At 41.9% G+C, this 107680-nt stretch overlaps 1 protein-coding gene and 1 long non-coding RNA gene across 2 annotated transcripts; one reads left to right on the forward strand and one right to left on the reverse strand.

Annotated features, from left to right (window-relative positions):
* Positions 1-325: 325 nt before the first annotated feature.
* Positions 326-1604, reverse strand: LOC119237564 (ferritin heavy chain-like). The gene is made up of 2 exons (XM_037501556.1): positions 1527-1604; positions 326-988 (listed from the first exon to the last, which is right to left on the reverse strand). The coding sequence occupies exons 1-2, from the start codon at positions 1602-1604 to the stop codon at positions 326-328; spliced, it is 741 nt and encodes a 246-aa protein (XP_037357453.1).
* A 1660-nt stretch (positions 1605-3264) lies between these two features.
* On the forward strand, positions 3265-61994 carry LOC129145453 (uncharacterized). The gene is made up of 4 exons (XR_008551003.1): positions 3265-3444; positions 31398-31512; positions 37817-37954; positions 60041-61994. It is a non-coding gene; the product is annotated as an uncharacterized LOC129145453 (long non-coding RNA).
* The last annotated feature ends 45686 nt before the right edge of the window (positions 61995-107680 follow it).

Here is a 107680-nt window from a genome sequence, read left to right on the forward strand (position 1 = left end):
TTGCTCAGTCCAGTTTGACTATCTCCAAATTTCTGTTTGGCTCTGTCCCTTCATCTCACCAGCTGTGCAGGCAAACTTCTGGTTTCACTGGCCATGAACCATGGATCATGATCGTGTCCTCATAGCCGTTGTGGGAATACGATGTGGAAAGGATGGAATTTTTTTTTTTTACGGGTACCAAATTGCTTTATTTGAAGGAATGGTAAAAGATAACAGCTATAAGTAGATGTTTTGGTACAACTTATAGAAAAGGTAAAGGTAACCCCAACATGCATGCACAGCCTTGGTGACCAGGAAAGTCACCCCCTGGCTATGAGAAGCCACCCTAAGACTTAGCTTCGCTCTTGTCACTGTCTCCCAGGGTGTGCTTGTCAAAGAGATACTCGGCCATGCCAGATTCGGGGGCCCCCATCTTGCGCAAGTTGGTTCCATGGTCACCCAGTTCTTTGATGGATTTCACCTGCTCATCCAGGTAATGAGTCTCCAGGAAGTCACACAAATGGGGGTTGTTTTTGTCAGTAGCCAGTTTGTGCAGCTCCAGTAGTGACTGATTCACGCTCTTTTCCAAGTGTAAGGCGCACTCCATTGCATTCAGCCCGTCCTCCCAGTCATCGCCGTTGGGTTTCTTGATGTCCTGAAGGAAGATGCGGCCACCTCGTTGGTTCTGCAGCTTCATCAGTTTCTCAGCATGTTCCCTCTCCTCATGAGATTGGTGAAGAAAATATTTGGCAAAATTCTTCAAAGCCACATCATCACGGTCAAAGTAGTAAGACATGAACAGGTAGACGTAGGAGGCGTAGAGTTCCAGGTTGATCTGGCGGTTGTTGGCGGCCTCCGAGTCCTGGTGGTAGTTCTGGAGCACCTGCCAGGGGGACTGATCCCACGGTGGGAGCAGCGGGGGCGGGGAGGGGTAGTGGGGGAAAGAGGTGGGGGAAAGAGGTGGGGGACGAGCGGGTTCCGTCCAAGCACTGTTGAATCTCCGCGAAGGCTGTCAGGATGGAATTTTTTTTAAAGGGGACAAATGTGAAGCATGTTGGGCAGGCACTCTGGAGCTGTGCTTGTCAGGAGCTTATGAAACTATAAAAAGGAATGGAGGGAGGCCCATGCCATTGTGGCCACCCTCCCACTGGTAGACCCTGAGTGTCATCAGGACAAACCAGTTGTAGGGCTTTTCCAGGTCAAGGGGAGGAAGGCTTTGGGAAAAACTAGGTTTGCTGGGTTTGGCGCTCTGGGCTAGAGGACTTCACCCAAGCTCTCTGTGGGATATCCATGTCTAACGATATGCTATTGGTGTTCTGGGAATGTTCTGGTTACTGGTAAGGGGATACTGTCAAGGTTGGGGTGTGTGTGTGTGTGTGTCTGTGTGAATGTATGCATGTGGGAGCATGCACGAATCTACTTTCATCTAAGGGGATTACTGAAGTTAGTCATTTGACTGACAATGGTACGTGCAGGCTGTGTGCTCCTGGTTGTTTGAGGCTAGAACCCTGCATAGGGTAGTTTTGTAAATACAGCAAGTGGCTCACCAGGGTCAGGGTTCTGGAGGCCATATAATCCATAACAGCTGCATGCTCTGTTGGTTTAAAGAGCATCATTTTGTTCATTTTTGAAAGTCTGGATAGTCATATCCCAAATATCACAACCCAGTATGTAGAAAGAAATGGGTGGTAAATTTGGTTCAGGTTTTATCTAGTTATTTCAGAACTTTTATTATTTAAATCTTATAACATTTTCACATATGTAAATTTCTTTGCTCCTGCTTAAATGTTTGCATAAACTCCATCCTATCGGGTTAATAGAACTCTTTTTTCAAGCTAGGTAGTACTGCTTTTCTCCCCTTTGCATCCTCCATTTCTCTCTGTAAAGTAATTGAGAATGGTTTTTATGGTCAAGATCTTTCTTTCTTGTCCCTCTAAGGAAGGACTTCTGTGCTTGCATTCAGAGTCAAAAGAAGAAAGACTCCGAAATCTGTACAAAGCAGAAACATGGCTCCTGACATGAATAGTTTTCAGTCAAAACAAGATCCTCCCAAAAATGAAGGCCAACAGATGAATTGCATTTGCACTGGAACTACATTCTCAGATGTTAATTGACTATGAAGGTTTTTTTCCCCCAGCCTGCCATCTCCTTAGGTAACTCGGTGTACATCCTGGCAGTTGTAGCCATTTAGCAAGTAAGAAAATCTCAAACTAAACAATTAGGCAGCAGTAAAAATTTTAAGACACACATAAGTCATTTTTGGATTAAGTTTGGATTATCCAACTTAGTGTTTCTCCTTCTTTAAAGCTTATAAAATGTCTTCATAGTAGCTCAGATGAATGCAGTAAGTTATGGTTTAATCACCTTTTGGACCCATTAATTTGTCATCTGAATATGTGACCTGACTTTGCGTGGTCATCTCCCAACTGTATGTAGTTGGCCCCTGTGGGACCAGCCAGTGGTGGGTGGTTGAATGGGCACAGATTCAACCTCTCTTTGGGGAGAACAATTTATCATTGTGGCATATCTCACTTTCTTTCTGTAGGTATGGGGATATCGTGAATCCATCCATCCATCCATCCATCCATCCATCCATCCATCCATCCATCCATCCATCCATCCATCCATCCATCCATTCATCCATCCATCTATCCATCCACTCAGTCAGCCACCCAACAAACATTTGAAGGTGCCATAATGAGCTGGCAGATCAAGTTTAGTGGAGGAGCCAATAGTCCCAGGATGTTGAAAGCTATTTATTTATTTATTTATTTTTTGTGGGACCCTCGCCAGCGGCGGGGAAACAAACCGGCGCTGCAGAGGCTGTGCAAAACCTCGCAGCCCAGCACTCAACCGCTGCGCCTCCAGGGGAGGCCCGAAAGAAGCTTGTTTTGAGCACACTGCTGGATGTCTGGGGCAGTCTCTAGATTGGAAGGGGAGGGTATAATTTAAGTTAAATGATATCATGAGTAAACTCATTGAGGTTTAATTTACCTATAGTGGTAAAATGAACAAATCTTAAGTGTACAACTTAGTGACCTTTCACAAGTGTATGTATATATAAGCGTGATCACCGGAACACTTCCGTCATCCCAGAAAATACCCTTCTAGTCAATCCTCCCTGACCCTACTCCTAAAGATAACCACTGTTGGGAATTAGTACCTTTCAGGGGAATGGAGTAACTCCAGCTCTTTTTTGCCTTCCTGCCACTAGCTTCTATGGCTTCCACCTGTGCCTTTGCTTGGCCCCTAGGTTTTATTACCCACACGTGATAATGTTAATGAACAATCACTTGGAAGCGCTCCGACGGGACATGCGCACCTACAAGTACAGACACAGGCTGAGAAGCCAGAGCTCCGGACCTCGCTTTTGACTTCTTGGAGAACCAGAGACCCTTGGAGAAAAGTCAAGTGACCTCACTGCTTCGTCAAAGAGGGGACCACAGGCTGCCTCACTCCATGCACGTAAGAGAGATCCTGAATATTTCTACTGGTTTCAAGTCTAGTTTCTGTGCAATAGTAACGGCGGAGGAGGTGATGGTGTGCCCTGCTCCTAGCTGTTGAGTGTGAAGTCAGCAGATCCTCCACTGCCCAAGGCTCTAATCTCCCTGGCTGTGTGTATGTAGCAGCACGGGAAGACCAGTGCCTTGTGACAGACAGTTTAATCTTACCTGCCTGCTGTGAGGTATACTCACCATCCCAGAGAATTGCAAAATATAAATTGTCTCTTAACACTGATAAACAGTAAGGAGGAGGAAAAAGCCCTGACAAAATATTACAACTTAATTGTATTTCTCAGCTGGGCTCAGGAAATCTGCTTCCTCCTTAGGCTAATGCTATTTACCAAGTCTCCCAGCCCCATACTAATTATTTCTTTAACCCTTGGTGGGAAAGCACCTTAGCAGGGACTAGGACTGCACTGCCAGGGCAGCTTAATGAGGGCGTCCCAGGTGCGCAGGTTGGGGAGGCTTGCCTTCATTAGGTGCATGAATCACCATGACTTCAGGCTTCTAGCTGTGAGGAGGGGTGCCCTGAGATTAGAGGCTGCTGGGGATGGGGGTGGGGACAAGGAGGCAAGACTTTCTGCTGGCCTGGTTTTCTAGTGCACAGGTGTTTGCAATTCTAAATAAATGTGCAGTGTCAGTACTCAGCAGCCCATCAGCCGAGACTTATAATGAGGGCTGAGCAGGGAAGTAAGATTGGCTCTCTCTGGGCACTTGTCATTATGTTGGATGGACCCAGATTCAGGCCTAATTATGAAAAACGACATTCTGGGAGAATGGAGTTTGGGGGTGTATGAGGAAAGGGAGTGGCCACTTGTCAGACATACTGTTTTGTAGTCTGAAAATCCCCCTTCGTGGAATCTGGAAGCTCCTAATTGTGACCATCGTTGCTTCTTTTTCCACTTTGGGAAGGCTTTTCATGCTTTCTGGAAAGTTTTGAAAGCAAAACAAGAAATCCAACAAATGTGTTTTGAATATTCATTCAGAGAGGCCAGAGGTCCAAGGTAGCTGAAGCCTTTCCGCTTCTCAGAGCGGTGTCATTGGTGACACAGAGGTCTGTGTGTGGGGTCCCAGTAAGTGGGCTGTTTGTTTCACGTGGCTGGACATTCACTCTTGGATTTGCCTGTTTGCTCATTTGCTCATTCACTGCTATCTCACATTTAGACTAGACGCTGAAGTCCTAATTGTTCTGGGTTAAGTAGTGTCTTCTCCAATTCGATGTTCTTTCCTGACCTCAGAAAGTGAACCTACTTGGAAATATGGTCATTGCAAATGTGGTCAAGTTCAGATGAGGCCATACTGGCATGGGGGGGATGTCGATACAGTATGACTGATCTTCTTTATAAGAAGAGACTCAAGGAGAGACACACAAGAGGAAAGACAATGATGATGACAGAGGCAGAATCTGCAGTGATGCTTTTATAAGCCAGGGATCACCAAGGATTGGTGGCAGTGACCACAAGTGGGGAGCAAGTCGTGGAACACTTTCTCCTTCTGAGCCCCCGAGAAGGAACTAACCCTGCCCCTATGTTGGTTTTGGCCTGTGGCCCCATGAGCTGTGAAGGCGTGCGTTTCTCGTGTTTAAAGTCACCCAGTTTGGGGTACGTTGATACGGTAGTCTAGGAAACTCACATTCTTTAAGGCTCCTGGCTAACTCTCCAGCCTCATTTCCTGCCAGTCCCCGTTCTGTCTCAGGCTTTCTGAGTGCTCATCACACATTTGTTGAGCACACACGGTCCTCAGCACCTTTGAACTTGCTATTTCCTCTGCTTGGAACATTCTCCCCATAGAGTACTATGACTTGCTCCCCTAATTTACTTAGTTCTCTTCTCAAATGTCACCTCTTCAGAGAGACCTGCTCTGGCTATCTTATCTGAAGTAGCATCTCTTCTGTCTCTCTTTATCCCCTTTCCCTGCTTTAATTTTCCTCCTAGCACCTATTACTAGCAGACCTCATAGTGTATGTATGTCTATTCCCTCCCACCACCCCCAATTCCCCAACCAGTCTGTAAGCTCTGGAAGGGCAGGGACTTAGTCTTGTTTGCTGCTGTATACCTCTGTAGGGTAAACGGGTTAAAAAATCAGGCTTTTTCTGCCCTTCTGCCATTAGCATCTATGACCAGCACCTGTGCTCTTGCACGCGCACCTGTAATTATGGACAGCTGGGCCCAGAGAGCACGGCACATGCGTGTATGTAAGTGGGGACACATGCACTGAGGGGTGAGGGGATGTAAGGGTGGCATCACTCTGAGGCAGGACGATGATGATGACTACACAGGGGAGAGACAGCCAGAGAAATCCTGAGAGAGAAAGCTGGCCTGTAAAAATCTACAGAAGTCTCCAAAATCATCTTTTCATCTGTGAGAACTGAAAGTGACCCTACCTGGCCTGGGATGGCTGCAAAACAACCTCAATAGTACTTGATGAATAGTAAGTGCCCAGTAAATGGTTTCTGTTAGTATTACTGGGGACTAGGTAACCCAAACCAAATAGTTTCTGCATTCATGGGGCTTGTGTTCGAGCAGGGGGTTCACCTAGATGTAAAGACCACCGGGGAGGAGATTGCATGGAGGAGAGAGTGCATTCTTGGGAGGCCAGGGGAGGATTTCCTGAGCAAGGAATGCTTGAAATTTGATCATGGAGTTGGAGTTGTCCATGCAAGGCATGTGCAATGGCAGTGGAGGGAGTAAGTATGGGTGTGTTTGAGAAAGCGAGACGGCCAGCGTGGCTGAGAGCAGAGCAAGAGTGGCTGAGCGGCAGGGGAGTGATGATTCCAAGTCTCATGAGTCCTGATCCTTACTTTGGGTAACGGGAAGATTTTGAAGAGAGGCAGGAGGTCACAGTGTGCTTGATTTTTGTTCTGCAAAGCTCATTCTGGCTACTGTGTGGTGATTGGGGTGACCAATAGGATGTTGTTGCAGTAGTTCGGAGAGCTTTCTGGAGATGGTGAGAAGAGGCCATATTCAAGAGCAATTCAGGATTCAAAATGGACAGGTGTAGGTGATGGGTTGTAGTTAGGGTGTGAGGAGGAGACAATGGCATCAGGGGTGATCTCCGGTTCCTTCCATGCATAATGGAAATAAAGTGATGCTGTTCACAGAGTAGAGGAACAATGGAGGAGTGTGCATGTGAGAGAGGGGCATGGGTCCCGGGAACAAACCTTGAATCTGTGGCATTGCTGCCTTCGATGCCTTCCACCATCCTCAGTGGAAATAAGGTGGAGATTCTGAAAAGGGTTTGATTCTGAGAAGGCCTGGGCCATGGGGTAGATCAGTGTTCTTCAGTGAACCATGCACTTGGATATGCTTGCCAGTGCTTGGCTAATAGGACACTGGTGATCACAATGCAAGCGGAGGCTCAATGAGTGATTGCACCTTGGGGCTTGTCCTCTTGGAAGATGGAGCCAGCTGTAGAGAGACCCAGTGGAGCACAGAACAGCGAGAAACCACATGGAGAGACACTCTGCATGATGAGAGACCATCTTGGAATTTGCAGCCCCAGCTGAACACCCACCTGTGTGTAGGTACACAAGCGACCACAGCAGCACTGCACGGAGCTGAGCCCAGCCCAGAATCTGGAAGAATAGATTGTTTTAGGCCAGGAGGTTTTTGGTGGTTTGTGATACAACTGTTGTCGAGCTTTCTGGGTGGAGAGTCTCCAAAACAGACATCTCTTAGACCCCTGAAAGCTTGCTTTGGTACCGCTTCCTTTCCTCTGACTTCTGTCATAGCCTTGGAGAGGCTGTCTGTCTCAGGGGTGCAGGTGGCACCAGAGGTGATTATGGATGAGATGGTGCATGCTCTCCTGTCTTCCTTCTAATTTTCCTTTACTCTCCCTTCCCTGTTCTATATCCATGCCTGATTTTCCTCACTTCCCTCCTGCCTCTTCCTCTTTCATAGCTGTAGCTGTGGTGAAACAGCGGAAGGCTGGTTCAGGATATGCATCATCCCCACCCCCATGTTTCTTTTGTCCCCTATCCCAGCTTTGGAGCCAAATTAGGTCTCCTTTGTCTTTTTTTAATGAATGGGTTTAGCCACCTTAAGCTGGCTATTATATTGGACTGAAAATACTGTTTGCAAGCCATTGTCAACCAAGACCCAGGACCATCAAGGACACCTCCTTAATTATGTGTCATTAATGATGTACATGCAGCAGTTAGGGGAACATCGTGGATCCATTTCCCACTTTAATTCTGTGCTGTGTTATATGAAACGCTAATGAGTCCAGAATTCTCAAAGGTCATAATCTGAATACATTTCCTTTTCTTCTTTTTAGGGGACTGGAGATAGGATTCAAAACAATTAAAATGAAATTTACTTCATCATTTGGCTAACAACATTCTCTACTAATTACACAGAGATATGTATTCATTTGCTGGTCATTTGGACAGATCTGAGTGTCTGGTTACTTGTAAGGCCTGCATCTCTGAATTCTATACAGGAATTTTTTTTTTTTAGCTGCTCACCCCATTGATTATGAGAAATAAATGGAAAAAAAAAAAGTCCACCCAAACCCTTACAATATGGAAAGTGCAAATTTAGCAGAATCAGCATTGAATTTTCCAAGGAGTCATTTATCATCCTTAGAAAGTTTTGGTTCTTTGCAAATAAAAAAGAGAAAGGAATGGTAATTGCTCTGCTCAGCTAATTGACAGAATTGTGTCAGAAAAAGGAGGCATTTCAACACTGCTTCCAATGATGACATTTGAAGGTTGTTCCTATTCTCTCTTCGCTGCTAAATTAGGTAATCATTATTTCCCTGTGAATCTTATTAATCTAATGCTTGCTTCTCCCCCACCTTCCATTAGATTTGAGATTCCGACAGAAATGTGAAAATGAAATGCCGAAGGTCAGGTAATAGTTTGGCCAGTTGAGGTTGTGTTTCCCAGTTTTGTGGCTCAGGGCAGAAGTGGGAGAGCCTCAGAGGGAGTGAGCTTAAACTGCAGACAGGGGAACTCAAACCATTTGTTGAAAAGGCCCCTCTCTTTACATGAATGGAGCTGGAAGCTTTGAAATGTGGAGGCCAAGAAGCAGGTAAAACTCTAGAATAGTGATTCTTAAGCTTTTTTTTCTTTTCGGATGGCTTCAGTGGGGCAGATGACTTTTGCCTTTTGGGTACTCAGGGATAGTGACAGTCTCCAATTTTATGCTGTAAAAAAGAGTGCTCATTAGATGTAGGGTTTAGGAGATGGTTTCTGTTAAGTCATGGATAAGCTCATGGCAGGTTTAAAAAAATCCATGCTTGATTTTCATTAGATTAATACCCAACTGCCAAGCTGTGATGGAAACAGATAGTGTAGACAGTGTAGTGGCAAATCCAGCAATTCCTCAGGAACTAGATCAACCACAGCCCTGAGTGACACTTGGAAAACAGCTGGACGCTCTGGGGTGAGAAAGGCAAGATGCTATGCCAATTCTGCTGAAGGTGCACATTTGTACAGGACTACCTGCCAGCAGTCTCTGGGCTGGGCAAGGCCTCGTCAGTCTGCTTACCTTTCTGTCTCCAGAGTGTTCTCTTGTCCTCCCCTATCTCTGTGTTCGTGCATGTCAGGGGCCCTGGTAGGAACAGCAGCTATCTCTACTCCTGCCTGTGTATTCCTTCCAGCTCCCAAATGTCATATAGCAAAGGGGAATTGAGTAAAGGGTGAGTGGACCTCTGCAGAATCAAAACAAATCTGGAAAATACTGTTTTTTAATTATTTAATATATTTTATTTTATATAATTCTTACATTTTTCATTTTTGCACAACGTATGCATTTTCATTTTGTTTATATTCCCCGCACAATTCCACCCCTCTTATTTTGACCCTAATCCCTCCTCTCCTCCCCACCAACCCCCCTGTAGTGTGGGACACACTATGGAAAATACTATTTTTTTTTAATAGAGGCATGTTTTATTTATTTATTTATTTGTTTTGTTTATACAAGCGCTGGGTACAGTCAGAAGCACGGGAGGGTGAGAGAATTCACCAGAGCCAGAGCGGGGAGCAGAGCAGGCAGAAGGACCGAAGTACACTGCTGAGGGGAGCAGCGGGCAGCAGGAGAGGTCTGCGCGCCATGTGGGACCCTCCTCTGGTGGCCGGGGAGCAGCCGGGGATCGAACCGGCGCCGCAGAGGCTGCGGGCAGCTTCGCAACCCAGTGCTCAACCGCTGCGCCACCGGGGAGGCCCAGGAAAATACTGTTTTAAAATAAGTTATCTGGACTGTTGCAAATTTTTTGAACCAATGGTTCTGGAAGCTGTAAATATTTTCATTATCATCTTAATTTAGTTTATAATATTACTATTTTAAACAAAAGCCTTTATGATAGTGTCTAGCTTTCCCTCCCCCTCCCAGGGTCCAAAGAGATACAAATTCCTATCTTCCTCTGGCGAGTCAGTCAAAATCAGATCCTGCATCAATGAGCAAGTTCATAGCCTTTAATTCCCAGTCTAGAGGAAGTGATCTCTGACAGTGTCCTCGTTCAGAAACAAGGTAAAGCGGTTCATGTTTATAGGAAACAATCTAGTAAATGTTATGGATGCTTTCTTCATTTTGTTTTATGATGAAAATAAGTCATTTTTCTCCCCTTGGCAAAATATTTTCCTTTATAACTTCAATCTTCATAGTGAAGTTCAATAAATAACATCAAAAAATGATAGGGAGAAAAAAAAAAGAATCACTTTAAAACGTTCATTAGTCAATCCATTGTTCCAAGAAGGCAGATGTAACTGTATTTTTTTTCTCTTTCTCTTTCTCCTTCTCTTCCCCAAATTGCTGTCGTGTTGCTTGAGTAGTATGCGGCTTTGGGGAACACCCCCTCCCCAAAGGTATCCAGGGATAAAAAGCCAGGATGACATCCAAGTTTGAGCAGTTAGTTGCACCGATTGCATTTTCCTTGGTAAAGAATTATTGCAGCCATTGCTGTCCCTGCGTGCTTGGGGGCACCTCACCTTAGCTGTTCATGGGTTAGTGGCAGGAGGTGGAGGAAAAGTTCTTGATTTCTATTTTATTCCCTCTGATTTCCTTTTAGTTTAACTTTCACATTATGGACCGTGGCCACCGGGGACCCTGAGTACATTAATCTCACAGCGAGTCTCTTCCTGGGTGCACCTGTGCATGTGGCTGCCGTAAAAGGAATGAATCAAATTTCAGCTCCGAGCTTTGGTAGCATATGACTCATTTTCATGGCCCTAGAACTAAACGTGGTAGTTAAAACAGTAAAGTGATAGTTATAGGGTAATTTTGATCGAGCCTGTCATAATTTTCTTTTCTGGGTAAGTCTGTGTGTCCTTTGTTACAGCTCTAATTACAATGACAGCTTTTCAGAGGGAATATTAGGGTAGAGGTTATTTAAATAGGAAACCCAAGGTTTGACATCAGTTAAGAGTGAATGATTTTTGTTTCCTAACATATATTTTAATGTAACATAATCTACTGGCTTATTTCCCCCCCTGAATGCAACCCTTATTTTTATTTTACTGTTTACTTCAGTTCTTCTATCATTGAAGCAGGGGGAGAATTGTGCCTGTCCCCCTCCCGCCTGGGCACGGAGCGCCTTTGCCAGCGTCTCAGTTAAGATGGGAGCCAGGGGATGGCACTCGGCTCCTCTGCTCCCCCATGGGCTCCCTCTGGAAACCCTGTAGCTGCAGGCCTCTCTTAGGATATGAATTTAGCAGCGTTCCTCCAGTGACTTTCCTCTTTCCACATCACTCCAGGGATCTCTATTAACTTAACACACTAAAAATAACACCGCAGAACTGCTGAACGGGCGAGGGCGACCAGTAGGGCTGGGGGAGGCTAAATATTGCTCGCATTGATCAGAAACCTGGGCCCGGCTCCCACGACGCCTGCTGTTTGACACCAAGCTCATTAAGGATGTGTTTGTGCATCTGTGGGCTCCAGAGGCTGGAGAGGGGAGTGTGCCCGGCCGCAGGGCTTGAGGAAGTGAGGATGCTATTGCCAGTTAGGGAGTGCTCTCTCTCCCTCTCTCTCCCTCTCTCTCTCTCCCCTCTCTCTCTCCCTCTCTCTCCCTCTCTCTCTCTCTCTCTCCCTCTCTCTCTCCCTCTCTCTCTCCCTCTCTCTCCCTCTCTCTCTCCCTCTCTCTCTCCCTCTCTCTCTCCCTCTCTTCTCTCTCCCCCCCCAATCTAGGACTCCCTTTTCTTTTGAGTGAATGCAGCTTTTACACCAGCCTGGGCTGGACCTGTTTTTCCTTTTGGCAAGGGTTCTTAGCTGAGAATCAAGCCAACTCCCACCTTGATTTAAATCCTGACCATAGCTGTACAATTTTTTCTTGCACACTATAAGGGTCTTATCAGCTAGCAGTTGGCAGCATGTGGTGCCAGCTTAGAGCTGAGCAGCCTGTAGGAAAAATTTAGGATCTGAAATCTTAATTTCTGTGTTTAAATGCTAGTTTGACCGTGTGTTAACTGTGCTTTGTTGGACAAGTTATTGAACCTCCCCTGACTTAAGTTTCTCCATGTATAAAATATTAATTGCAATTAATCTGTCTCTCACAGGGTGGTTGGGATTTCGAGAGAATAGAATGGCTTATTTAGGGAAATGTAGAAAACCACAGTATCTCCCAAATATCAGTACTGTTAGTGGGTCAACTTGACTCAGCCACGATGCTCAGATGACTGGTAGAGGCATATTTGTAAGTGTGTTTCCAGATGAGATTAGCATTTAAATTGGCATTCTCTGTAGAAAGATCTCCCCTCACCAATGTGCGTGGGCATTGTCCTATGCACTGAAGGCTGCAATAGAACAGAAGGTGGAGGAGGGGCCAATTCACTCTCTGCTTCAGGTGAGAGGTCAACATTCCTGTTTTTCTGGGTTTATGTCATTGGCTTATCTGATTCTCAGGCTCTTGGGCTTGGACTGGAATGACATCACTGGCTTCTTGAGCCTCCAGTTTGCACATGGCTGAACATGGGACTTCTCAGTCTCTGTAATCATTGGAGCCAATCCCGCATTACTGCTATCTCTCTATATCCTACTGGATCTGTTCTTTGGTTGAAGCCAATGAAAATGCAAACAGTGAACCAATTTTATCTTATAAAAATGGCAACTTTGTATGGCTTAGCCTAATAGATTAATACCAGATTTTGGAAAAATTTTTCTTCTCTTACATCTTTGAATTGTCCCTGTGAGACAGAAAGATTATAAGCAACCTTCTTTTAGTGTCTGGGGAAATCTAGGTGTCAAAGTTTACTTGTACCAAGTTGTATAGAAATCTGTGATTGGAACCCGATTTTCCATTACCCAGTCTGTGGTTTCTTGACCTTACCCTGCTCTTGAAGAGCCTGAGCTGAAAATGAGAAGCTGGAGATAGAATGTGATGGAAAGTCACTTTCCATGGGAGTTGAGCAGAATGTAATGTGGGAGGTCATAGCCTCCATAGCAAAAACACCATAAAGAGCAGTGGTAAGCACTCTTTTTTTTGAGCTGATGCTGGCACTTCTAAAGTGATGACCTATCAGGGTCTATGTGAACCTGTGTCGACCCAATGTCTTTCTTTTCTGTCTCAAAATCACCAATACACACAGCTCAGAGCTGATCTGGGAATCTGAGGATCTGACTTCCTGAGGAGGGAACTTATCTGGTCTGCATCAGAGCATGTTTCCTCTCTGGCTTGCCGTTGGCACAGGCAGGCTTTCTCATCAGCACTGTTGACATTATGGGTCAGATTCTTTGCTATGGGGAGCTGTCTTGCACATTGTACAATGTATAGCAGCTTCCCTGGCCTCTACCCACTAAATGCCAGTAACATACTCTCCAGTTGTAAGAACTCAAAATGTCTCCAGATATTGTCAAATATCCCCTCGTGTGACAAAATCACCCCTGGATGAAAACCACTGGGCCCAAGGGACTTCGGAGTGGAGGAGGGACTGTGCTGGGTGGCACTGATGGTAACATATTTCAGGGCATTTACCAATGTGACTGATGAGCTTCAGCACTGAAGGAACTGAATTTCCTTTTCTCCACCTTCGCAGGAAAAATGGTGACGATTAGATAAAAGATGAGTGTGTGCCAGTTGCCTATGAATAGGATGAGTGGTGTGCAGTTGCCTAGGCCCTTAGGTAAGAAGAAAAGTGGTCTAACAGAAGGCCAGCTTCTCTCAATTTCCTGGTAAAAACATCTGTCTTCTTGTTTTTCTAGTTAATTATGGATTTTCATGAGCTCACTCAGATAATCAAATTTAATGACACCAGACCTAAATCACATTATTGTTATTTTTCAAGGCTGTGTGGGAACTGTGCTGCATTAACCCGCCAGAAGCCTCGAGACAACAGCAGTCACTCAAACACGGGAGAAGCTATGCTTTTATTAGCAGTGCAACCAGCCCTTTCATAACATGTCACCACTGAGATTATGGAGATGAAATAAAAGCAACAGAAAAAGGAAATTTTCCATAAAAAACACTTTAGGAAGTTTATTATAAAGTTGAAACTTTTTTTGCAAGATAGGCAATGTGACATGTGTCCTATATTTACTACCATTTCCAACATAACTTTTGGTTTGGAGAGACACAGAACAGGATAAGAAAGAAGCTGATATTGCGCCTTCATTTCCATGTTCCTGATGACAGCTGGATGCAAGGATTTCCCAAATGGTCAATTGTGACTTACCTTTGATCTTAATGCTGTTTGTGACTCTGTCTACACCCTCTTTTCTTGCCCTCAGGAATTCCTGGTGGAGAATGGGCACAGCTGTCTCCTGACCCCACATTCATCTTGCCTTAGATGAATAAAAAAATACAGTGTATTCAGCAAAATTTGGGGTCTTTTGCCTTAGGTCTTTACATTGCCTGGAGAAAAATTCATGATATTTGTCATGGAGCATCATTTCATTTGGTCTGAATGACAAACCCACAGAGGTTTTTTGAGGGGCATTTAACAAAGTAATGAAAAGAATTTTCTGGATTCTACTGCCTAGAGTCTTCTGTTGGATATTTGCCTCACTTTCAGCACTTCCTGCCTCTGCCTCTCAATCTGAAAGGCAAGGATGTTTTTAGGAATGATGGGAAGAATAGGTCTACAAAAGCATATTAAGGGATATTTGGTCTTGTTGGTCTCATACCTTGGTCCATTTTGAGTTAATTTTTGTATATGACATAAGATAAGGATATCAGTGAAGATTATATCATCATTGAGTTATTGGCACACTACAATCAATGGCATTGAGCTGCAATGGCTGGCTGAGAAAGGCGAGTTGCAATGTTGTAGCTGGTGAGTTCCTTGTCATTGGATGTATTCAATTAAGGACTGGGTAACCACTTATAAGAGTAACTGAAGAAAAGATTATTTACTGGATAGAAAGCTATGTTCAGAGAAGTTCAGAGGTTTATCGTCTCTTCCAAATTTTAGGATCTTTAACGACTCGCATCACTTTGGAAAAAAATCCATCTGTTATGGAATGATTGGATTTGGGTGAGCAGTCTTCGCGAGGCTTTCAGAACAAAGGGTCTCTAAACGATTCACTTGGTAACCATTGGCAGGTGCTCATTGTGGGCAAAACACTGTGCTAAGCTTGTGTGCTACACAGAATTGAATAATAAATAACCCCAGTTCTCAAGGAAATTTATCCTTTTGTTGAACAAAGATAGGCTTAGTGTTTTCAATATGCCTTATGTAGCCTCACACCTGCAGTGCAGTGACACAGCTTTTCTATACTCAGGGCAAGTGACTTGAAAGTGCTTTCTTTTGGTGATCTACTTTTCTGCAGTTGGACTCTATAAAGGCAGAAAAAGATGTTTTTCCACAGCTCATCAGTTCAACCTTCCATCGTTTTGTGCCTCATCTAGACTCAGCATATTCTGACTTGTGGGAACCAATCATGTGTCTCTTAAGTCCTTGTTGGGTGACATCACATTGGTAGCTTGTAATTGCTATCCTGAGAGTATTGACACCACGGAAGTTAACATATTACAAATCAGAGCTTTCCCCCCTCCCTGACATAGCTTACCAGACCGCACTGACAGGATAGTCACTTTAAGGAGTAGATGCAATTGAAAGACTCAGAAGTTGGTTTCTGAAAGGAAAGTTAGCTGCTGTTCTTGGTTTCTTAAGGCTGGTGCCATAGCTTCCAGGACCCCACAGAAAGGTTTTTGGATTCTCAGAGAAACTTGTTCACTAACCCATGTTGTCTCTGCTCTGCTATCTTCAGCTGTCCCAGTAGTGAGGGATTTGAAGCTTTAGAAGCAATGATTAGCCTTTACTCATACTAGGACAAATCTTAACTGTTGGATTTTCTACATCACATATACATGAAAGCTGGTATAAAGATTATGTGGGAATACAGTAGAGATTTTTAATATATGGAAAATGGCCCTTATAATGAGATTTTTAGTAGGCAAGAGCTGTGTTTTATGGGAGGAATTGTGTGGGTAAATGTGTAGGCAACAATAACACCAACTCCTCCTCCTTTAATGAACTAATGAACTAAGCATTTCCTTCATCGCTATTATCAACTTCTATGCATGTGTAGTTTGGGTAATAAGAATTTTCTCTGGAGTACTGTGTGGTAGAGGACAGTCTGGTTCTTGAGTCACACACACACACACACACACACACACACACACACACACACACACACACACACACTGTGGGTGGTGGCAGGGACAAGGCACTAGGTCCCATAGGCAGCATTACTTTAGTAATTTTCTGGAAATGCTCAGCTCATAGATACAGAACTGCAGTTTACAGGAAGCTATCCATCTTCCTCAAAACAGTTCAGAAAAGGAATCCATTTTCTTTAATATAAATCCTCTTTGTCTTGTGATGTATAAATCATCCCTTTGAAAGAAGCCCTTTGAGTTATCAATTCATGACGTTCTCTCAAAATATCATCCCTCAGCACAGCCTTGCCATGGAAGCTAATCCTCTGTGACTGCCCAAAGGCAAAATTCATTCCACTTTTCACTGAGTTCCCCATCTAAAGCCCTCTGCTGTCAACTAAACAATTAGGGTGGAATATCAGGGTCGGAATGATCGTAGCCTGGGCAGTCATCTGGTTATAAAGAGGAGCAGAGAGTAGAGTCTGACATTATGATTTTAGATTTTATGGTTTTCTTAATAATGAACAAACATATTGAGGATCTCTTTATATGGGGATGAAGCTGTTGCATACACTCACTCTTGTGATGAAGGTTTCCTCTCCAGACTCCCTGGGTTCCATTTTATCAGCTTGGTTTTGTCCATCTCCAGCTGCTCTGGGTGATGCTGCTAATGGCTCACTGTGGTAGCTTTCTCCTGAAGATGGCTCATAGGTGACTGGAATCTTGCCTGGGGATGCTTTGGAATTGTATCCATCACTTATAATGCTGGGGTAACATACAGTAGGACTTGGTAGGTGGGATTTTATGAAGCCCCTCTCTCTTGTCTCAAGATGGGACAGACTCCAAAGTATAATTTTGCTCCAAACCTCTCAGTGGGATTGAATAATGCCAGACTTCACCTGAAAGTCTTTTGGTCTGTGTCTTGTTTCTCTCCTGCTTGCTTCCATATGCATTTCTTTTGAGAGTACTCCCTCAATAAATCACTCGGACACAAATCCCTGCTTTATTTTCTCCTTTTAGGAAGCCCAACTTCACCAGGTATCTCTTAAGCTGATTCAAAGAACTTGAAGGGAGTGATTTGTGTCATTCGTAGGCACTCAGTGTGAGAGACAGTATAGAACCCTCCATCTTCCTTTTTCTCGCTGCCTTTATCAAAACACATCATGAGATGGAATGTTTGTTTACGGCAGGCCCCACTTTCAGAAAATACTTTGCAAGCAAAGTGATTATGTGCCTGGATAAGTCACTTGCCTTGCGACTCCAAAATGATGATGTGAGTTACAAAATGACGGGTACTGGGCTGTAATTTTCAGATTCCTTTGAGCTTACTTCATTCTTTGATGAAGGACCTGCATTCAAATTTAGTAGGATTTTTGTCTGTTCTTGAAAAGGCAAATGGAGAAAAGAGGTGTCTTCTATTGAAAAGAAATATTTCCTTATAACATCAATAGACAACAAAAACAAGAAATCGGAAAAACAAAGTTAAGTGTCCTTTGCTCCTGTTTTTTAAATTCTGAAAATGAGATCCTAACCATGTAGAAATTTGTCATCTCAAAAAAGCAAACCTTGAATGGCCCCTAGGAACAGTGATAAGTCTTCCTTAATGAATATATTTACAGCTCAGATGAATAGTCTAGAAAATTCAAGGGTCTTGTTTATCCCAATGGATGTAGTTGTATGTTAGATATTGCATAAAATTCAATTTATTTTATTTTATTTATTGTGTGGAGGATTTTATTTATCTGTTGTTCAGACTCATTTCTTTAGGACTATTGTGAACATACTTCTCCAAGCCTAGTTTGCTTTCTGTCATTCCAAGTTTAACTATAAATTATTTTCTACTCTGTTTTGTGCGCCATTAGAAGCCACTTTGTGTGTTGAAGTGCCTCTTGTATATTGAGCTCTTGTTGCTTATATGCCATATTTGTTGACTCTTTCTCAGCTCTGCAAGAAATTGCCTTCTGCTCAAACGATCCCCTATCCTTGCCTCACTCGACCATCATTTTAGTATAATCTTCTCTTTCCAGATGATCTGATGGCGTCCTTATGCTGACTGCTCATGGTATAGACTCATGTCCTCCTAGAAATAGAATTCTTATCTTGACTTAAGTAAAGGGTTTTAAGTCTTTTGAAATCATCTATGATTTAATTATAGAGGATAGCCTTCTGTTACTCAATTTATACCCAGGTTTTGTAGCATTTACACTTTTAACAGGATTTAAATTAGAACTCTTTCTATCTTAGTTTCAGTAGCGGCTGCAAAAATCTAATTATAAAATAATAGATGTTCCACCTACTTTCTAAAATGAGGAGATAGACCACCTCTGCAGGGGTTTGAAGGAGGCAATTTGGAATCAGTGTTGTAATCCTTAGTCAACTCACATCTTTAGAATTAAACCTGGTTGAGTTTGAGAAGGCTGAATGAGAGGATATCTTGGAAGAAAGGTGATGGGAGTACTCTGGCATTTCCCCACAACCTCTGTGGGGCAAAGGGAGAGGGTGGCTGTTCACAGTGAGATGTAGTTTAAGCAGACTCATTGGAGCCATGATATGTGGATTCTTAGAACTTAGGAGCCCTAGTGCACTGGTGTTTATTCATCTTTGAAGGATCATCGGAAGAGAGATCAGTGAAGCAGCCTACTTGGCACTGGGAAAGAAGAAAGATGTGATATCAGGAGATAACACTGCCAGTATCAGTAGTAATCAAAGATGCCTTGACTTCAGAGTGAAATTTTAGTATCACTCAAGAGGGTGAATTAGTTCCTGGGTGGATGTTGGAACCATGGGAAAGGTATGGACAGACTGATGTTCAGGGCTGGAGAAAGGAGCACAAGCAACTAGGAGCAAAAAGGGGCATTGCTTCCATTAAAAGCCCCAAAATCAAGTGTCCTAGTAGGGAAGTCTCCTTGAAAACCATAAAAACAGGGCCTCCCCTAGTGGTGCAGTGGTTGAGCCCTGGGCTGCGAAGCTGCCTGCAGCCTCTGCAGCGCTGGTTTGATCCCCGGCTGCCACTGGGTGAGGGTCCCACATGGCGCACAGACCTCTCCTGCTGCCCCCTGCTCCCCTCAGCAGTGTACTTCGTCAGTCTGCCTGTTCTGCTCCCTGCTCTGGCTCTGGTGAATTCTCTTACCCTCCCGTGCTTCTGACTGTACCCAGTGCTTGCATAAATAAATAAATCTTTAAAAAAACCATAAAAACAGCAGAAAGAGGTTTTTTTGAACATCAGGGGGCCATGTGGCACTTTTACTGTAGAGGAACAAGTCATCATTTAGTGATTGTAAAGGGAGACCAGGTGGCAAGAGGAATGTTGCTTTCTGGTTGCACATTGAGTCTGGTTATATCAGTGTGATTGTATTGCTTCTATTGAGGGTTTTCCTGCATATTGTGAACTTATTATATGGACTCATTGCTATAGTTTGTCTTTTAGAGTATTTTTTCCCTTTGTAGATTATTATTCAGTTAACAAATATTAGTGGAGTGTTAGCTATGTGTTAGGAATGGTATTATATTGTCGCTAAATAAACATAAAAAATCGGATTTCAGGTTGTTAACACTTTAGTGGGAGAGGCACATAGCAAATGGAAAATTGGATTGAAATGTGGCAGGAAGACCTCTATGATATGTCATCAAAACACTTACAAGTATAACTCAGATGTGAAGGAAGTCACTCTGCCTTTGCTAGATATGCTTATAGTGATATATTTATTTCTACCTCTTGATTTAGATGCAAGCCATCAATTTAGATATTTTATAACTGAGTTCTTTTTTTTTTAATTAATAAATTTTATTTTTATATTCCCCATACAATTGTGAGTTCTTTTATCAGAAAATTATTTGCTCATGTATTTTCATATTGTTAGCTTTTTTTCATTTCTGGTTTATGTTTTCTAATTTTACTATGCTTATCAGAATACTTTAGTGATTCTGTTTGTTTAAAGGTTTGCTTTATAACTTAAATATGGTCATTAAAAATATTCTGTGTGTTCGAATAGATGTCTAGTCTTTTTGGACATAGAGTTCTATATATGTTTGCTCTGTCAAGTTTATCAGTTAGGGGAAGTTAAGTTTGAACCTATTTACCTTTACTAATTTTCAGTCTGATTATAAATTACCAACAGAGACATGGGAAACTCTTCCACCTAAATAGATTTATCTTGTAACTATTTTATTTATCATTTTAAGGTTATATTGTAAGGTACATATGGTTCTGGGATTAAATTTTCCTTGTGAATTATTTTTGACATTATGTAATAGTCCTCTTCATCCCTTATAAGTCAAGGTGACTATATAATTTATCATCCAAACAGAGACACTCTAGTGAAAAGGGACACTAAAAATAATGTCATTTTAAGAGAGAAGCTTATAGCAACAAACCTGATATTAAGGAAAAGAAATCTCTCAAACAACCTAGCTTTATACCTCAGAGAACTAGAAAAAGAACACACTAAGTTCAAAGTTGATTATTTGAAAAGATAAACAAAATTGGGAAAACTTTAAATAGTGAAAAAGAGAGGAAAATGAAATTTATCTATAAATAAAACTTATACCAAAGAAATAAAAGAATCAAAAGGATCAATCACAATGAGCAATTGCATATTCAAATTGGATAACCTGGAAAAAAGTGGCTACATTTTTGGAAACATACAACCTACCAACACTGAATTACTTGGGAATAGAAAATCTGAGTGGGTCAATAATGAGTAAGAACATTAAATCCTGAATAAAAAACTCTTAAAGAAAAGTCCAGAACCAGATGGTTTAAGTAGTAAATTCCTCCAAACAATCAAAGAATAAATATTCTCTTACTCTCTCAAAATGTTGAAGATTGGGGAATATTCCCAAAGTTTTTTCTTTTTTAAGGACAAAATTATCCTGAGTCCAAAGTCAGATAAGGACACTACAGGTAAAGAAAACTTCAGGTCAATATCACTGATGAATAGAGTTGAAAAAAATTTCTTCAAGTATTAGCAAATCAAATTTGACAGCTCATTAAACGGATCATACACCATGATAAAGTGGGATTCATCCTTGGGATTCAAGGGTGATTCAACATCTACAAATCAATTAATATGATGTGCCACATTAATTGAAAGAAAAATAAAAATCATATGATCATCTCAATATAGGCATAACTTGTTCCATTGCATGGCACTTTATTGGAATTTGCAGCTACTGGTTTTTTTTTTTTTTTTTTTTTTTAACAAGGCCCTCCATTAGCAAAAAGATTGACTCACAAGATGGTTAGCATTTTTTACTAATAAATTATTCTATTACTTTGTTTTTCCCTTCATTGAGGTAACATTGGTTTACAACACTGTATATGATTTAGGGGAATATTTTCATAGCTCCTCAGGTGTAAGCTATTATGCCACCCCACCACCAAAGCAACATGGTCCTTTACCTTAGAGCCTTGTGTCCTTGTTTCTCTCTCACCATTGCTCCTCCTCTCTCTGTTCCCTCCTTCTATTAGCCTCAACTCCCCAGTCATACTTCTAGGATTTATTTTGGTTTAGTTTGTGTGTTTTTGTTTTCTCTATAGTCCGCGTAAGAGTGAAATCATTTGGCATTTGTTTTTCTCCTTCTGATTTATTTTACATAACATAATCACCTGTAGTTCCATCTATATTGTCACAGATGACAAGTTAGTTTTTTTATAGCTGAGGAGTCTTCGATTGAGTATACGTACTATGTCTTCTTAATCCACTGCTCTGTGAGCATTTAGGTTGTTTCCATAACTTGGCTTTTGTAAATAGTGCTGCAATGAACTAGGAGAGTATATACCCCTTCAAATTAGTAATTTTTAAGTAGTAAAAATTGGGTAGATACATAGGAGTGATACATAAGAATTGGGTAGATGCATAGGAGTGGAATTGCTGGGTCATATGGTAGATCTACTTTTATTATCTTGAAGAACCTTCATACCTTCATACTTTTTTTCCAAAGGGGCTGGACATTCCCATCAGTAGTGTAAGGGGGTTTCTTTTTCTCTATACCCTCACCAACATTTGTTTCTGGTCTTTTTGATATGGGTCATTCTCACAGGAGTGAATTAGTATGTCATTGTAGTTTGGTCTCTGATAATAAGTGATGATGAACATTTTTGATCTGCCTGTGGTCCACCTGTTTGTCTTTTTTGGAGGAGAGTCTATTTAGCTCTTCTACCCATTTTTTGATTGGTTTCTTTGTTTTCACTCTCAAGGTGATAATATTTCTATCAGGTAGATTATTTTGAATTCAACCTATTTGTGCTGTATGTCTGAAATGACTCAACAGTTTAACATTTTTCCCCATTTAAACATTACAAAACCTTAATGTGAGCAGTGATCTGAAGTATTTGAACTTTCACTTGCCTCCAAGGCATCATTTATTCAGTGTTTGTCTCTGGACTTTCCCTCATTAGCCTGGGGAAATTAAAATCCTACTACCTGGGGCCCATGTAGTTGTTAACAAATGCAAATGTGGGCACTGAAATTTCAGGATAGTACTTGGTTTTAAAGTGAAAATCCAGATGACCCATAATGTAATTATATTAAAAAAATTAAAAAAACATTGAAGTAAAAAGAGGAAGACTATTTTTATAGAGTTTAAAGTTCTACTTTGATATATCTGAAGACTTCCAGTCTTGGCTGGGAATTCAAATGTTATTCCAAAGATGATTCAGGCATTTGGAGAATTCAATTGACAAAATCATGGAAGATCACCATGGCAGGTGACCAGAATGAATGCAAACAAGAATGCGGAGTCTCAAAAGGAAAACACAATGACCATTAAAGAATGCTCAGGTCAGTAGGAGACATATGGGATCCCACTTGAGGCCATTGTAGCTTCTGGGAATATCTGGGGTTCAAGACTCATAGCCATGTCATCTGGGAATTAATTAGCCTCAGACACAGAGAATTGCCTTGGCTAAGGTTAAACCCCTTTCTAGATCCACTCATGTCCAGTGACTGATGTAGGGATACAAAGATCTCAATTTAGGACAACATGGAAGGACCATTCAAGCTCTAGAGCCCTGTGTAGTATCAACTAAGTCCTCAGGTGTAACGATTTTGAGGGTCAGCTTCTTTCACTGCCCAATTGTGTTACCTCCTTTTCCCTATCTCCTGAGAATTTTTCCAGTAAAACTCCTGCATTCAATTACTTAAAATCTGATTCTAGAGAGCACAATGGGATCTGTGGACAGAACAGATGGTTGTGCTCCTTGATGTACACCAGCACTCATCTCAAAAACTGGCATATAAATCTTGTTGAATGAGTAAATGAATTAGTGTTGGCTTTGAAGAAGTCAAGGGTGACTACCACAATTCTGGCTTTGTTGCTCAGATGATGGGTCACTGTAGGGAATGTGATAAATTTAGATATTAAAGATTCTCTGATTTGTCCTATACTTTGATCCCAGGCCTGAGTCCATGTCCTCATCCTCAATTCTAGTTATTCTCCCTGCTCTCTCTCCCCCTATGCATTGCTTGGTTTTCTTGAGAGGTCTAGTATTTATAGGAGTTTCAAATGAATTGTGAGACCATGTCAGCTGGTATGATCTGTTGACAACTCCATGACACTCCCACCTACCAACTTAGAGTTGGATTCTAGGTCTTTTGTTTTCCTCCAGGTATCTGTGAAGTGTGGCTTACATTCAGGAGTGGTGAGTCCAGATTTAATGGACCTCATTGCACATCAATACATAAAATGACAATAATTAGTTTGGATGAGGGGAGGAAATGCTTGGTTCTCTGATTGTTCCAAATTTCATTTCTGGAGGTGTCCAGGGAGTGCTTTCATGGTAGAGACAGGAGCATTACCATTTTAACGAGCCTGGTCTCCCTGTAGTTTATAGCTTCCTTTCACCCACAGCAAATCTGATGGGCAATTGCTTTCCCTCTTACGGTGGCCTTTCTGGGATCCAAGATTAGGTCAGACACTCCTCCCCACTGTCAGGCAGCCTCATAAAAACTCCTTCCTTTAATTGGAATTCCAGGCCATTAAGTAGTGGCCTAATTTGCTACCATTGACTGTTTCTCATATTAACTTTGTCAAAGGTAAGAAGAAAACCAGATTTGGGTATGGCCCTTCTCTTATGTTACTTAAAGGGTCAGTGTTCATTTCTAGGAAAAAGAGCAGTGAATATACCTTGAAGGGGGAGGTAGCTGGGCCCTTGTTAGAATCCAGGAAGGTAGGACTGCTAATCTAAAGTTATAGTTGATTTAGGGCAGAGAGTTTAGCAAAACATGGCCGACTGGGTGGGTTTACCAAATAGGAAGGGTTTTGTAGGAGTTAAGAGGTTTCCCTTATGTTACACACAGAACAGCCTCTGTTTTCCTTGGTGGAAGCACAGTTGGGCAAGGGACTGAGGAGAAAGTTCAGCTGTCTCTACAGGTTCCCTATTTCTGATGTATGATTTGACCAGGATTGTTGCCTTCCCCACACTAACAGTAGTCTGTGAATTGCATGGGCAAACAAAATTTCAGTCAGGAAATAACTTCTAAGTTTTTTAGGTCCTGTTTGAGAAGTGCCTGAGTTCAGTGTAATTAGAGTTTCTGATCTAATTGTGGATAAATTCTCCAGCTTTCCAAATAAGCGAGCCTCACAGAAGACCCAGCCTACTGTAATCTGTGATTTTGGTCATTTTTTTTTTTTTGATGTTCAGGTTTTCTGCTTCAGGTTTCTCCTTGGAGTCTGCCTTTTTTTTTTTTTTTTTTTTTTGGTGGGATGCTCGCCGGTGGCCGGGGATCGAACTGGGCTGCAGAGGCTGCAGGCAACCTTGCAACCCAGTGCTCAACTGCTGCGCCACCAGGGAGGGCCCCTTGGAGTCTGCTTTTAAGATAGCAAGAACTCTTGATGGCATGTGGCCTGCTACTGCCCGCAGACTGTCACTCTGTTTAAATCCCTTAGTCCTGCTGGATCCTTTGAACAAAGCTAATCTGCCATCTGACACTGGTCTTGTCACCTTTAATTCCAGACTTCTGAGCTTCTATCTCCAGGGAAATAAAGGAAAGGATTTCTTCTGCCCTCACATACTCTTGACATCTATTATTCCACTCATGGGCTCTTGCCCCAAGGGGTACCCACCTGTACCTCTTCTGTTTAGCACTATAAAGCATTTCCTGAGTATTTGACCTGCCCATTTTGCAGTTTTAGTTTTTTGGATAAGGAATTGATAACAATACACTTTTTTTTTTTCATAAAATGTTTGTTAAAAAGTTTATGAAAAAACCAACTTTGAAAAAGAAGTTGTTTCCTAATGGCATAATTGCAGGTATTACAAGGGTTAGAGGGGAAGCATTTTGAGCCAGAGGATCTATTTACAAAGTATCTCAACCTCTACCTTCACCTCACATACTTAGCCTGGAGAGGGGATGTTTGTTCTTTCTCTCAGTCTTTCAATGACTGGGCAGATATTTTGGCTGGGTGATTGATCTAATTTATGGGGGGTAGGGCAGAATATATCTGTAAACTAGAGGATCCTTTGGAGGCCTTGTTGCACTTTGGTCTAGAGATTAATCAATACATTACAATATGTACTTGAAAGAAAAAAGAAAAATATGAATGTGAACCTACACTATTATATACATGCATGTATGTATGTATACTCAAGCAGACAAACATAATTCATATTTGTATTGTAATAGAACAGTCTCACCAGGTAAAGCCACTGGTGCTGGTTGAAAGTCAAGGGAACATGAATAGGTTGTATAGGAAAGAAAAGTCCATCTCTACTCCCATGATCAGTTGCAAAAACAAGGATTATTGAAGTTTCCCATATTTTTTTGTTCTGTTGTATATATTTATTTCTAATATTCAACTGATTTACTTTTTAATCTCTTCCTTTCCTTTACTATATTGAGATGTCTTGTAGGTTGTTCACCAATTTAATCCTTGGATTATAAGGAACCAAGGTGGGAATGAAAATTAGGATGAATGAAAATTAGTCTGTGACTGATGAGGATTTGGATCTCCCCTTTCAGAGAGGTGAAATGCTTCTGTTGGTACGAGAGGGTTGCTTATGTTCATTGTTGTTGCTCAGAAGATTAAATATGCGTAGAAGAGTATTTTTATATTTTATTTTTTTTTATTGTGGTAACATGTAACATGCTTATAACATTATGGTTTCAGGTGCAGCATTATAATTTTGACATCTGTAAATACTTCACTCTAACTACCTCCAAAAGTTTAGTTTCCATCCTCCATCATCTTCTTTATCCACTTATCCATCAATGGACATTTAGGTTGTTTCAAATCTTGGATATTGAAAATGCTGTAATATAACTTTTCTAATTAGTGTTTTCATATTCTAGAAGGGTGTGTTTGAATGATCAGTGCTTAATAGTTTTGTGGCATGCTCATTTCTTTTGTTTCTCTAGTCCTTCCATATTTCATAAACACATAATACTTAACATAGTGAATATGTTTTTAGTTTGAAATACCTTGAGGTTTCTATTTTTTGAATTGTACTTTGACTTTTAGGCATAGCTTGGAAAATCCTTTCTATGGATGAATAGAAAATCAGTATAATTACTAATCTCTATGATTTGGACTCAAGGATTCTGCTTCTTTCTCAAAACATGCTTTAACAATCCCCCAAATCTTGACTTCATACATTCCCAACATATGTGTGCATTTGTTTAGGTAAGGTCAATGAAAAGAGCACTAAACTGGAAGTCAGAATATATGTTTTACATACAACCTAAGCATTCTCTCCAACTATATGATGTTGCATAAGTTGGAAAACTTCTTTGTAGCTTCAAATAAATTATTTGTAAAATGAAGACCAGAAGATTCCCCACTTGAAATCAAAGGGTTGCTGTAAGAAACCATAGCTATCATTACCAATATCAATAACCATAGCTATCATTTATTTAACAAACCCTTTAAGAATTGTCTGTTTTCCTGGCTCCATGTCAGGCACTAGGAACAAGGCAGAGAGTGAACAGTGATGTGCTGTTAAACCAGATTTTTGAAAAGAAAAGCCCTGATTGATAGCACTTGCCAATTTCTCTGGTATAAATACTCCTACCATGGCAGATTTCAAGCTACTGACCTCATTGAATGCTATATCGTAAACTCTTGTGAGCAGATACTAGCAAACAATGAACACACAGCCTGGTCTGGTTTGAAGATGACATCCTAGAGGGGCAGAACCAATCATCATCTATGTACTCACCTCATTATAGGCTGGAATAGGTGCTATAAAGGTAAAGAAATGGATATTATAAAAAGTAATATTGGTGAAGTTAATTTAGATGACTGGTCAAGGAAGAGGTGACATTAAGAGTTGAAGGAGGAAGATTTACTCAGTAAATGAGAGGGAGGAAGTGTAGGTCAGTGGAAAAAGCAAGTGAGAAGGACCCTATGACCAAAACGAATTATGCTATTGAAAGGAACATAGTGAATTCATTGTGTTTTTGGGTAGATGAGATGAGAGAGGGAAGCAAGGTAAGAGCATATTGACTGCAGGATGTGAAAGGTGTTGGGTTTAAACTCAAGCACACTGGAAAGTCTTTGAAAAATTTAAGCCTGGAAGTAACATGAACTCTAATTGTAGCATGGAGAATGGATTATAGGGACAAACATGGATGTGTGGGAACTGTTTAGCAGGCTATTACAAAAGCCCAGGAGAGCTTGTATTGTAAATGAAGGGAAAGGGACTAATACCAGATAAAATTTGGAGGTAGAATTATCATTTATTGAACAGACAATAATTGTCATTTATTTTTTCCATTTAAATTAAAAAATAATGTACAATAAAGTTGACTTTTTTTGGAGGTTTGTTACTAGGCATTTTAACACCTATAGATTCAATTTACTAGCACTGAAATCTGAAATCAGAACAATTCCAACCCCTCCCACAACTTCCTGGTACTATTCTTTTGTAGTCACACCCTCCCCCTTAATGCCCGAGAGCTAAAGTAGAGCTGGGACCAGAATCCAGCATAACAATTGTCCATTTACCAGCTGTACTGAATAGCATTTAATCATCATTTTTCAGTGGATTATTTCAACCTCCTATCCCTTGATAGACTTCCTATTGCACACACATGCTTTGTCCCTGTCTTAGTAGACACAGAAGAGGCAGGGAAATCCTGTAGGAGCCACTTTGGTTCACCAAAAATTTCCATATCCTGAGCTGTATCTATGAAGTCAGTAATGGGGAAGGCAATATATTTTGAGGCATATAAATAATTTAGGTCAAAATATTCCAGGTAGCACTGCATAGAAAACAAACCTCAATTTGGATGGTTATAAAATGATTTCAATAAACATCATTGCTAAAAGCATAAGCATTTTAATTAGCTCATCTGTAACTCTGCAGGGCCTGCTGAGATATAAATATATATTCATAATATAGATGTTGTGAATATAGTTCTTATTAGTCGTATCTCTTTCTCCTCCTTTCGCATTATCATTTTATAAAATGTCTTCTATCTTTTGAGTGAAAGCAGAGTTCTTTTTTATTCTGGAGTCATGGGATAGGGATGTAATTATGTTTTCTGGAAAGGGGAAAGGATCCAAGATAGCTTACATTATATCAATTCACAGCAGAACTTCAAGTATCGCTTTGGAGTTAGAACTTCCTTGTTTCATGGTTTTCAGTAAGGAGTAGATCAGTTGACTGAGTCTTGTCATGGCAGAGGTGTGAAGGAACAGGCACATGAATTACACATGAGTAGCTAAAAGGGAGAAGGGGAGAGAATGTCTTTCCAGGAAGCCTATGTTTAGTTTTGGGTAGGGATTTATAGCCTCTTTCTTGCTAGGTCTTCTCAGAAGTCCTGAAAGATAGGTTATGATCTCCAGACTCTGCAGATGGAGAAACCACCGCTTTATTGTTCCTTGAATTTGGAAATGAAGTCTGGTAAAGAAGATAGACTAGGGCTTCCCTGGTGGTGCAGGCGGTTGAGCGCCACACTGTGAAGCTGTCCGCAGCCTCTGCAGTGCCGGTTTGATCCCGGCTAGCTGGAGAGAATCCCACATAGCGAAGCAGACCTTTCCTGTCTCGCCCGCTGCTTCCCTCAGCAGTGTACTTCGTCAGTCTGCCGGTTCTGTTCCCCGCTGTGACTCTGGTGAATCTTCTCACCCTCCCGTGTATCTGGCCTGTACCCCAGTTCTTGTATAAACAAATAAATCTTTAAAAAAAAAAAAAGATGGACTACATCAGGGGTCAGCAGCGCCTTTGGCCTCTAGCGTTGTTTGAAGATACTCTAGGTAGGGCCTCCCCCGTGGCGCAGCGGTTGAGCGCTGGGTTGCGAAGCTGCCCACAGCGGTTGAGCGCTGGGTTGCGAAGCTGCCCGCAGCCTCTGCAGCGCTGGTTCGATCCCCGGCTGCTCCCTGGTCACCAGAGGAGGGTCCCACATGGCGTGTAGACCTCTCCTGCCGCCCGCTGCTCCCCTCAGCAGTGTACTTCGGTCCTTCTGCCTGCTCTGCTCCCCACTCTGGCTCTGGTGAATTCTCTCACCCTCCCGTGCTTCTGACTGTGCCCACTGCTTGTATAAATAAATAAATAAAATAAATCTTAAAAAAAAAAAGATACTCTAGGTAGTTGAGCGATCTTAACATGAAAGATGGAGAAAAAAAAAAAGAAACACAAGGCAAAAATAACATTAGAGGCAGCCATATAGGAAAACAGTAGCAAAACTGCATATCTATACTAGTGAGAACATTTGTAAGACACTTTGGGGTCTACAAATTCGTTCATAGCTACTGATGCTCATGATTTGAAAAGCAGTGATAGAACTCAGGTTTTATAATTAGACACATTCTGGTTTGAATCACAGATGAATAAATGTGGTATAAGAAGTAGTCCTACTTTTTTGGGATGACCTTTGTTTTCATTATCTGTAGGTATGCAGTTCATCCCCCCAACATTGATGACTGATGATAACCACAGTTGCTTTCTTGTCTCATTTTGCGTCAGCTAAATGGGATAGCTCTTAGATTCAAAATAGCAGCATTCACATGGCTGAGGATTGGTGCTTCTGCTGACTGAGGCTCAGTTGGAGTTGTTGGTTGGGTGTCGTGGTTCACCTCCACAAGACTCCTTTGCTTTCTCACAGAATGGGAGCTGGGTTCTCGGAGTGTTCAAGCCTTATTATACAAGTAGTTATCAAACCTCCACTTGCATCATTCTTGTTAATGTCCCATGTGACAAAGATAGTCACATGGCTAAGTTCAGAGACAGTGTGGTAGAGGGCTACACATATACTGGGAGTTGAAGGAGCCACCAAAGTCACAGTGATAGTAACAGTGTACTTCCATCTCTGAGAACCTGCTTTGCAAGCACAGTACACAAATCAACTCTCTATGGCTCATTCCCCATCTGAAGCTTCCTGCCCTACCACAAATTCTTTGCAAATCTGTGAGAATGTTCCTCCTGATACTAAGTCATAATTGGCCTGCCAGTTTTACCCATTTGTCTTGGTTCATCTAGTCCATTTACCTCTTAGGCATTATGAGTAACATAGAAGCAATGTGATCTCTATTCCTGTCTTAAGAAGATAAGTGTCCAAATGATGAGATAAAGCTAGCACACATGAGGACAAGCAAGAACATACTGGCAAGGAAGAACTGGAAATCCAGACAAAGCAGGGATAAGTGAAGGCCAGGGTAGGAGAAGAGTCCTCCATCTCTCTTACTCCCTTTTATATTTTATACTCATCCTCTTCTGGTCCTTTGCTCATCTTAGGTGTGGGATCTTCCTAAGGTGAGAACAAATCAGTGTCATCTACTGTACTAGTTAGTTATTGCTGTGTACAAATTATCCAAATGTACTTTGTGGCTTAAAAACAACAAATATTTGTTATTTTTTTGTGATTTCCATGGGTCATGAATCATGGAGTGGAAAGCTAGGATTTTATGGAGTCCTCTCATGAGACATAGTCTTCAAGATGTCCTCTGAGCTGAGGACATCCGAAGGCTTGATTGGGGCTGCAGGGTCTCTTCTGAGGTTGGTCGCTCATCTGACTGGCAAGTTGGTGCTTGCTATTGGTGGGAGATCATATCCTCCCAGGAGACTCTGCACAGGCCGCTTGAGTATCCTCATGCCAGAGTAGCTGGCTTCTCCCAGAGCAAGCAAGAGCATGAGAGCCAGATGGAAAGCGTGCCTATTTATGACCTGGCCCCAGAACTCATGAAGCCTCATTTCTGCCCCACTGAAAGTATGGTCATCTTTCAAGTAGAGGAGAATTAACCTTCATCTTCTGTCAGTTTGTAGCCACTCTAAAGCTATCATATTTGTATTTCATGTACCTCCTGAGGTCACCCCCTTGAATAATTCCCTCCCCTTGAATAATTTCTGAGCCAGACAGTCCCACCATGGTGATAAATAATAGCAGGGAGTGCAGTGAACAAATGATTTCTCAGTAACCAAGTCCTTGTTCTCTTTGACAGGAAGTTCTCTAATCCTTGAGAAACCGAAGGCTATCTCTTCGAAGCCAAAATGCTTTTGAAAGGATAAAGAACTCTTAAGTGAAGAAGATGAACAAGAGAGACTGCTACCAGTCAGGTAAATAATTAAGGCCAGTGTTTCCCTTTGGCTGCTTCTAAGGTGAACTTTCTATGACAGTCCCTTTGCTGTCCTTGAAATGAAGCATATTTAGTCTCTGTGTTTATTTTTTCCTTCCTTCATATTCTCTCTGTGGAATTCATTATCTCTGATTTACTAAAGCGTGTAACACACCCAAGGAGTCAGTTTAACTAATTCCATCTCATCAACTAATATCACTCTCCTCTCCAACTACTTCCCTTGGAGGAATCTACAAAGATTAGATTTGACCTGCTGCTGTGAAAAATACTAGCAGGAGAAAGGTGAAAACTGGGGTAAGGGGTCTTCACCTGTTGGAAGGAATTGCCTGGGATATTAAAGGAATAGTTTTTTCTTTTCTTTCTTTTTTGTCATCGCTTTCTCTGTTCAGGGTTTCATTGGTTTCTTTTAGGGCCAGCCTCGCTCCAGCTGTGTTCTGCCTGCCCAGCTGAGTTGCCTAGAATGAGCTCAGTGTCTTGGTATGAGCCTGGTTACAGCACCAGGGGCAATATTAGGCACATAGTAGATGATTATGGAAGGATGAGGGAATGGAAATGGGAAGCAGAGGGACACTAAGAATGAATGCTAATCTGAATTCTAGCTCTTGATCTCTTGCTAAGCAACCCATCACTTGAAAGCTTGTGGTCTTCAATTTTCTTCCTGTGACCTGTGAGAGGCAGAGATAAGTTGGGGGATCCTAGACTTTTTTTTTGTGGGACCTTCGCCAGTGGTTGGGGAACGAACCGGCGCTACAGAGGCTGTGGGCAGCCTCGCAGCCCAGCGCTCAACCACTGCACCACCAGGGGAGGCCCAAGGATCCTGGACTTTTTAAGATTTGGGGTTTTGGTCTTTTGGAGGAGTTAGAACTGTAGTCACCAGATATGGCAATATTTAGATGGATGCTTTAGCTCAACACCAGTTCTATTAACACGTTGATGTGATGGTACAGACTGGAGATAGATGCCTCGTTGACCTGGTGCAGGACAGTGATCCTCTATGACCCACACTTGACTTGCCTCTAGAATAAAGAAGAAGTTGCTGCTTGGCTGGTTTGACATTTTCTGATTTCAAATGTTTCCTTCATCAGTAGCTGTACTAAGTGAAGATCATCGGGGATTACTTGGGCCGTGCCAAGCACCGTGAGAGAATACACTCAACATAGTCCTGGGAGTAATAGAGGCTCTTGTGTCCAAAAGTGGGCTGTTAAGATGGGTGAGATAGAGCCTCCTCCTTTTCAGACATGAACTTGGTAGGACTCACCTGCAGCTTGAGAATGAGCCAAATTTGAGCATTCAAGGGGCTATTGATTCTGAGTCTCTTAGAATTGAAGGCAATTTTATAGATAATTGAATACAATTCCTTCATTATTCTCATGAGCCCTTGAGAGGTGAAATGAACAACAATTTAGCAAATTAATGGTTGGGCTCAGACCCTGGTTACTTTTAATTGAGCGTTTCCTTTTATACAAGGCTTACTTATACCTTCAAGGAAAAAACCCATAGATTTCCAATGCCAATATTAAGTAGGAGGTTGTCTGACATGTAGTGCAGTGCTTATCAGATGGAAGGTACTCAAGAATTCTGGCCCAAGAAGTGAGTGTGAAGTTCTATGCGCTAACTTCTAGTTTATCTTGTAAGGTCTAGGTTTTGTCTTGTGCATTCCAAATCAGCAGTTCTTGTTCCATGCCCAATTCCTTATCTCCTATGCCCTCACCTTTGAGAAGGAGTTATCCTTCTATAAATACTTCAGAGAGATTTTCTTTATAAGTTTTATGGACCATATTTGTATCTCAGTCCCTTTGTCTTATAATGACGAGCCCTAGATACATTGGTTTTATTTATGACTCATGTGCAAAAACTGGGTCACTTCCAAACTGATTTATGGGACTAGTTCAAGGGCAAGTATATGTAAAGTCTTGATTCAGGATTTAAAAAGAGATGTGCAAGTACAAAATTATGTATCTCTATTGATTTAGGAAACTGTAATGTCAACAGTTATTTACAAAAGTCTCACTCCTTTTGTATTCCCGAAAACTAATTTTCACTGTTATTAATTCACTACTTGTGTCCTCAATAAGGGTATTACAAATTTAATTGATTTTGAACTGACTGATTTTGAAGTTAATGAAATTGTTTATTTCGGTAATTTCACTTTTGTTTCTTTTCTTCACCATTAAACTTGGTGATATAAGTCCCAAACTGATTTTCCTAGCAGCTGAAGGGGCTAAAAATAAAAGATCTCTGTTCTCTGGAAGTTTTCCAATTTTATATTCTGAATAATAGTTCCTTCTTTTGAAAGATGTTTTCTTTATGACTACATATTTCTCTTATTGTTTAAGAAGAAATTAAATCCCTACTCTGTTTAACACTGAGAACTTCAAAAGAATGTCCCTGAAATTAGAATGCCAGAACCTAGGAAGAGAGATTATGGAGTTGTAAAAGAGACAGCTACAAATTTGAGAGGAATATTTAAATAGTATTTGGCAGGTGGAATAAGCAGTTATTGGCAGAGTTGTTGTTAATCAGACTTCCTTTTTTTTAAAAAGATTTATTTATTTATGCATACAAGAACTGGGGTATAGGCCAGAGGTGTGGGGGTGTGAGAGAGGATTCACCAGAGGCAGGGTGGGGAGCAGAACAGGCAGATCTACTGAAATACACTGCTGAGTGGAGCAGCGGGCAAGACAGGAAGGTGTGCTGCACCATGTGGGTGAGCTCCCTGGCCCGAAATCGAACTCTTGCTACAGTGGCTGCTGACAGCTTCATAGTGCTGCGTCTTAACCCCTTGCACAACCAGAGAGGCCCCCAGACTTCCTTTTGTTAAAGAAGGATGGGATTAATGCTAGAAGGCAAATTACATTACCAGTTGATCTGGAGATCAACTGATGGTGTGTCTGTGACAGAACGGGTTTGGAGAATATAGGCAAGCAGGGGCTGGGGACAGAGATGGTTCTTTCTGCATCCTGCAGATTTTGACAGAACAACTCCTTTTTGGATTTCTTTCAGAATTCATTGAGGTGATTGGGCTCTTGTGGAAACAGGTCAGGTGGACCCAGATGTCATGGCTGATAGATAAACAGGTCCTTAGAGTGGCCTAGTGAAACTTGGCACTTGAGGATGTTAAACGGTACTCTGAACTTGGCAGTTTGTAAAATTCTTTCTTAGGTGGGGATCTAAGTAGTACCTTATAAGCTCCTCTGAGGAGAAATTGTCAAGACTGGGCATCTCTTGACTGGTCCCTTCTGTCCCTCTGGGGAAACCATGTGGTAATGAGTACCCCACGGTTTTTTCAGGTGAGAATGGACCACAATTCCAGTGTTCGATGGACTACGGCTGAGCAGCTACTGGGCTGATGGAACTGTAGGACTCTAGTCTCCTCTTCTTTGGATTGGGATGGTCAAATGCTGCTCTTTTGAGAGTCACTTTTCTGGATTCTAAGTGGAGTTACCTCTGCATCCTGATGGGCATCTCTTTTGTTGCTGTTATTGTTGGTGTTCTGAATTAATACCTCGGATACAAACGAAGCTAATTTGTTTCTCTCTTTGTAGCTGGCACAGGAAACATTTTGTCTCTGAGGTGCCATTTACATGACTGACCTCATACATTATTTATTGGCTTTATAATTTAGCACAGCCTTTCAGATGCCTGCAGGATGGCACCTGCTCATGGGCATTATTATCTCCAGTTTATAAATAAGGAAACAAGGCTTCCAGAAGTCGGTGCAGGGGATTTTCCAAGTTTACAGAGCCAGTGAACAGCTATGTAGGTTTGCTGACGCTAATGCAGGTTTTCTGATTCTAAATGTGGAGCTCTTTTCACTCCCGCTCCGGCCCACATGCTGGTTCCCTACAGGGTCAGAGTCAGAGAGGACTCCCTGTGTACCGCCTCTGTTATTGTGCAGTCACATTTGGGATGTGCTGTGCTATTGGCCTGGGATGAAAAGGGAAGCTTCAGAGAAGCCAAACAGAGAAGAGGTGTACTCAAAAAGAGAAGCACCCAAACAAAGCAGGAGTGTGGGTGGGTCGGTTATGTCCCTGGAAAACAAATGGGCAATTTAGTAATACAGGGGACTCAAAGCACAGGTGTAGAAATGGGTGATGCCACAATTAGTCACACTCTGGTCCCATGCCTGGGCTAGCTGGGTCACATCTTTTCTTGCCCATAGTGCCTCTCACTACTGGATGGCTGCTGGGTGGGGTGGCAGAGGCTGTTCTCCAACAACAACACTCAGGGGTGGGGGACTTGGCTAAAGGCAGCTGTTGTCTGAAGAGATCTGGAATGGGAGCAGGAACAGCCCCTACAATGGTGTGCACCCTGGTTTGTGTTCAACCTAAAATACAGTTTGATCAATAGATTAAACATGCCACTAGGCATGGGGTGTAGGCCATTCAGATAGACCATCCTCTGGAATGCTCTATTGTCCTTTACTGCCTCTGCTCATGCCCAAGGGCCTTTTTGGGCTCCCCAGCTCCCTACAGTTGGCCTCTTTAGACCTCAAAAAGGCTGTTCTACTAGAGTGTTCATCATTGTCCTAGTTCTGGTAAATTCTCTCCTTCTGCCATTAACAGGAGAGCCACTAAGTTAGGGAGTGTTGAAACCTCAAATCACCTCCCAGGAGCAGGGAGAGGTAGGAATCATCTGTTTTCCCTGGGTCTGACTAGCTCACCGCTGCTGTGCAATATGTTCCAAATAAACACAGCATAAGGGAAAATGAACTTCCAAAGGCCAAGACCCAGGTTTATTTTTTAAAAATTTTTTTATGTATCATTTTTAAAATTTTATATATTTTTAATATTTTTCATTTTTGCACAATGCATGCATTTTCATCTTGGTTATAGTCCCCATACAATTCCCACACCCCCTTGCTTTGATCCTACTCCTGTCCCCCCCCTCATAGTTTGTCTCTGATTTATAGTTACTTGTTGATTTTGATTTTTACTTTATTATAATTAGTCTTTTTCCTGGTCCCTTATTTAGGTTTTCCAAATTCCTGCTATGAGTGAGACCATCTGGTATTTTTCTTTCTTTTTTTTTTTTTTCTGGCTTATTTTGCTGAGCGTTATCCCTTCCAGCTCCATCCATGTTGCTGCAAATTGCATGAGTTTATCTTTTTTGATTGCTGAGTAATATTCCATGGTGTATATGTACCACATCTTCTTGATCCAGTCATCTATTTTTGGGCATTTGGGTTGTTTCCAAAGCTTAGCTATTGTAAACAGTGCTGCTATAAACATAGGGGTGCAGGTGTTCTTTGGAATTGATGTTTCTGTGTCCTTGGGGTAAATACCTAGGAGTGGAATTCCTGGGTCATATAGAAGCTCCATCTTGAGCAGGTTGAGGAATCTCCACACAGCTCTCCATAATGGTTGGGCCAGTTTGCACTCCCACCAGCAGTGCAGGAGAGTTCCTTTTTCTCCACAACCTCGCCAACATTTGTTGTTGCTAGTTTTTTAAATATGTGCCATTCTCACTGATGTAAGATGGTATCTCATGGTATTTTTTTGATTTGCATTTCCCTCATTACAGGTGATGTTGAACATTTTTTCATATGCCTGTTGGCCATTTGCATTTCCTCTTTTTAGCTCTTCTGCCCATTTTTTGACTGGATTATATACTTTGTTTTTGTTGAGTCTCATCAGCTCTTTGTAGATTTTTGTGATCAGTCCTTTATCATTAGTGTTGTGTGAAAAAATTTTTTCCCGATCCAGTGGGGTGTCTCTTTGTTTTGGTTACTGTCTCTTTTGCTGTGCAGAAGCTCTTTAATTTGATGTAGTCCCAGCTGTTTATCTTTGCCTTCACTATCACTGCTTTGGGTGATGTAAGACCTAGGTTTATAATAGACATTCAACATAATCCTAGGGCTGGGCAGGTAGCCTGAGGGGATAACAGTATGAAGTCAAAAGTGCTAAAGCATTTACCTGGACCTAAGTGGACTCCAAATAGGACCAGCTCCTTCTTTCCCTCTCTGATTCTGAGGAAAAGTCATGGATTCATGGCTTGGCGGTGGTGAAGTGTTGTGGAATTTGTCAGAAACCTGAGCAGAGGAGCTGGGAAAGGAATGGTGAAAGTTCCCTGGGTGTGGGCAGTAGAGCAGTGACCGAGCTGCCTAGTGGACTTCACAGCAGCCTTCAGAGACCAGGTGATCCTCTTCAGCCTTTGCCTAGATGCTGTGCCTCGCAGCTTTCCCAGGGAGCTACACGGAACCACTTGGTGGTTAATTTTTCTGTGTTCCAGCATTTCAATTCTACTACCACACTTCATTTACAGTGTTGCCTTCATGTTCCCAGGGTCCTCCACATAGCCACCGAGAGAGCATCCACCAAGAGGAAACCGTTCCAGCCTTTGTAACCCAGGATCTTACTGCACATTGCTGGCTTACCCATTAGAAGCACCAGAAGGTGTCTGACATACTCTTTGATTAGAAGGTCAGTGGGAAGTGTGACCAGGGCAGCTGGTTTGAGTCAGGATGACCAGTAGATCGATGAAGTCAGCTTAAGCCCACTTTACTTCTTTAGTAATCCCACGTGTTCACTTTGAGATAGGACCAACGGTGAGGGAACCAGGCAGTTCAGCATCTTTCAAAAGAGATCCTGAACAGTGTCTCTTTATAGATTATAATATAGAAAAGCCTCTGGAGAGAAATGGCTCATTATCTCTTATTAAATTTAAAGTGCTTTTTTCCGGGGTTATAAAGAAAATCGTCATCACTCATCATCAGTCACTTGAAGGTAATAAAGCTTATAAATTTTCTGCTTTGAACTCTTTTGTCTCAACTTGACTCCCCCCACCCCCACCCCATCGAGTTTGTCTAGCTTTGCCTTACCCACTACCAGCTGCTGTGTGCTTAAGGAATGAAAAATAATTTTAATATTTGCCAAGGTAAAATATAATTAGGTTGGTAAATCTGCTGTTTAAAAGGGTAGGAATAAAATTCCCAGATTAAATAGAAATTATGTCTGGATTGTCTTCCCTTTTTAATTATTTCTATTATCTACCTCTTCTACTGTCATAGATAATCAGAAGTGGATCATATTTTCAAAAATACCACAACTAGAGGACAAGTAGGAGGAAAAATGTGAATGAATCATATAGTTGCTTTGTCTGTCATCATCCATCCATCCATCCATCCATCCATCCATCCGAAATTTAGTGTGCCTACAAATGTAAGACATGGTTCTGGGAGCTGCATAGTAGAGTCACACTAGTCTGAGTGATAATCTTAGCTATAAATTTATGCTAGTTGTATGATTTAGAAAACTCACAATTTCTGCAGCTCGTTACTCATCTCTATTAACAGATTTCTGAATCCCTTGCTCGTATAATTGCTGTGTACCTGATACAATACCTGATACATGTGTTTCATACATGCTAGTTGTTTTCCTCTTCCCTGTCTAGCTCCTGATGAACTGATAAGCATCTTTTTTTTTTAATATTTATTTATTTATTTATGCAAGCACTGGGTACAGTCAGAAGCGTGGGAGGGTGAGAGAATTCACCAGAGCCAGAGCGGGGAGCAGAATAGGCAGACTGATGAAATACACTGCTGAGGGGAGCAGCGGCGGCAGGAGAGGTCTGCGTGCCATGTGGGACCCTCCTCCAGTGGCCGGGGAGCAGCCGGGAATCGAACCGGCGCTGCAGAGGCTGCGGTCAGCTTCCCAACCCAGCGCTCAACCGCTACGCCACCGGGGAGGCCCCTGATAAGCATCTTTAAGGAAGGCACTTGCACTTTAAAATGGAGCCTGTTATGATCTTTCCATCTTGTTATTTTGTTAAAAGAAGTAGGGCCTCCCCTGGTGGCACAGGCGGTTGAGCACCATGCTGTAAAGCTGCGCATAGCCTCTGCAGCACCGGTTCGATCCTGGCCAGCCAGTGAGGGTCCCACATGGTGCAGCTGACCTCTCTTGCCGCGCCCGCTGCTCCCCTCAGCAGTGTATTTCGTCAGTCTGCCTGTTCTGTTCCCCGCTCTGTCTCTGGTGAATCCTCTCACCCTCCTGTGCATCTGGCCTGTACCCCGGCTCTTGTATAAAATAAATAAATGAATCTTTTAAAAAAAGAAGTAATTGAAGAAAATTATTGAAAACAATAAGGGCAAATAAGAGGTCCAATGCATCTTGACGATTAATGTTTTCTAAGGACTTCTCAGTTCCTCAGAAGACAATACTCAAGCATTTATTTAAAGCAGGGGAGGGGGAGGAAAAGGGATCAAAACAGGGGTGGAAATAGCACAGGAGACCATGGTGATGGTTCTCAGGTGATGTAATGGTGGGATATTTATGGGGACTACACCTGAGGGGAGAAATCAAATTCTGTAAAAGTATGTAAGAAAATTAATACAAAAATACTCCAGCCATTTAAAACTGGAACATCCTGGGAAATTAGCCAAACTTAACATCCCTAAGTTTCCATTTGTGCAATACCTTATACTGGGCTGGTCTTGGGGCCAGGATCTTATTACCCAGGATCTCTATTGAACAGGATGAAATTGCCTCAGGGAACTACTACCCCTTTCATATGTGGACTTCAATTTCAGCAACAGCTGTGGCTTTCCAGTCCCATCCCAGAATCTATCAGGACTAATCTCATCATGATACCCTATCTGATTGCCTCAGTGACTGCTCAATGTCTGAGTGCCCTGGAATATTATCCTCAACTGAACTTATATCCCCTCTAATTTTGATTATCCTCTATCTGGATTGAGCAATCCATTTTTGGGGTAGTTTTGACATTTTGATTGGGATAAGTCTTGTTAAAGGGGGCTATGTTGTGCATGTTTACTGGCATTTTTGGGCTTTACCCTTGGAGGCATTGATAGTCCCTTAGCTATGACCACCAAAAAATGTCTTCAGACATTTCCAAATGTTCCTGGGTGAAAAAATGAACTCTGGTTGAGAATGACTGCTCTTATAGAACCTGTACCTTCCATTGCGCCCTTTGGAAACATCATTAGAAAACTCATCTCTTAACTTCTCTGAATTTTCCTTTCTTTAAATGAAACTTGAGTATACCCTGGTTATCTCAAATGGAGACTGTTCTCTCACATATTACCTACCTAAAGGCCAAGTGGTGATGTAGGTGTCCTTTTAGCACTTGTTTGAAAGGGAGAGACATTTTCCATCCTGACCACAAAATTTGCTCCTTTGAAGTTCATGCCACCCGGTAGAACCATTTTTTCCTACTCTTTGTGCATTGTCCACTGATCAGTCCATCTTTTCCCCTCATGGGAGAATTCAGTACCTGGATTACTACCCTACTCTTCTCCTGAACACTTTTATCATTAATAGTGTCCATACTGATGACTCACTCAACTCCAAGGCCTCTCTATTCCTGATTTCATCTTCACTTAGATTTAAATTTTCCAAATACGAGATGGAACACCAAATACTTGCCAGGCACTATTCTAAATTCAAGGGTGACAGAGGTAATGGGAAAAACATAATATCTAGTTTTATGGATCTCACACTGAAAGGGTAGAGAGCTGCAAACAGTAAGTATAAGCAAGAAATTTCATGTTGATAGTTGCTATTAGAGGAACAAACAGACTTTTGTTGACGGGATAGTTGAATCAAAGGGATGACTGCAGAGGAGGGTGAGGGAAATCCTCTTGGAGATGGTGAAATGTTGAGCTGAGCCTTAAAAGATGAGGTACTAATCATGCAAAGACTCAGGGCAAGAACAATTTGGGAAGAAGAAACCAGAATTCCTGAAAGGCTTTGGGGTGGTAATGAACATGGAATGTTCAAGGAATAGAATGTTGGCATGAAGGGGGCGGAGCAACATGGCGGTGAGGAGACGCTGCGAGTAAGATCTCCCATTAAAAAAAGTTAATAGGGAGGAAAAGCGGCAGGTCCCAGTGAGAACCGGGACACGGAAGATAAACGGGTGACTCCAGCAAACTACCCGAAGAAGAAAGTGGCCATAAAAGAGGACTAGAAGGGAGGGAAGCGCAGAACCCTGCTCCCCTCCCCCGCCCACAGAGGCGGCACTCTCCGACCGGCAGAGAGGAGGAAAACAACACACTAAAACGGCCAACAAGAACGAAGGACCTCCGGGCGCCATTAGAGAAGAACAAAGACCCCGGGAGACGCGCACACAGCCCGGGCTGCCGGTAAGCTTGCACGGGAAAGCGGCGCGCTTGGCGCGCTTGAAAAGAAAACGCGGACCGGGATCCCGGCTGCCCAGGTCCCCGCGCCTGCGACCTAGGCTTGCGGGGAGACGCGCGGAGGCCCTCACGGGGGTGAAAGTCCCTCCCTGAGTGAGCAGGAACCAGGCGCCCAGGCACGGGAGCGGGGATGCAAAAGGCGCCATTCCCGCGCCACTGAACTGGGCTACAGCCCGCGTCCTGGACCTGAGGGCTTTGAACTGAGACCCGGGGCACGAAATTTGGGGCGTGGGTTCTCCACGACGGTGGGGCACAAGGCAGACACAGCACCCCAAAGCTGTTGAGGTGTACCCTACCATTCCCGCTCTGTTCCCTGTCCCACGGGGTGGGGGGGCAAAAAACAGCCCCCCAAGGACAATAGGAGAGATCTCTGGCGCCACCTAGTGACCAGAAAAAAAAAGTCACTAACACCCCATAGAACAGGAAATTTCTTAAGACTGCTTGAAAAGGGCAGAAGGCCTCTGGAGGACCCAGTGGCCAGCCGGGAAGTTAGCCCACCCCACGCCAGGCCCCTTCCGACCAGCAGTCTGAGCCCACAGAGGGAGCAGGCACCCACGTCCGGGGCAGACCGGGGGCGCAGAAGAGTGTGCTTGAAACCGGAGGCGCAGGGACTGCATCCCGCTTTGCCATTTTAGAACAGGGACATTTCTTCAGTAAAAACTGCCTAAAACCAGCAGAAAGCTCCCCCAGAAGACAGAGATGGCTCCTGGAAGAGCCAGAGGGGAGCGGAGAAGTTCACCCAAGATGTCAGTCAGTCCGAGCAACACAGTGTCCCAACGCATACGACAAATTAGAAAACAGACAGTAGGGAGTAGAAGAAACACACGCAACCTAACAACTCCTCAGGAAAGAAGCACACCACAAAAGAAAACCACTCCCCAGATTGCAACGACAGCAACTTGGAAGAACTTCTGAGCCTTCCAGAAAGAGAATTTAAAATTGCCATGATTAAAAAAGTGATAGATCAGAAGAAGGAAATAGAGTCCCTAAAGAGGGAAGTAAAAGAAATGCAGGAGATCAAAGAATTAATGGAGGAACTAAAGAACTCTGGGAAAAGCAATGAAAGCAGAATAGATGAAATGGAAGAACGAATAAGTACTCTTGAAGACACAGAAATAAAAAGAACCAAAACAGAAAAGGAAAGAGAAGTACGAAGGAAAAAGAATGAAGAAAGACTTCGGGAACTATCTGACTCCATGAGGAAAGGAAATATAAGAGTTATAGGAATTCCAGAAGGAGAGGAGAGAGATGTAGGAACAGAGAAAATATTCCAGGAGATAATTGAAGAGAACTTCCCAAATGTGAAGAACGAGCTGAAAATTGATATACAAGAAGCAAGAAGAACACCAAACTTCCACGACGAAAGGAAAAACACAGCAAGACACACAATAGTAAAGCTCCCAAGAATCCAGGACAAGGAAAAAATAATGAAGCTGAAAAGAGGGAAGAAACAGATAACATTCAAAGGAAAACCAATCAGGCTGACATCAGACTTCTCTGAAGAAACACTACGGGCAAGGAGAGAGTGGAGGGACATAGTCAACAGACTCCAAGAAAACAGATGCCAACCAAGAATACTCTATCCCGCAAAGCTCTCTTTCCTCCATGAAGAAAGAATATGGACCTTCCCAGACAAAGAGAAACTCCGGAATTTCATTAAGACTAAACCCCCACTCCAAAAAATACTACAAGGAATCCTAAAGTCAGAACCTCAGAGGGACGAATAACAACGAAAGAAGACCAAAAAAAAAAAGTTATTAAAAGAATAAATAAATAAAATCAAAGGAAAGACAAACATAATGGCAAATACAGATGCTAACATATCAATATTAACTCTAAATGTAAATGGACTAAACTCTTCAATAAAAAGACACAGAGTTGCAGCCTGGATTAAGAAACAAAACCCAACCTTTTGCTGTCTCCAGGAAACACATTTAGCTACAAAAGATAAAAATAGGCTCAAAGTCAAAGGATGGAAAACAATCCTACAAGCAAATGGGCCAAAAAAGAAAGCAGGAACAGCTATACTTATATCAGATAAAACAGACTTCAAACTCAAAAAAATAAGAAGAGACCCCAATGGTCACTACATTATGATCAAGGGGACAATACTTCAAGAAGAAATAACACTCATTAACATATACTCACCAAACGAAAGAGCACCAAAATATATCAGACAACTGTTGTCCTCTCTGAAAACAGACATCAGAGAAAACACATATGTCATGGGAGACTTCAACACACCACTATCAACAATGGATAGATCAACAAGACAAAAAATAAGTAAAGAAACTAAAGCTCTAAATAAGGACCTAGAGCATTTGGGCTTAACAGACATCTATAGAACACTAAACCCAAAAAAAAGGAGTACACATTTTCTCAAGGCGCACACGGATCATTCTCCAGGATCGATCACATACTGGGGCACAAGACAAACATCAACAGATACACCAAGATTGAAATCATACCAACCATCTTTTCTGACCACGAAGGCATCAAACTAGAAATAAATCATAAACAGAAGGCAAGGAACTATCCTACCTCATGGAGATTAAAAACCACACTACTGGAAGACACTGGACTAACGAGGAGATCAAAGAAGAAATTAAAAAATTCTTTGAATTGAATGACAAGGAGGACACCAATATCCTAAATGTATGGGATGCAGCAAAAGCAGTAATAAGAGGAAAATATATAGCAATAGAAGCTCACATCAAAAAACAAGAAAAAACTCAAAGAAACAACCTAATCTCGAAGCTCAAAGATCTAGAAAAAGAACAACAAAAAACCCCAAAACCAGTAGAAGAAAAGAAATAATAAAACCAAAGCAGAAATAAAAAAAAAAAAAAAAAAAAACAAAGCAGAAATAAATGAAATTGAAACTAAAAAAACAATCCAAAAGATCAATGAAACCAAGAGCTGGTTCTTTGAAAAAATAAATAAAAGACAAACCCCTAGCCAGGCTCACAAAGGAAAAAAGGGAGAAAGCACCAATACACAGGATCATAAATGAAAGAGGAGAAATCACAACGGACACAGCAGAAATCAAAAGAATAATCAGTAACTACTATGAACAGTTATATGGAAACAAGTTCAACAATCTAGAGGAGATGGACAAATTCCTACAACTCTACAGTCACCCAAAGCTAGATAAAGAAGAAATAGAACACCTAAACAGACCAATTACAAGCAGCGAAATTGAAATGGTAATCAAAAACCTCCCCAAAACAAAAGCCCAGGACCTGATGGATTTACAAATGAATTCTACCAAACATTCAGAGACGAATTAGTGCCTATCCTTCACAAACTCTTCCAAAAAATTGAGAAGGAAGGGACAATACCAAACACGTTCTATGAAGCCAATATTACACTAATACCAAAACCGAATAAGGACAACACAAAAAAGGAAAACTATAGGCCAATCTCCCTAATGAACACTGATGCAAAAATCCTCAATAAAATTTTAGCTATCAGAATCCAACAATGTATCCATAAGATAATTCACCACGACCAAGTTGGATACATTCCAGGGGCACAAGGATGGTTTAACATCTGAAAATCAATCAACGTTATCCAACACATCAACAAAAAGAAATATAAAAACCATATGATAATATCAATAGATGCTGAGAAAGCTTTCGACAAAGTGCAACACCCATTCATGATAAAAGCCCTTGAAATTCTGGGATACAAGGAACATACCTCAACATCATAAAGGCCATCTATGACAAGCCAACAGCCAGTATCATTCTCAATGGTGAAAAGCTGAAAGCAATTCCATTAAGATCTGGAACAAGACAAGGATGTCCACTCTCACCACTGCTTTTCAATAAAATACTGGAAGTCCTAGCCAGAGCAATAAGACAAGAGAAAGACATCCAAGGAATCCACATAGGAAAAGAAGAAGTCAAACTATCACTATTTGCAGATGATATGATAATATACATAGAGAACCCCAAAATCTCCACAGAAAAACTAATTCAACTCATCAATCAATTCAGTAAAGTGGCAGGATACAAAATCAACACGCAAAAGTCAGTAGCCTTCCTATACACAAACAATAAATCTGAAGAAGAAGAAATAAAAAAAAACCATCCCTTTTATTATCGAAACAAAAAAAATCAAATATTTGGGAATAAATCTAACAAAAGAGGTAAAGGACCTATACAAAGAAAACTATAAAACACTGTTAAAAGAAATAGAAGAAGACACAAAGAAATGGAAAGACATCCCCTGCTCATGGATTGGAAGAATAAACATTATTAAAATGGCCATCCTACCAAAAGCAATATACAGATTCAATGCTATTCCAATCAAAATCTCAATGGCATTCTTCAAAGAAATAGAACAATTATTGATGAAATTCATATGGAATCACCAAAAACCCCGAATAGCCAAAGCTCTACTGAAAAAAAAAAGAAGGGAATGGAGGCATCACACTCCCAGACTTCAAACTCTACTACAAAGCCATAATCATCCAAACTGCATGGTATTGGAACAAGAACAGACATACAGACCAATGGATCGAATAGAAAATCCAGAAATAAACCCACAGATTTATGGTCAACTAATCTTTGACAAAGGAGCAAAGACTATGCATTGGAGCAAAGAAAGTTTGTTCAATAAATGGTGCTGGGAAAACTGGGTCGCTACATGCAAAAGAATGAAGCTTGACCACTACCTCACACCATACACAAAAATCAACTCAAAATGGATTAAAGAACTAGACATAAGACCTGAAACCATAAAATACATAGAAGGAAATATAGGCGAAACACTACGGGATTTGCACATCAAAGACATCTTTACAGACACATCACCCAAAGCAGTGATAGTGAAGGCAAAGATAAACAGCTGGGACTACATCAAATTAAAGAGCTTCTGCACAGCAAAAGAGACAATAACAAAAACAAAGAGAAACCCCACCAACTGGGAGAACATTTTTGCACCCAACACTAATGATAAAGGACTTATCACAAAAATCTGCAAAGAGCTGATGAGACTCAGCAACAACAAAGAAAATAATCCAGTCAAAAAATGGGCAGAAGAGCTAAAAAGAACTTCTCTGAAGAGGAAATGCAAATGGCCAACAGACATATGAAAAAATGTTCAACATCACTTGTAATCAGGGAAATGCAAATCAAAACTACCATGAGATACCATCTCACACCAGTGAGAATGGCACATATTAAAAAAAACTAGCAACAACAAATGTTGGCGAGGGTGTGGAGAAAAAGGAACTCTTCTGCACTGTTGGTGGGAGTGCAAACTGGTCCAACCACTATGGAGAGCTGTGTGGAGATTTCTGGACCTACTAAACATAGAGCTTCCATATGATCCAGCAATTCCACTCCTAGGTATTTACCCAAAGGACACAGAAACATCAATTCCAAAGAGCACCTGCACCCCTATGTTTATAGCAGCACTGTTTACAATAGCTAAGCTTTGGAAACAACCCAAATGCCCAAAAATAGATGACTGGATCAAGAAGATGTGGTACATATATACCATGGAATATTACTCAGCATTCAAAAAAGATAAACACATGCAATTTGCAGCAACATGGATGGCGCTGGAAGGGATCATGCTCAGCGAAATAAGCCAAAATGAAAAAGAAAAATACCGGATGGTCTCACTCATAGCAGGAATCTAGAAAACTTAAATAAGGTACCAAGAAAATGAGTATAAGAAAGTGAAAATCAAAATCAACAAAAAACTATGAACCAGAGACACTTTTTTGGGGGTGGGGGGCCGGAGGGGAAGGATTGGGGTCAGAATGGGGCGTTTGCAATTGTATGGGGGAATATAAAAATAAAATTTATTATTTAAAAAAAAAAAAAAAAGAATGTTGGCATGAGTGGCTGGAACAGAGGGGAGTGGTATGGAATGAGATAAATTTGTGAAGGATGTGTGTTTGCCTTTTTTGATTTGGCTGTTTTCATTTATATGCACAACATTGAATTGATCATCCTCAGTTTGTTATACCCTATCTTTGCTGTTGCATGGCTGCGCTCTTTATAACTTTTAAATACATTATTTCTCCCTTTTTCTCGAGTTTCCAATCCAGTCCCTTACCTTTCATACACTTCTATTTTGCATATTTATCTGCTGTACAGATTTTTAATTCTATACAAATGTAAATAGATAACATCTATTTACATATCTATAGCCAGGTTTGTTGATTTAAAGTTTTGAATGAATGGTATTGTACTGTAGATCTGCCTCTTCACAGTTTTCATTCAGCTGGAGTTTTTGAGATCTCTCCATGTTGCTGTATATTTCTAGTTCATTTCTCCTGCTTGCTGCATAATATTCTGTTATCTGACCCTGTACCTCTCAATTATACATTTCTCAATTTGTTTATAATTATTTACCCCATAAACAACACTTCTAAATGTATTCCACAGTGAGAGTGTCTCTGGGATGTGTCCCCAAAAGTGGGAATGGTGGGCCACAAAATAAGAACAGTGTTTAATTTCACTAAATGCTGTAGTTTGGTTTCCTGAATTCCATACCAGTGTACTCTCATCAGTAGTGTATAGTTTTCCATGTCTTTATCATCAACATAAAACTCTCCCACAGCTGTGTAATGTTATTCTCATAATACTTTGTGACACTGGCCGTTCTAACTTCATTTTCCTGAAGAAGTTTTTTTGAGTCTTCTGCTCCAAATGAAACTGGCTACTCCCCAGCACTACTGCACCACTGTCATCGGGGGTCTCCCTTCACCATCACCCTGGGGAACTCTTTTCCTTGTCTCTTGAGTTCATTGGCTTATCTGTTTTCCCTTCTCTTGTCATACTCTTCTTTTGGTGGAGCATATTCTCCAACAATTTTCTGAGATATGTGGAAATTTTGCTGAGAGTGTTTTGTGTCTGAAAATGTCTTTACTTTAACATTTAATTAAAAGTTTGGATGTAAAATATTTGGTTGCAAAGGACATAGAAACACTAATTCAAAAGGAAACCTGCACTCCTGTGTTGATTGCAGCACTATTTACAATAGTCAAGATAAGAAAACAACCCAAATTCCCCAAAATAGACAAATGAATCAAAAAGTTGTGGTATATTTGTACAATGGAATATTACTCAGCAGTCAAAAAGACAAACTCATGCCATTTGCAGCAACATGGATGGAGCTGGGAGGGATTGTGGTAGCTGAAATTAGTCAGAAGGGTCTACGGCCATACCACCCTGAACGCGCCCGATCTCGTCTGAAATTAGTCAGAAGGAAAAAGATAAATACCAGATAGTCTTACTTATATGTGGGATATAGAAAAAACCAAACAAAAGGTTAAGAAAAAGTCAGAACTAGTAAACTGACCACAGAACTGAGTGTACAGTAAAGGAGGGGGTGAAAAATTTGGCATAAAAAAGGAAGGACGAAAAGGAAATATGGTGATGGTTCATGGGCGATACTGTGATGGGAGAAATATGGGGATTAGAGCGATATAAGAAAAAAATTAAAAAGGATAAAGCACACAAAATATTTTTGGCTGCAAATTATTTTCTTCACAATTCTAATGGAATTGCATATTGCATTCTAGTTTGCATTATTGCTGTGGAGAATTTAGTGCTATTCTAATTCTTGATGCTATGTCTTACAATTTTTTCCTCTCTGCTCAGTAACTTCAGCATCTTCTCTTTGTCCCTGTGTTCTTAATCGTTTAAGTGATGAGTCTTGGAATGAGTTTATTAATTAAAATTTTTTTTTATATTTTTACATCATAGTTCATTTTTACACAATGTATGCATTTTCATCTTGGTTATAGTCCCCGTAAGATTTCCACCACCTTTGTTTTGATCCTACTCCCATCTCCCCCCTTAATGTGTCTCTGGTTTATAGTTGCCTGTTGATTTTGATTTTTAGTTTATTATAATTAATGAATTTATCTTTATCTCTTGCATTGAGTACTCAGTGAAGCTTTCTATTTGGAAATACAAATTTTTCAATGCTGAGATATTTTCTTGAATTATTTAATTGATGATTTCTTTCCATCTATGTTCTCTGTTCCTGTAGTACCTGCTGAATGAATGGAGTTGAGCCTCTTTTCTATATATTTGTCCTTTTAATGTATTTTCTGGGAGATTTCATCAACTTCATCTGCTAACATTGCAAATGTTTTTTTTTTTTTTTTTTTAAGATTTGTTTATTTATTTATACAAGCACTGGGTACAGTCAGAAGTGTGGGAGGGTGAGAGAATTCACCAGAGCCAGAGCGGGGAGCAGAATAGGCAGACTGACGAAGTACACTGCTGAGGGGAGCAGCGGGTAGCAGGAGAGGTCTGCGCGCCATGTGGGACCCTCACCAGTGGCCGGGGATCAAACTGGCGCTGCAGAGGCTGCAGGCAGCTTCGCAAAACAGCGCTCAACTGCTGCTGCGCCACCGGGGAGGCCCTGCAAGTGTTTGTTTTTTAAAAATCACTTTTGTTTTCATATTTTAATTTCCAAAGGGCAATCCCCTCCCCCACCAATAGCTTGGAATGAATCCTCATCCTAGTTTATAGATTTTTTTTTTTACAGATTTATTTTATTTATGCATGTAAGAGTTGGGGTATAGGCCAGAGTTGTGGGGAGTGAGATGATTCACCAGAGACAAAGTGGGGATAGGAATAGGCAGATCTACTGAAATACACTGCTGAGGGGAGCAGCTGGTGAGCAGGAGAGGTCTGCTGTGCCATGTGGGTTACTTAACTCCCTGGCAGGGCATGGAACTCGTCCTGCTGTGGCTGTGGATTGCTTCATAGTGCTGAGACTTAAGTCCTTGCACAGATAGTCCTTTTTCTGAAGATATTAATACTATTTTTAAGGTTTTACTTCCTTCTGCTTAGCCTCTGCTTTCACCCAACCCATGTGTTTATTTTTTATTTTAGAAGCTTTCCTCGAATACCTTTTTATCTTAGGTTGCCTATTGGTGAATAAGAGGAATATCAAAAGCTCCCCTGGAATTCTGTGTTGCAGTTCATGGCTTTTACCACAGAGAGCAGACTGTACAGTTCCACTCAGGAACTCCTGATACCTGTATTTTTAGGCTGGCTAGATTCCTTTGAAAGGGTGTTTTAGTCTGCTGGTTGGAGGATTATCCTGCTTGACAGTTTTCTGGGAACTGAGGCAGGTTGAGCAGTCTGGAGGAGCGTGGCGTTTCAACAGTCAGTGAGGATCTTTTAGTTCTTGCTTACGTTTTTGGTACTGAAGTTTGTCCCTCAGTTGTCCCTTGTGTGCCTCATCCAAAGAGTGCACTTTATTCTCTTTAGAACACTGCTTCTCAAAGTATGAACTGTATGCACTTAAGAGTCACTGAGACCCTTTTGTGGGGTCAGCAAGACTAAAACCATTTTCATAATAATACCAAGACTTTATTTACCTTTTCTACTCTCATGCTTTTGTTAGGTGGGCGTTTTTCCAGAAGCTCCATGATGTATGATATTGCAAGAGGCTGAATTCAGAAGCAGGAAGGAGACCAACTATTTCACATTAAGCCAAATATTAAGGATTTGAAAAATGTAAAACTGCCAGTCTTCTCATGAAATTTTTTTATTTAGAGAATAGAGTTTTCCATAAAGTATGTTATTTATATCAATGTATAATTACCACTATTTAAAAAATATCTAAAAATGACCCATTTTAATTTTTCATGACAAATAAAAATATATATCATCCTCATAAGATCTCTTTGGCAGTTTTAAAGTAGTCCTAAATTAAAAATTTGAGAACTGCTTATGTAGAGAATGATAGAGGAAATTGGGGAGAGATCTGAGGATTCTAACTTCTTTTTCAACATAAAATCCATTTGCTTTCTGGCTCTTTTATCCTTTCCTTTCAGGGATTTCTGTAGTATAGACAGCAAAGTGGAGAGCCAGAGAGGGCCTGTGTCCCTGAAGACGTGGTTAAGCTGATAAATCAACCAGCTTCGAAGCTGATCTACCTCTAGAGTGCTTCTTCTTATGTGAGATAATAATTTTTCTTTGGTTTGAGATGGTTGCTAATTACAGCTGAAAACTTAATGGAGGCCAAAAGAGGAGAGAATTTCAGGAAAAGAGGAGTGACTGACTCTAGGTGATGGGCACTGAAAGTCGTCCCTGGATTTGGCTACATGGAAGTCATGGGTGACCTTGAGACGTCATTGACAGCAATGCAGTGGTGGTGCAGAGTAGATTAGCATGGCTTCTGGCACCCCCTCTCCTGCTGCTTTTGTCTTTTGTCTTTTTCTTCATCTCCATCTCCTTTATTTTCCTTCTCTAGCAGACCACAGCATGGTGGGGTTCCCTTCAGCTTAGTCTAGACTTTTCTTTCTATACTCTTCCTTGTTGTCATATTACCATTGGTCTAAATTCATTTCATGCTGGCATCGCTCTAGAAGTATATTTCCAGCCCAGATTGCTCTCTGCATTCCATATTCCCATATCCAACTGCTCACCTGAAATTTCCAGTTGAATATTTCTAGACATGTCAGATATAACTCACCCATCGCAGATGTCTTAATGTGCTTGCACCTGGCCTGCTCCCTTCCCTGAGCTTCTCTCTCTCAGTTCACAGAACTGCTACTCACTCTGCTGCTTGAGCCAGCATCTAAAATGAGCCAGAGGCAGAAGCATATTCTCGATTGTCCTCTTTTTTCCCATTGCCTGTATTTAAGCCTTTAGGAAACTTTGTCAATTCAATCTGCAGAATACAAGAGTCCAATATTCTCTTTTTGTCCAATACCATCTTCCTGGTGATATCACTAACATTTCTTGCCTGCATTATTATTGCAATAGTCTCCTGGCTGACCCTGCTGCTATTCTTGCTCTGTTTCTATTCTTCTCCACTCAGCAGTCAGACAGAATTTCTAAGGGAATTCAATGTAGATCATGTGGCTCTTCCTACTTTAAGTTCTTCAATTGTGTTGGTCTCTACAATGAATTCAGACCCCTGTCCATGACCTATAAGGCCCTTCACACTCTGGACCCTGCCATTTTTTGCAGTCTTACTTTGCTTGGCCTTGTCCCTGTAGCCTCAGCCTAGCAATATTGATCTTTCCATTCTCAATATGCTTACTCTTCTTCGGATGCTCTTCTTGTCCCTCACTGCTTGGCCAGCTACTCCTCTTTTTATCTTGGCACAAATGTCATTTCTTCAGCCAGGCATTTCCATCTATTTTACCTAAAGGCAGTTTCCTATGGGATATTCTCCTTCTCAGTTCTTTGTTTTGAGTGCTTGCTTTCTTTTTGTTTCATAGCATGTATAACACTCTGGAGTCATTATATAAAACTCTATATATTCTGTGTTTTGTCTCATACCTAGATGCTCTCGGATGAAAGTGGTTCTCATTGTGGTCTTGGCTCCCTTATAGAGGGGCCAGGAATTTGTATCTTAGAAGAGTTTAGTAACTCTTAGTAACTGATGGAAAATATATCAGGAAAACACCGGTGACTTCACTCACTCTTGGAACTCCAGAATAATTATTTTTGAACTTTCCCCACTGAATCCATTAGAGATTTATTTAATAATGTTAGATCCTTTCAAATATTCAGTCTTTTGTCTTGGATTTACTGGGCATGTTACTGAACCGAATGTCTTGTGACTCCCCATTCTGATTTTTAATAACAGTGAATCGATAACTTTGTTCCCATTCTTTGAGGTCCGCAGTTGAAGTGTATCTGAGGGGTTCCCTGAGGGCAGGCAGAGAAAAGAGGGCCCCAATACTGGTATTTCCAGCTTTTGCTGGAAACGGGCAAGTATGGGTGATCAGTGCTTGTGGAGGTGAGTTGATCAGTAGAGAGTCGTGTGATGACACACCCAAGTGCATTTGGACCCCGGGTGTCCACTTCCCCTTCTGGCATCTTAGCAGAGCAGTGTACATGCTTATTTCCAACAGAATTTTGGGAGATGGAGCTTTCAGGGCATCTCTGTGTTGGGATATCATGGAAAGCAAAATCAAAAACAAGGAGACAGGAAAATTCTACATTCTCTTCTGTTTTCTCTTTAGCAACATTATGGGGAAGATGAGGGAAATGTCTTTGGAGATGCTAAGCCAGGAGGAGGTGACAGGAAGTGTGGCATCAGGCTCTGTGGGCACCCAAGCCAGCACTTTGCTTCCCTGCATCACTTACTGACTGTAGTTATCATTTGGCTGGGTGCGTGGTGCTAAGGATTGTACATTCCAGGATGAACCAGGTCCTTTGCCCCAGAGCCAGTCTCTGGAAGAGGGGCAGCTGCGAGCTGCTAGCAACAGATACTCACGGTGGTGGGGGCAAGGGTGTGCTCACATAGGAAAACGGATCTGGGTCAGGTACGCACACCTCCATGACAGTACCTGTCCTGGGAGATATCCCTCAAAGCCAGTTTTACCTTTCCTTCTACATCCTGCGAAGGTCTTTCAGGACCAGCCAGCTAGAGTTCTCGGTCATCGCACTAGTTGTTTACTTACCTGTTTCCCCGCCAAGCAGAGCTTTCTGCAGCGGGGAGCCTGGCCTCCCCTCTGGTGCCTTTCAGGCCCAAAGGCAGGCATTCTCCTTGGTGCAGCGCAGGTAAGTGCAACATCCCCTGGATTCCCTGCTCAGTGATTCTTGTTCTTTGTGCCTTCACTGTTGCCCTCTGATCACTTAACAGCTCATGTCAAGGTCATTGACTAAATCATGACTTTGATGAGCCACATGTGAAAATGAAGCAATACTCAGTAAAGCTGAGAGTTCAGTATTGTGTTCTGGTTATATATGCCTTTAAGATGTTTATTTAAAACAAATTGCATGGGAAATTTCTTCTCCCTACCCCTGAAATGGCACCGTGGAAGACAGTTTTGCTGTGCTTCTCTTGGAGAGAGAAGAAACCTAGGAGATCTTACAGCCGGGTAATTATTTCCATCAGCAGGAAATCAGTACTCTGTCTAAAGTGAACAGGTACTGGGAGAGCCTGATGGTTTAATTTCCTTTAAATGCCATTTGCATGTGTTTTGTGCTGTGAGGATCTCTTTGGGCATTAGGGAATGAAAGAGAAGTCAATAGAGAGAAGGGAATGAAGTGACAGACTCAGAAGGCTGGGAATAGCTGATATTTAAGAGATAGAATTCAGTGTTTATTGAAAACTGTGTGGGAGCCCAGGGAGCAGGCGCAACCTGACAGCCTTGCCCTCCACGCTAGGCTTCTGAGGCATGGAGAAACCAGCAGGACCCAGGATGTGTCAGTCCCTGGAGACACACTGTGGACATCTCACCTTGCCTGTCAGAAAAACAACTTTTGAAGCTGAGTCAACTTTTCCTGGCTGCCTCGCAGGGTTCCGCCGCTGCAGGGTGGTAAATGAGTGAGCATGCCCAGCAGACTGACAAAATGAGGGACTTTCAGGGCCACATGTCATTTATCTCATGTAACTGACACTTCAGTGTAAGGAAGAGGTAAGATGAGCCCTCTGGGAGCTTCTAGACTCCCCCAATGTTCTCTTTCCCTTTGCTGGCCCATGGGTGTCTTCTGTCCATACTTAATCCCTCCATCTTCAAGACTGCTTTTAGAGTTGGCTTCAATTTTAAAATAAGATTCAAATGTGTTGGGCCTCCCTGGTGGTGCAAGGGGTTAAGCACGGCACTATGACAATCTGAAACCTCTGCAGCACAAGTTCAATCCCCAGCCCGCCAAGGAGCAACCCACATGGCAAAGCAGACCTCTCCTGTCTTGCCCGCTGCCCCCCTCAGCAGTGTATTTCAGTCAGTCTGCCTGTTCTGTTCCCCACTCTGTCTCTGGTGAATCTTCTCATGGCCCCCCACCCCCCGCATCTCTGGCCTGTACCCCAGCTCTTGTATGCATAAATAAATAAATTTTAAAAAAAGATTCAAATGTGTTAAGCACCTCTACATGAGAGGTCCTTGACCAGTCACTGGTGACCGGGGATCACAGGCTTACAGGTGAGACAGACACATGAATAGCAGATGTGGGCATGTGACATGTGCTATCAACAATGAAGAGGCTCGGGGTAGAGTCAGGCAGTCTAGTGAGTTTGACAGGTGACCATGTAGGGTTAGGACTTTCTGGCAAGAGGGAACATTCTGTTTAAAGGCTTGGAAGTCTGCACAATGTTACAGTTCAAGGCTGTCCAAGCAGTTTGCTGTGCTAAAGAAGGAAGTCGGTGTGTATGGACTTGGCTTGAGCTGAGGATATGGCTGAAGAAACCCTGTCATAAAAGGCCTGAAGAAGATCAACCATATGAAATGGCAAAGATCCAATGAGACTGAGGTTGTGAAGTTTTTCAATTATAATTGCCGGAGTGGAGGTGATAATGAGTTAAAACCCTCAATAATGGAGGTTCTGGAGTCAAAGCATTAGTGGCTAGATTTTGGGCAAAGGAGCTTCCCTATTCCTAGTGTAGGCTGAGTCTCAATAAATCTGAAATATACCAGTGTTGACTAGTTGCCATATATTTTTACTGAACACTATTCAGCACTCAGAACAATGTATGCAACAGCGAAATACCTGTGCCCCAGGTCATGGAATCCTGTGATTCTTTTTGGGACAGAACTTCTCTGTGCTGTCTTTATTGCAGGACTAACTCCCCACCACAGCTGATTTGACACAAGCCTTTAGGATTTAGTAATTCATTCATTCCTAAATTCATTCATTCTTTAATCCTAGTCCTCCAGGAATCCCACGGCATAAACTCAATAGAGGTTTGATGACTGAATGAGTAGAACATACAAATAATTTGTGACCACAGATGGGGAGTATCATTTGTGAGTCTAATATGAATAATACCTTGCGAAATTCAGGGATGTGAGGGTTGACCAAGGTCAAGCAAAATAGAATTACTCTTGCTTCTTTCCTGAATGGTTTGTGACCTTAGAAAGTCCTTGGCTGAAATAAGCCTCTTTTCAGCATGTATAAGAGATTTGGATCAGCGCTTTCATAATATCCCTTCTAGTTCAAATATACTAATATTTTCAGTCTACAGGTAGGAATCTCTGAAATTTGGGATTAAAAACCACAAAAAAGTGGGAGCCCTGAGAGTGTGGAAAGATACAAAAGACCCAGAAGAGTAGCTGGACCTTGGAATTGACTTCTACCTTGCTAAGAAAGTTCTATGTTGTAAAATGTTGTCAGGAAAATCTACTGTCTACTCTGGGGTGCTATGGCAATTAATTAGTTAACATTTGTGAGGTACAAAAGGAATAAAAAGTACTGCCTGTAAAAAGTCATATAAATGCTAAGTGTTATTGTTTGCATTCTGATTCTCCCTGTTCGATTTTCGCCTCATATCAGAGTAGTCATAACAGCATCAGTTGGGGCTCCTCTGGCTAATTACGCTGCCAATAAAAGGGGAAAAGATTCCTTTTAAAATTTCCATTTTAATTTCTCTCTGTCTATGACCTCCTCCTCCTTCCCCCAGTGCGTTGTTCAGAGTTGCTAATAACTCAGGGGTCAGTAAAAGTTAGCACCTCTGTTTTCTCTCCGTACTCAACGCAGCCTGTGAGAGACAGACAGCGTGTTTCATAAGTTAGCAAGGGCCTCTTGTGCTTGCTAGGCAAAAGCTATGGAGGAAACAAGTAAATGCCCCAGGCAGATCTCTTCCTTCCAGGAGCTTCTGTGCAGGGATGGTGGAGACCTGCCTCCTCTATTGACACAGGTAACCACTATTCAGGGCAGATGTGACCAGTTTGGTGAGGGCAAGGCTGTGGCCTTCTCAAGCAGTCATAGAGTAATTATGGGATAATTGATACAGATGCAGATTTCTCTGTGATCAGGTACCTATTGCCATGATAACATCATGATAACATACCACTCTCAAATGCAGTGACTTTAAACAATGAATATTTAGGAAGCTGCAGATTGTTGGTTCAGACCTGGCTTATCTGGGTGGGTTCTCTGGCCTAAGCGGGTGTGCGCTCAAGTCTGGGAGTTAGCTGGCTATTGGCCGGTGCAGGCGATCCTGGGGATGGATGGCTGGGGGCTCCTCAGCTCTGCTCCACTGCCTGCTGGCCTCCTGTTGGCTGGCCTGAATGTATCATTCTTAGGATGCTGCAGAAGCACAAGGAGGAGAGGAGAATCCACAAGGCCGCCTTGAGATCTAGTTTAGAAGTTAGCCAAAGGAAGTCATGTGGCCATGCCCAGATTTGAGGGGGTGGTGGGGTACAGACTGCTTTAGTGGGAGGGACTGTAAAATCACATAGCAAAGGGCAGCATACAGGCAGGGGTGAGGACTCGGGGCTGCAAATGCTCTCAATCTGTCTCAACCTACCTCAGCTCTGGGCTTTCTAAATCCTTGTGGGTCAGGATGTTTGCACTTTTTAATCAGTCCCTGGGCTATTCTGATGCTTAGTGACGTCTGGAAACAACTGGACATAAGCATTGAGCAGCAGAATAGGAGAGTCCTGGCTGCCAACTGCTCTTCACCCCTGCTGCCCCTTGGCTATGGGTGAAGCTGTGTGCACTGTGACTTCTGAGGGGAGAGGTCCAGGCGATTGGGCCCCCACATAGGATCTGTGGAGCTTGGTCAGGAGTGCTGACAGGCTGGACGGGGCTTCAGGAGGAGGTGGGGGATGGCAAGAACAAAATTTTAGAGGCACTGGAGCTAAAACGTGTGGTGTGGGTGGAGGACAGTGTTCAGGAGAGAACCTGAAAAGGTGCCCCAAACCCAGAATGTGGTGTGCCTGTAGCAGCTGGGACTCAGGGGTCTAGGCAGTGAACCAACTGTGTGGTTCTCTCTTGGGGGAGGCCTGATAATGGAATCAGTGCAGAGCATGAATAAAGAGGACCAAGTACTAAAATGGGTGGAGTCCACGACTTCTCTGGTGACTTTTGTGTAGTGCAAGGTCCTCGGGTTAGTAATTCAGCATCCTTTTAAACATAGGCGTCAAAACTCTGGGTTTGTTTCCATGTGATGTCTTTTCCACTTTGCACTTTCCATTCTGCCAGCTAAGGGCTGCTGAGGACAGAAAAGCCTGAGGTCAGGAAAAGGAACGTGGGTTGCTAATTCTTGTTTCCTGTGACTTCATTGTATATGTTCACTATCCCTAACTTGGTCATGAAGCCACAGTTTCCATGGGTTTAGGGTGCAGGGGAGGGAGAAGAGATAAAGGGCACGGGAACATGCTACTTGGCTGCTGCTGGTGTGGAGTGGCTAGTGTTTTTTCTTACTCTTTTTGGGACTCTGCAGGTTCCACAGAGACTCCCTATCTGAGGGTGGGTGCAAGAGCCTTTTAAAGGAAGGTGGATGGGGCAGGAGAGGGAGCCAAGCAGAGGTGTGACTTCAGGCAAAATCCCGTAGAGTATCAGCAAATCGACCACAAGGGTGCACTCTGGAGTGTAGATTGCTCCTCTGTTCTGAATTGAAGTCAGGGAGCTGGGCCTTCATACTTCTCTGCTCCCCAGACAGCACAGTGAGGTGTGCAGGGGCAGAAACTCCCAGAAAATTGCAGCGACTACTTCTGCAGGCAAAGCAGCTCCAGGGCGGAACTCCACGGAGGGTTGTGTCTGCAGGCTGTTAGGAGTGAAGCTCATGGAAGCTGGGAGAGGGGTGGGCAGAAATGGGGAAAGGGAGACAAGGACATTGGTGATGGGCTGACAGTATCTCTTGCCCCCCCACCCCTTTCCTGAGCACCTCAATGCGGTGCTGGACCCTCAGCCAGCTCTCAGCTTTCTTCCTCGGCCCCCAGGCATCTGTCAAGCCCCCTATTTTTCTCTGCTGAGATCTCTTTGCTCCTGTCAGGTCCCTCTTGGACAGGTCTGAGAACCCCATGCCTGCTCTCTCTTTCTTGAAAACTTCCTGCTGGCCCCAGGTCACACTGACTCATGGCTTTTCTGTTCTGGCATCTCCGGGAGTAAGGGCCCCGTAGCCAGCCCTCCTCCCTCACCTTGGCTGTCGCTGCTAGCCGACCTGTTCCTTGGCTGGGCGTGGTTCAAGCAGGAGTCAGCAGCAGTCCACCGTGGCCCCAGATTGTGGAGGGCACACCCCAGGGAGTCACAGCACCTCTCTCTCCAAAGGAATCCTCCAACGCTGCCCCCAACAGTCAACACCCTGCCCTTTCATTGGAGACTCTTATAATGTTGAGTTTATTTATTTTTGCTATCTCCTAAATTCTGTGGATGTTTTACTGTCTCCTTAGGAATGTGCCTCAGGGTAACCTTCCATTTCCTATATCCCATTGCACTGATTTCCTGTGACTTTCTGAAGGAGGGATGTTTGGTTGAGTCCACAAGTGTGTGTGGAGTGCTGGTCGCCCTGGGCCCTGGGGAAGCAGGAGGAGCCAGAGTGGGGGCTCCAGTCCTGAGGGCCCCAGGTGCTGAAGCTTCACCTTCCTTGCCGTTCACCAGCTCTGACAAGCCAATTTGTCAGGAAGCTCTTTGAACACATGGCAGAGCCCCAAGTCTTTCCTATTTGTCTTTGTTTGCAGGGGAGAGGATTTGCACCCTGTGAAAACCGAAATGAGTGAATGAAAGAAGCTGGTTTGGAAATGGATTTCATTTTTCACCCCATGAGGTCAAGATATTAAAAGAAGAAAGTCTCAGTATCCTTACAGAACAGCCCCAGAGGAGTCCCAGAGATGTTTCTGCATGTCTCCATATGTTTCACTGGGAAGGAAATGGACACAATCCTCGCCCCCACCATGCTCACTCTAGTTGTGGTCTAAGGATGGAGGAGAGTGAGGCACCAGTGTGGGGTGAGGGGTGCGGTGGAAAGGAAGCTGTGGGGCCTTTGGTGGGTACACAGGCCATTGTCCTGAGAGTTTGTGTTCTCTGTGGTGGGGTGACCCTTTGCAACTTCCAGTAAGAGCCACAGGGTCTCAGCTCCTGCCTGGAGCCACCCTGGACCCTGCTTTAGGGCTTTGCATTGTGCCTTGTAATTGCAGAGAGTGGTGGTGTGGAGGCCTTTGGAGTCTGCCTGCGCTAAGTCCCATTCAGCTCTGTAGTCTTAAACATCTGCATTAGCCTCTCTGAATCTGTTTTCTTGTTTGTAAAATGGGGGCGGCCATGACTATTTTACAGGATTTAGTAAAGATTAAATGAGGTGTCATGGGAATAAAGCCCCAGAGCTGATAGAGTCCACAAATATCCATTTTCCCCTAGTCTTGCTGGTGGTATGCTCTTGGGTTTGGAGGGAAAGGTTAGAACCACCTACTTCCTCTACGGAGCAACCACAATCTATGATGTGGGCCTGGGTGGACTCAATTGTGGAAAAGGCAGCCCTTTTTGGCAGTTGCGGTAACTCCAGATGTCTGGATTCTATGGCAGGAGGGAACTCAGGGTCTATGCTGTGCAACACTCAGGTTGAGCGTGTGGGGGTAAAGGACCCCCAGAGAGCTGAAGTGACTTCCCCAGGGCCCCTCAGCTGAGGATGGTAGATCTGGGACCAGATCCTTTGCCCTCTGTCTCTGTATTGGCCCAGGGTTCACTTGTCAGGAGAGAAGAGCATGTGCTTGTGGCACAATACTTGGCATGGGGTGCAGTTTGAACCCTCTCCTTACCCCATAAGGTCTTCTCTAACATGGAGGCAGTGGTCAATTTCCAAGCCAGGTACCTCAACCTGCACATCACACAGCAAGTTCTCCTGCTCTCCTGACACCAAGTTAGGTGGCTCTGAGGGCTATCCTGGGGTTCCTGTACAAAACTTGAATGCTTATTTCTTTGTCACTTGCCCCAGACTATGAAGGTGGAGTCTGGGCCTTCTTCCTTGTGTGTTTAGAGCCGTCTGTCCACCTTGCCACCTAGCAGGCCTCAGTGACTGAGGGTGAATCACTAGGTCAATTGGGTTCATTCTGTTCTTGCTCCTTCCTGGCATTGAGGGGGTCCCAGCTTGAGCACCTCCCTTACCCAAGAAGACTCCCTAGTCTTTTGGGGGAGGCAATAGGAACTCTGATGGCTTCTGGTCTAACTTAGTAGAGCTTCATAACTTCTCTAACCTGATCCCTATTCTCTCCCCGAAACCTAGAGAATGACCCATGTTGATAAAAGTTGCACTCACCACGACAGAGTTCTCTGTCTCAAATTACAAGCCAACTCGAATTCCTCCAGGCTTTGGGTAGCATCTTCTACTGGGCTGTCTCCCATGGGCCTCTCCACACTGATCTCCACTTAGCATCCATGCTGTGAGCACCCACTCTGTGCTGTGGCTGGGTCTCTGTGCAGGGAAGGAGATGGGCTAGCAGCTAAGAGCTGGGTCAGCCTTGGCTTTCCCAGGCCTGGGGGAGGATCCATTCCCTGCACTAAGCAGAGCAGGAAGATTTAGCTGGGCCACTGCCTCTTCCCCTAGGAGGCAGCTAGCAAAGGTTGGGTGACATGAATGCACTGCAGTGATGCCATAGAAATGGACAAGGCACACAACTCCAAAATGAATTTTGTGCAAGAAAACAACACAGATACTATTAGACTTGTGGGGGGGGGGTCAGGGGACAGAGGGACTGAGGAGAGGAAGAGGAATAAGATGAAACCCTGGGGAGGGACAGAGAAGCAGAGATGTAGTTATTAAAGTCTAAATAGCATGCAAATCACTCTGTGGCTTTTTCTTAAAACCACATTTTATTTGAAACTCACAAACTTCTGGTTCTAATTGCTTTATTGGTTATATTTGTCCTTGCTGAGAAATTTTGAAAATGAGACTAAATTCTCCGGTAATGATATTTTGCAGTTGCTGTGATCATATTTTCACTCAGGGTAACGAATAGGCTCAGAGTGCGGGTGGCCGGTGGGCTGCTCAAGACCCATGGAAGTCAGGGCAGGAACCATGACTCAGGAAAACACGCTGTTGTTCATGTGAGGGCAGCGCTTGCGGCTTAGTCCAAGTCCCTTCTTCCGCCCCCACCCCCTCATTTATTCATCAAACATGGAGCATCTACTGATCATCAGCTGGGCCACACAGATGAACAAGACAGATCGAGTCCATCTCTACCCAGGAGAGACATAGTGGGGCTTCATTTATTTGTTCAATGAACACTCACAGAATGCCTGGAAACAACAGTCCCTGTGCTAGGCATTGGGAACCAGGGGTGAACAAGAGAGGTATTTCCTAGCTTTCATGTGGGTCAGGTAACAGTCTGGTGGGGAGAGATGTCAAGCAGAGTTCATAAAGTGAAAATATGACACAGTGTGAAGGCTGCTCGGTGGTCCAGTCCACATGGGTGTCTTTCCTCATTGACTCAAGTTTCATGAATAAGTACAACCGGAGTCATATAAATGTACATGTATGTATAGGAATAATTATGGATGTGTGTGTAAAAAAAGGAGAGTATGTATTTACTTTCTTCATTCCCAAGAAGGGACAGCTTCCCATGGGGGGAAAAAAGCTCAACTAAATGCCCTACACTTTTGGCAGCCATTTGTTCTTACCACCAAGAAAACCCAAGGGGTCGGTGATGGGTATAGGGAGCAGATTTAATGTGGGTTTTCGAGTTGCTGTGGTTGGAAAAACAAAGGCCAGCTGGGGCAGAGGCAATCCCAGCCATGTTGGCACTCCTGCTCCTATTGATTTAAGGGGCTTGTTACATTCCAGCCCTTGCATAGAAAGCTGAGCCCTGTGCCTGCTGGGACAGAGTTCTGACATTTTATTTCATAAGGTACATAGGAAGAGCCATTCACATAATTTGTTCTCCAATATCTATGGCACAGTGGTCCAACCTGTGCATCTGGGATACTGACACAGCTCTTCCCAAACACCCGTAGTAACAAATGGAAGGTCTCTAAGATCCCAGGATCCTGCTCATCTCCCATGACCCCTGCACACCAGTTGGAGCAGGCTTGAGACCAAAGACCTTTTTGGTTTTAACTCAGTAGTCAAGCCTCTTCTTCCTTCCCCTGTAAACAGTGCTGATCTCACAAGGTTTTATGAACATTTAATGACACATGCCTCATAAAAGATATTTTATAATCAGTAAGTCGCTGAACTTATTGCTGCTCTTGAGTATCATAGTTTCACTTCTGCCAACATAGAATGCTTAGGGGATGTGTGGCAGGTGATGTTTTCCGAACAAGGACCAATAGCATCTCCCATCTCATATATGTCTCTTCAATGTGACCATATCACTGCCCCCTCCCGAAGTGCCATCTATTTTCTTCTTGACCCTGCTTGACTCTGACTGCCATGACCATTGGAATATGGCAGGGTTAGCCCTTATCCAACCCGCAGTTTCTGCCTCCTGTCTCATAGGGCCACTGCCCTATAAGAGGTGTGAGAATCCTGAGGCTGCCTAGCAATGTGCCTTGTGGAGAGAAAGGCCAAGGAGAAGAAAGGCAGTAAGACATCAAGTGAAGAAGTCATCTTGGATGTGGATTTTGCAGCCGCAGCTTCCTGAATTCCTAACCCACTGAATTTCAAAAAAAATAATGGTGTGTTAAGACACTCAGTTTTGGAGGGAGTTGGTAACCCAGCAATAGAAAACTGAGTAGTCTTCCAGGCCTGTGTCTGTTTTCTCCAAGGTCTTGCTCCTTGTGTTGAATTGCAAAAAGCCCAGTCATTGCAGTCTGGTCTGGTGTGTAGCTCTCCTCTCAGTCACCTCTTCTCTGTGTGTTCACCTAATACTTTGAACTTCAGCTTTCTTGCCTATTACAGGGCGTTAGAAGGCTTCTCAGGTGTCTGAGGAGGGTACAATGAGCCAACCCAATTAAAAATGTCTTGCAGTGTGCCTGGCCCTTAGTACACTGTCAGGCATAAGTTGAAAAATCACAGAACTTTCTGAGGTTCTGTAGGACACCTGCCCATCAATATGTAGCCCTGGTGAGGCTGATACATCCCGGGCCCAGCTTTCAGGATGGGAGGCGGGGGTTACAAAGTGTGGAGGCTTCAAATGATGTGAGTTCAGTTCATGCCATTCAGAACCTGCTCCATGTGCCAGGTTTCTCTCTAATCTCTATATTATCTCTTTTTATATTAATCCCTTGATAGTTATCTCCATTTTACAAAATGGGGAAACAGGCTCAGAGAAGCTAATGTGACTTGTCTTAGGACCTGGACTAGCATTGGTGGATCTAGGATCAGAAATGCAGTGATTGAAAGCAGTAATTTAGGATTTTTGACTTCAGCACAAGGTAGAGAAGATAAGAGAGTATTTGAAAAGCATAAAATTTTAATCTTAAAGTGTTACAATGCTGTGACCCCTTGAATGGCATGAAAAATACCGGATTCCTTTAAAGCTGCAAACACCAGAAGTTTACTCCTTCCAAAGGATTGTTCTTGGCAAAATAGGCTTAAATGGCATCTTATTCCTTCCTTTTCCAGTTGGAGATTCTTCTGTTTTGAGCATGTGTGTTCCTCTGTTCTGTAAGTTTTTCTTGACAGAAGCAGAGAGGTTTTTGACAAACAGCTTTAATATTCTTTGTGTCTGTGTGGCTGGCTCTAATAATCCTGCAAGCTTACAAGGTCACTGTTAAGATTAAATCTGAGTCATTGGAGGCAGATGTTGACACATCATTATTTAAATCCCGAACTACTGAAGGACTCTCATCCCCATGAGCTATGATTCACTGTCCAAATGAATACCCCAAATTCCACAGCCTGCTGAGCAGGGACTCTGGACTCTGTTAGGGAAAAAAGCTTGCCTTGCTACTTGCCAGGCTCTGTGTGATGGGGCAGCCCTATTTCCGGTTGCAGTGGAAGAGAGATTACAGAAGAGCTGGGCTTCTAGCTCATCTCTCCTACTTGTAAGCTTCACCTCTTCACCTCTTCTTCACAATTCTTCCCATAACTTGTGCTTACACATGTGTTTGTTTAGTACATTATATTATATTAGTGTCCAATGTAATAAAATTTTACTTACTAATAAAAAATACCTACTTCACCTGAGCATCATCCAGGTCAAGACATGGAACACTATCACCTCCCAGGGAGTCTCTTCCTGCCTTCTCCAAATCAATAACCCCCACATTGACCACTATTCAGACTTTTGACACCATGCATTAGTTTTGTTTGTTCTGAAATTTCATGTAAGGGTAATCAGATGGCTCTTTGTATCTGGCTCTTTTGCATAGCAAAATGACTGTGATGTTTATTTGCATTGTACCATTAATTTGTTCTTTTTTTATCGATGTGCAAGTAATATTCCATTGAATGGTGATGCCACAATTTCTTAGGCATTCTCCTGTTGATGTACACCTGTGCTATGTCCAGACTTTGCTTATTATAAACATAGTTGCTTTATTTATGTATACATCTTTTTGTGGACTTAAGATTTCATTTCTCTTGACTAACTCCCTAGAAAAGGGATTGTTGAGTCAGAGGATAGGCATGTCTTCAACTTCATCAGAAACGACCTGTGTCTGACACTTAACATTTTCAGTTTTTTCAAATTTTTGCCCTTTAGAGAGTGTTTAGTGGTATCTCAATTGAGTTTTAAATTATATTTTTCTAATGAATAATGATGCTGAACACTTTTATTTGTGCTTATTGACTATTCATATATCTCTTGTTTTATGAAACTTATGTCTAAATATTTTGCCTATTTAAGAAATTTGATTTTATTGGTTGAATAAATCAATAAAAGACATTCTGGGGAACGGCCTGCAGAATGCAGTTAGGAGAAGTGCAGAGTAAGAGAATCATTGGGGCAGCAGTGAAAACAATGGTTTCGGTTATTACCTTCCAACCAGTCCATTATTGCCAGTTCAGCCGTGACTGAGTAGAAATTGGTAAGGTGTCATTGTTTCCCTTGTCTAAAACCAAGAGATACAAGTGGTAGGGATAACCCTGATAATTTTTGAGAATTTTACATGCTCATGTGCGTGCGCGCGTGTGCACACACGCGCACACACACACAGAGACTATTGTGAAAGTAAGATGAATTCAAAGTTAGAAAAATTGCATTCCTGCAGGCTGGGTCAGGTCTAGAGGTCTGCAACCCCATGGCGAGGGTTTCAGAAGAGACTCCTGATATTGGTAGGTTTTGGGGAGAATGTCTGTGCAACTGCACGGCAGGGAGAGCTCCTTCGTCCTTAATAGGAAGCAGAAGGTGTGGGAGCCCAGGAATTGGGCTGGTGCAGACCTGTTCTTCAGTTGAGATCATACAGTCTTGCTGACCTTGCTCTGTGTTAAGCCACCAAAAATGGGGGAGAAAATAAGCTGTTAGAACTGTCCAAATTTGTCTTTCATCAGGAGAATTCTTTTATCTCTCTGAGCCTCTCTGTTTCCATGTGTAAGAGGCAAATATTAATACCTATTTTGAAGAACTATTGTCAAGATTAGATATAATCATATAAAATACAAACACAAGGGTAGACAACAAAATACTTGTTAGCAATGTGGAGTTTTAATGCATGTGGCACTGTGGCTGGTTGACTGGTGGAAGTTCTATGCCCGGCACAGGGATCCACTTGCATCCCTTGACATCACCTTCCTCTAAAACCTAGAAGGGAGCTCTGATGAGAATAACCTCTGGGAATTGTAACTAGATATTGGAAGTGCGTCTCTCCCTTCCCCATATTTGCTGTGCAATGTTCATGTCACTGAGACTTTTGATGTACAGTTGTGGGATGTTGGAGAAAGCTGCATTGGACTAAAGTTGAATATTCCTGCACCAAAAAAAATTGGCCTCTTGAATGCAGCTAGATCTCAGGTGACTGAATTCATGAGCAGAAACATTATGAAAACCTGCGTTTTCATAATGGAAAATAAGAATGTTAAAGAAAAATGTCAAAAACTTCCTTTTCATAATTCTTTTAATAAAACTGGTTATTATGGGATATGGGTTGCTATGTTGGCATGAAGAGTAGAATTTGAAGAGAATCGAAGTAGATATTTCAACATGGAAAGGCATAATTTTAAAAAATGTAGGAAAGAATACTGCATTTTAGAAATATCTTGAGAGGTCATGTAGGGTGTTTATTGGTATCCTGAGTCTTTGTGGCAGACAGGCCTCTGCTTACTCGGTTCCCATTTAATCCCCCTTTGCATTTTATTTCTGAGGCCTCACAGTTGAGTTCATTCATTCATTTCATTCATCAACAAACAGTTTTTGATAGCATGTATATATACACGTTCTGTGGGCTAGTCAAAGAAGTAAACAAGAAAACACTCTTAGAGGTATCTCACAAGAGTGGTGGCAGTAGCACTGACTGATTTTCCCACCAAAATAGTGTGCATTCAGTCACTGTATTCAGTGATTTCAACACTGGGAAAGTTTAAGCTTGCTAAGAGAGCATGTGTAAAGATAGAAAAAGAACTCTTAATGGCACTCATGGAATGACAGATACAGACTCACTGAAGAGGGTCTGCCTGCAGCTCCCTGGATAATGAAGTTTGCTGGTTGGTAGGAGCCAGGGGGAATCCATAGTAACTGGGCAACCAGCAACACTTCTAGGCATGCTAGTGAGCTGCGGCTGGAAGTTAGGTGCAAAGAGAGAGTGGAGGAGGTGTCACTCTAGGGACAAGGCAGGGAACATGCAGTGACAGCAACCAGGGAGCTGTAGCAAGATAGCCACAGGCTTCCATGGAGCTGCATGCTTTGGGATGCCCCTGGGGCAGAGTGACGTTGGGCATCACCAGCCACTTGCCTCTCTGACAGAATGTGCAGGTATAGCTAGAAAAAACAAAACAGGGCAAACCAATCAGGAAGAGAAGTCCCTACTTCCTGCAATGTCCCAACCAGCACCCTCTACTGACATCCCTCTCATGGTGCTCAATGTAAGGAGACGTGCTCCAAGAGTCCATCAATTATCATGGAGCATTTTGTTTGTGTTTTTTCTTAGAAAAACCATTGAAATCACTGTGAAATCATTGAATTATTTGACTTATACAACCATCTCCCAGTAAAGATCTTTTTTGCCTGTAAAGCCAGAAAGTTGTTAAAAGACTTCCAGAGAGCAAATCGTTCAGAAAGGATGACTCCCTTGTTTGCCCTCCTGGGATTCAAGCTTAGCTTAGTTGCAATCACTTGGACTCATCTTTCCCTGCTGGAAGGTAGTTTATGTACATTTGGTTTACAGACTTAGAACCATAATAACATGGATTTGAGCCTCAGCTATTACTGACCTGCTGCATGTCTTTGGATACTGCAATGGTGTCCTTGGTAGCAAGATACCCATGTGTGCGTTATGTCCAGGATTGACCCCCAAAGTTACAGCTTTCTCTGTCATATCACTAGCCACCATTCCTGAAGCAGAGGTCAACATGCTTTTCCTGAGAAAGGCCAGCTAGTAAGTAGTTTAGGCTTTGTAGTTCATATCCAACTCTGTTTTTGTGGTGCAAAATCGTCGGTACACAACTCATGAGTGGGCATGGCTCAGTGTGGGAAGATGTGGCCAGCATTGGATCTAACTGCTGGGACCTGCGTGCTAGACTGACTTCTCCCTGAGGAAATTTTATCTTAGGTCTTAGCTACTTGTCCTACTATAGGTCTTGGTTGGAGCTTCTGAAGACCTGCTAAGAATTGTCCTGTCTTGGAATGTGTTGTACAAAGGATTAAGGCCTTGGTTGCTGACTACCTACAATGTCCAGTCTTTTTTTCGCTAGGTTGTTAAAAAAAACAAGAAGTTGTTAGACAGTCCCTGCAGTGACATACTGTGGGACACAGTAAATCTACTTCCCTATTTAAGCAACAATGATATCAACAACATGCTTGAATGTTACTTGATAGCTGCTGTAGCTACTAAAGGTAAACTGTTGTTACTATAGGCAAAGGACCATCTGTTATTGATCACCCATCAATTTTCTTTGCTAGAGAAGATAGAGCAAATTTGAATATAGCAGATTGTGAATTTTAAGGGACATTAGGCTCCAGTGGAATAAAATACTAAATGTTTTGTCCTTGTGTTGGGTTGTAAAGCTCTCCAGACAGACACCAACTAGTATACCTCTCTTTTGGACTGGTCTATAGGCTTGGTGGCTGTTTGCCCATCCCACCAGTTCATATGATAAGGTAACTACAGCATGCTGGTCTCTTTCTATTTTTTTTTAACTTCTATTTAAATTCTGGGGCAGAAGGGTTGATGCCAAGATATTTATGCCCTTTTGATAACTGCTGCTTAAGCTGCTTCTTTGACAGACAAATTCTAATTAAGCAGTATAATAAGTTGCAGAAACACAACGAGTCTCGGTGCTTTTCCGGTGGCATGTCACATCCGAAAAAGCCACATCCTGTAACTTGCAGATACATTTTTAGGAACTGTCTCTGTGAAGCTACACTGGCTGTTTCTCCAGAGATGCTGGTTAGGCTAACACTTTTTTTTTTTGTTAGAGGAAACTATTTTTAGGTACCAAATTAATTGTAGGGAAGTTCAGGTCAAAGAGATTTGTATTTCTTTGCGGTAAATTCTGCTTGTGGCTTTGGAATGTTGAATAGCCAATAGAGTGACTGAGCTGGGATTTGAACCCTGGCCTTTTAGTCATCATATATCACAGGAAATAAATGGAAAATGAAAACAACAAGAATAAAACCAAGGTGCTTGGTCTTGGAGATAAGATTTTGAGTTGGATTTGAGAAACGGAGAGTCAATACAGTTGTGATATTCAGTAAATGATCAGAAATGTGGGCCTGGCACTCGGGTGACTGTGTGCACCTATTTGCTGCTTCATTCCTTTATCCAACAATCTTTGTTTATGGCATTTTAAAAAGAGGTTGCAGTGGAAGAAGCACTCAAGGGGAATGAAGTCAAGTTTGCTAAGCTTGCCTTGTGTATGTTGTATGCTTTTGGGCAAGTCTCTTAACCTCTCTGGCCCTGGAAAAGCTGAATTTGGTGGGGATGGTAGGCATGCAGGCTAACCAGGGCTTGTTCACATGGTAGGCTCAGGGTTCCAGGATCATGTGTGGAAGCAGTCAGGTTTGATGGCTTATCTGTCACTTTCCTTTGGTCAAAGCAAGTCATAGGGTCAAACCAATGGGAAGAGATGCAAGGTCATATTGTGAGGAGGTAAGGAAAGACAGGAAAAATATTGCAGGCAATCAGCGCTGGGTTAATTTTCATTCTGGGATCTTCAAAGAAAATAAGAGATGAGTATAAAGTGATTTGGGCGTGTCTTTTGTCTGTGAGTGATGTTAGCCCATTGGAGAAGCAAGTGGGAATAGCAGTGAGTACACTGGACAAGGAATCAAAACCTACTAGTTGTGTGGTCTTGGACAAAAGACTCAGGTTTTGAAACCTCAGTTTGTCTTTTGTTTATCGTAAGATTCCAAAAACCTTTATTAAGATGTTCTATTCTAGGACTAGAGCCACAGATAGAAAAAAAAGCAGTGACTCTTGTGAGTTTCTGTAGTTGCCTGTAGATGTGACTTGGGGCTGTTAGTTTTAGCCATGTTGGTCAATAAAAGGTCATCTTGTTTAAAATACACTGGGCCCTTGCTTGCTTATCAGGTTGGCTGTGAGCCTGGCTCACTGGACTGTGGTTTCTTGGAAGGAGCTCTGAGTAATGGCAGAGGAACTGTGTTTCTTGCTCTCAGAGGCAGGCATTTCCCCGTGGGAAATCTTCCCTTGTTAGCTCAGCTTTTGAATTGCTTGACCCCTTTGGGGGATGTGGGTTGGTAAAGACTTCAATTGTATCTATATTCTGCTCACTTGTCCTGGTTGATTTTCAACTTTGTTTTCCAGCTGTGAAAAACACATGTATGAATGGCAGTAATTGGGAATTTAATAATTTTTTGATGTTTCTTGTGGTGCTTGGAAGTTCCACTGAGAATGACATATATTTTCACTGTTTCCCCATTCTCTGCTGAAACTCTGTGCTTAACTTGTACATGAATTTTATTTGCTCTTCTCTCTCTCTCTGTCTGCCTGCTTCCTTTCCTTCCTTTCTTTCTAGCACAAAACAGGCTAACTTTGCAGTCAAGTTTCCTTTTCAGAGGATGTGTGTTGTTTCCTCATTTTCTCCTTTTGTTTTTTATTGCTATCATGTTCCTTATTACTTTCTCCCAAGTCATTTTAGAAATAACAAAGGTGTGGGAATAAAACCACCAGAGTCAGAGATTCTAACAATCTGAGCATTGTCTCCCCATGAGAATTGCTCTTGGGGCTGGAGTGGGAGGCTAGCACTTTCTAAATGATGCTATGATTACTGGGTCATCAAAACTTTATCAGCTTTACTGTATTGACTCTCAAAAGCTTGAAAGTATCAGAGGAATTCCAAATAGTGTTGTCACCATGTGACACGAACTCCAACTTTCTCTTGGAGGGATCAGTGCAATAAGAGTGGAGAGTTTTTTGGAAGGTGCATGAAGACCTCTGGATTACAGGCCATGTTCTTGTTCTAACAACTAAGAAGCTAGATGGCCTTGGAAAACCTGATTGACCTCTCTGGGCCTTGCCTTTTTCATTTTAGGATGAGATTGCTCATTCAGTTACTGAAAAATGCTTTTCTTTAGACCTAACGGGAAGTCTCTCATTACTTGCTGCATGGATCTTAGGCTAAGAATTATTTAGAGCCTGTTGGGGTCTTATGGATAAAAATTACTTGTATAAGATTTTAAAAACGTTGAGAATAATCCTGACTTCTCCCTCCCCCGCCCCAATCCCAGTTTGTCTTTTGATAAACCTCTTGGTATTGAGATCCCAGACTGGGAACTGCTGAGGTTTTGTTTTGTTCTCACATTCCATGGTTTTTAGTTACAAAGCATGCCTCTGATGATTGTTAGAATCTGGTATTAAGGAACCAGCAGGAGATCCAGGCTGCAGAGAGGCAAGGGTGCAGAGATCAAAGCTATCTTTCCACCTTGGCAACCTTTAAACTTTAATCTTGACTCTCTTGACAGGTCTGAATGTGCTTGTTGTATGTGGTAGTAAATTAATTTCTCCAAGTTCTTTGACTTGCTTATTGATGACACAGTGGCATCACCCCATTTAGAGATATTCTCTGTGAGTTTTTGGGTGAGACAAGTCAAAGTCATCTCTACTCCTTGGTCTATTTTCTGGCTCCAGTTCAAAATATGAGTGACAAATGTGATCTAAGAGGTATAAGACTGGAGAATCAGACAATGAAGTACAGTTTCTTTTAGTTGTCTGAAGAGGGAAGAATACCATCAACACATTTTCTGGGACAGTTCCAAGAGATGAATGTGAGCAGGACATGTTCTCTGTGGTTGGACTTCACATCCTGCTTACATGATTGGTGCTTTGGATGTCTTGTCTTGTCCAGACTAGGGAGGGAGACAAGAAATGTGCCAAAAAGTACAGGAGATATAATGTTACAGGTTCTTGCCCTTGCTGCTGCTACAACCACACCTGTTTCTGTGAACTAACATTTGGTATGTTCTTACTTGGTGCCAAGGAGTGTGCACCTACATTTATCATATCACTTAATATTAAAAGCAATCCTTTGTTGTAGGTAGCATTATGATCCTTATTGAACAATGTGGAATTGAGACAAGCTTCTTTTGTCTTCTTTACCCAGTTGGTAAGTGGTAGACAGGTGATTGGAAGTGAGCCAGCCAGCCTCTAAAAACTCTTAAATACTGTGCTGTGCAATTTCCACAAGCACACATGCCCATCTGTGTATGACCATGAAGATCACAGGGACTAAAGCTCTTCCTGCTAGTTTATACACCTGCCACTAACCTTAGCCCTGGTCAGGTGGCTTTGGTCTGAGTTGTAGATGTGGTGTGTCATAAGTGCCATGGACGCCTTGAGAGTAGCATCTTTGAGGGCCCACTGAAAGCACCATATTGGAACATGGATAATGTGGCTCTTCCTCTCTTTGACCCTTTGGACCTCCATGTTCTGCCTTTGTCAGATTTTGACCTTAATTTGTTACCAATCTCCCTAGTACTTTTCATTTTGGCAATGGCAGAAAATCTTGCTATTCCCTGAGACTGCGATGCTCTCCTGCTGGCTGAATGCTGGTCTCCCCCACCAACCTTCACCTGGCAATGTTCTCACTGTCCCTCCAGGCTGGCCAGATGCCCTGGTTGAGCACTCTGTTGACATTTCATTTTTTTTTTCTGGCTCCCTAGAAGTCCTTACACTCTGTCTAAAGGGACATGCATTGGGCATTTATCATGGCAAATTAAAATGACTTGTTTCATGTGTTTCCTAAACTTTAAAGCAAGGGCTGGATACTATTCATTGAGTAGCTCCAGAACCTGGCAGAGATCTTTGATATGTTTGGCAAGTTGCCAGCCCCAAACAAACCTGCATAATACACTCTTTTCCAAGTAAATAGTTAGCTTTCATTGCTTTTATTAGATTGAGCCATATGAAATGGCTGTTTTCATAAGTCAAAATCACTTGACTACTAGCATTTCAAAAGCATATATTGCTATTCCCATGAGCATTTTTGTTCTGTTCCTCTTCTAACTTATATACACACCAAAGATTACCTTACCTTTCACAGATACATCTAATCCCCTACCCCTCTTTCCCAAGAGCCCTAAACTTGAAAGAATTGTCTACATCCACTATTTCCTTGTCCACACTGCCCACTCATGCTTCTGTATTTTGCCATCTGACCCTCCTTTTTCTCTGCTCTCCTGAAGCTACTGGGGTTATTGTTAAGCAGTCCTGGAATTGCATCAGCTAATGGCTGTTCCTTCTTGGTTCTAATTGACCTTCCTGCAGCCAAAAATGACGTGGTGACCTCTTCTTGAAATTTTCATGTTCCTTGGTGTCCATGAAAGAAAACTCTACTGGCTCCACCTCTTCTGCCTTCACAACTGACTCTTCCCATTTCTGCCTCTAAGTAGCCATGTTCTTCCTAGTCTTGCCCACAAATATCTTCTTCTTTCATTTCCTTTCCCCTGGGAAGCTCTTGCAATTGCATGCTTGCATGGATTTATTGACCATGGGTAGACAGTCACACATCTACATGAGCAACTCTACATGCAGCCCAAGCCCCTAGTTTCCCTCTGGCCTTTATGTATCAATAGGATCCAAATACATCATATTGTTCTCATCAAAATCATTTCCTCTTCCCGTTTTTATAAAAAAAGATTTATTTATCTGTGGAAGGACTGGGGTGTAATCCAGAGAAGTAGGGGGTGAAAGGATTTTCCAAAGACAGAGTAGGGAGCAGAACAGGCAGATTTACTGAAATACACTGCTGAGGGGAGCAGCAGGCAAGACAGGAGAGGTCTGCGGTGCCATGTGGGTTACCTTCCTGGCCTGGGATTGAACCCAGGCCATAGAGGTGATAGCACTGAGACCCCTAGGCACTAGGGAGGCTCCTATTCCTGTTGTTTCCCCTCAAATGTCATCTTTATATTTTTTTGTCTCCCCTGCCAGGTTGGTATCATCTTCATTGTTTTTGCTTCTTAGTCTACCACTGTTCTGTTTCTCTGCTGTCCAAATCCTGGCCCTTTACTGTTTCTTTGTGATTTTCCTCTGCCCTCTTCCCCATACTACAGTCTCCTGTTGAAAACGACACTGGTGAATTTGTTTTTTTTTTTTTTTAAATAGAGGCATGTTTTATTTATTTATTTGTTTGTTTGTTTGTTTGTTTTATACATGCACTGGGTACAGTCAGAAGCACAGGAGGGTGAGAGAATTCACCAGAGCCAGAGCGGGGAGCAGAGCAGGCAGAAGGAACGAAGTACACTGCTGAGGGGAGCAGCGGGCGGCAGGAGAGGTCTGCACGCCATGTGGGACCCTCCTCCGGTGGCCGGGGAGCAGCCGGGGATCGAACCGGCGCCGCAGAGGCTGCGGGCAGCTTCGCAACCCAGCGCTCAACCGCTGCGCCACCGGGGAAGCCCCTTTTTGTTTTTTTTTAAAATAATAAATTTTATTTTTATATTCCCCATACAATTGCAACCCCCCCATTCTGACCCCAATCCCTCCCCTCTCACCCCCCACCCCCCAAAAAGTGTCTCTGTTTCATAGTTTTTTGTTGATTTTGATTTTCATTTTCTTATAGTTATTCATTTTCCTGGTCCCTTATTTAAGTTTTCTAGATTCCTGCTATGAGTGAGACCATCCGGTATTTTTCTTTTTCTTTCTGGCTTATTTCGCTGAGCATGATCCCTTCCAGCGCCATCCATGTTGCTGCAAATTGCATGTGTTTATCTTTTTTGAATGCTGAGTAATATTCCATGGTGTATATGTACCACATCTTCTTGATCCAGTCATCTATTTTTGGGCATTTGGGCTGTTTCCAAAGCTTAGCTATTGTAAATAGTGCTGCTATAAACATAGGGGTGCAGGTGTTCTTTGGAATGGATGTTTCTGTGTCCTTTGGGTAAAGACCTAGGAGTGGAGTTGCTGGATCATATGGAAGCTCTATGTTTGGTAGGTCCAGAAATCTCCACACAGCTCTCCATAGTGGTTGGACCAGTTTGCACTCCCACCAACGACACTGGTGAATTTGAATTAATCATTTTTGTATTTATTTCAGGGACTAACGCTGTGCCCATGTTAAATAGACCTTCAATACATGTATGTTAAGCTAAAAGAAGTTAATCTTTTAACACAAGTTTAGAGAATAGAAGAAAGGAAAAAGAATTTATTCAGAAGTCTGTGACACTGTTCCATTCACTTGGGTCTGTTCTCTGTTTCCCCCCTTCAGTTTTTATGTGTGGCTTACAAAGGTGCCTCTGTTACCCCAGTGGTACAGCCTGAGCAAGCCAGAGAGTTTCTCAGCACAGATGCAAAGGGCTACATGATAACCATTCATGTTTTTTAAAACATTATTTTTTGAGATAGAACATTTTGGTATGTAACATTATATCAGTTTCAGGTACACAACGTAATGATTTGATATTTGTATATATTACAAAATGATCACTAGATAACTCTAGTTAACCTCAGTGACCATAGTTATTAATTATTTTGTGTGTTCAAGAGCTATTATTCTTTCAGAAAATTGCAAATACTCTTGCTTTCAGTGTTGTTCACTAAATATTTCCAGCTCTCTCCCTTGCTGGCAGGATTTGATTTTTAACATTTTGTAGTTAAATAAGGTCATGTGACCCAGTCTGGTCAGTGATCAATTAATTGCTGGTATGAGATCTCCCCAGAGCACTCTTTTAGGAGCTTTGGTCCTCAAGTGAGATAATGACACAGAGGAACTCCCAGTGACTCAGGATGGACATGAATGGGAGTAAGGGAAAGAAAGCCTTTAAGCCTTTCAAACTGGGCTTACCTATTACTGCAGCAAACATCTAACAGATGTCTATTTGATAGATAGCTTGCAACTTCAGGGAACGAAAGAAGACTTGAGTCTGGCTTAACACTGCCATTTTACAGATGGGGAAATTAAGGCTCAGAGAGAAGAGATGGCCTAAATCACAGCATCAGTCTCAACCCTGGACTGATATTCAGGTGCACTGCCTTCTTCTTTTTTTTTTTTAAAGATTTTATTTATTTATGCATACAAGAACTGGGGTACAGGCCAGAGATGTTGGGGGTGAGAGGATTCACCAGAGAGGGAGTGGGGAACAGAACAGGCAGTCTGACCAAAGTGCACTGCTGAGGGGAGCAGCAGGTGAGTCAGGAGAGGTCTGCTGCGCCATGTGGGTTTCTCCCTGGCCAGCGGGGATCGAACTTGTGCTGCAGAGGCTGCAGATTGCTTCATAGTGTGGTGCTTAATCCCTTGCGCCACCAGTGAGGCCCTACACTGTCTTCTTGAACACTTTTTGCTGTCCAAAAGCATACTAGCCACAAGAGGCCAGGCCCCAATGTTCTGCCCTGCTTTCCTCTCTCTTTTGTGGAAGCATTTCTGCTGCAGAGTGTGTGGGCCAGGCTGTCCCTGGAGTCTGGGTCACTGGCCTGCTCTAATTTTATACCCTGACAGGTCATTTGAGAGAGCTTTGGGGTCCACTCCTGGAGTTCTCTGCAAAATGCCATGGCACAGGTGCCCACATCAGTACTGGAACAGCTAGAAGAATGCTTCATTTTATAGCCAGTAGCCTTGAGTTTTATGTGGTAGTGCCTCTGTACAAGTGAAAGTTCAACAATTCTACTTTGGAATTATCCGATGGTGACGAAATTCTCAGATTCAAAGGTATGAGGATAATTAGGACTCTTGTTAATCATTCTGTATCCCTCTCCCCACCCCCATCCCCCCAGCATTGAGATTCACACAGATTAATTACTGCCTGCTATAAATAAACGCAGAGAAAAGCAATCTGCATAGGAGAGGCAGAGGGTAACTGTCATTTAATATATCACAGCTTTCCGCACACCTGTTCTCCCTTCATCGTTGCCATGGAAACCACACTTTATAAGAGAAGCTATGCATAATTAGCATGGATGGAGGTCTATATCAATCAGAATAATTTGGAAGAATACTAAAAGCCCAAAGGAACAGGCAAAACTACTTGTCTCAGTAGGAAGGAATCAGATCTCCACTGTGTGGTAAATGAGGAGGCAGTTACAGTAGGAAATCAGCAAAATTAGCAATTCTGGGTCAGCTGAAAAACAGGGAGACAACCTTACTCTCATAGAGAGAAAGAAAACTTTGTCATCGAGTTTGACTTTTTTCTTTCAAATGCTATTTAGAGTTGCACAAAGGAAATACACAGCCAAGCAAACACATAAATTCATTTCAAGGCAATGGTGCTCAGATGACGGGAGCTTCACTTCTCAGTGGGAGGACCCTGCACATCTGGGGAGCCCCTGCTGCAATGTTAGGTGGTGAAGTTGGGGCTCCAAGTCTCCACTGCAGCAGGGCCAGGTTGCTGAGTGTGGGGTTCCTTCAGGGAACAGTGAGCAGGAGCAACTTTCAATCAAAGCAGGGGGTCTCACGACCGGTTGGAATCTCCAAATTTAAGTGGTGGAGGGAACTTCGGACAAAATCCAGTTCAATGCCCTAGTTTTCAGAGGAGGAAAGGGAATCATGGAGACATGCAGCTTGCCTTGGGTTTCAAAGTCAGCTGGGAGCCAGTCTCCAACCAGGATTTGACTCTCAGGCCCACATTTTATGCTGTTAGCCAAGACCACTGATCAGCCCACCTTGGCATTGGCCATCCTGGCTGGAAATTCTTAGGTCCTTCATTATTTGGGAATGAAACTGAGCATTTGGCACAAGAAGTCATTGAGGTTTTGGTTTTTTCAGTCTTTGATAATTTCCCTTCATGTAAATGACTTGTAAATTCATTCATTCATGCAGCAAACATTTAGTGAGGGTAATATTAATTTCTTTTGAGATAGGACGTGCAAAACTGCCTGTGGAGTCTGCATTTCCAGTTTGTACTGGGCAATAGTTTGTATTAATTAATATTCACTCATCCAATGTTAATACCATGAGTACCTACCATGAAACACCTTTATTTTAGGGACTGGGATGTAGGCGTGAGTAAGGCAGGGGGATCTCTGCTCTCATAGAATTTGTGCTCCAATGGGGAGAGATTGCTCAGAAAATGCAACCAATAAGTCAGATAATTTTATGGAGTGATAAAGTCAATGAAGAAAATAAGAGGTTAACAGGGTAAAGTTGCCAGGTTGGATTTCATCCTAATTGCAATGAGCAGCAGTCAGAGGGTTTTAGTCAGGGGAATGTTGTGGTGTGAATAATCAGTACCTTTCCTTGTTCCCCAAAGAAGGATTTGGGGTCACTGCTCTGGGGATTCTTGGACCAGCAGGACCCTTGGACCTGTGCCCGGAAGCTTTCCTGGTGCTGAGAGTAGGCCTTGGGGACAAGTGCAGCGGCCACAGTGCGGGCACGCGGCCTTTCCTTCTCTCACCTTTTCTTTGTTGCTCTTCCTATACTTTATCTCTTTGTGGCCCTACTAATAATTAAAATAATAAAAATGAGAATAATAGCAGCAGTGAAAAGGTAATAATTGCAAATTTTTATAAAATGAATTCTTACCATATGCCTGCAACTGTGTAATTTGCTGTTTGGTACTTAGCTCATTACATCTTCAAAATGTGCAAACTACCATGAAGTGGATATTATGGACATGAAAACTAAGGGTAGAAATTAGTAGTTTTTATAGAGTCAAATACCTAATTTAACAATGGTGCTGGGGTTTGCAACCAAAAACCGTCCTCAGTCTATATCAATAGTCTATGCTAGTTCAATAAATTTATAGTGTCAATGTATGAATAGAGAAGATTTAAATCCTACAGCCCCCATGTCAAATGAGAAGGAAAGCATAACTACATAGTGTCTAGAAAGTGCAGAGCAGAAAGGGAGCATGTAGCCCACCCTCTAGATGAAGAAGTGGAGTCTGAGTTCTTCAGTAAGTGGACTGGGGTCTGCCAGGATTTGGCCTTTAGGCTGTGGTACTCTAAGGAAGCTCGTCACAGCAGAAGTTTAGGACAGACCTTCCTAGGGATTTGGATGTGCTTCCGTGGGTATTAAGAATGCCTTTAGATAGCCAGGAAGAGGACCTGCAGTGACTTCTGCTCGCGAGTGGGTTGTCATTAGCCAATTTTAGCTTCTGTGGGGGTCTTTAAGGGATCCTAGAGGTCAGAGTGGAGTGAGCAGCTGGCATGTCCCCAAACCCCTGCAGGAATAAAATAACGTTGTTCCCCTGGTCAGAACCTCAAGTCAAAGGAAGGAACAAGTGATATTTCAGTCAATTTAGATCTAAATTAAAAAAGATGTTGCCAACATCTCAGTTCATCATATGCACTCAATAAATGGTCAGGACTGCTGTAGAAGATTGTCATTCTAACACCTGGTGTGCTTGGCAGAGATGAACTCTTAGAAGGAAAAGCAGTGGTCAGATGGATGGCAGGAGGATGCTAAGGGACCTCACTGTCATTGAGGGGGTCTAGGCTGAGACACACTTGAGAGGACTGTTGCATTTGTGATGATCAGCAAGAAAGAAATAGAGCCTGCAAAGATGCAGTGGCGGCCTGAGTTTGCAGGATACCATGAGGAGGAAGATACTTCTGTTGTGTCCCTGGTGTATAAGACAGATCTCGTGCTGCTTGTGGGTGCTTGAATCTAGGCATGGCTGGAAGATTAAATTTTACAGACAACTTAAAAAGATATTCTCAGCCCCAGTCAGTGTGGAGGATGCACATCATACCCTAGTGACCCCAGGGTGTGGCTGAAAGATGACAGTGACCCCTTGGTCCAGGGAGCACAGGTGAGCAGCTGTGTCTGAGAGCAGTGATCTTCATCACAACTGGGTTTGTGGGGACAGGACGCCAGCCCTCTTCAGCTGCAGCACCTGCCAATGGAGGCCTCTGTCTCAGCTGTTGAGTTGTACAGGCTGTGGAGTGCTGGGTGTCCCTCTATGGAAGGCCCTTTATGGATGGCCTGAGTCAACTTAACCATCTGTATCAGTTAGTTGTTTCTGCCTAACAAATCATTCCTATACATCATAGCTTAAAACAATAACCACACTTTGAGTTCCCAGTTTTGTGGGGGTCATTATTTTGACCTTTTTGGACTTGGCTGGGTTTGCTCAAGTGTCTATGATCTGGTGGTGAGTCACCTGGGGCCTGGCTAGTATTGTAGGGTCTCACTCAAATGCTTGGCTATTGACTGAGCGGCGACGATGATTGGGTGAGATGTTTTCTTCTTTTGGGCTGTCTTGGGCTTGCTCACATGGTACCATGAATCCAAGAGCAGCAAGAAAATGTTTTTCGAGTTTCTGCTTGCATAACTTTTGCTTCTGCCTCATTTGTGTAAGCAATCACCTAGTTAGGCCCAAAATTCATGGGGGAGTGAGACGGTATTGCCAAAAAGCTATGGATCATTATTGCAATTAATCCACCACACTGTCATTTCAATTTATGTTTATTTCAAAGAGGATTGACCTACGAGGCAGTGAATACTCCATTCTTATCAGGAAGGCTAGGAGATAGGGTTCAGGCAAGTATCTAGTTTTTCTAATGTTACCTAGTGACTTTAAAATCTTTCCCTAAAGTTCTTTTCTTCATGTTTTAACTGACTCCTGGTTTTGGGAACTTCAGGTGTTTTATTGGAGGTTAGCCTGCAATACTACTGTTTTCTCTCGGTCGTTGGGGTTGGTTTCTTCCTAGAATACATTCTCCTATGCATTCTAATACTGCAAATGTTCAAAAGCCAGTCATGTCTATAATCAGCCTTCATTGCTTCCAAATTTAACATGTATATATTGCCTTTTTCTTTTACAAAAATGATGATGGTATGACCAGAGGAAGCAGGGCAAAGAGTTTTCTCTAGAATGTTTCTTTAAATATTATTGTGGTAATATTTATGTTTAGGAATATTTCTTTAGAAAAATGATTATCCCAGCATTGAAACTGGAAAAGTTGTTTTATTGGATTGGATATTTATGGACGCCAACATTAATGGTATTTTTATAGCAACAAGCATATCTTAAACCCACGCATTCCTCTTTATTGAAGAATCTTATCAATAGTTATTTTCGCCAAGGTTTGGAACAAAAGATCAATTTTCTGTTTATTCCTTTGACTTTTATATTGATTGTATATTTGGAGTCTTGTACTGAATATGGTTACTTATATATATGTACATGAATAAAATATGTTTAATAAGCATGCATAAAATATATGAACTTGAAAACTGTTCCCTGGTGGAACATTAGAGTCTTGGTTGAAATATCTAAGCAACTTCCAAAAGAAATCATTAGTTCCACTCCAGCGTATTTTATTCTTGTATAAGAGGTCACACAACACACAACAATGACTCTCGTTTGTTGTTGTTCTACAAGTCTCCTGAGAATTCTTGTAACTCTTATGTACAGGAAAGAACACACTAAAAACACACAACACATTGTTGGTATGGTTTCTAGAGGGGCAGACAAGTCTGTTGATTCTATTACAGTGTTGTAGTGGAAATCTTTTAAAATGAAGATATGGTGCTGTAGTCAATGCCAAAAATGCTCTCTGTTATCTACCCTTCTCTGTAGCTACGCTCTTCACAGAGTGACTTTGAAACTACTCTCATCAAGAGATGAATGAGTTCATTTCCCCACCTCTGAATCTTGGATGGCTTTGTTACTTACTTTGCCCATAGGATTTGGCAGAAATGATTGTTGCTGGTTTTGAACATAGGCCTCAAGACTTCTTGTGCTCTCACATGTCTCTTTTTGGGATGTGATCAAGCTTAACCAGAGCCAAGTTAGTCCCAATGATTCAGACAAGGTCACCATAAGTCAGCCAAGCTTACCTTAGCAGTTGACTGCAGATATGTGAATGAATTAAGCTTGACTCAGATCTTGCCCAGCTACTCATCTAATCTGTAAACTCAGGAGAAATAGCAAATCATTGTTGCTTTGAGTTACTAAATTTTGGGTGATTTGTTATGCATCAAGAGATAACTGATATAGATAGGATCACAAGAAAGTGAGCTTCTATAGTTCAAGATTTATTTTTTCTCCATGTGGATATCCAGTTGATCTGGCACCACTTACTGAAAATGTCTTTCCCCCACTGGAGAGGTAGGAATATCATATCTTTGCCATAGATATGTTTCTAAACTATTGTATGTTTCTGGACTATTTTGTTCTGTTGCCTTATTTTTCTATCCTTGCACAAATAGGGCTCTGCTACATTACTGTAACTTTATGATAGTCTTTTTGGTAGGTTAGGTGACTATACTTTGGCAAAAGTATGGGTCCATTCCCTCTTGGGTGAGTAGGGTTTAAATATCCAAATACTCACAAATACCTAAAAGTTGATATCCTAAAAACAGAATGGTCTTGCTGTATCATCGAGCGTATAAAGGTCACTTTCATTTTTTCTATGAAAGAACTCTTTGGGGACCTCTTACCCATTATTTATAAATTCTATTCTTGACCATCTATTAAGGAAATCAATCAGCCATTAGTCATTTATTGAGTAGCTATGATGAACTGAGATGTTGGCAATTTCTTTAATTTAGACCTGTTTCCACGCTCTCTTACTTCTTGGCCTTAGCTGAAATGTCATTTTTTCCTTTGACTTGAAGATCAGATCTCACCATCTTAATGATATTTTATGCTGTTGTATGAAAAGTCCAGTATTAGTTTCATCTGGTTGCTTTCAGCCAGCTCTTGGGAGCCACACACATCTTTGATAGATTATTTTTGGTCAGAATTGATTTTGAGAGTTGGTTTGGAGGTTTTAGCAGGGGAGTGAAGGTACTTTTATATTCTTAACAGAAGAGTGGCCTGATTCTATTCAGGGAAGACAATCTCTATTTGTGGAAGGCTGTCCTTCCCCACAAAGTGCACAGCTTCAGGAGGCATGTGCATGGAGCAGTGGGGGAGGAAGAGGTCTCACTCCTTGCCAGTCAGATCAGCAGAATCAACCCTGGTGATCAATCATGTGACAGATGTCTCAACTAGATTGCCCTCATATTCCCAAATTGCCTTTGAGAACTCTTACCTACATGGCACCTCACTGAAGTTCTCTTGGTTACTATTATCACTTCCTGCTGATGCATTTTGGTTTACAATAGTAACTGTATTAGTCTAAAGATCACAAAGTGGTTTTTAAAAATAATACCATATCATGCTTCTTTCCAAAGTATCTTCATTAACAACCTAGGACCTTTAACAAGATACTTAACACATTTTCCAGATATCTGGTTACCTATGTACCAGGTGCATATGCATCCATTTTCTTATTTCTCATCCCTGAAAAAAGAATAGGGGTGAGGAGAAGACTAGGAATGGCTATTTCATTTTCATTTAATTAGTTTTTTAAAAAGATTTATTTATGCATACAAGAGCTGGGGTAACAGGTCAGAGATGCGAGGAGTGAGAGGATTCACCAGGGACACAGCGGGGAACAGAACAGGCAGATGAACTGAAATACACTACTGAGAGGAGCAGCAGGTGAGTCAGGAGAGGTCTGCTGCACCATGTGGGCAGCTCCCTGGCTGGCCAGGGGATCGAACTTGTGCTACAGAAGTTGCAGGTTGCTTCATAGTGCAGTGCTTAACCACTTGCGCCACCGGGGAGGCCCATTTAAATTAGTTTTTGACCATGCTGTTTGTATAGTTCTTTTGTCGAAGATACTGATAGTATGTTGAAAAAGCAATGAGTAGCAGTCTGCCTGAACAAATAAGACATAACCTGGGCTCAGGTAATTAATTTTGCAAGATAGTGTGAACTAAATAGCAAAATGAATGAATTAGACACTAAACATTTACTAAGTTCATAGGGCAGATGGATCAGAGAGATAAAAAGTGTCAGACCTCATAGATGAAGTAGACAGATTTCTTGAGTAACATAAACTCTTGGAGACTATAAAATAAGGCCATAAAATAAAATAAGGCCATTATCGTCACCATCATCACCATCTTCATATGTTCTGTTATCTGTTACTGCATAACAAACTACTACAGAGTTTTAAAAGGTGAATACTCATTTGTTACAATTTGGGTAGGGCCAGGTGAGACCAGAAAGCATCTCCAGAAGGCCCAGGTCCTCTGTTGGGATGGCTCCAGGGGCTGGGGGGCAGGGCATCCCTCTGCAGGAAGTCTCAGGGGCATCTGTGTGGCCTGTCCAGGTGCTCTCTTCATTGTGGCAGCTCAGATCAAGTATTCCTGGAGACAGAAAGTAGGGGCTGCCAGTCTGTGAGGATGAGGTCTGGAAGCTGGGCATTTACGCTGGATTCAAGGAAGCAGACAGCCCCCACCTCTCATTGGAGTGTCCCAGTTCTGTGACCCTCTTTATAATTTCCTAGTGTGGTTAAGATTAAATGACAGAATGAATATGAAGGTTAATATGCCACCTGTTACATCTTCACACTCAATAATTCGCAGCTATTGTCATTATTAGAGGTAGCGTCAGAATTATCAGAGAGAGGTTAGGGATAGACTTAAGACACAGTGCTTCAATGACCAGAGGCTGTTTGTGATCTTAAAGAAACAGCAGAGGCCTTGTTTTCATGGCTGTGGTGGAAGCGGGGTGGTCAGTGTGCAGGAGGTAAGGAGTGAGTGAGTGGTGATTCTAGGAAGGCAGTACATGGACTTGAGAATTTCAACTGTGGAAGGACAGAGCGAAATTGGAGAGTAGCTGTGGTGGGCATGGGCAGAATGGCAGGGTCACCCAGAGGATTGATCCCCCAGTGCGATGGCTCAGGAGTGGGGATGGCAAGAACTGGGGAGACTTGCAGTGTGAAGGACAAGGAGGAGGAGAGAAAGGCGTTTGGAGGAGGAAAAGGCAGTAAGGCAGAGAGACTGAAAGTGTGTGGGTATATGTGTTTTTTAAAGGCCAAATTTATTCTGGGCAAGTTATTTACTTATGACTTGTATGCAAATAAAAATAACTAGGATATAAGCTCCTTAGAAAGGGACTTGGAGAGCTAGAAAGGTTTACTGTCCTCATTTTAGTCTAGCAAGGGCAAAGCTTAAGCTGGGAGGACACCTGGGCAGCTGGACAGGGAAGTGTTAGGTTCTGGTGTCAGTTAGGTTATGGGCATCATCAGAGGCTCACACACTATCAGGGTAATATGAAGACAAGGCCATATTTCAGGGTTTGGGGAATTCTGAGAACTGAAATGTTTTCCTGACCATTTGTAATTTATTACAAAGAAAAATTTAATTGCTATCAAGAAGTTAAGCAGGGTTGTGATTTTTCCCATGGTGCTTGGATGCTGCTTTTTAAAGGGAAATTTTGAGTATTTTCAGAAATGAAGTTTTGATGCCCTTGCTTTGTGGCAGCTCTAACTTTTATGGAGAGTAGCCTGGCACACTGTGCAGGCCTGCTGTGTCCAGTGCTCAGCCTATGCAAGCTGCTGGCTTGGCCTTGAAATTCCTCAAGGGCTCTTTTGGGTGAGGATTCCTCTCAACTTCCCAGCACACTTGACCAGATTTGTGTTTTGCCCAGCGGCTGCTGCTCTGTTTGAATATCCCTGAGGATTTATTGCAGGGAAACTGCCTTTTTCCAACATAGGCTTCATTAAGAGGGATGGGGGGCTGGTTGCCATATCCCTGGGGCCTAGTCTAGAGCCTGGAAAGTAGTGGCACTCGCTCATTTGTTGAGTGAATGTCAGATGGAGGCAGCATCAGGGAGACAGGTGGTGAGTGTCACCACCTTGGGATCTTACAAATCTGTAAGTGGTTCTGTGCGGGGAGAGTGAAGCAGTTCGAATTATTAATGGCCAGTTCTTTAAAAGATGATTTCTACCCCCCAGGGATAAGGCATGAGGGAAAGAAAGGAGGGTTTGTTCCATGCATCGTGGGTAGGTTTTTTATCCCTCACAAAACTGATAAGTTTATATTTCTATTTGAAATTCAGAGTGAAATTGTGTACAGTCTTTTAAAAAAGTAGAATGCATTCACTCGTGCATAGGCCATATGGGACTTTGGAGTGGGTGTTCACGGTGCCAAAATAAACTCTGTGGATTTGCAACCATGAGCAATGAGGCTGGAGTGAAGTTTCTTGTTCACCTCAGAAAACTTGAATTTATTTTAAACAATTTAAAATAGAGTGGGTTTTTCCCATTATACAACCAGGGCAGGCCTATTATAGAACATTGGGAAAACACAGAAAAGGCAAAGTCTAGTTAAGTGAACTTTGAAGAGTATAGGTAGGGTGCTGGTTGATGGCTGTAGGGATAACCCTTCAAAGAGCAGGAGACGAGAGTCCCGAGGATTTTTCTGGGACAACCTGAAGAAGTGAGCTGGGGTGTGACCACCTCTATATTCTGAAAGCTACAGATCTGCCTTTGACTTGGGGCAGAGTCTGTGCTATCAGCCTGTCTTTATAACTCCACATTATAGTTTGAGTTTTCTGAGATCCCCAAAAGACTTGGTCTTTCTTTGGAGAATAAAAGACAAACTGTTTTGCTGCGAAGATCACCAGCAGCTTCCAGAGGTTGTGCTGGGGCCCAAGGGAAGACAGCGAAGCTGTATGAAGCCCGAAGACCAGCACAGCTTCCTTTCATCTAGTGGTTCATCAGAGGACTTCCCTCCGTGGTCAGGCCATGGTTGAGGCAAAAGTTGGGGACACAGTGGTAAGTGAAGAGGCGTGATCCTGCCCTCAGGGGTGTTAGTTTAGTTTCTATCCCCTTCATTTACCTGTGTCCTCATGCTTCACTGAAGGGATGTGGGCTCACAATCACAGGGCTCCAGGAAAGGTTGGGGTCCCACTGTCTGGCCCTACCCAGGTTTATCCTTTGCAGAGTGGTCCTTGATGTTCTCACTGACCGCTCCAGCATTACTGAGGTTTTTTTTTTTTTCTTTTTAAAATATTTTGGTTGAAGGAGCATTCCATTATAGCATTCTCTAAGTTTCAGTTATGTACCATTAAACATCAGTATGTTCCTGTATTGCATTAAGTTCACCACTAAGCCTGATTCTATTCAATATGTAATTGACTCCTTTTACCCAGTTTACCCTCACCCCACCCCTTCCTTTCCTTTGATCTTAGAGTCTGAAAAAGCTTGTTACTATTTTATTTAGTTTGTTTGGTTTCTCGATGTACCACCTATGAAGTCATAGTGTGTGTCTTTTTCCCTCAGACTTACTTCACTGAGCATTAGACCCTGTAGGCCAATCCATGCTGTTGCAAAACGAAAGATTTTATCTTTTTTCTATAGCTGAGTAGTATTACATTGTGAATTTATATCCATTTTTTTAAAAGCTTTTTTATTTTTATTTTTTTAAAGATTTATGTATACAAGCACTGGATACAGTCAGAAGCACGGGAGGGTGAGAGAATTCACCAGAGCCAGAGCGGGGAGCAGAGCAGGCAGAAGGGCCGAAGTACACTGCTGAGGGGAGCAGCGGGCGGCAGGAGAGGTCTGCGCGCCATGTGGGACCCTCCTCTGGTGGCCGGGGAGCAGCCGGGGATGGAACCGTTGCTGCAGAGGCTGCGGGCAGCTTCGCAACCCAGCGCTCAACTGCTGCGCCACCGGGGAGGCCCTATATCCATTTTTTTTCTTGTATTCACCTGTTGCTGGCCACTTAGGTTGTTTCCAGCCCTGGCTGGTGTGGATAATGCTGCAATGAACACGGGGGTTCATGTATCTCTCAGAATTAGTGTTTTTGTATTCAGGTTGTATTTATATTCAGGTAAATACACAGAAGTGGAACAAGTGGATCACATGGAATTTCTATTTATAATTTTTTTAAGGACTCCCCATTGCTTTACCTAACGGTGCACCAATTTATATTCCCGCCAACCGTACGTGAGGTTTCCCCTCTCTCCACATCCTTTCCGACACATGCTGTTTCTTGTCTTTTGGATAATAGCCATCTGCACAGGTGGGAGACACTGGAGTTTTTCTTGCTTGTCCTCTGTTTTTTTTTTTTTTGTCCAAAAGAGGTAAAGAAAGCTGTATGGAGTCTGTATAGATGTTAGGTGATGGATGCAGCCGGCCTGTCCTTTTCATGCCAGGGATGAGGGAGGTTGGGTCCTAACAACATGATGGGTGAGGCTTGGCCCATTGTTGTGGGCCAGACTGCCCGGGCCTCTGCTTCTCTCCACTCGATCTCTCTTCACGATTGTCTCAGGGAACCCAGGTGTTCGTCTTTCCAAAACTCAGTAGGTATGAAACCTGCTTTACTGATGGTTTCATACTAGAAGTAAACCATCAGTAATTATATCTTGTGCACTTATATTCTAATGACTTTTGAGATGCACAGCTACTGGATTTGAGCTACAGAATCAGGTGGCAGTGCCCTGGTCTTCAGATGAGGAAGAGCTATTCTCTGTCAATCAAAATTCCTGGTTGTTCAGAACAACTCCAGCTTCAAATATTCTGTTCCAGCAGCCAAACCTATAGATTTAGAATTTTGGTTTTGAAAATATATCTCCGTAGCTGGGAGGCAGTTACCTTTTTTCTAGGGACAAGGACTTCATCTCTGTTTCAGGCTCCCCAGGGGAAATTAGAGGCAGTACCACTTCCATTTCAGAAATTGCTGTGAGATTTCACACAGGGAAAGTGAGACTTGCCCTTTTCATTTATTATTTTTTCTTCTACAGTTACTGTATTTTTTTTTTTTTAAACTGAATACAGAGGCTTTGGTGAGACTGAAATGCAGCAGTAGATTCATTTCAGACATTAACTTAGGAAATGAAAAGAGACTCAGTTGCCGCTGAGTTTGAATCAAATCCTGGGGCTGTTTTGTTGGGAAGGAGGATCCCTCACTTGGTCAGTGTGTCAGCTCGCACATGAGTGTAGGTTTGCTTATTGTGGTGGCCCGTGGAGGCATAGGGCTGACCTTCGACAATCAGTCATTCTATTCCTGTTCATTCTATTGGGCTCCATTTGGATGCCATTTGGAATATTTTATGAATTCATCAGACCCTTGAATATTTTCCACATCTTGTTTCTTTCTTTTAAATTTATCATACAATTTTTTTAATGCCATGGAAATAATACAATGATCGTTAGACATTATCATTTTTATATATAACCTTCTAGTTATTTTTATGTGCATTAGTTTTTGTTCGCTTTTAAGATAGTTATACCCCTTCAGAAAATAAAATTATCATTATAACCTTTCTGCTAAGTGTTATAACATGATTGATAATTAGAATTCGTTATTGACAGTTTTTGATTATTACTCATTACATGGCAGTACTTCCTTAACTGTTTTTCAGTTGAGGGTCAGTCTAGTGGTTTCCAGGTTAACATTATCTTAAAGAACTTGTAGTGAATGTATTTGTACATACCAGTGTTTGACATTTAGGATTTTTTTATTTTAAAGGATATACACATAGTTAAAATTCTGATATTTTATGTTTCACAGGTGCTTTACAAGTGAGAAAAGTCTGTTGAACAATTTGAAATGCCTACTTAAATTGTTTTTTTTTTTTTTTTTTTGGATGGAGAATCTCTGTAACATAGAACTCTATGACCAAATACATCAAATTCTTTATTCCCCATTGGCCCTTGTATTGGAAAAATTTCTTCTGAGAGGTACCTGGGCCCTGCCTGCAGGTGTTCCTTTGAATTAACACAAAGCTGAGGTGGGGCCTTCCTTGTCCAGGCAGCCATTCTCCTTGGAACCTCTAAGCCCTGCTGTGTGTCACTGATTGTCAATGTACAGGTTCTCCCTAAACACACAATATTTGCTCTGTAGCTACTGGGCAGAGAATTTAACTGTAAATTCTTCTGCTCATTTCCTTTCAAAGGTCTGTGGTAGAAAATAACCTTCAGAGGGTTGCTTGAAGAATATTGCTATGGACTGAATAGTTGTGTCCTTCCAAAATTCATAGGTTAGGGCCCTAACTCCCAATGTGATGGTATTTAGAGGTGGGACTCTTGGGAGGTAATTATGATTAGATGAGATCATGGAGTTCCGAGGGTGGGTTTAGGGCTTTCATCAGAAGAGGAAGTGACATCAGAGCCCTCCCTCTCTTTGCCATGTGAGGACACACTGAGAAGGCAGCCATTTGCAAGCCAGGAAGAGGGCCCTCAAAAAGAACCCATTCAGCTGGCACCTTCATCTCAGTCTTCCCAGCCTCCAGAACTATGAGAAATGAATGCCTATTGTTTGGGCCATACGGTCCACGGTGTTATGTTACAGCTCCCTGAGCTGATGAAGATATGCATGCCTCCAAATCATGTAGGCCTTTCCAGTTAGTCCAAGATTAGGCCAACTTGTCCTGGACCCTTAAAAACGACTTTTCCTGAACTGTTAGGAATGTTGCTTGAATTTCCCTTAGGACGTGGGGAGGGGATGTGCTGGGAATTGGCAGGACTGGAGTGTTTTCTCAGTCTCTCCTGCTCTCCTAGGCCACCTCACACAGGGTCCTGTATGAGGCCTATTCTCAGGCTACTGTCCAGGAGCAGCTTCACTTTTCAGCCACCATTTATGTTTTAGATTATGCAGTGTGTAGCCACAGTTCTTCCCAAAGCCAAATGATCGTTTCGTCCCAGCAGTGGCATACAACCTCGCCAGTCTGGGATACTGTGCCCCAAACATTTAGTGCTATGCTTTTTCATTTTCAAGGTACCTATGGAAAAGTTTACTATCAGGGAATCTAGAGAAAAGAGCAATTTTAATTTCACTGTCAATGTATGTTTCATGTTTAATTTAGTGTTGCTTTTGCTTGAATTGGCCTCATGGGACTGGGGCCTCTGATGACCTTGACCTGATGACCTTATGGTCATTCTTTTGGTCTCACCTTAGTTCTGCCTCTCTGTGGTCTTTTTTTTTTTTTTTTTTAATGTGGTCTTTGTATTGCCACAGGTTGGTTGTTTTCGTTGTTGCTTTGGCGAATAATAAGCAATTTGTAAGCCACCTCCAATCATTTTGAGAATTAAATAGGATGTTAACATATCCCATAAATAAAAATGTAGTTTATTGGTTCAAAAATGTGCATGTTTTTGATACATGTTGCCCATTAACATTCATCTCCCTAATTACCTCCCAGTGCTGTCATGTTTTTTTCTTGGACTTTGGGCCATTGAGCTGGTACTAATGGATCCAAAACTAATTCTACCTCCCCAGTGGCGCAGCGGTTGAGCACTGGGTTGGGAAGCTGACCGCAGCCTCTGCAGTGCCAGTTCTATCCCCAGCTGCTCTCCAGCCACTGGAGGAGGGTCCCACATGGCGCGCAGACCTCTCCTGCCACCCGCTGCTCCCCTCAGCAGTGTACTTCGGTCCTTCTGCCTGCTCTGCTCCCCGCTCTGGCTCTGGTGAATTCTCTCACCCTCCTGCGCTTCTGACTGTACCCAGTGCTTGTATAAATAAATAAAATAAAATAAAATAAAATAAACAAATAAATAAATCTTTAAAAAACAAAACAAAACTAACTCTAGCCATGAAATACAAGGTTTAGTATTCACTGGAGGACCCAGTGAATGCAAGATTAACCTTTTTCCTCCAGCTACCTCTGTTCTATGTTGTAGGTTGGGTACTCTGGGAAGCTTACCCTGACATGGTTTGCTAGAGTTTTCTTTGAAAGTGCTCTTGGCAACATAGAGGAAGGGAAAGGAAGGGAAGGGAAGAACACAGAATTGTGCAGGGTGAGAAGTTGGGCTGTGATAGTGTTTCAATGAAGTTTTTGGGATGATTCCACAGGGAACTCTGAAGCTGGATGGCCCTTCTGAGTTGCCACAAATTGTGTTGGGAAGGACCAGGTGGACCAGTCAATGGAGTCAGCTGCTCTGAACAGCTGCTGTGACCTTGGGCAAGGCAATCCCCACTGGAGGCTGATAGCCAAGGGTCAAGTGCATCTGCCAGGAGCACCCCAAGCAGCAGGGTGAACGGATACTTTAGTCTTGCAAGGGGATCTGGGCAGTGTAGCACAGCTTCCAGCATACCCTATTGACAATGGAAGTCTTTAGTCATCACCTGACTCGGGCATCACTGCTATGCCTGTGGGTGTTTCTTTGTAAGAGAATTTAGCTGCACTTGTGAATATTTTTCCTTTTGTCGGCATTTGGTGCCACTGCCACCTGTGATTTAGGAAATCTGCATCATGGTTAGCCTTGTAATTTTATAATTACCTTTCCAGAATAATAACCCCATCCAGGTGTTTTGTAACACAAAACAGCAAGGGAAATTAATTTAAATTAGAAGGGGAGAAATACAAATTGAAGTGGAGTTGTGGAAAGAGAAAAAGCCCAACATGCCTTTCTTTGAGTGTACTTCATTTAGGTAATTAAATCCCTGCAATACAACTGAACCACAGGCAGTGGTGCCCCTTAAAGACCTACATTTAAAAAATACATGACTCTGTGGAATTTAGAGCTGTTTTGGTTGCCCAGGACACATCTGGAAATAAAAGGGGCAGAGAGAGAGAGAGAGGAAGGCAGTATGAGAGCCTCAAGGGAGGAAGAGAGACACAGAGAAACTTGCTTCTTTATGTTTTCACACTTAAATTTTTCTTGGAGTAAGAACACAAGCCTTGTAAAATGACTTCAAGTTCGTTTCCAGCATTTTTTTTAAAGATTTATTTATACAAGAACTGGGGTACAGACCAGAGATGCAGGTAAGTGAGAGGATCCACCAGAGACAGAGTGGGGAACAGAACAGGCAGACTGACTGAAACACACTGCTGAGGGGAGCAGCGGGCGAGTCTGGAGAGGTCTGCTGCACCATGTGGGATGCTCACTGGCTGGCCGGGGGATTGAACTCGTGCTGCAGAGGCAGCGGATTGCTTCATAGGCTGCATCTTAACCCCTTGATCCACCAGGGAGGCCCTAGTTTCCAGCACTTTGAAGGGATAGTGAGTGAATGAAGGCAAATGGAGCCCTATAGACTTTTATCGAAGAATAAAATATGACTTCTTATCCTCTCGTGCTTCCCCTGAATGTGGGAATCATGGATCTTTGCTTCTCTGACTGGCTTGACAAGGTTTCAGATAAAACAGTTTTTGCTCACCTTTGGATATGAGGAGTCCTCTTGGGGAGCTAACAAAGCCAGCAGGTAGCAAGAGAAAGTTCATAAAAGAAAAGGGAGGAGGGAAGAGGAACCTTTTTCCTACTTCTCAATCAAGACCCATGTCACCAAGAAGCTGCTGGTCCTCAGGCTCCTGGAAAAGGCAGTGAGGATGGGTGGCTTGCTGGAGGCTTTGGCCCTGCCTAATGTTGTGAATGAATTGACCCATTTGTCAATTGAGTGCTCAGGAAAGCTCAGCATGGCTGAGGCCTGTTGGAGAAGTTCTTTTAAACAGTTAGGCCTCTGGAGGTTGCCACACTAGCTCCAAAACAATTACACAACCTTCTTTCCCTGAGAGAATTTTTCTGACTTTCTGGTTCTCTTCTGAAACAGGAGACTGAAAATTGGAAGGTTTATTCTTCAGCATCAACCCCAAATGTTCCATTATAACATTAGTTTAACCATAGTGAGGGGAGAGCTGACACAGGGCAGGTGGCAGGTGGCAGGAAGAGTAGAGGGAAGCCAGCATCTCTAACCTTCCGTCGGTAATACTGTCAGCTGGGGAGTGGGCTGGAGAGAGACATACCTTTATTTTTTGAGCACCTTTTTAAAAATTAAATTTTTTTCTGGGCCTCCCGGTGGCGCAGCGGTTGAGCGCTGGGTTGCGAAGCTGCCCGCGGCCTCTGCGGCGCCGGTTCAATCCCTGGCTGCTCCACGGCCACCGGAGGAGGGTCCCACATGGCGCGCAGACCTCTCCTGCCGCCCGCTGCTCCCCTCAGCAGTGTACTTCGGTCCTTCTGCCTGCTCTGCTCCCCGCTCTGGCTCTGGTGAATTCTCTCACCCTCCTGCACTTCTGACTGTACCCAGTGCTTGTATAAACAAAACAAAGAAACAAACAAATAAATAAAAACATGCCTCTATAAAAAAATAAATTAAAAAAAAGCAATATATTAAAAAAAAATTCATTAATTTTTTTTCTTACATTGTTGTAGTCCTCATAGTTCTCCTGCTACTTTATCACCTCTGAGCCATCACCCTATCCCCTTGTGTTCATACCGCCCCTGTTTTCCCCCCTCTCATCCCCTCCTTGGCTGTATGCCTCAGTTCTGTGGTCGGCTTGCTAGTTTTGACTTTGCCTTGACCTTTTGTTTGAGTTGAGAGACACAAGCCTTTTTAAGTCGTGCCAGGGAAGAGCCTGATTACCCCAAGAGTTTGTAATTGACTTGATTTTCCTCTTATCTTTGAAAGGGACAGGAAGGTCAATTTTGGACCTGTGGAGAGTTCCACATTTTTGATACTTGGTATTATTTTATGAGTTTAAGATGATAGATTTACCTTTTTGGAGTTCTTGTACACTGATCTGCGTTATAGGAGCACCGAGTCCATTCAGTGCTGTTAGTATACTTCACTGTTTACCCCTTTGCAAACAAGGCCCAATGACTTAGCACAGATCAAGTTAAATGCTATTGAATCACAGGGTTAGTGGAGAGCTTCTAGGGTCAGAATACAATAGGAAAAGCCTTTGAGGAATAAGGGGGCCTCCAGAGAGATAAGGACAACAAACCACAAAGGGGGCTAAACAAACACCCCAGGACTAGGGGCAACAGGACTTTACAGGAATGATAAAGAAAAAAGACTCTAAGATAAGGGCTGGGACACAAGACTTAATTCTGGGCACAGAGACATTAAAATAGAGTGGGACCACCGAGAACTAACCAATCACAAGGAGGCTGAAGAGGCTTTAGAATAATTAGGGAAAGAAGGTTTATGTTCCTGAGACAGGACTCCTCTAGGCTTCCTTGCCCCTCCCTGGCCTGGTGCTACCACCTGGGAGTCCCACTTTATTTCTGTTCCTTTTCTTATTAATAAACTTTTTTTATATAACTATTTTTCTAAACAAATCTGCCTCTTTTCACTTGCTTGCCTGAGCATCAGTGAAGTTCCTGCTGCGACTTCGGGAGACACCAGCCTGTGGTGGTCTAGTGGCTGGGACTCAGTGCTGCTGAGCCTGGGATCCGTTTCTGGCTGGGAGACTAGGCCTGAAAACCTGAAATCATGGTAACACGATGGTGTACCCATTTTAGAGGGAGCACATTTCCAATGCTAAAGAAAAAGTGTACAAGGTGAATGATTAATTAAATACTTCTCATCCTAAAATCTGTATTAGTACTTTTTATGCATCACCTTGTCTTTTCATCTTAGTTCCTTTTTACAAAAATATATTTGAGTGTCCATGACTTGTTGGGACTTGGTTGTGGCCTGAACTAGCCACACACTTGGGACTTTAGACGTGGAATCCAATAGTCTCAGGACCTTTACAACCACTAGTTATGAATTCCCCAGAAATAGGCTTTTAATAATGGAGGTTTCCTGGCTCAGTGGGGAATTTTCTAGTATTTTCCTAGCTGAATCTTGAGTAGCCCAAAGAGGGAGTCGCCTTGCAAGTTCTCTCCTCACTCACTGGTTATTTTTTAAATGACTGTGTAATGACCAAAAGACAATACTTGTGTCAGTGGTCATGTAACTGCCCCTTGCTTTACCATTCCACACATACTCTTACTAAGTGGTCTCTGCAAGGGGTCTCTGTCAGGCTCCAGCACTGAGAGTCGGAATTGCCAAGTGTCTGAGTTGATCTAACTGACCAGCTTTATAGATGGCAAATGCTTCCAGGAGCGGTTTGGAGCAGCACCTACTACCACACAGTAGTGAATGAGACTCCTGATCTTCCAGCTGTGTACGCCCTGTGGTTTATACCCCTTTTCCTCAGGACTAATCATAAAAAGCTTTCTAGAAACATTAACTTCATAAATTTACTCTTTATGATTTTCTGTCTTCTTTATAGCTTCTTGAATTATGTGTTTTTTCTACATTTAGTTACACAATGAATCTGATTTTTAATCTTCATTTCTAATATACACATTTATGAATATAAAATTCCCTTTGCATATTAGCTTCTATAACTTGTAGTGCTTTTGTCATCATTTTTTCTAAAGATTTTATTACATGCATTATGGTTTGTCCTTTGACCCATAGTATCCTTACAGGTGCATTTTAGAATTTTCAAATATGTGGTTTATTTGGGGTTATCTTTTTGCTTTTGATACCTAATTTAATTACACTGTAGTCAGAGATCATGACTTCTATCCTTTTCATTCTCTGGAATTTATGGCAAATTACTTTGCAACCTTTTATGTGATCTATTTTTATAAATGTTTCATGCTGCTTGAGAAGAATGTGCATTCTCTAATTGTTGGGAATAGCATTTTATATAGAGCCATTAGATCAAGTATTTTAATTGTGTTCTATATCTTCGCTAATTTTTTATTTGCTTAATTAGCTACTGAGACATGCATATTAAAATTTCTATTATGATTGTAGATTTGCTCATTTTTCTTTGCAATTCTGTAAATGTGTGCTTCAAATATTTTAAAGCTGTGCTGTTAGCAAGAAGTGCAGAGTTTTGAAGCAGGAGCTAGACTGCCTGGATTTAAATGATGGTTATGCTGCTTACTAGGCTTGGTTCTTGGGAAAGTATTCTCACCTGTAAAATGGGCTGGGCCTTGGGGATCACTGTGAAGGTTCAATGAGTTAATTCAGACAAAAAACACTTAGAACAATGTCTTTTAATCTAAACTATTAAGTTTTTACTTTTTTTAAATTTTTTTTTTTTTTTTTTTTTTTTATAGAGGCATGTTTTTATTTATTTGTTTGTTTGTTTGTTTTGTTTATACATGCACTGGGTACAGTCAGAAGCGTGGGAGGGTGAGAGAATTCACCAGAGCCAGAGCGGGGAGCAGAGCAGGCAGAAGGACCGAAGTACACTGCTGAGGGGAGCAGCGGGCGGCAGGAGAGGTCTGCGCGCCATGTGGGACCCTCCTCTGGTGGCCGGGGAGCAGCCGGGGATCGAACCGGCGTCGCAGAGGCCACGGGCAGCTTCGCAACCCAGCGCTCAACCGCTGCGCCACCAGGGAGGCCCTAAGTTTTTACTTTTGCTGTACAGTTCAAATGTGATTGTATTTATTAGAGGTGGGAGAGGACTGTGTTCACTCAGTCTAGAACCCAAAGAGCTGAGACTTATATTTTCTTTTGGAAACATTAAAAGAATAATTAGAGGGCAAATTACAAATTGGAGAAAATATTTATAATGTACAGAATACAGGATGTTAACATTTTTAATAAAAAAGAGACCTGTAAGTCAACAGGGAGCGATGAACAACTTAAATAATTGAATGAACTTAGTAATAGGAAAGGTGTGAAAAAAAGTCAGTCTTTGTGGTCATCAAACAAATGCAAATTCAAATAGTGAAATATTTTTTGCTAACAGATTGAAAAATTTTAAAAACAGTTTTAATGTCAAGGGTTGTTTAAAATGTGCGGAGATGAGCACTCTTAATCACTGACATTTTGGGAAGCGTAATTGAACAATGTGAATGAAAAGCCTTATTAGATATGAGGGATTTTTTGGCACTATTTTTAGGATTTTTATTAATGAACTATTTAATAGATATGTAATTCCACATATATACACTATAAATTTAAATGTAATATATACACATTATACATGTCACTATACAAATACAATACATTTAACTAAAGATGTTTATGTGAAGAAGTATTTTTAATGCAATGACTAGCAGTTGTAACAAGTGTCTATATAAGTAAATCATGGTATATCCATAGCATGAAATATAATAGTGAATTAAAATAATTACACAGAAAAATACTAGATTGAGAATATTTAACATTTATTATTATTATTATTAAAGATTTATTTATGCATACAAGAACTGGGGTATAGGCCAGAGGTGTGGGGGGTGAGAGGATTCACCAGAAACAGAGTGAGGAACAGAACAAGCGGATCTACTGAAGCATGCTGCTGAGGGGAGCAGTGGGCGAGGCAGGAAAGGTCTGCCGTACCATGTGGATAGCTCCCTGGTTGGCTGGGGATCGAATTCATGCTGCAGAAGCTGCGGATAGCTTCACTGTGCTGTGCTTAACCCCTTGTACCACCAGGAGTCCCTTAACATATATTATTAAAATCAATTAAATTCAATATATTAGAATCTACATGTCTCTATTTGCATTTGTATGCTTTTAAAAAAATCTAATGAGTAACCAAAAGAAACATTAGAAATATGACTGCAGAATCAAGGCTACTAGAAGGGAGGAGCCCAGTGACCTAGGGTGGAGACTTAAGTGTGCTTTGGTGGTGGGTGTGCTGTGGTAACATACATCTGAGGAGGTGTGAACCTGTACCCCTAAATAAGAGACTGTGAAGTAAACCAATGTTACTACAATAAAAGCAAAACAAAACAACAACCACAAGAGTCACTATTGATTTTCTAAAAAGCTCAGATAATGACTAACTCCTTTTGCAGAACAGATCAGTTCATTAATTAAAAATGAATTGATGTAGGGTTTAAAAAAATCTGGAGAGGCAAACATTAATGTTAACTTGGTTAACTTGGTATTGGCAGGGTGAATAATTCTCATTTACTTCTATCTTTTTTATTTTAAATTTGTACCTCACATATTATTTGTGTAATTAAATGAGGTTATTATTACAGGATAGCCATAGAATACAAATTTTTGGAGGCTCTTAAAATCTGATTCTGGAGAATATTTAATTGCATGGTCAATGCTTACAACATAATACTTACATAAAACAAAACAGGACACAAAACAGTAGGATTTCTGTATAATGAAGTATATGAGGATATGTCTATGCTTATGGATGCCAAAGTACATATATTAGTTACTGGTAGTGGTTATTGCTAGATGGTGGATGTATCGGCGGCATCTCTTTCTTCAGTTTTGAACAATGTCTGTGCATATTTCTATGCATAAATCAGAAAATGATTCAACTACAGTGGGACAGAGACCTGTGTGAGAGGTTAGGGTGGTGGAGGAGGCTAGTGGTGACTACTGGAGAGGAGGGGCCCAGTGGCCTAGGCTTGTCTCCAGGCCTGGTCTTTCCTAGGTATCCTAATAGACATAAAGGGTTAAAACTTCTTAAAATTTCACCCCTATGTTTATAGCAGCACTATTTACAATAGCTAAGCTATGGAAACAACCCAAATGCCGAAAAATAGATGACTGGATCAAGAAGATGTGGTACATATACACCATGGAATATTACTCAGCATTCAAAAAAGATAAACACATGCAATTTGCAGCAACATGGATGGAGCTGGAAGGGATCATGCTCAGCGAAATAAGTCAGAAAGAAAAAGAAAAATACCGGATGGTCTCACTCATAGCAGGAACTTAGAAAACCTAAATAAGAGACCAGGAAAAAGACTAATTATAATAAAGTAAAAATCAAAGTCAACAAACAACTATAAACCAGAAACACACTACGAGGGGAGGGGGTGTGGGAAGGAGGAATTAGTGTCAAAATAAGGGGCGGTGGGAATTGTATGGGGAATATAACCTAGATGAAAATGCATACATTGTGCAAAATGAAAAAGATGTAAAATATACATTAAAAAAATTAACCCATTGAAATTTAAAATTTCATTTTAAAATGCATAAGATTAAAATTTCCATTTACAAATGCATGAGATTAGTCATAGAGGTTGTTTGAAATGAGTGTTGTTAAACCATTTGAAAAGTATGAAAAATTTTTTGTTAATGTCCTTGTAAACTCACTCAACCCGAAAGCTCTCTGGAGCTGTGGAAGAGGCAGAAATTTGGATGAAGTAGCCCAGGGCATTTTATTTAGATTTGCCCTGTTGGCCCAGGTGGGCTCTGAGAGGAACACTGGAGTTAAAAGGAACGCTGCCTCGATTGCTTACTTGTTTCTGTTGAGTCTCATCAGCTCTTTGTAGATTTACACAAGAGACTATGGCGTTGGTGCACAGGTGAATTGGTGGTGGAAATTCCATGGCGACAACACCTGAGAAAAGAAAGCAAACATTGTACAAAAATGAACAATGATGTAATATATATATAAATTATTACTCCCCCAAAAGAAACCCTGCCTCTAAATTGCATATTTGATCTTTTTTAAACGAAAATTTTAATTTTCGTTTAAAAAATTTATTTATATATATATTATATCATTGTTCATTTTTGTACTCAGAAGGAAAAAGAAAATAATTGAATGGTTTCACTTATAGGAAGAATATAAGGGAATCAATAAGGGATCAGGAAAAAAAAAATAAAAAAAAAACTAGCAGATAAAAAAAATCAGACATTTTGCAGGGGAGGGGCAAGGAGTGGGATCAAAACAGGGCATAGTCTATCTTTATTCTTTCTGAGCTGGTAGCTTTCTGGAGGTGGAGAGACTTGCCCAGTTTTGGCTGACATAAGTGCTCCATGGAGTTAACATTGTAGGACTAGATGGAGCATCTGCGAGGGAGTCTGGCAAAGATTCTCCACCCAGCAGCCGGTTAACTCATTAATCCTTCTGGTTCTTTCCCTATGAGTGGTTAATTCACCCAACCTTGGTGGCTACATCGATGACGTGGAATGAGTGAGTAGTTCTGAGGGCTGTGAGAAGGGTCCATCCACCTAGGTGAACACTGAACCATGAGTTTTTTTTTTTTTTTTCAGAGCTGATAAATCAGGTAAAAGGTGTCAGTTGTACAGTGGTGAGTATATTATAGTATATACACATCACCTATGTGATGTTATGACTGATGTTACTTCAATAAAAGAGTTGTGATAAATATTTGAGTTGTCTAAATTGACAGCATTTATAATAGGTAATAAAGAGCTGCCTGCCTTCCTTTAATGATTAGATGGGCCTCATTTGAAATGAATACATTTACTTTCTTAATTCAAATAGATGTTCTTAATCTACTTACAAATGCATTGTTTCTTAACCATTTGCCTAGTGATTTTATGGTTAAATTACCATAAATCACAGAAGAGAAACTTCTCCACCATAGTTCAACTACCAACAGTAGAATGCTGTGATGGATGCTGGGAGGATGTGAGGAAATCCTCACCCCTGCATGGGGACCCAGGTGTGCCTGCAGGACTCTGGTGGGAGCTGCTTTCTGCAGAGGGATGCCTGGGAAGTGGACAGAGAGGTGTCAGACTTGGGGGGCAGGGGGCACAGTGTGAACACCCATCAACTTGCCACTGTGGCTTTCAGGGTGGGTGCTTGGAACTCACCTGGATGTCCCTTTCTGGTTACAAAGCTTCTAATGCATTTCCCTCCTTCCCCTCTTCCCCCCATTTCTTCCCCTCCCCCCTCTTCTGTCTCCTTCTGTCCATCTGTTTCTGTCTGTCTGTCTCTGTCTCTTTTTCTCTTTCTCTCATGTACACACACATGCACATCCACACATTATAAAGTTGCAATCTCCTTGTTCTAGTCATCAGAAAGCATAAGAAATACTATTAGCAGACTGCTGAGAATTTACTGATTATCTTTGAAGTTCTCATTTGTATTTTCCTCATACTGAAATTGTGTCTTAGACAAAATCATGTTGGTTATGCGGAATTAAGAAGTGAATACACCCACATGTTTGGCACACATGGGGTTTTTATTTCACAATCTGTTTAATCTTTTTGCATATTCCAAGGAAGGCTCACTGTAGGAGTATGTGTGCATCTTTGCCTTGCAGTCAAGTTATAAAAAAAAAAAAGTCTAGGTCTAGAGTTTGAAAGTATAGGAATAAAAATACCCTGCAAAACCAGGATAACAAACTCACGAGGAGAAAGAGTATTGGTTTCATTTTAATTTTCTTGCAAAGTTTGTAGAATTCCTAAGATCTAGCTCAGAGTGTTCTTGACACAAGACTCATCATTTCACATGGTTGAAAATTAAATTTCAAGAAAAGGTTTATATTTTGTTAATTGGTGATCCTTCACTCATCACAAATATGTAATTGATGATTTAATAAGTTAAGATATTTTAAAAATGTTCCTTGAAAATTATTAATCAAATGTGGGGTCACTTGATGGGAAGGCAAAGTAGGGAATGACCAAATTCTTTGAAAATATTCTTTCACTCATTCATTTATCTTATTTTGCTCTCTTTAATCCCAACTTTCTATTTCTTTTTCATAAGATAGCACTGTAAGGTTTGACAGTATGTCCTTTTGTCTACTGTTGAGCTGTCTAGCACTGGTGCTGTTTCATGTGTTTGTATTTTAAGTTTCTGTAAATGGTATTTTAAAATAGATAATGTGTTCTTCACTTATTTCACTAAACCTATTTTTTCAAAGATTCATCTCTGTCGGTCATAGTACGGTCACTGGGAATACTAATGCTGTTTTTTCACTTCATTTAATGCCTCCCTGTGTTTCCCATGTACACCTTGGCAGTGATGGACATCCACACTGCCTCCAACTGCTCGCCTCCACAAAGTTATGATTTTATGGACCGTTGTGACAAATAGTGTAGATTTCTAATTTTTCCAGTATTAGCTAACGTATAATATTTCATTGTTTTAATTTGTGTTCTCCAATGACTGAATTTGAGGATCCCTTTAATGACAGTATTTTGAGTTTGCCTTTGTATTTTTGTCCATTTTTCTCCTGACTTTGCTACCTTTTCTTTTTTCTTTGCAAATGTTCCCTGATTAATCCTTACTCACTTTGGAGAGCATACATTTCTCCTCTCATTCTGCTCCCAGCAACGTTATCAGCTTTCTTTATTCTTTGTTGATCAGAAAGAATTAATTTTTTAAAAGATTTGTTTATTTATGCATACAAGAACAGGGGTACAGGCCAGAGATAAGGGGTGGGGTGAGAGGATTCACCAGAGACAGAGTGGGAAACAGAACAGGCAGACTGACTGAAATACACTGCTGAGGGGAGCAAGAAAGAATTAATTTTTATGTAATCAAATTCTTCTTCTCCCTCTCCTCTCCTCCTTGTCTTCCTTTGTGGTTTATGCACTTGGGATTTTATTTAAGAAGGCTCTATCCACTTTTAGGGGACAGAGATATTCTCTTACATTTTCATCTATTAACTTTATAATTTCATCTTTCCCATTTAGATACTTTACCATAATATCTGCTTTTGTATGTGGTGCTAGTTAGAGTACCACGTTTCTTTCCTAAATGTAAGAGTTAATTTTCTCAGTATCACCTCCTAGACAATTTTTCCTTTCTCCACTGATTTCTGGGGTCACTTTTATTAATTTTTGATCTCTACATATCCACGAGATACACTTGCTCCATTTCTACTTGTCTACTTTGGCTCTAAAATCACTGTGCTTTGTAGTAATATTTTTGGTAATTTTTCAATCTTTTTTCATTTTCAAAGTTGATTTAGTTTTTTGGTGGACCTCTTTTTTTTCATAGAGATGATCAAGTTGAGTAAGTACCTCAAAGATCAGGTGGAATTTTTATTGTGATAACAGAATTTGTAATTATGATAGAGAATTGACATGCTTATAATTGAGCCTACTGAACCCCATGGACTACAACTCTATTTCTGTAACTTTTCCTTTGTCCTTTATTAAAATATAAAAAAAAAATCTATTCTCTAAAATTTTTTTCATAAAAGAACTGGGGTACAGGCCAGAGTTGTGGGAGGTGAGCGGATTCGCCAGAGACAGAGTGGGAGAGCAGAATAGGTGTGTGTGTTTACTGAAATACACTGCTAAGGGGAGCAGCGGGCAAGACAAGAGAGGTCTGCTGTGCCAAGTGGGTTAGTTCTCTGGCCGGGATAGAACTCGGCTGTAGAGGTGATAGTGCTGAACCTTAACCCCTAGGCCACCGAGGAGGCCCCTAAATTAAAAATTTTTATTCCGTAATGAATTGTTAAACTCTCTTGATGCTTTAAACTTCTTGTTGCTATAGTGAAGGTTATCTTTTTTTATTATATTTTCTAGTTGGTTAATAAGTTAGCCAGGAATGATTTTACTTTTGTAAGTTGATCATGTATCCGGCAACCCCGATCAATCATGCCACTTCTATAATTTGTATTTTTCTATATAGGTGATCACATCACTAACAAATAATAAGTTTTTGTCTCTTTCTAATCTTAACAACTCTTCTTTCTTTCCCCTCCTGAATTCAGTTTCCTACTTTATGTAATATTTAAAAATCCAGGGGTATTTTGAGAGCCTCAGGTTTTGCATCATAGTTTTGGTAAAGCCTTTCTAACAATTCTTCTTGCTCCCAACCCCCTCTTCTATGTGTCCCTGGAGTTCTTTGTTATATAATAGCGCTGCTCTGGAAATTATGGTGGTCTTGTTTATTGCTATTCCTCTTGTCACTACCACACCCTTAGATAGGGAAATGTCTTATGTCTCATTTTTAAAGCATACCATAGAAGTTACCTGTTGTAAGTATACTATTAAATGATTTTGACAAAATTATAGAATTTGTACAACCGTTAGCACAGCAATTTCAGAACACTTAAACCCTAAAATGTTCCTTTGTGCTAGTTTGTGGTCAGTTCCTTCTCCTGCCTCCTGCCTAAGGTAACCCTTGTATCTGACATGTTTGTCTCTATAAATTTTGTCTTTTCCTGGTATTTCATATAAATGGAAACAAGTAATATGAAGTCTTTTGTGTCAGGCTTCTTTCAGTTAGCATTATGATTTTGAAGTTATATACTTTGTAGGGATGAATCAATAGCTTGGTCCATTTAATTCCTGAATAAGACTCCTAGTGTGGATATAGTTTGTTTACTAAGTTACTGGTTGATGGGTATTTGGAGTGTGTGTAGTTTATTTTTTAGCTATTTTGAACAATGCTGTTGTGAACATTTGTGTACAAGTCTTTATGTGGGCATATGTTTTCATTTTTCTTGGGTAGATTTCTAGGAGTAGAATTGCTGAGTCATTTGCTGAGTTCTTGCTTAACATTTTAAGAAACTGCTAAATTGATTTTTAAATTGACTGTACCATTTCACATTTCTACCAGCAACATATGAGCTTTCTATTCTCATTGCATCCTCACTAACATTTGGTATTGTTTTCTTGATTGCAGAAAAATGTTGAGCAATTTTTCATGTGATTGTTATTAGTCATTTGCATATCTTTCGTGATACACAAATGACTAATAACATTTAGTGATCTTTCCCCCATTTGGGATGTTTGCCTTCCTGTTTTTGAGCTCTCTATCTCCTGATATATGTCTCATAAAATATTTTCTTCCAGTTTGTGGCTTGTCTTTTCATTCTCATTGGGATGTCTTTTGAAGAAAAAAAGATTTTAATAAAGTCTAATTTAACGTTTTTTTTCCCCCATGTAGGAGAGTAATTGGTTTCAAATGTAAAAACTCCTTGCCTTGTAAGGAACCTGGGGTACAGGCTCTTTTTTGCCTTCCACTGCCAGCCTCTACAGCTGCACCTGCGGCCTTGCTTTCCTCCCAGGTGGCATTACCTGCACGTGATACTGCGCTGATGCAAAAAGCACTTGGGAGCAAGAGCACAGGCGTGTGCACATGTAATTACAGAAACCTGGGTGGAGAAGGGGGGATCCAGGGGGAGATACAAGGGGACTAGGGGCCTCAGTTGCTGCCTGCCTATCTCCCTGCCTCTGAGTCCAGTTCCCTGATTCATCATTAAAGACATGTTAGAGATACTGAAGGCTTCAAAATTCTCTTTTCATCTGCCCAAATCAACAATGAACCTGCGTGGTCTGGGATGGTTGGATAATACCTATCTTGAAGGTTGTTAAGATTTTCCTAAAGCTTTTTTTGGTCTCTCCTGCACATGCATGCCAACTCTAGGTCAGCTAGAGATACATGGAAAGATTGAGTGTCTCATTTCTTTTAATTCCCTATTAAATTTTGGCTAGTCTCCTAGTCTGAAGCTTTTATCATGTAGAACCATCATCTCATACCATTGTAATGACTGACATTCCTGTTTGCACACCACTAATAATGCTATTTGTCTTTCATCAACTGCTGGATTTTCACTTTTAGATCAAGTCATCTTTTTCTGGCAATGAAGCTGCTGGTTATGTACAGACTATTTCACCTGTTAGAACGATTGTGCTAACTGATTTATAACTGGTGATGGTAGATTGATAGCATCAGTCCAGACAAATAAATTGTGGATTCCCAATGTTATTATCCAAAGTCAATACTTTTTTTTTTATTTTTTTATTTTAATACTTTTTTTTTAAATTAATTAATGCTTACCTGTTGCATACCCATGGTAGATTTCCAGGTTATAAATGGTTGTTGTGGTGTTATTGTCCAGTATTTTAGTTACTTTCAGGTAGAGGGTTTGGGGACTTACCCCTTCCTATCATGCAAGAGGTGTGACCTTTTCTCAGTGTTTTTGTAACCCTGAAAGCTATGTTCTTGTTATGCTAGTAGTTTTCAACATATGACAATTAACTCATATCTAAAATGTGATTTGCCTGAAAGATAAATTCCAGACATACTTCTTAGGTTGAAAACTTGCCTTCAAATAAAAAATGGCAGTTGAATCTCTCATGACCAGTTTCTACTAAACCAATTCACTACATTAACTGATGTAATTTTATAACTTAATTAAATATGAATACGGACAAACTTTGAGTATGAAAAGAGAGCTGTTTCTTTGAAAACAAAATTGCATGCTTTGAAAAGAATAAATGTGAGTTGCTAAAAATTGCTGGTGAATTAGGTGTGGATGAGATCACTATAAATGATTGCAGAGAAATAGAAAAAAATATGGAAGGATGTTGCACTGGTTGCCTCATACTTGTTCTTAAGCTCACTTGGCTTTAAAGACATGGAGGCCGGCGTAGATAATAGACATGGAAATTGTAGATGATGAGTCATGAATATGGCTTTTGAAGAAAGGATGGAGTACTTTTATCAGTGTTCTAATAATCCAAGAAAACATCTTGGTTCCCCATAAAACAGCAGAAAAAAAATCATTTAATTTCCTATAAACTAGGATATTATGCATCACTTTACTATTTAGGATTCCCTGTTTTAGTCAAGTTTTTGATTAACCAAATTATTACCAGTCCTAATCAGTAAAGGAGTTTCTCTAATCTTCCATTATTACAGGGACCTTGGGAGAGGTTAGGCTTTCTGCTGGCTGTCTGCCTGGGATTCTTCTCCAGACTCTGAAGTTGGCTTCTCAAGATAGTCCAAGGCTCACCCCTC

This window comes from Talpa occidentalis, unplaced genomic scaffold, assembly GCF_014898055.3.
Source record: "Talpa occidentalis isolate TD23 unplaced genomic scaffold, MPIMG_talOcc4v2.1 talOcc4.10, whole genome shotgun sequence".
Lineage (NCBI taxonomy): Eukaryota > Metazoa > Chordata > Mammalia > Eulipotyphla > Talpidae > Talpa > Talpa occidentalis.

Excerpts from the sequence above, each read along its gene's own strand:
- LOC119237564 (XM_037501556.1), bottom strand. The coding sequence starts at position 1,604 with ATGAACAAAATGATGCTCTTTAAACCAACAGAGCATGCAGCTGTTATG. Across the intron at positions 989-1,526 it reads CCTCCAGAACCCTGACCCTG|CCTTCGCGGAGATTCAACAG; the intron begins GTGAGCCACTTG and ends CCATCCTGACAG.